This window comes from Alligator mississippiensis, chromosome 2, assembly GCF_030867095.1.
Source record: "Alligator mississippiensis isolate rAllMis1 chromosome 2, rAllMis1, whole genome shotgun sequence".
NCBI classification, from domain to species: domain Eukaryota; kingdom Metazoa; phylum Chordata; order Crocodylia; family Alligatoridae; genus Alligator; species Alligator mississippiensis.
In genome coordinates, this window is record NC_081825.1 from 182,107,941 (window position 1) to 182,251,530 (window position 143,590).

The following is a 143,590-nucleotide window of genomic DNA, read 5'->3' on the forward strand; positions in this document are numbered from 1 at the left end:
TATTCTACCCATGCAAAAGATTTAACCAAATACAAGCTGGTGTCTGCAGGGGTGCTTGTGCCATTACCATCACACACATCACCGCCCTGATGTCTGACGTGATGGAAAAGAACAGTGATCTTACAGTGTTATGTCTTGTCTACATGGATCCCATTGTCTGTGGTGAGCCGGAAGTTGCATCCTGGCTTGGAGGTGAATGCCATGAATCCTATTTGGGTCAGGATTGTGGGGCTTATTATGTCAGAAGTATATAGCTTCTCCTTACCTTAAGTGGAACATTGGGAAGAAAACTGGGTGATGAACATGAATTCAAAAGAAATTCTGAAATATGTTGTGTAGAATTAGGCTGTGATTCTGAAGAACTGCATCAGACAAAACAGGTAATAAGAACAGGGTTGCACTGACAGGCTGATCATGTGCCAGAACTTTCTGACCTACGCTGGGGCCTCTGTCCTACCTCAGCTGCCCAATATTCTTGTTATCTGCAGGGCAGGGTGAGTGGAATGGTGTACATTATTCCAGTGGCCAACGGGCAAGGAAAGAGCCTGATCTGCTAAAAAATTGTAAATGTTTGGCCGGTACAGTCTCGCTGGTGTAATCTGATAATAAATGCACCAAATCCAAAGCCAAGTGATCTCCTGACCGAGTGGAGGTGACCTTGCTCCCTCCTTTCTGTTGACACAATGCATGCTTGTGATTTTATCTGTTAGGTCTTGGACTGTGGATTCTAGGAGTGAAGAAAGAAAGACTTCATATGGTGGCCAGGGGAGAGGGGGAGTGGATAGCTCTGAGGTTCCAGAATATTTGTGTGGCAATGAGCTGAAGCCACAAACTCAAAGCCATTCAGCATGCTCTCCGCCTCAGCCTGGATGATTTCTTTCAGATAAGTCAATTTCTGAGATACAGATAGATCTGGGTATTTGACTATCTCAGGCATAGAACACCAGGAAGCACAAGGAAATCCCTAATATTAACATGTCCTTTAACTAATGAACATGCAATCATACAATCTAATAACTGTACCATATAGACTAACATACTCACTAATTGCATACATACACAATGAATTTGAATTTATAGTGTGAGAGAAGTGGATGCAACCAAGGGTTCTGACATAGTCACAGGCAGTTAAGAGGAACTGAGAGACAATTGGATTTATTCTGGATTATTTGGACCAGCTCTGTCCGTCAATGTTTTTTGCACCCTTCCCTCACAGTGGCCATCAAAAATAATCTCACATGCATGGAGTACATATGCACAAGAAATAGGATCCATCTGACCAGTTATCCAGAGAAGGAAAGGTGATTTTATAAACAGACTATAATAAAATGAAAAGCACATAATAACAACAGCCTCTCTTTAAAGCATTTCCTAGGTACTGATGGCCAGAGTTAACTGCTAACTATATTTTGGACATCAGCCTCTTCAAGATACGTATTTTCTAGAGAGAAACAGCCTTCAGGCTTAGTGGATAGTTGTTTATTTCCAATTTTTTATGATATAGCCAGTATCTGGATTTCAGGTGTCCACACATCACAAATTCTGATTCCAGCTGTGCCTTCAGTTAAAAATATTGCTAAAGAAAGGACTTTGTTTTGAGAACCAAACCCATGCTTGGGTTAGTTTTCTGTATTAGAGATAACAACAGGAAGAGAGAAGCCAATCTGTTTTGGGAGATAAGACTATGTCATGCTCACAGACATTATATCATCACACATTCCTGAACAGTTGTGTTGTAAATCCAACAATTTTCATTATTTAAAACATGAACTCTCCAAGATTAAACTTTGTTTCCCAATGTTTACTAAATACAGCAAGTGTAGAATGAGGGATGGAAATTTAAAGCAACTGCTTGTGAGTAACAAAGTCAAACCCAGGACTAGTTGGCAATAGGATTTACAGCCTCTCTTAAATTACTGGGTTAAGACTTTCCCAAATCAGTATTGCCTAACAACTGCTCCTTCTAGCTTTTGGGAAGCCTGTGTGACATGTATTAATAACCTCAGTTCCACCCCCAAAGAAGTGTCCTCCTCATGCAAAGCCCCCACAATCTGCATTTATTGACCAGCTTTGGTTATCTTAGAAGAGAGGCCAAGAACTCCATGCACCTGAAAACAAGACTCTTTTCACCTCTTCAGATAGTTCCTCTTTGTTAATATAGCAGGCATTTTTTGTAGGGGAGTTTGGAATACCCTGCATAGCCACTGCCTTTGTTGAACCTGTTCTGTAGATAAATAATTATAGAACCTCTATCCCACATAACTGGGTGCTATACTCTTCATGAGCACTACATGCACAAGGCTTTTTGTTTGTTTTCATGCTTAAGAAAGTAAGCACACAAAATGCATAAGGAAGTTTATTCCTGTGTAGAATCTGCAAATATAAAATGTGTCCAGGAGCATTTATGCTGCCCTCAATCATCAGAGCAACTAGAACCAAAGGTTAAGTAAACGGGCTATTGATATTGCAACAGAAGGGAGATTAGTGGTGTGGATGTAGCAGATCATACCTTGTATCACTGCTCAAACAAACTGGATAGGGCATTCCTTTCTTTGGGCTTCTTGAAACTGATGACAGATTCAATCCATTTACGGAAAGTATCTACAGATGTTTGCTCCCTGCAAATTTCTGTTGTACCCATCATTGCAAGCTGTTCACTGGATCAGTGGTGACACATAGGGGGTGCATGTGCACCCACTGAGAGCACCAGTACACTCCCTGACCGGCCGCACTCGCCACTTAGGTGACAGGCAGAGGGAGCAGGCAGGAGTGCCAGTGCCCACACTGCACCTGCGGTCCGGGCAATGGAGCGCTGTTGTGCTCCCAGAAGCAGCCGTGGCCAGTTCTGGAAGTGGCTGCAGCAATCAACCGTCTTGCAATCGGCTGTGGGGGACCCGCACATTCCCTCTCGTCAGTGAGATCGCCTCCCCCCAGTCGGTGGGATCAGCCAAAGGGGAACCACCCCCTCCCCGGTCGCTGATTGGTCACCGGGGGGGCAGCAGTCCGGACTAAGGCGGCAGCAGTCACCCATGCACTGCATAACAAACTACACTACCCACTGCCCTTGATGTCCAGTGTAGAATGATTTATGCTTAACCATTCCTCCTGGTAGAAGACCTGCCTTGCCACAGGATCAGTAACCAGACAAAGTACTTCCCTAGGAAGTTACACACAGTGTGGGACTGTAGGCTAGGGATAGACATTACACATACACCATCTTAAGTGATCAGAAACTGGTTTAAACCTGTAACAAAACATGTTCAGTGCACATAAACAAAGTTCAAAATGGCTGGAACTGGTTTAAGATAAACCTGGGTGAATGTAGTATCAGACTTAACTGATTTGAGTCAAACCTATTTATGCAACTTCTTCCCCAGACTCCTTCCTGGCTTAAGTTAAACCAGAGTCCCCCCAGTATCCTAGATGCTTTGCAGCCCTGCGTTGGGCTGGGCTGGGCTGTCTGCTCCAGAAAGCAGGGCTGGACCCGCCCCTCTACTCCCTAGCCAGAGCTCCAGTGGAGACTGCAGGCACAGCAGGGTCTGCCTGGCTTCCCCCTGCCACTCCACTCATCACTTACTGCTCAAGCAGGGATCACGCCTCCCATCTTCCACAGCATGGACCTTACACATGTTGTATGCTAGCTAATACTGAGAGGTGTCTGTATGCATGTGTCTCCAATGTCACTGGGACAGGACAAAGGTAGACAGGACAGTGTCAGCTTAGGGCTTTTGGAGCTAATCAACAGGTCAGCTGGTAATGTCCTTCCTTCCTTGGAAAAAGTTGTTTAAGAAGAGCTTTTACTAACTAGAGAGGCTTTTGTTTTCTTGATGGACTGCTAAACACTGTGTTAACAGCACCCTGTTGGCTCCCTCACCTGTCAGGTTTGTTACAGACCATATGAAGAAACAGGGCGAGGGAGATCTTTAGCTGGAGTACTGCATCCAGTTCTGGGCTCCACAATTCAAGAAGGATGTGAGGAATCTTGAAAGAGTCCAGAGGAGAGCCATGTGCATGATCAGAGGGCTAGAGAATAGGCCTTATGAAGAGAGGTTGTGAGCTATGGGACTCTTCAGCCTGGAGAACTGCAGGCTCAGGGGTGACTTGGTAACAGCCTATAAGTACATAAGGGGCATGCATCAGGATCTGGGGGAACGCCTGTTCACCAGAGCACCCCAAGGGATGACAAGGGTCAACTTTCACAAATTCCTGCAAGACTGTTTTGGGCTGGATATAATGAAAAACTTCTTCACTGTTCAAGCCCCCAGGACCTGGAATAGACTCCCCCCAGAGGTGGCGCAAGCACCTATTCTGGACACTTTTAAGATACATTTGGATTCTTATCTTGCTGGGATCCTTTGACCCTAGCTGACTTTCTGCCCCTTGGGCAGGGGGCTGGACCCAATGATCTTACGAGGTCCCTTTCAGCCCTAATGTCTATGAAATCTATGAGATTGAAAAGCTCAGTATCATCAACAGATGCATGCACTGCACACAAGTAGTCCTCCCTCACCCTTTCTCTGTTGCCTCAGAGTGCTAGCTGGGGGCTGGGGGCTAGCAGCACGCCCTCCCCTTGAGCAGTGAGTGGGGAAAAGCCTGGGACTGTGCAGGCAGGGTGGGGGTTACACCCCTTCCTAATCAGAAGGGAAGGCAGAGCTGCTCTAGCACCCCCTGGCTTCTAGCCTGAGCCGCTGCAGGCATGTGCCTGTATTTCCTCAGTCCAGAGGGAATATCTGTACACTTGCAAATCGGTTCAACCTAGACAGGTTAGATTAACCTGCAAAGATTGAATCAATTCGGGCTCAAGCTTTTTGAATGTCTGTCCCTAACCCAAAAGGTATCAAAACTAGATTCTGATGAAGCAGCCATATCCTCAAATTCCTAGTCCCCAGGAAGTCAGTCTAACAGCAAGCACTGTAGTGTTAATCTTAACTGAGCAGAGAGGAAGCAGTCATCCCTAAAGTAGTTCAGCCTGAGACTATAAGCCATTCTCAACAATGGTGCCATAGCACTCTGGGTCCCTTGAGATCCTTTCAAGGGTGCTGCACAACGTTAGCACTGTCAGGTGTTCAAACAAAATAAACCCAGAGATTTCAAATAGGAATTCATAGTGTTAAAAACATTCTGACCCATTGTGGTCTTTCTGTAATGAAAACTAAGAGTTGGATTTTTCTGAGGAGTGGTCTTGAGTTTAAGGAGAGATGCTCTGAGTCTAATGTAGGGTGCTCTAAGTCCAAAAAGGTTGAGAACCACTTCAGTAATCTTTTTTAACTGCAGTCGTATCTCTCATTTGAACCACAATTTGAATCAATATTTACCTAAATCCTAGGGATGATTTATATGGGAGTCTTGATTTGGCAACAACTGCCATGTTGCTCAACTGGATTCCCAAATGGCTGGTTAATACATAACAAGCCACATTTGTAAGTTCAGTGGGTTCAAATTATCATCAGAGCAGAACTGAGAATTCCATGATACCTATTCATGTCATAAGTTCATAAGTCTGTATTGAATATTTTTAAACAAGAATGGTATGCTCCCATTAACACATCTTGAGAGCAGGCAGTGGCTTTTTCTTGGAGCAATGCTAACCTGAATTTATTGCCTACCAGTTGTTTTCTAGTAGGCAATAAATGTTAATGTTAGCAACTGTGCTATTCCCCTGGCGCAAGATGCAACACAGGCGGGTTAAACTAGTACGTTACAAGCAAGAATGATATAGCATGCAACATGATTCCAGTAATGACATTTAGCCCAATCCTGGAGTTAATTAAGCAATCCCATAGTCTGTGACTTGGATGTATTCCAAAATTATTCCAGAGAGCTTTTGAAATACCACCACATGTTGACTTTACCGGTGATTTTTGACCTCAAAATAATTCCAGTTGTCCTGATGAATCTCAGAGTGCTTTACAAACTGAGGGCCCAATTCTCCATTCCATTATGCTGGTTTCTTACTATGGTAATTCTATATAAGTTATTGCAAGTCAAGTCTAAGATCTGTACAACAATGAAAAAAGCCACCTCTGCAATAAAGGGAAGAAGAAAAATGTTGCCCAGCAATACAAAAGCAAAGTGCTACTCTTCCAAGTGCTGTGAATCTAAAGAAAGAGATTTTACAAGCTACACAGGAGATGTAAAGGGGATCAGCTATCTCTGATGTCAATGAGAACTATATATTGAAATTATCAAGGAAAAAATAAAAACCTTAATCAAGGTTCCCTCCAAGGTGCACGCGTGCGTGGCCGTGCACGATTTAGAATCTTGCTGCACACTAACTTACTAATGCCACGCACCCACCTGGAGAAGAGCTGGGTGCAGAGTGCAGTGGAGGCACCAGGGCCAGCGCAGGACACTTACCAGAGGTAAGCTCAGGCAGCAGCTCCTCCCGGAAGCAAGGCGGGTGTGGGGGTGGGGCAGCGGCTGGGGCAGAGTGCCTCCTTGCCATGTGCCTCCTCACTCCCCAAGGTGAGGCAGAGGCTGGGGCTGGTGCAGGCTTCTGCAGCAGTGGCAGCTGCCCTGCCCCGAAGCTGTGCACAGTGGCTGGAGCTGGGGCCCTCCCACTGGCAAGTGTGACAGTGTATCGCACTGTCTCGGGGGGAATGGGCTGAGCTCAGCCCTACATACAGCATAGTAGCCCCTTTGGGCTCCAGGCCCCTGGCCCTGTTCCACATGTCCAGGACCCCTGGGGTCCCTGGCCCAGGCAAGGCTTGTCTCCATCCATCCCAGTTCCCTGGGGTCCCTGACCCCAGACAAGGCTGATCACCCTCCACTACAGCCCCAGGGTCCCTGACCCTTATAGGGCTTTATGCAGGGTGCCCCTCAGGCACCTGTGGTTTCCAAAGTAGCACGTGCCAAAAGGGGGAGGCGGGACCAAAGCGGCATGCTCACAGACCAAAGTGGCACTCTCACAGACCGCTACACCTTAGTGGGAACATTGACCTTAATGAATGTACAGAAGTAATAAGACCTTAGAGTTTTAGGGTCTCAACCTGGTCCACAGGAAACTTTATGTATGTCTCTCAAAAGAAAGAAAAGCAATGCCATATAGCTCTAGTGAAGGAACTCTTAGCTCTGCTGATACTCCTGAGTTTATCTTGTCTGCTCTTGAACATCTCTAGTCATTGGGTCTAATGACTTCCACCTTGGCTAGCAGTTGTCAGGGGCTAGGGACAGAAGTTACACTTGTTTAAGTGATCGAAAACTGGTTTACACCTATAACAGAACAGAAGCTCAGTATACATAAACCAGTTTAAAAAGGACTGAAATTGGTTTAAAATAAACCTGGTTGAATGTAGTATCAGATTTAACTGATTTGGGTCAAACTGGTTTATGACTCTTCTGTCCTAGGCCCCTTCCTGGTTCAAGTTAAATCACAGCATCCCAGCCTGCTTTCCAGCCCTAGGCTAGGCTGTACTGTCTGCTCCAAAGAACAGGTCTGGCCCTGCCCCTCTGCTCCCTAGCTGGAGCAGAAAGGGCTGACTAACAAAGGAGTAGAGGGTGGGGGGGAAAGCAAGCCCAGCTGGGGATGCAGTCCAGTCTGGGGGGGGGGGGGAGTCTTCCCCCCCTCCAGGCAAACCCAGCCAGGGGCCAGGGAGGGGGGTTAAACACCCCTTCCCCTGCTCAAACTTACTGCTGGCTGCAACTGTGGACTACAAATCCCACAGGCACCTGGAAGCAGGAAGAGGAAGTGATGAGCAATCCTGTAGGGTCCTGCTGTTGTAAGTCTGGTGAGCAAATCCCATAGACCTTAGAGGCAGCAGGAAGAGGAAATGAACACACAGCCAAAGAGCCATGATCTAGCACCCCACAACTTCTGGCCTGAGCTACTACAGGCATGTGGCTGCATTTCCTGAAACAAAGATAGATCTTTGGTAGGTCTTTTCACTTCTGTTTCAATTTAATATGTGCAGTTTAGACTAACCTGCTTAGACTAACCTGCAAAGACTGAATTGATTCAGCCTCAGGCTTTTTGACTGTCTGTACTTAGCGTAAAAGATCTGACTGTTAGAAATGGTTTCTGAATGTTTCATTTTAATGGGACTTATTTAGTTTCAGGCTTTTAGCAGTTATCATATGGAATGAGCAAATACATCTGGGTGACACATAATATGTCCTGAATTTTGCCTTGAATACAAGCTCTGCCTAGCCTTTACCAATGTAGTCCCATCACAGCCATAAATAGCAACATCAAGCATCAATCTCTCACACCAGCACCACTACCATCGCAAAATAGATATAGGCCACACAGTGAGTTATTGCGCTAATTATCTGTCTATAGTTTTAATAACTCAAAAGGAAATTATTTGTAACAGCTTTTTGGCTCTAGCTATAAACTCAGATGTGGTGTCAGAAAATTATACAAATGTAATTAGACAAATATAAATAGCTTCTGAGTCAGAACTATATAGCGTTTGGAATCCACGTCTAATCACACATACTAATCAGAGGAAAAAAACTGCAGCACACCTGACTAACCTGCAGCACTTGAGTTGCAAGTACCATTACAAATTAGTTATTTCAGTATGTCATCAAAATATTAACGTGAATTGTTAGGAAAATAAATTATTGCATAATGAAAAAAGCAAAAAGGAAACTGGGTTTTGGGTAGTCCAAACCCCTGGGGGTAATCTGTGGGCTACCTGAACAACTGATTTGAATGCCCATATGAGAACAAATTTTGAATCAAGTATTATAGCCATACATCTGATAAGTGCTAGAAAGAGAGAGAGAGAGAGAAAGAAATGAATGAACATGTTTATTTAACAGATGTGGCTAGCAGAAGTTGGAGAGGGATACAAGAACTTTGGGCCATTGTACCCTATTATGGTATTTACTATTTATCTAACTAAGTGCACAGAAGAATTCTACCCCTGACCCTCAGCATTTTATTTGCTTTTTAAAAAAATCCATATCTTGTTTTGCACATAGCAGGTGCATCTACACATGCACTTTACTGTGGAGGAGACTAATTAGCTCTATAGTAAAGGATCGCCATCTACATGTGCACCAGTATTAGGGCACAGTAAACTAATTAACTCCACCCTAAGATACTACTGTTAGGGACAGACAGTACTATCTTATGGTGGAGTAATTAACTGTGCATGTGTAGATGGTGACCAGGTGAGGGCCATACTCCTGGCTGCCACCTAGCCACATGCCTTCACAGGTTCTGCACCCTCATGCCCCAGCCAGCCCCTCTGTCACCTGATACCACCACCCAGAGCCCAGGGCTGACACCTCCCCCTCCCCGGGCCCTCTACCAGTGAAGACTTAGTTGGCTCCAACTCAAATTGCTGCTGTCCTGGGCACACATGAAGTTGCTGCACCTGGGAGCAGTTTATTCTGGCTCAAGTAGCCCTTGAGTCTATTGTTTCACCTTAATGTCATGTGTAGATCCACCCAGTATTTACTACCCTGGCCACTGAAAGTGCCTGAACTTGGAAAGTGGGGACACGGGAACTATTTTAAGTAATGTTTTAAGTGCTCTTGCACTGTCCAAGCAACTGCTCAGTGAATGTTATCAGTGTCTTATGTGGTATAGTTAGAGTCATGCTGTATCTGTGACAGTCCAGGAAAAATGCGAGAGGCAAGGATTTTTTGTGGGTGATATCTTTTATTGGACTACCTGACCTTGCCTTACATTATATACAGGTATATGTGCCCAGCCCAGCACAGCCCAACACAGCAGTTGCGGGGGAAGGGGAAGAGTGAGCTTCCTCCCCACATCGGGCCCAGGCCTGGGCCCATTCCTCCCCCACCTCTGGTCCCCCGTGTGAGCCCCAAGCCTACTCCTCCCATCCCTCTGCCACTGCCAGGTCAGTCCAGGCCCGCTGCTCCCCCTCTGCCCTCCTGCCGCAGTGGCCTAGCTTCTCCCCACCCTTGGGCCCAGTCCTCCCCTGCATCGGGCCCAGGCCTGCTCCTCCCTTCCCCCCACCACTGTGGCGGGGAGGGGAGGAGCGGGCCCGGACCCCAGCCAGCAGGAGGGAAGAGGGAGCATGCCTGGATGGGGGGGCCCAGGGCTCCCCCCCCCCTTCATTCTTGATGGGCAATTGGCTAGTAAATAAACAATGTTGTCCTTGCAAAATATTTATCACCATATGGTGAATTATTGTGCTAATTATCTGTCTTATCAATTTAAGCCTGCAATGAGATTTACTCACAGTTGATTTTGGTCACATTTTCATCATAAGGACAGTTATTTGTGAAATGGGTATAAATAGAGTTTTGCAGGAGATTAGATTTTACTAAGAGACTTAAAGATGCTATCAAGAATGCTAGGCAGGTAGTGAGCCAGAACAAGTGTTTACTCCAGTGATTCTCAACCAAGGTGCCATAGCACCCTTGGGTGCCTTGAGATCTTTCATAGAATCATAGAAAATTAGGGTTAGAAGGGACCTCAGGAGGTCATCTAGTCCAGCCCCCTGCTCAAGGCAGGACCATCCCCAACCATGGTTGCCACAGAGTTCCACATAATGTTAGCACTGTTAGGTGTACAAACAAGATTCAAAAGAGAAACCCAGAGACGTCAAATAGGAATCCTTAGTATTGAAAACACTCTGACCTGATTTGATCTTTTCTGAGTTCTCTGCACAAGAAGAATTGCTGTATTATTTTTCTGTACTCATAAAACATGTGAAAACTAAGAGCCAGAATTTTCCATGGGGAGTCCCAAGTCTAAAAAGGTTGAGAATTACTGGTTTCCTCCAAGTTCTTGGCTAAAAAAAAAATCCTCTTCCCCAGCTGGTGAACAGTGTGCTGGCTGTTGACTGGGCTGTTTCTTGCTGCTTCAAAGGTGGTTGCATTCCTGTGTATTTCTGGCCAAATCCTGGAGATCTTGCTCAGTCAATGGGAGTTTTGCCTGAGTATCTTTCCTTAGGTTCTACCTTTACTACTTTGCCTTCTGCTACTGACTTGTCCTGTGAGCTTAGGAAAGCCACTGAGCTTAAGACTTAAGTTTCCTGAAGCACTTACAAACTTTAACTAGTTAAAACTCACAACACACCCATAGACATATTAGTCAGGGTTCCTCAGATGAAAGGTATTAAAGAGAAGCCTGTTATTAATAAAAGATAACTATCCATCTGCCCTGCTGTTAGAATGCAGGAAGCTCTTTGGCTGTGACCCTTCCAGTGAGGTTTTCAGTAGGTAGATGACTTTTCAGTTGGACTATTGTTCAGCAGAGGACAAGGCAAGGCAGAGCTGCAAAAAAGAGGCATTTTCTTCCTCTGCCCTCTCCTTGGAAGGTGTGGGCGCGTTCTCCGTAAGGTATGTAGGAAAACGGCCACAGTCGCGTCCTGAGTGGGGCACCGGGTGGTGACACCAACCCAGACACGCTCGGGGATGCCAGGTGCGAGAGGGAGATAAACACCGGAGGCAATGAGGGGGTGAAATAAAGCTTGATGTTTACTTACACAACAGTCGAACAGTAGGTCGAAATAACTTGGTGGGTGATATGACTTGGAGAACGATACAGATAATAAACTATATACAACAGCAAGGGAATACAGATGACGGACAGGTGACGGGTGAAGACCGCAGTCTAAGTACGATACAAGTACAATGTCTGGCTAGGACAAGGTACAGGACGTTCCAGATTTGCGAGGCAGTAAGCTATGGCGCTCAGAGCAACCAGAGCAGCTTCTGCTGGTGACCTAGGGGTCTGACCAGGCCCCAAGACAGGTGATCAGTCTGTCTCGAGAGTCGGAGCCCGGGGACCCCGCACCAAGGCGTGCAGTCCCCTATATAAAATTTTTAGCCAATCAGAAACCTCCCCTGATGGTAAGTTCTGGAACACATGGACATGCTGGCCAGTCATGTCCATTAGGTGGTCTTTGGTTGGCTAGACCACAGGTGATCATGCCCTACTTAACATTGTGATCACACGCCACTTGCATGGTGGGTCAGACTGCAGACACACTCCGCCACCGCATCACCAGTTGCAGATGGTTGTGTCACTTAATCTTTTTTGGTACCATAATCTGGCGGGGGTCACTTTATCTGTTGACAGAAGGATCTTAATTTTTCACCGTAAATAGAATTACATGAGAAGTGAAGGGATCAGGCTGGAACTTACTGAACTGCAAGATCCACAAAATGGGCTAAAGCAAGCCCATTCAAGCTTTTAGCCCCGTGGACCAAATGAGTGGCATGGGGCTAGACTGTGGGCTACATCAAGTGCCACGCACCAGGATTAGTCCCCAGCTGGCCTCCACATGCCTCAAGTGCTGGGACTGGATTCTGGGGTCCAGTGCTGTCCCCTCCTGTCCCCATATGCCAGGTTTGAGCCCTGGGCCTAGCACTGCCCCCTCCCCCCTCCTCTAGCTCTGTATGTTGGGATTAGGCACCTGATTCAATGTGCAGAGCCTGCAGCTCCCCACAAGTCCAGGAATTTAGCAGCACTTCCACCACTACATTTCCAGACCAGAGGGAAGCCCTACAGTCCAGGTGACATGGTGCCAGAGGCCAGATCTGACCCATGGGCCAGGGGTTGAGCACCCCTGGTTTAAGAAACAGTGGAGGGTGAACTAGCAGGTTGGACAGCAGTTTCTTTTGGTGTACACTGAAAACTGGAGTTAGAAGTAGAAGGAAGAGAGCTAATTCCTCAAGCAACCTGACTAGGGAATGAGACAGCAGTACCACCTCCTATGCAAGTTTCATGTGGTTTCATTCTCCTTCAGGAAAATTGCTTCCAGAGAAATATACTGGCAGTGAAGTGTATGAAGTTGGAACTTAGGAACAGTTGGGCCTTTCAAAGCTGCAAAGGTTACTTGCCTCCCTCTTCCTGCCGCACATTTGCTGTGTCTTACCCTATCCCTGCCACTTAGCTTCTTCCATAAAGACAAAAATCAAATGTAAAACTGATACAAAAAGGTAAGGGAGTAGATTTATGTATATAGATGCATGGCAGCAATCCTTTCAGAGGATTGGTTACTGTAGTAACTGCTTTCCTCTTTGAGCACAGTCCGCAAGGAACCCCCCTGTGGGGAATTGGCAAGCAGTCCTTAGACTTGGAAAGGAGATTGCCTGGAGAATGTTATTTGACTAAAAAAAAATGTGTGACTGAGCTCCTGAACTCCACCAGAGAGAAATGTAGAAATCTGAGGAGGAGTCTTTGACTTCAATCCAAAAGTAAAATGCCTGTAAGAGAGCCTGAACTCCCCAGCAACATTCCTGAGGTGGGACTGAAATAAGAGCGGTGCTCAAATTTTGTCTACAGTCTTTTGTAGACCAGCTTTTTGTAGACAGGATGTCTTGTCTTCTGTGCCCCTTTCTGCATCAGTAAACTCTTAATTTATGCTCCCTAACAGTACTCCAGCAAGTCAGAAGTGTCAAATCTAATAGTTTTAACAATAAGAGAAGTTTTTTTTCCAAACCCATAGCAGATGTCAGAGCCCATATGAAACCATACGGTTTTCAGAAAGTTCCTCAGAATCAGCATGAATTCCCAGGGATAATAGAAACTGGTACACATAGATAAATGAAATCACTTCTTATTTAAGAAGGAGCTTGCCTAATCTGGCTCTAGGAAATGCTAGTCTTTTGGGATATGTGCCATCTAGGTGTTGTCTGAGCTTCTTAATTAGTCCACCTGGCACTGCTATGGGCTGGTCTAGTGTCACAGTGGGCTGGGGGTAAGTGCCATTTAAGAAGAAGGAAACCAAGCAAATAAAGAAAGAAAAACTTTGTTTAAAAGTTCTTTAGTCTGGTTCTAAAATGTTCTCTCTTGGGATCAAATCAAGTAAGAAATCTCAAATTCCCTTGAACAAAGAAAAACCTCTACTTTTTTCTTTGCTTGTAAAAAAGAGCCAAAGTTAGAGAGCCTTTATGGTGTTTATCCAACAAGAACATGCAGTTATTTTAAAAGGATCCCCTCAAGGGCCAGGCAAGTTCCTCCAACATATCTGGTTGGCCTTCCAGCAACCTAAGCTTTCTGTCTTCTTCTTCCTCCTTATTTTAATACAGTAAAAGCTGGTTTCTTTGAAGATGAATGGACTGTAATTATTTCTGGCCCCTGTCTATTAATCTTCCATACCAGAGTTCCCTCACCTGTGCTTCGAAAAGGTATCATTCTTCATCACATGGACGTTTGTGGTTTTAAGTTGGTAAAGTTATTGGTACAAGATTAGTAAAGTTATGTTGATATGTGTTGATGACAGCTACCCCAAACAATCACAGTCCCTTGTTAAAGCTGATGGATGTGCTAACTACCCTTCTTACAAGCTAAATGAAACCTGCAGTAAGTCCCCTTATGTGGGTTTGATAGCTGGAGACTGCTGTCCAAGGCACTGGGCCATCTGCTGAAGCAAGGCTAAATCATGTGGTCTGAGGGCTTTCCTTGGCACTGATTGCAAACCAGAGACAATGGGAGTGATGGGTTGCAGTCCTGAATTCCTTTGTGTGTGACAGCTAGAATAGCCTGTAGAAGGCAAGAGAAGAAGTTCTGAGCATAGCCCTCAGAAGACAGGAGACAATGCTTCCTGCAACACTAGACCATCAAGAAATATAGGCTTAGAAACTATGAGCAAGGAAGCTCTCTATTAATGCTTGTTTCTGCTGAGTTTAGAAAAATAGGACTATACAATTTTTGTAAGAAAACAGGTTGCACCAAAGAATATACCTGACTCGTACTATCAATTTCTCCTCCTAACAGAAACTCCTGAATACTGGCTCAGTGCTCAGGGCAAAAAGTTAACAATAATAACTGACACCAATGGGGCTTTGGGCTCTAGTGAACTTCTAGAGAGACAATAATCAGATGATAATTCTTAGATCTTTACAGCAATGCTCACATATACACAAACACAGATATATACACTCAGGAAAAAGTCAGTTATCCAAACACTAATTACTTGAACTGTTCAATTATCCAAATGCAAAAAGTGCCATCAACTTACATGCTGTGTGGTACAGATAAGAGCAATGGGGACTAAAAGAAGGACAACTGTTTTAACAGTCGAGGAAAAAATTAAATGCTGTACACATTTTTTTAAATTTGTTATGAGTTGTATATATTATGGATGTAAATGTTAATGTAATGTGTGTTTAATTAACCAAACAATTTGATTATAAGAACGGGTTTTGGTTCCAATTAGGTCAAATAATTCACTCTCTACTGTATATAATAACTAGAGTTTTGCTGCACTGGCCAATCATGAATGAAACACAGAACACAGTTTAAAATAACAAGGCTTCCCAAGACTTAGCTTTATTTCATTAGCACATTCATACACCACAGTATGGTACCACAGATTTTTAAGTGAGAAATTAGCAGTCCTTCTGGGATATCATAGAAAAAAATATCTTCTCAAATGCACGGTGTGTTCTTCACGCAAAATGAGAGGCTCCAGGTTTCAGACTATTTGTCACAAATTAACTGGAATAGTTGGTAGGGTTGGAAGGGACCTGAGCAGATCATCTAGTCTGACCTCCTGCCATGGCAGGAAAGAGTACTGGGGTCAAACAACCCCAGCGAGGTGTTCATCTAGCCTCCTTTTAAAGACCCCAGGGTAGGAGCCAGCACCACTTCTCTTGGAAGTCGGTTCCAGATCCTAGCCAACCTGACAGTGAAATAGCGCTTCCTGATACCTAGCCTGAATCTACCCTCTGCCAGCTTGTGACCGTTATTTCTTGTCACTCCTGGTAGTGCTTGGGGGAACGGGGATTCCCCCAGTGCCTGCTGGTCTACCCTGACTAGTTTGTAAATGGCCACTAGATCCCCCCTCAGCCTTCTCTTGTGGAGGCTGAACAGGTTCAGGTCCCTTAGCCTCTCCTTGTAGGGCCTGCTCTGCTGACCCCTGATCATGCGAGTGGCCCTCCTCTGGACCCTCTCCATGCTGTCCACATACCTCCTGAAGTGCGGCATTCAGAACTGGATGCAGTACTCCAACTGCGGCCTGACCAGTGTCGCATAGAGGGGGAGGATCACTTCCTTGGACCTGCTCAAGATGCATCTCTGGATGCATGACAAGATGCGGTTGGCCTTCCTGACCGTGTCCCCACACTGTCGGCCCATGTTCATTTTGGCATCAATAATGACTCCAAGATCCTTTTCTGCCTCTGCACTAATGAGAAGGGAGTTCCCCAGCTTGTAGGTGTGCTGCTGGTTCTTCCCCCCAGGTGCAGTACCTTGCACTTGTCAGTGTTGAAACCCATCCTGTTCTCATCTGCCCACCCCTGTAACCTGTCTAGGTCCAATTGCAGCCTATTCCTCCCTTCTAGTGTTAATGAAGCAGGAAAAGAACTGGCACAAGTGGAAATCAGAGACAGTCTTAGCCCCTGCTTATACTGTGGCAGTAGTGTGAACAGCCTTAATTGTCCGCATAAGCAGCTAGCAAAATTCACTTGGTATGGGGGAAACTCCAGATGTTGCCAGGCCTCTGGAACAATAATAAAGGCTGGAGGAAAGGGAGTCTGATCATGGCACCTTAGACTTCCTTGAGATCATATACACTAAATTAAAATCAGCCTTAAGAGTGTTCTAATTTAAACTGGAGACAGCTGAGCTGCAAAGTGGCAAGGCCCACAATGAGCTGCCTTAAGTATAGTTCAAACACAGTGTAGTATCAGGTCTGGAGTATTTTTCCACTAGAGTTCTTCTAGGATATAGAAACTATTCCCACATAATTGTCATGAAGTAGCTAGCCTAGGACAGTTCTGATGTACAACCTCCATTTATGACTGTGCAGCTCACATACCAAAATGTTTGGCCTCACTCTTGCTTTAAAAATACAATTCACCAGTAGCAACCTCCTCCTGACAGTAAGTAACATTTTTCAAAACCTGTTGTTCACTGTGTTTCCAAGGCTTTTAGCTGAAATAAAGGAAAAGTTTCAGTCTCCTCTTACCTCTACACTGTAATTTCCTCTCACTGTAAAACACACCAGTTTTAATTCATATTTAATCCAGTCAGTAAAATCTGCTTTATTTTGTATGCATTTAAAAAATGATCTTCAGTGTTTTCCCAAGGAAATTAAGTGCCTTATGATTTAAATAATTTTTATATTGTATTCTTATATTGTATTATATTCTTATGCACGCTGAATGATTTCTTCATAGCTCTGATGCAATGCAGGTCAATAACATCACAGGTTAGCTCAACTGCAATTTGCAGTTCCCTCTACTCTAGTTCTGTGTGGGATTGAAAGAGTTGGCTCCAATATTTTTTTCTTTAGAGTTTCAAAAAGCCATACCAATAAATTAAAGAGAAAAGGAAATCATTGGCTAACTTGTTATTGTTATCACACTGGAAAAAGATGAAGAAAAGAACTATGACACCTTTTGGCTGAGTCATCCATAGCACTGAATCCATGACTTGTGATTTTAAAATAATGAGTCTCCCTTTGGTTGAAGTAAATGATAACCTCCATTAGTTTGAAAGCAGCCATGTACTGGCTAACTTCTATATTTAGCTGCTATATAGGGGAAATGATCCACCTATTGTCAACATGAGTTAAGTAGGGGCAAGATAATGATGTATTTTTGATTACAGAGAACTTGAAAAGAAGCAGCAAATGAGAGGGGAGAGGAGAAGAGGGAACTGTACTGTTGGACCCCTTTTTCTTTCTTCAAGCTGTTTGCTAACTGAGCTCATTGCAAACTCAGATGTCTGTTCACCCCAGGAGAGGTGGCATCAGTTCAGTTTTTTCCTTGTGAACACTTTAGTTAGTTACTCCACTTCTTGTCTGTGTTCCAAGTCAAGTTATCCTACCATTTCTTCCTTTGTAGCCTTTAAAACAGGTTATCCAGAGGATGCAGACAGTTGTTTTCAAAGGAATAATTATTGTCTTGGTGTGTTTAACTTACTAGTTGTTATTTCAGATAGCATCTATTAAATGGACTCAGGCAGTACCATTACTGAGCCCTTATTTACTATCTACAGAATGATAACACTCTAATGCACCTTGGTCCCTGTGGATACAAAACCTGACATCTGGTACATAGCCATTTGACTACCTTTTTCCATTACTTATGAAGATGGCCGGTTGATCTTCTAATCCCATTAGTTCAGATGTCACGTTTCTGTCACTTAGCTATGACTTGCTGGGAATGCACCTGAAAAGGAAGAAGGGAGGAGAAGATAAAAACAACAGATCAGACAATTGAGAGAGAAAAAGAGGAAGGCAATAATTGGGATTCTAAACAGGTTTTTCAAATCTAATTCCTGTATTTTAAACTGCTCCAGGGATTAATTTATAATTCTGTTTTGAGATTTGGTGATGACCCTTCTTCCGATGTATCTACATGTTCCTGGGAAGGCTTAATAAAAGTAAAGCATAACATAGATGCATTTTGGGTACCAAGTAAACTGGGAAGACAAAATTGCAAGGATTAGCAATTCTGAAGAAAGTAAAAGCTTGGATGCTCTAGACAAACGACATTCACCCAATACGTAGAAAATATATACATTGCCCTGCTAGTGCATCTCAATACCAACCTTAATGAATCACACACAGGGACAAAAAACATTCTCTATAGGACCCATCTAACATCCAGTCAAAGTGACGGGATCTTTCCATTGACTTCACTGGGTGTGCTCATACTCTGAGCCCATTCAGACTTGGCCTCTCTTCTTAGATATCCACAAAAACTGCAAATACTGCCATTGCTATCTGTCAAGTGGCTACCTCCCACTCAAAACTGGACAACATACACAGACTCCTTTTATAGAGGATAGAGCAGCCTTGAGATGGTAACAATGCTGAGCTCTCCTTGATGTGAACTGGACTGGATTCTACAACTTAGAGGTGAAAGTCTCTCTGACCAGTAACCAATTCCCTGACCTATATTCATTTCCTGGGGATATTTTTATCCTAAAATAAAAGCTACCTCAAAGTCTTTTTTTTAAGGAAAAAAAATAAGAATGAGATTTCTGAAACAAAGTTTAAAAATACAATAATGTATTAGAGACGGAAAAAAAGTTAAGAAACAGACTGTCAATATGGCTTTATGTGAATTAACCAGCAGGCAGACTCTTGTGAGCTTTCACCTTTACTTCAACACGCTTTGCTGCTGCATTGATTGCACTGTATCCATTTGTCTTTCGACAGTGTGAGCTTCTCAGAAGATGGGTTGTTCTTGTTGCAGGACGTTATGAACCATTGTAAAGTGCTATAAACACCTAAAACTCAAATAATTCATAATGAAGGAATGGATGAAGGAAAGAGTGGCATGAAAAACAGGCTCTGCGTGGTGGCAAATAGGGCTGTGTGAAGCTTTGGTTCCTGATTTGAGTCGGCGGAGATTCGGTCCAATTTGGTGGCTGAATCTCTGAATCCAAATCGAATCAGAAGACCCTTTAATCTCTCCGAATCAAATCAGAACCCTCTGAATCAATTTGGAGAGATTCAGAAAGATTCAGCGATTCAGACATAGACAGTTTTAAATGTTTTTTCTACATGCCTCAAGATACCAGGGGGCTTGTGAATGCTGCAATGCTGGGGCGCGTGGAGTGTCCCACAGAAGCACGGGGGGCTCCCCAGTGCTTTCAGCAGCAGACCCAGAAGTGGATCAGAAGCACTTCTGGTCCACATCTGAGTCCACCGGGGAGCGCGCAGGGGAGCCCCCCCATTTCTCCCGGCTCGGTGACTAGTGACTCCTGGCGCGGGGTGGGGACACCCAGGGTCCTCCCGCAGCCAATCACTGAGCCGGGAGGGCATGGAGGGGCCCCCCCAGTGCGCTCCCCAGTGGACCCAGAAATGGACAGGAAGTACTTCCAGTCCACTTCCAGGTTCACCATTGAGCAAGTGGAGGGTGCCCCACCCTGTTGGGAGGCTCTATCCACCCCAGCATCGCAGCGTTCACAAGCTGCGCTGGTACCTTGAGGTATGTAGAAAAAGCTTTTAAAGCTGTGTCTGTGTCCGAATCAGCATCGAATCTTCAGATTCGGATTTGGCCAAATCAAATCAGGGACAGTGATCCGAATCAATGATTTGAATCACAGTCCCTGATTCAGGCTGAATCTGAATCCAAATCAAATAGGGCCCACTTTGCACACCCCTAGTGGCAGAGGTCCATTCTTATGGTTCTTGGTGTAGGTCTAAGATACAGGTAGCACGAAAGAAGGTTAATGTACTATGGCAGGGGTTCCCAACCTTTTTTATGCTGAGGACCGGTAAACTGCGGATCAGATGTGACTGCAGACTGGCAAGCCACAGACTGGAAGTAACTGCAGACCAACAAACCGCAGTCCGGCAGTGACCAGCAGGGCCATCCCTAGGATGGGGTAAATCGTGGTGACCACCCCAGGTCCTGTGCTTTGAGGGGGCCCCATAGAGCCAGGCAGAGTGGCTGTGGTGCTTCCACAGTGCCTCTGCCCCCCACCCCCACCGAATCCACCCTTGAATCCAGCACATCCAGATGCTCAGCACCACCCTCCCATCGCCACCAAATCCACTGCTGGCTTCCCTGCATCCAGGTGTGGGGTCCCACACAGGCTGATTTGCCCTGGGCCCCACAGCCTGATCGGGTCATGTCTGGTGACCAGCATACTGCAGTCAGGTAGTATAAAAAAGGGTCGGCTGCCGATCCTCACTATGCCTGTCACTTCCAGTCCACGGTTTGCCAGTCCAGAGTCACTTCCGGTCCGGCAACCAGCCCTCCTGCAGACGGGCAGCCAACACTTTGAGGCCCAAGGGTTGGGAACCCTTGTCCTATGGGACATTTCATAGAAATCATGTAATTAGCAGTTTTCCATGAAATAGCTGGTTCCCTGTGAAAAAGCACAGGGAACCAGCTTTGTTCAAAAAGCCGACAAAGAGCTTGCAAAAAGCTGTCTCCTAGAAGGGTGGGGTGGGGGTGGGGAACAAACAGGGGAAAAAAGTGGGAATGGGGGAAAGTTCCTGTCTTCCGGAGGGGGAGCATGGAAAAACCAGCCAAAAGTCCCCCTCTTCTGAAAGGGGGGTGGGGGTGGAGGGGCAGGATGACAGCCCGAGCTTTATTTGAGCCAGGTAGCTAGCTTTACATTTTAATTGGGTAGGGGAGCTCTTTAATTGCCACACTTAAACTGTTTGTTTACTCAATAATTATCACCCTCCCCCTTGAAGAGGGCGATAATTACTAAATTAACAAGCCAGGCAGCTCCAGCTAGGGCTTTCAAGGAGTTCCTGGGAGGGATGGGACTTGCACTACCCCTCAGCCAATCAGAGGCATGGGGGGGGGGGGGACTTTGCTCCACCTTCAAAACGGCAGCTACAACCATGAAATGGGAGGCCCCAGCTATGTTATCAGCCACTGGGGCTCGTGAATTTGGTAGGCCCCTACCTATAACAGAAAGGATTCAAAGGAAACTGATGTTCTTGCCTCATTCTAAGGTTCTTGAGCTGCTGAGGAGACTCTGCTAAAGATTTGAGGCAGATGGCTCAGGTGATTCAGATGTCAGTGAGAGTACCGGTACCGAGAGCTTGGAGTCCTGTGAAGACGTGGGACAAAGAGACAGCTTGGATAATAGAAGCCTGTCCACCAGAAAAGCAAATAATGGAAGCTAGCCAGAAAAAACAACCTGGAGGAACTAGTCTTTGTTTCCTACCATGTGATAAAACTAGGGCATTCAGGAAAGACGAGGGCAGCCATAAAGCTCACAACACCAAAATGTTCAAGAGTTTTCACTGCTGCTGTGATGGCATCTTTCCAGTTCTAGAGCTACTATTCAGAACCATAGGTGATGCGTCGGGGGGGGGGCACATGCCCCCCCTGACACTGCCGTCCCCGCTCTGTCTGCGGATGCTTGCCAGCTCTGGCCCTGCCACCAAAGCTGCCGCCAGCGTCTGCGGGAGCTCGCCAGCTCTGCCTGCACCGCCGCCAGCATCTGCCGATACTCACCAGCTCTGGCCCCACCACTTACACCACTGGTAGCATCTATGGGTGCATCTATGCATGCCCCTGAGTTGCCCATGTATCAGAGCTTTTTAACTTAGCATTAGTGGCTTTTCCGTGACTCCCGAGGGACCTTTGGAAGCAGCATTTCCATTAGGTGCGAAACAGCTGTCCTTCTCCCCTGTCACGGACCCTTCTCATCTCAACCTTCAGGCCCTGCTTCTGTTACCTGCTTCCCAACTGTCACGGAACATTTTGTTCCCAACATTCCGTTCCTGCCACACCCCGTCAACTGCCACGGAATGTTCCAGTTCTCTTGCACTCCAGAACACGGCAACATTGTCCTTCTTCTGATTGAAGGGCCATCATCTATAACATAGTTTGGGACAGAGCCTCAGCAGGTCAACTTAGTTTCCTAGGAATCAAATGGAGCTGTGCTGACTTACACCAAGAGGACTGAACCATTTGAGGGATTTCTTCTGCTCCCGTGGCTCTAGCCTCGATGAGGAAAAGCATGTTTGATAGCAGCCAGCTAAAACATCAGGCAACAGCTTCAAGTCCATTTGAAACTGCAAATTTGATTCTTATCCTGCCCTCAAATAGTACTATCCACTCCAAACAAATTGAAAAAAAATACTGCTGCAGTTCCACTACGCTTTCCCATTAAGGTCCATTGTGGCAAATTTAAGATTTCACTGAATCTGTCCCATATGATCTGTTGCAGTGATCTATGACACAGTGATCTATTATAAATTGCCTGTGATCTATTGCAGGGTCTGAGTTCCTTGAATTTTTTAATGTATGTATCCCTACTATGACCTTCTGGCAGGGAAATATTTCATATCCTTCATATGCAAACAGAAAATGAGAGCACAAAGAGACTCATCAGCTTGCCTAAGTCTGTGACAGAGCAGGGAATTAATTCACATCACCTGATATGGGGCTGGGCTATAAGAATACCTCTCCTCTTGTGCGGGACCTAATATGCCTCAGGCACGGCTTTGATATCTAGTTATGTTGTGGCTGTTTTGCCAGGACAGAGCAGCTCTAAAAACAGCCATGCCACTTCTCACAAAATCCCTGTGCTGCTGAAGGATTCACCACCACTGGAGAGCCAGGATATGAGACACAGGCAAAAAAAATCAGGGTTGCCACTGTAGTGAAATAGCTAAAAAAAGAAGAAAAAAAAAAAAGAGAGGGAGAGAAAGAGAGACGGAGCTCTTTTGCACTTCAGTGCTACCTTGAGGCCCCTGGCAGCTGTTACTATAGGCACTCCACTTGATTTGATATAGAGTGAGAGATCAGCATGATGGAGAGGTGACGCAGGATCAGGTGAGTACAAAGGTGGCTTGGAGCTTAAAGGTGGCTTATCCTTTGCTACTTATTTACGGGCAATAAACTGTTAGGAATTATTAAAGAAAAAAAAGCAGAAAATATCATTATACCGCAGTGCAAATCCACAGCACATCTACATCTTGAATACACTGTGAATTTCTGGTCCCCTTACCTCCAAAAGGATATAGTAGAACTGGAAAACGTAGAGAGGAGGCTCCCTCCAGAGGCTGTGCAATCGCCTACCCTGGAAATCTTCAAGAGGAGTCTGGATGGTCACCTCGCTGCCTGACCCCCGGTTGTCTTTCCTGCCTGGTGCAGGGGGCTGGACCTGATGATCTTCCAAGGTCCCTTCCAGCCTTACAATCTATGAATCAATTTATGTATGAACCTATCAGTTTTATGGATGACAGGACATGAAGTCTTAGGCATTTTTGATATTTCCTCTCACTCCACTGAGGGACAGGAAAGCTGCCCCTCTTGTTCAGCTGACTATGAGGTCACTATCACAACACTCTAAATAGTGCCAAGTCCTTCAGGAGAAAGAGGGAAGTGAAAATCAGCTACTTCTTCTATTTCCTGTGTATAAAAATCAAGGGGATTTGAGAAAGAAAAAAACCCTAGGAGTAGGAGGCAGTACACAGAGAAACAGTTGTTCCTTTTCAGTTTAGTTTTCAGTATAGATCTGATTTTGCCTGATCTCAACTCGTCCAGTTCATATTGCCTGGATGAATCAGATTTGGAAACCCTAATTTGTGAATGAGAGTGAATGAGACCATCACCTTCCATCTTTGTTGGGGCTAAACCTCCTCTTGCAAAGGAGATGTGTAGGGAGGGCATGGGGGGGGGGCAAGTGCCCCCCTTGAGATTGGCCACCGCCAAAGCCGCCACCAGCTTCTGCAGGCGGTTGCTGCTTGCCATCCACTCCCCCCCACCACCGACACCACTGCTGGTGTCTGCGAGCGGTCCCCACTCGCCACCCCCGCCCACCACTGACATCTGCAGGCAGTCCCTGCTTGCTGCTTGCCGACACGGATGCCAACCTCTGCAGTAAGTTGCTGCTCACCACCGCCAACACCAACACTGGCATCTGCAGGCAGTCCCTGCTTGCTTCTCGCCTCCATGGTGCACCCTCAGTCTCAGGAGGCACCAGTCATTTATATCCTCTTGATTACTGTGACCTGCTTTCGTATGGTATGGCAGCACCCTAAAACTCTCTTGGGGCATGTCAGAGGAAGTGACACCTTAAAATCTCTGCTAAGTGAACACCCCAGTTCAATAGCATCTGGCTGTGGGGGGACCCCTGCTCAGCAACTGGCTGCAGGGGAACCCCCTGCCCCAGACACCTGGGTGGCAGCCTACAGATGGTCCCTGCTGGGCCCACCCTCACCACCGATGTCAGTGCCGCTGCCACGCCTGCGGGCAGTCGTCATGCCCCCAGCCTCTGGAGGCATGTGTAGCTTATGATACCAGCTCAGTTCAACATCAGATAATGCATGATACAACATGGAGGGTTTAAATCCCCAGGGGCAAAGGCGCATAACCCACAAAAAAGAGGATCTCAACGTTGCTCCAATCCCTGCACTTCTGTGCCCCAAACATCCCCCACTGTGCTCAAAGCCCATGTCAGGTGGACACCCCCCCCCCCCCCCCCGCTCTGATCTGCCCTCTTCTGGGACTGTCCAGCTGTGCTAAGCCTCCACCCGCTCCCCTGGACAGTCTCCTTATGGAAGGGAGATGGATACTAAGCACAGGGGGAGGGGAGCTGTGGGCACGGCTGGGGCGGGTAGGGGAGCACAACTGGAGGGGCAGGCACGATGGGGGGCCGGGGGGAGCTAGGCCTCGAAGGCACGGGCTCGGCCCACAGCGCGGTGGGGAAGGGGGGGGGGGGGGCTTGACCTTCGCGGCACAGTCACCTTGCCCCCTCCCATCCCCGCCGCACCGATCACCGCGGCAACCCCAGGGCCAGCCAATCAGCGGCCTCCCTCAGCGGGGAGAGGCAGTGGAGGTCTCAGCCCCCTCCCGCTCCCTCCCCAGCCAGCCAATCAGGAGGCGCCCCGAACCCGAGGCCCGCGGGGCTGCCAGCCAATGAGGAGCGGCAGGGGGGAGGGGCCGGCGCGAGGCAAGGAGCCCGCGTGCCGGGCGGCTATAAAAGGCGGACGCGGGGGTGGGGTGGCGCAGAGAAGTTGGTGTGTGTTGTTTTTTTGCATCTCTGTTGTGCTCACGCGTCAAGGCTGCTCGAGACCCTCCCGCATCCGCGCGAGCCCCATGAAGACCAAGTTCTGTAACGGCGAGGCCGAGCCGGCCCCGCTCGGGGGAGGAGGGCTCCTGCTCGGCTGCAGTGCCGTGGGGTCGCCCACAGCCGAGGCGGGCAGGGAGCTGGCGACTGGCAGCGAGGAACCGCTGTTGCAGCAGCAGCAGCCGGACTCGCGCACGCGACGCCGCGCGTTCCTGTGGTGCAAGGAGTTCCTGCCGGGGGCCTGGCGGGGGCTGCGCGAGGACCAGCTGCACCTCGCGCCCATCAGGTTGGTGATTGGGGGCGGGGCTGCCCCACGCTCGCGCCCGGGATGTGATGGGGGTGGGGAGGATGCGCGCGTTCGCGCGGGGGGGCGGTTGAGTGGGGAGGGGGCGGTTGGGGCTCGTGAGTCACCGGTGCAGCCTCGTGCCGTGCTCTATGTGACTCAGCGGGTGGGTCCCGCCCCCTTCCTGCGTGGGGGGAGCGCGGGGAGGGGGTATATGGGGGGGGCTGCAAGGACCTTGCCTTACTGCTGTGTCCCGGCCTTAAGGATTAAGGGGGGCAGGACCTCAGCCAGACCCCAGTGTGACAACTGCATGCCCTGCAGTGATGGGTGACAACCCCTCGTGCATGCGTACACTCCACTCCCATGCACTGCCATAGCTGTGGGGTGTGCTTGTTCCATGTGCCCCAGGCATGAAGTGCGCAGGCAGGGCAGCAGTTGTTTGTGGGGATGGGGAGGGGGAGTCGTGCTGTCCACCCCTCACGAGTTGAGCCAGGCTGTGACCCAGGGCTGATATGGGTTTGAGGGTTTTGTTTTACAACCAACCCTGAGCTCAGTTGCCCCTGCTCTGCACCAAGGACCCCATGCAGTGTCTGAATGAAGGCTTGGCCACAGGGAACAGTTGCAGCTCCTGTGAATGAACTGCCCTGGTTGGGAGTGTGCCAGCCCCTGCCCTGCACCTGTTTTTGTGGGACATGAATCCCAGGCTAATCGGTCCCAGGTTAACCTGGTCCCTTGCCTTTCAGCCTGAGGTGAACAAAATCCATTCTTTAGCCTACACGTACTTGGTCACCTCAGGGGATGCTCAGTCTCTTCAGTTTGCCCTACTAATGTATGGCTAGTGAGTGTCTCTAGCCAGGTCTGGGAAGTTGCTGCTTCTCTGTTAATACACATGTGACTGTTCACAATGGCCTTGGGAAGACCCTTGCCACCCCCCCTTTCCTGCCAGTAGTCTGCTATTCTGCCTATTGTTAATAAAGTATCCTTTTGCTCTGTGTGGCCCCCTCCCATGATTATGCAGATAGTTCTTTTCATTAAATCAAACTTGGGTTGCTCTGTTTAGCTTCTGGCTATGGCACTACTACTACTGTATCCTACCACTCCCCCCCCTTTTGCCTTTGAGTTAAATGAACAAGCCATTCTGAAAAGTGCTTTCCTTCAGCCATCCCAAAGAGTGAGGTATAAAACACTTCCAGTTTCATCTTGCTGACCAGCAGTAGTCCTTTCCATGTTAAGGAGAATATTGCTTAAAATAGATTATGCTGATTCTGGATGAAAAACTGTGCACTCCAGACTCTCTCTCTCTCTCTCGGTGTTCTGTCTTTGTAGCATAACCAGTGCAGGCAGTTTGTAAATCAGAGTTCATGTTGATGGCTGTTCGTGAGGAAAATGCTACTAGTCTGTACACATCCAGATAGGGGAAGGTTCAAAACATTAACAAATGTATACCAGAGTGAAAGAGACATTGGCTAGTTGCATACCTGTCTAAGCCAGGCTGTAGAGCACAGGGTTCGTGCTTTGCTTAAGGACCTTCATGAACAGAGGCACTAGAGAGACGTTTGAGATGGCTAACCATCTTCCACCTTTGGTGTATAGACTCTCAACTGGTAGCTTTTATTTCTCTGGTTGAGTCCGGTATACAGTTAGTACCGGGCTCCCCCTCCTCTCGCCCCCACGTTCTCTGCCTGAGCCTGCTTTGCTCACTGAGGTAGTGTTGTTAAAGTAAGCAAGTCTTTGATTTAACAGTTTGAATGGTTAGGTACCATTTTTGGTAAGGTGCCTGGGGATGACTGTCAGCCTGAGTGAATCCAAGCAAGCCTTGAGTTTAATATGAATCCTCAGGATTCATACTGACACACCCCCTAATGTTATCACTTTACCTGGCTGGTGACAAAGGAGCTCCTGTTTGTACCAAACCTGCTATGCAACAAAGGCAGACTAAAGCAATATTGATGGTTCTTAACATGGTTCCTTCAGTTAGATTTCTTTTTATAGTGAATTTTGTACCTGTAAATATAGCACAAGTAAAGCCTTTTGGTCTTCTTGCTTGCATCTCTTTAAACTTGGTGCATTAAACTTCTGTTTCAATTGTGAAGCATAGTTCTGTTCAGCCTAAGCAACCTAAGTAAGAAAGTTAATATTCTGGATTGGGAGAAATAGCCTAAGGATTCTTCAACTTGGTAGCGTAGGAAGATGAGTACCAGACTTTACTTCATAAACCCCGTTATAAGGCACTTGTTTAGTACTTAGTTCCTTTAACTTTTTTTTTTTTTCTAGAATCGGTTCCAAAGTGCTAGCTGTTGTAATTTGAGTAAGCGCAAATTGTTCACGTTCCCTAGCTCAGTAGCTTTGAGAAGGGCAATAACTTCATTCCCTCATTTAAAGTGTTTTATTAAACCTGGAACTATAGTTTGCTGATGTAGCTAAGCCATCATGTTCTGCTTGTGGCACTGCGTGATCATTTTTTTTTAAATTATTATTTGTTTGATATTCCTTCCATCTGTTCTTGGCCCCTGCTCACCTGTGTGATTTTAAGTTGTCTTGTTTTTCCTCCTACACATTTCTCTGGACAGCTGCCAAAACACTTGGTCTTCTTCCCTGCTTGCATTCTTGAATATGCTGTCCAATTGCTTTGTACCTTGTTTCCTTGTATACTATTCAGCTGGTTCGTAGAGCAGCTGTCCCTTTCTTCCTATGTAACCATTAGTCTGCTGTGGAGTTGCATGGGCTGGCCACTGGTTCATAGTGGATCTTTTTTCCTCACTAGAAAAGAGTATATGGATGACTGTAAAAGTGACTGGAAACTAGGAGTTGGCACCATACAGTGAGCTGCTCTTTGCAGATTAGGTTTTTTGGAACTGCTCATCTAGACTGCTTGCTTGTTGTCTGACGCTGACTTCTAAAATTACTCAATTACTTTGCTGTTTTTAAATGACATGCTCAGGTCCTTTATGCTGAAGTATTTCTGCAGTTCCTTGAGATTTTGGATATTAGGGGGAAAATACAGTTTAAAAAAAAAATCGTTGCTTGATGCTGAGGGATATATTGATTTTGAATTTCTTGCGGTGTGGTTTTTTTTTTTTTTTTTTTTTTTAATATTACACCAGTGAAGGCCAGTTGTTGTTTTGGTTTTTTTTTTTTGGTATGCATGCCACAAGGTAAACCCTGGACCCTCCCCAAGTGTCACTCCAATCCCTTCCCCTGCTAGTTTTGCTGTTCTGCTTTCAGCTCTGCTCTTATCTGCTGCTGTGTTCCCTGCTCCCTCCCCAGTCTATGCCCCACACACAGGCTGCCCCTGCCATTTGTGACACTTATGCCTGCAGTTTTACCACCCCTGTCTTGGGGAGTAGTGCAGGTCTCTGTGGTAAGGTTCTTCACTTCGGTGGTGGGGAGGTGTCTTCCACTTTCTATGAGGGTTCTGGTGGTGAGGGATGGAAATCTGGCAAGGGGTGGTATTGTTTCAGGCTTGTGCAGCAAAGTAGCACTATTGCTAACTCTTATCATCATAGGAACATTTCTGTAAGTTATACTTGTCTGAGTTTCTTCATAATAATCTGGAACTGCTACACTGGGATATGTAGTTACAGAGGCTTGAGGGAAGACGTTCCAGTGACAAAAGCTATGCTGGTCAACCTTTTCGGCAGGTATGCCACAAGTTAAGCCCTAACCCTCTCCAACTGCCATTCTGATCCGCCGTCTCCCAGAGACATACCTAACAGGCTTTGTATCCTGGGGCATAAGAATGAAAGTGCTCTCATTTTGACTTCTGAAATTAAACTGTAAGGCTGCTGAGGTTACCTGTGGTATGTCATGGACTGGCTGGCTACCCTGAACTAGGAAAAGGAAGCTCAGTGGGGAGGTGTTCCCTAAAGTTTCTCATCCATCCAGGCCATAGGTCCATTGGGTCATGTTTGCTAATCCCTTGGTTTCTTTCACAGACAATAGCACTGTCCTGGGGTCTCTGCTTAAGTCCTCACTTCTCAAACAGCATCCCCATTCCGGTTCCTTCTTCAATCATTTGTTGTCCCCATATCCTCTTGATCCATGGTTTTGGACCCCTCCCTTGATTGAAGAGATGTACACTTTGCTGCTAAGCCCACTAACACATAAAGTATTGGGGTTTTCACTTTAAAATTCTGTAATAGTGCCCCTGCCACTTTAAGAAAAAAAATCTAAGTTCAGTGGAGTACTGGAACTTGAGTGTTAGTTGTCTTTGCACTGTGAGAATAAGGATCCTACAACTTGCAGGCAAGATGCATCAATCTCCTCTTCTTGCATGTCCTCAGCATGTTTGTCAATACTCGCTCAACTTTTCCACTATGGGAACCAGCTGTATTATGGCTTGTACCTTTTCAGTATGTAGTGTGTTAGCTCTTGCTACCCAGTATCCACCTGAGCATTATCAGTTTGTGAATGTGAAGTAGCTTCTCCTTTCTTCCTCAGTTGCTAGTATCTGGGTCCATATATCAAACCTATACTAATTGTCACCCTGCAAAACTATACTTGTTGGCTCACTTGGCATAATCTTTTGGCAGAGGATTCCCAATAATAATAAATTAAATACTATTTATTTAAATCTATTTCACTCCCTCCTACTGCTTTATTCCCAACCTAATCCTGTGGCCCTGTGCTTACTCCCTTCCCCACTTGCTACATTGCTTCCAGCTCCATCCTGCTCTGTCTCACTCCCTCCCCAGAATGCTTTTAGCCTTTTCCTCAGCCTGCTGCTCTGCTTCTCACCTGATTCCGCCACTGCTGTTCTTCTCGTTGTTCTGGGTTTTCAAATGAAAATCTTGCATATTTTTTTTTTTTTTTTTCCTTCACTGCTGCTTCTTTTGCTGTTGCTAAATTCATTCCTATCAGCAATCATCTTTGAATTCACAACCCCCTTCCCCCAGCTGGTGCTTTACTCCCAGCTGGCTTTGCCTCACCCCTCCCCCATCTGGTCTGCTTCTTACTCCTTCCCCCACTTGCTTCTCAGCCTCTCACTCTCTGATCTGCTTCTCACCCTTTCCTCAGCCTGCCACTCTTCTTTTTGCTTGAATCTGCTGCTTTGCCCCCTGATTCTGGAGCTGTTTTCCCACCCTATGCCTGATCTGTCCTGCGCCACAAAATAGCAGCTGCACATGTGCCCGGGATTGGCCACCCCTGTTACACCAACTAAAACTTAAAACTGCACTGGCATTTCATCTTAAGTAAAGTAAAATCTTTTTGTAAGATTTAACAATAAGCAGAGGTGACAGGCTAAGGTCAAGTTGCATGCTGATTGGTACTACATCTGTTTCAACTTTATCATAAAAGCAACTTTAAGAAGCAAACATCTTTCAGTAGGTTTTTGTAAATGGGATTTTCCTGCTGCCTCCCCCCTTTCTTCACAGTGAAGCAGACCAGAAATTTCAATATTTCCAATTTCAGAAGGGAAATTCCAGATAACACTGATGTGAAGGGGAATAAGAGACTTGGTACAGAAAAGCAGCATAAATAGAAGCGATGTGGGACGTGTCTAAGCTTTTACAGAGGAACAAAATGGAACTGGGAAACTTAGCTTATCTATTCTGCCTCCTACATATTTCACAACAAAGGCTAACATACTGCATCCTAACTGTCTACAGCAGACCAGAAAATGCTGCAATTATGGCCTTTTAAAATAAATAAATGTTCAAGAATAACTACAGAATTTGCTCTTGTTTTTCAAGATAATGGTACAGCCACTGAAGAATTAGAAGCAGGAATTCTTAATGTTAAAATTTCTTACCGGATCAAAGTTGCTGTTCCAACAATGACATACTTAAATGCATGAACTCTTCAATTCCGAGAATATATCGGACAGAAATCACTTCTATTTTTTTTTTTTTTTAAACCTTGTCAGTTATTGATTTGCACAGCAAAAATGCTGATATTAAGTAACCATGTTTTGTGTGCAGCTCATGAAACCCACTGGGTTCTCAAATTTAAACCTAGATTTCCACAACCTCTCTTTTTCTCCCCCCCCCCACCCTTTTTGTACTACCCAGCTAAAAGTTAGCATTTCCCTCCTGTATACTTGCATAAATTAGTTTTCATTGAGACTTTTAATGCCATTCCATCTACAAGGCTAATTATACCTGCATTGTCTTTTTGCATGCTCTAGAAGAAATAAATAACCTTCCTCTGTGGATATTTAGTTTGTAGTGTTAATGGTCAGAAGTAGCATTCAGTTTAATTAATTGTCCAGTGTGTGAAACGTACAAAGAGCAAACTTTTGGTAAATGTGCCTCCATTCTCAAGAAATGCTGCTTCTAGTCTGGGTTTAATAAGTTTTATTAAATACTGTTATGAAGACAGTACACTTCTATTTTATGTACTGGAAGCTAATGGTTGAATTGGCCTGTTTCTAATAAAATATGCAAGAATTTATTTGGACATTCTTACCGGTTCTGGCACAATGTAAATACTTGTAAGAAAGGCCACTGAAAATAGAATAGCAGCATTAGTTAGCACCCTTCTGTTAGATCGGTGTGTTTTTTTTTTCAACCTGTAGGTTGCAACCCAAAAGTGGGTCATGAGCAAATTTTTAAAATGGATTCTCTGTTTTAAAGGAGAAAAACATAGGGAAACGGTGGCTTTTTCCCTTGCAGGGTGTCAGGAGTTCTGTTATAGCTGAGATCAAGGCCCCTGCAGTGAGGGAGGGAATGGGGCAGGCACTGACCAGCCAGGGTGGGGAAGGGCATAGGATGGAGCCACAAGTGGTTTGTCGGAAGGTGGGGGAACGAACGCAGTGTGGGGGGGGGGGGCCAGATCTGTACAGTGCAGGGCAGGCTGGAGCAGCCACAGGACCCAAGTGTGGCTGCTGTGGCCCCAGCTGGGCAGCCCCAACCCCACACCTTCCCTCACTGTGGGGGTGTTGATCTGCCCCCTCCCCCTTCCCCTCTACCCATCCACCACCCCGGACTTACCATCTGCAGGAAGCACTCCATGCTTCTGGGCTCTGCTCCTCAGTGCCTATGTGCTGCACATGCATGGGCTTTTATCGGACAAATCGGGCCAATTTCCGATACAGAAAATGTTCTTTGTGTTGGTGCCAATCTGATATCGGACCAATGTATTGGTGCACCTGTATTACAAATGGGTCCTGGTACAAAAAAGATTGAGAAACACCGTGTTAGATCACCTTTAAACTTATTTGAGTGCCCTTAGATTCCATAAGTTTGGTAGTGACTAGAGGTGATTCTAGTCTGTTTATAGCTGAGATCTCTGAAAGTCTTGCAAGGCAGGGGGAATTTTGTTAGTTTCAGCTCTGCTTTAGCCTCAGACTTATGCTTGCCTTCTAAATAACTTATTGATCAGATCATTGCATCAGAATACATCGCTGTTTTGAAAGTCATGAGAGAATGATTTATGTATTAAGAATAAAGAAGGCTGGGCAGTGTAAGCTATTCTATAGTTCATTTCTAGACCCCATGATTTACTTAGTTACTCTAAACTAAAGTGTGAGAGAATATGCTTGAGCTGAATTTTAGCTATCGCTCTTTGAAATAACAGTAAGTGCCAGTTTACGGTAACAAACCCAGTCCAGGTATTGACTATTTAGGATTTCACCAAAATAATTTATTTGAAGGCTTTCAAATAATGGATTTATAAAAAGGCACTAAAAAGCAACATTAGTTCAAAGGGAACAAAATAATATAGGCATTGGCTTTAAAAGTACCATATACGTGGAGTGGAAGCTTCTCCCACATAACAAAAATGCTGTGTGCACAGCCCTGAAGTAGGGTTTTGAAATGGTGGGTAGATGGGAAGCTTCCCCCAGTGGGGCAGTTAAAGCCCCACTACTCAATTCCCTCCCTAGGACTGGGAATAGAAGAGCAGCCTCTGATCCTGACACCTTTCCAAAACCAATATCTCATCCAGGTAAGGTGGGGAGAGGGGGCATGTGCAGACACAATGTCTGTACTTTTCCCTCTCCCAGAACAATTTTGTAGCAGTGGAAATCTCTCAAATTTCCACCCCTATAAACTAACACCTGTTCAATCAAAAAAAAAACCAAACCCAAACTCTCTCCATGTCTACCCCATATCATTCTTGTTCAACAGAACTGTGGCTGTGAGCAGTATTTCTTTTCTGTTGATGCTATATTGATTAATCCTAGCATATTTCATAGGTGCCAACACAGCTAGAACCATAACTTCTTTATTTAACTCTGTGCACAGCATATAATCACTTGTGCTGCTTTAGTTTTAGTCTCGTTGTAGTCTGCAGTGACATGTCCTTGTACTAATTTGTTTTCTATGCCTAGTTAAATAGACATTTTGCCAGGCCAAACTGCCTTTTTTTTTTTTTTTATGTAAAGCCTGCCAGCCTGGGGCTGCTTTGACCCAACTCACCATGCAATGGAGAGGCTGGTTGAGGCACAAAGGCATTCTAGTGCACATGTAGACACAGGGATGTTTACTATGGAGCTAATTAGCCAAACTGCAGTAGATGTCTCGTGTAGACATGCCCAGTTGGTACTAAACTTATTTGAAGTTTTTCTTTAAAACATCTGGTAATAAATATAACTATAAAGAGGAGCAAGCATAGCATTTACAACAGACTTGTGTTGATGTCTTATGACTGACTGCACTGCTATGACCAGTGATCAAAGCTAATGTTCCATATGTTTAGTACATATGGAAAGAGCCAGAAAACTCAAAACACTGTGAAGTTGTAACTGGTAAGATTGTAAAGGATTAAACCATGTGAAAGTCCTTAAAATCTCAGTGGTGTTAAACATTACAGTTCATACATGCTAAGTCCTCTGCCATGTTATGCAATATTGAAGTTAGTTCATGCTGTGAGCAGGCTTGTGTTACAAGCTAATAATCCCTGACCTGCACAGCTCCAACTTGCCCCTAGAGCAGCGGGTGTCAACTCCAACTGACCCCACAGACTGCATGAGTGGCACAGGGCTGGTCCACAGGACCAATCAGGTCCACAGACTTGGCTGGTCCAGGGTCCCAGTCCAAGCAGGTGTGGTACCAGGGACCAGCTTATGGGGTGCTGAGCTGGATCTGGGTTGTGGGATGTATGTGACACCCCTGTGCTAGACAGTTGCGAGTGCGGGTGTTGATAGGAGCTGCCAAGGCTCTTCATGGTTGTTTGGCTCTGTCAGTCTGAGGCAACAGAGTTCAGGAGGATAGATGGCCTTCATGGGGTGGATTGGGGAAGCAGTGCATCCTGGGATGCTGGAGGACTGCATACTGCTTGTTATCGTTCATGTGGGCTGACATTACAGCATCATGAGCTGCCTAACACCAGCTAGAGATGCTTCTTACCCAAAGATGCATAACGTTGGGATGCTCTGATGGCACTTAGCTCATCTTTTCCTACCTTAATGCCTGGATGCTTCTGCCTTGAGAGCATTTTAACACACGGGAAGGGTAACATCTAATAGCACCCTTAGCATCACAAGCTAGTGGAGAAGAAATTTCCTGGAGTTTTAAGATGTTGGTCAGAAAAAGCTCAAAGCAGAGGAGTAGATAATGCAGGTCAGGGACCAAGATCTTACTCTGGTAAAACCAGGTGTTAACTTATGACTTGGGGTTTCTTTAAGTAATATTCCAGCAAACTTTTAAGAATAGCCCCTGCACCAGTTCATTGTATAAATGATAAAATTATCTTTGAAGTGTAGCAAAGGCTATTCTCAACGTTTGTTGGAATAAAGACTCCTGCTAACCCACAGTCATAAGTTAACACCTGTTTTCACCTGGGCGGGGGGAATTGAGCCTCTTCCCCTTTCAGTAAGCATTTGACAGGTAGTTCTGTGATGACTTGCCAAGCTGTATTAGACATTTTAGCATGTTGTTCCCTTGCTTTTGAGCTTCTGGTATGTGAAGAAAACTTGAATGTAGTCTGTTTAGGCTAGGTCTCCAATTTCTGATTTGACAGAACAAAGTCTTGGAACGCATAAATCTAAATTGTTACTGAGATAACTTGCATAAACTTGTCACTTCTTTTGACAGAGGTGGCCTCAGCAATGTGCTATTCCAATGTTCATTACCTGACACCATAGAGACAATTGCAGATGAGCCACGAACAGTCCTCCTTCGTCTATATGGTGCAATTCTACAGATGGTGAGTATGTTGAATGCTTTGGGAGTGGGAGGGTTTCTGTAGCTTAACCTTAGAATGTATTTGAAGAGCCCTGAATCAGTAATGCATTGTAAATGTGTTGCTTTTACTGTTTGGGAGTGTCTTGGTGGCAGGGTTGATCTTAAGGTTAATATAGTTCATATTGGTTTGTTGCTTATAAAAATGTACTTCTGTCTTCAAAAATCCTAACTGGTGTGTATCAGCTGACAGATTCACTTGATGCTGGTTCAGCCCATAACATGTGTTTTTTGGTGTTAAGTTTGGAGTATGGTATTCCAAAATAGTTATTAACCCTGCTTTCTTGTAACTTGTAGGGTTTTGCTTAACTAGCAAGATTTCAAAGGACTAAACCATCTGGAATCCTTTTAAATCTTGGCATTGTCTTTATGGACCGTTCTGAGGTTGAAGTAGAAATTTTGTTCAACATGCTGGGAATACTCTCTAGGCAATTTCTTAGAGGTCTGAATATATTGTATGTAATACTGTAAAACTTACTGATCTACAGTATTAGTCAAAACCGAGCACAAGTTCCCAATGCCCTGTAACAATTCCAAAATATTTTGCAGTTGTGCTGTTATAAATTTTTAATGCTGTTTACCTGTCAAAAGTAAGCTATAGCTTGTAAAACTAGATTTGAGAGTTAATGGCTGTTTCCAGGTGAGCAAAATAGCCTGGTTTTGGTATCCATAAATTTAGGGTACTGTCAGGTTCCCAGTCACTTGCCTTGACTAATCTACTGGAGATATTGGATCAGTTTAACTACTGAAATTCTGGTCCATGGTTTCCTTCTGAGCATTCACCCACAGTGGCATATTTCTTCCTATTTAGATGCTGTTGCTTAAGTACTTGCAATGAAGTAGGTTTGAAGTTTGACCTTTCACTAATGAAAGTTAAGACCTTTGGTAACTGCTTAACACTTGTTAGCTTGCCCTACTGTAGCTAAATATTGCTGTAATATGCAAAAGAGAGCATGCAGAAAATGGTTTGAAACAGTCCAAATGGAATATATCACTACAACAAAATACATACAGTAGAGGTAAGTTGAGAGTAGTCTTAATTTGATGAATAAGATTTCATTAAGCTAAGCTTCAAACTTTCTGGAAACAAGTTGAATCTATTATTAAAACTAAATCTAGAATCTGTTTTGGCACCTGGTTATAGAAATTGATACTATTTTTACCTAAAACTAGTTGACTTAAGCAAAACTGATTGGACTAACTTTTATTTGGTCTTAAAAGCATAGTAGTTGTAAATTTTGCAGCCATTTTCCTACTTATCTTTGTTATAGAAGAGCTATAAATTTTCCCTTTTAATAATGCTCTTAAGAAAAGTAGCCATGCATTATAAAAGTGCTCAGGGGGAAAAAAAACACAAGAATTGGTCATCTTCCTTTTTTCTTCTAGGGTTTTTCTTAACTTACCTCTTCTGTACACAGCTCACAAAAGAATCTAAAGATGTTAGTCTCTCTAAAACCTAAGGACTAATTCATCTAATTAGCTTTTAAAAGCTCAGTGTGCAACTTTCTAACCTTTCTACTCTGGGTGTTGAAGGATCTTTTGATATGTCTAACTACCTTTATTTCCATAGTGGCAGTGAAATGACTGCTCTTGTTGGTGCAGTTCACTAAGGGTTAAGTAAGCAGACTGCCCCAAGGTAAAACTTTCAGATTGCATTGAGGTTCACAGTTTCTGTCAACAAACACTTGTCTCTTCCAGTGCTACCTCTTTAAACAAATTAGAACATAAGCAAACTGATTTTACTGGGGGTATTTTGTAAGCCTCATCTAAGATTGTAGTGAACTTTCAAATGTTAAGATACTTCTGACAAGGAGGGGAATTTTTATCCAAATTTCTTGTTACTTTTAGCCGTCGGTTCACTGAAATTCTTTTCAAGTTCCCTAGATATGTTGTAAGGGACTGTGTAGGTGAGTAGTTCTTCAATTTTTGGTCTTAACCCTAAAATTGACAAGCATTCTTGAGTAAAGTTCTTGGGTCTTAATGGTCACAACTTCCAAGTCGGTTCATTTTTGTGACATGTTGCAATACTTTTAAATGCTAGTCAGTTAAAGTTCTGTTGAAACTGGTGTGCCCAAAACAAGCTATGCCAGCTTCCCTTATTTTTGTACTCTGAATTGATATCAGTCTCCAATAAACTAAAATAGATGAAGTTTAAAGAAATCAGAAGATCACACAATTTCCAAGGAATGAATGCTAGAAAAGTTACTAGTACTGAACTTTTTTTAAAATGAAGGGATAGCAGCAGCACATCTATACAAGTTAGCTTTGAAAGAACCAGTTCCTTGCAAATTTTAAAATAACCCCAGTTTGCTTATTATGAATCTTGGAAGAAACAAATGTTCGTACATAAAACTCCATTTAATATAAGCCATGCTAGTTAGCTAAAGCTGCCACCTGGGGATGGCTTTGCCTCCCTCTGTCATAGCTGATCTGTTAAGCCAAATTTCTGTGTGCATGTATGTTTGGGGGGTGGGGTGGGAGAAGTTGAGTTGGCTTGTCCATTATGACTGGTCTTGCTGGCCTGGTTGTCTAAACATCGAAGACTTCTTTTGAGTAGATCCATGAGCAGACTTTTTTTTTTAAGGGCAAATGCTTGTGAAGAGGTTATGGTACTAACAACATCTAAAATTCAAGTGTGTTTTGAGGCACAATGCAGATATGCTATCAATGCTGAAAGCTAATCGATGCATCTTTGTCATGCTTCTCATTTGAGCGGCCTCTACATTGCCCCCCACTCCAAAATTGCCATGGGAGCACTTAAGCTAAAACTTCCTCATGATAACAAAATAACTTTAATTGTTGGGTGTTGTGCTTTACAAATCACTGAAAGAGAAGCCTGTCCAACCACACCGCATGCCTTAACTTCTTAAACTTTTGTTCAGCATATGAAATTCCAACAATGTTTGAATTAATATTTCTTCATGCTAGACAGGGCAGCATTTCAACATTTGGTGCTATAAACCGAAAAGAAATTTAGTTTACCTGTCAAAATATAGTTTGGCAAGTAATTCATATGACTCCTTTTCATGTCAAAAGAACCTTGAACTCTGCTTCACTGGGTTAGTTAGCTTACAGTAGCCAAAATTTACCAAGTCTTGTGTTTCCCTCAGCAATATAGAGATTTGATGTTCCTATAGCTTCTAAACTTGCACTTGAGCAGACACTGAAACTTAATGCTAGCCATGAATCTGGCAACTTGTTTCATACCTGCCTTGCTGCCTTTTACTGTAACTAAATAAACTGCTGATTGCTGTGTAATTGTAACTGTTTTTTTGTGATTGTTGCTGTCCATACTTGTTTGTGGCATGGAATATCTACAAATCCCTGGTATTAGCAGATGGCTTTAATGAAGCCAAGCACCTATATTATGGGGGAATATTTGTGTTGGGTGGCATTAAGGGTGTTCTGGGGGGGGTAATGTACCACTCTAGTTGTATATGCATGTGTTCTCTGCTGCAGGCTTGCCCATGCGATCGTGCCTAGAGCACTCTGGTTTCCAGGTGACAGACACGATTCACGGTATAGTATGAGATATCTGAAGTTGGAGCATTCTCTACAGCTTTCATTTCTCTAGTTCTGGATTTAATTTTTTATTTATTTATTTATTTATTTTTTTAAAGAATAAGGGTTAAGTAGTACCAGCTACTATTTACTGAGTACTAAAAATTTGTACAAAATACTGCCCCTTCCTTTCCTCTGCTCCCTCATTAGAGAATAGTAGCTCTGTCCAAAGTCAAGGTAAGCAATATTTCTGTGCATGTGTAGCTTTTTTTTTTTATCCTTTGGTTGTCTTCTACCCATTTGTTGTTGGCGGGACTTATTCTAACTCCATTCCCTTCAGATCTAGCTACATCAGGGACTGAACACAAGTTAGCTGAATAAAACTTAATAGTGTTGCCAGATTGCAAGGACTATGCATCCCTTTGGGTAGTTCTCATACCAACTTTAACGATCTGTTTCTAAAGTCCAGGAAGGATTTTAGATAGACTGATACTGTACATACTATTTTCTTTTGTCAGGAATATTTCAAGATACAAAAACTGGTGTTGCATTATCACCTAGGGGCATTTTACTTTTGTCTGCAAACTGAGCTGGTCATTAAAGTTGAGTACATTTTACAAAAGTACAGATTTCAGTGCTAGAAATAAACATGGAAACAACTTGGGTCCACTTCTTAAAGAATAGCTATCTCTGCTACCATTAGTTGTGGACTTTTGATGCTGAACTTATTTCATCCAGGATTATTCTGAGTCATAAGCAAGTGAACTTTTTTCAGGTGAAATCAGTTGTCCAGCAAATTCTGCAGTGTTGGGACAAAGGTGCACAACTCCAGTTTTCCCTGGCCTACTTGATCACTGTAAACAGTCTAGTTGTGGTCATCATACTTGCAGATGGAGATACCTGTCCATTTGATATTCATAAAGAAGAAAACAGAGCATGTTTAATAGGTTGCTATAAGATCATAGTGAGAAAAAGGCTAGTTCAGTCTTGGTCATTTTAAGTTTAGAGATCACAGGTTCTTCAAGGGTGAAGATCTTATCAGAATAGTTTGTGGCTAGAAGATGTAAAGACTTGAGAAGAATTTTTGTTTGTTTGGTTTTTTTTTATTTTTTTTTTTTTATTTATTTATTTTTTTTACACCTCAGTATGGTATACCTTGTCACAGTTGCAACTACTGACCAAAATCTTGGGGGAGGGGTGTCTTCCCTTAATCTGCTTCAGAAATCCCCTCACAACACCTGGAAGTAATTAGTGACCATCTAATTTGAGCAGTTAAACTTTTTCACTTCTCTTTGAAATAAAACCAAGACTAATGCTGGCTCTACCAAGAGTAGCACTGCTAGAGCTTTTGATAATACCTTGCAAGTAATGAAAACAAGAATTGAAGCCACCTATTCATGAGCAAATAATCACCAGAAATGGATTCCGTTCATCCTCAGTCAAGTTGCCACCTACAAAAATAACATTTCAAGGAAGTAGCTTTTTTCATGCCTTACTAAACCAAATTTAAAATGGACTTCTTAGCTGCTGACAGTTGTCTCTTAATGTAACTTCCATCACACAACCTACAACAACAAAAATTGCTAGCATGCAGAGAGCTGACAATCTAAGTAGTCCTAATTCAGTATCCCCAGCTAAAAGAAATAACCATTTCTAGAATTGCTTCACTACAAGCTCCCTATTCATAGTCCATCTTCTTTCTTGTTTGGACATTTAAAGTATTCTGTGCTGAGGGAACAGAAAAGAGGAAGGGATGCTGCGGAAGGTTTTCTTAGGATCCTGCAGCATGTCCTGCATTGTCTTAATGGCACTTACTGTGTGTTCAGTGGAAGACTTCTCGGACGCTAGTCTGAAGAATGCTCTTAGAACTGGCCAGCTTTTTGATTCACTGACCTAAGTGCAGTGGAAGTGGATGCCAGATCAGGTTCTAGGGGAAAGCCATCTAATCTACTTACCTTCTTATGACCTGAACCATTCTAGGAGCATCATTAAGCAGGAAAGACTCCTGGATGGTGAGTAACCCTGAAACAAGAAAAAGCATTAAGATGCAATAGTGGTATTGATGTGAGACACTTCTCCCCATCCCTCTCCCCTATCTCTTTTGCCCTCCCCCTCCCCCCCCCCCCCCCCACCTCCCCTGGGCTCCTCTGTAAATGACTCCATTGTGTAACTTCATGTTAAGATTGGTGAATGTGTTTTGACTTAATATTTCCTTGAGATGAACAGATGCTAATGGCAGCCTTCATTTATATTGTCTGCTAGAAACTTAGAACGGGAAATACTTGCTGAAAGACTATATTGACTACATCCCTGTTGTACCTTTTGAAATACTGTAGCTTTATAGTTTGTGTAAATCATTAGCTTGTTGTGTGGTGCTTAAGACAGCTGGCGTTGCTTAATGTATTCTGTTCAGTTCACATTTCCACCTTTTGTACGGATGTGTTAGAGCTTTGAAACAGAAGGGTATGTTTTATGGTTCCATGAATCAGATGTTTCTATTCAGAAGGTGGAGAGAGGCTTCCTTTATGGCCTTCAAACCTAGTCTGGTTTGAACAGTGAGCTGTAGAATTGCAGTATTAATAGCGGCCACAAACTGCCATTAATCTGAACTCTGAGTAAATATTTGCTTACTCCTTGCCTTCAAAAGACTCCAAGGTTTTGCTCTTTCTTACATTTAAAATGTGCAACTGTGTTTAAAAGCATGTGCCATTGAGAGCTCAGCTGCTGAGGGTATGGCTTAAATGCATTGGAATTGTTTTGTGATGGCCATCGGCAAACACCGTCCAGTATAGATTGCATGGAATAAGTCAGTAGTTTACTTGAAATTGTGCAATCTTACTGAATTGTCTAAGTTTTTATATTCCATGTGTAGATAACTTTTCACAAAGTCATGATATATGCAATTGCTTGCACATGTAACAAAATACTTAGTACATATAAGCAAATGGGAATAACAAAGCAGGTACTCCTGCAAGCTTTCCACTCAAGCAGCCAATGTCACTCTAAGGCTTTATTCAGTTTCTGCTGTCTGAGATTATAAAATCTTTTGGATCTAGCTGCAGGAAAGCTGTTTTCCACAGTGACATCAAAAAACAAATACTAGAAGTGTTTTAAATTTTTAAATTTACACACTTTAAATCCAATCTTTAATGTACTGCAGCTCTTAATTGCCAATATTTAATGTGGCTTTGCCTCACTGGTACATCTTTTTGGAGTCATCTGCTGTATGCAGCAAGACAAGGGGTCAGACACTGAATACTAGTGGTATAGCTATTACTGATTAGATCAAATGCGGAGTCATAGTTAACTATAGCTGTCACTTCTACTCCCTCTGTTCTGGTGGCTGCAAGCTTATCGTGTTAGCTGTTATCTTCTCACTGTAAGTCCTTCCTTTTTCTCATTCATAGAGATCCTGTAACAAGGGAGGTTCTGGACAGGCTCAGAAGGAAAATGACTTAACAGTAAGTAATTCTTCTGGTTGTACCTCTGCAGTAAGAGTTCAGAAACCTGCCCAAGATGGGTATGATGAATGCTGCTCTTGATGTTGTGCTCCTCTAGAGAAATGGAAGAAGTTAAATCATTTGTATTGCTTTTTTTCTTTAGTGACTTCTCTTCTATTGACTCATTCAGTCATGTTGGACAAAGTCTATGTTCTTTGCATGTCAGATATTGTACTCACTTATGCTGCCTCAAATATGAACTTAACTCCTGTATAGGAGAACCTGCAGGTTGAGGAGACTAAATGGAATTTAATCTTGCTTAAAGATGCCACTTGTGCAGGGATGTAAGTCCTGAATCTTAAAACATTACTTCCTGACTGATAGAATTCTCCTGGTACTGTTGTCCATAGCTGAACAGCACTAGCTGCTTTGCATCCTCCTTGTTCATTCCCCTAGTTGCTTTCTTCTTGACCATGGTTGAAGATAACATACAGTTTGCTGTGCTGTCTGATACAAAAATACTATCTTCTTTCCTTGTATTACCTGCCTGCAAGTTGCATCATTGACAACTCTAAAATTTTTGGGCACTATTTCTTGCAGTTTGGGGGGGGGGGGGGGGGAGGGGTTGATGCATACAATGATACTTCCACGAAGATGGAGGAAGAATATGAACAAGGCTAGCCATATTTTTTTTTATTATTTTATTTTTTTTAATCTAAGGAATTCTTTCCTCCTTAATTTGATTGTTTGAAGAGATGGAGATTCTAACTGTTGGCATATGCTTGCACATTTGGTCTTCTACTTTAAAACTCACAACATTGGTTTCAGGAAAACACTTTGCCATTAGCAGATCCGGTGATTTTTTTTTTTTTTTTTTTTTTTTTTTTTAATGGGTATAATGGTAGATTTAAAGAGGCACATTTGCCAGGCTTCAGAGACAAAATACAGAGATCAAGGCATCTCCAAGGTAGGAAGATAAACTAGAATAATCTCATGCAGTCTTGAAACTATTAATTGACTGAAAGTGTACCATTTCTGCTGGAAAATAGGACAGCACAGAACAACATTCACAAACTTAAAGCCAGGAATTCCTGCTATTCAGTGCAGTAAAATTTAGAAAATAATATCTGAATGTTGTCTTTGATTCAGGATAGGTTTTCCCATTCTTACTAAAAATATTTGCATGGTTACTTGGTTAAACTTTGAATGTGAAAATGTATCATTGCTTAGACTTTTGTTTGAATTGCCAAATGAGAGGTTAACCTTTTTTTAAATAGGTCTTTAACCCTGCAGCCAGCATCAACTTCCAAGGTGAATTTCTACCTTTAAGTCTTCAAAACTTACATGAAGTTTTAGTTGTGTTTGGTTGACTCTTACAACTGTCTGAATTCTTTTTGTTTTAAACTCAGTTTTAGTTGGACTGAACTTTCAGGCTAAAAATTAACAGGTTATCTTGTATTGCTTTAAAAGTATATTCAGGACCTCCTTTTTCAAAGGCCTTTGGGTAAATAATTAACTTTTTACTTGTAATAACCTCAATTTCTGAAGGGTCAATCAGATTTGCAGTGATAAACTTATCTAGCCTTCCAGTATAGCTTAAAAGGAGATTTTACAAGGCATTGCTGTCTACATATGTGGAAATGTAGTAACATTTATTAGCGAGCCTTAACTGCCTTATAACAAGGGTAGGCAATTATTTAGGCTGTAGGGCCACTTAACGAGTTTTGGTGAGCTGTCCATGGCTGTGTAGCCCTGCTCCTTGACAGGTGCCTTGCCCCCATGATCTCCATCTTGGGACAGAAGTCCTTCCCTTTGCCCCCAGAAACACTCCTTTTGGGAAGGGAGTTTGCCACTTGGCACCTGGGGGGGAATAACAAATTGTACACTAAAAATTGAATGGGGGGGCAGGGGGGGTGTGGGATGCATGTAAGGATGGGGGAGGCTGTGGAGGGCAGGTACATATAGGGGGCTCCCCCCACAAACATGCCCCACCATTACACACAGCCTCTGTTGCCAGCAGCAGCAGGTGGAGTCCCCCAGTGGTGCCTGGTCCCAGTGTATGCCAGGAGTGTACATGGCTGGGCCACTGGCTCTGGTCTTGTGGAGCTCACTGCCAGGAGGAGCCTTGCACAATGAAGCTAGTGGTATAATTTATGGGGTTTGGCCAGTGCAGCAGGGAAAGAGGTGGAGGCAACCTGGCTGTATAGTGTGGAGCTTCTAGCCTTTCCCTCTGACATGTAGCACTGATCAGTGCCAGGCTGCTGGCTCTATCATGTGGAGCTGCTTTCCACCCCCCCAAAGGTGCATGGCTTGGGGCAGAGAACCTGGGAACTGCATGCAAGCCCTACATGATGAAGCCAGGCAAACCCTGTGCTGCTGCTGCCCAGCCTAGGCTCTGTGCTTCTGCCCCACCCTAGGTTCCAGGGTATTGGCATGGGCCTTGCACTCCCATCCAGTTGCTGCTTTGCTCCTGCTTGCCGCTGCTGCCACTCTTCCCCTGCCACTGCCAAAGGTTAGAGCAAAGCATGCGCTGCCGCCACAGGAGTGAATGGAGTTCATCCCCAAGCAAGCACAGTGGGGTAGCCTGGGGCTGGGCTGGATACAATGGATTAGTAGGCACCCGCCTGTGGGCCAGATAAAATTACCTGGCGGGCCAGATTTTGTCGCCGCTGCCTTATTTGGAGCTCTCCATTTTTAAATTTAAAAAAAAAAAAAAAAGGAAAAATGAACTAGGAAAGGACTTGAGTTGCCTCTCATTATAAATGAAAATATTTAGATGTCTGTCACTAGAGCAGCAGCATTGGTTTGCTTCATTTTAAAGTTTAGTTACTTCATGAATGTACTTAAATTTATTAACTATCTTCTTCCACTAAACCAGGCTTGCTGAGTGAGGTTTCAATTTGAATTCTCCTGTTGGGCAGCAGGCTATGTAACATTCAAGTGCCCAACAGCAAGAGCGTGTGAAACCATGGGGAGTGTTTGTTAAACACATTAATTCTGCCTCAGGAAACGAAGTGGAAAAGTTGTCCAGTGGAAATGTTACAAATATTCTGTATACATGGGTCTCCTTATCAAAATGTGTAACAAAGATAACTTTTCAGGTGGGTGCTGATGGTGGTAGTAGTTGTGTGGGATTTTTCCCTCCCTTTTTTCCTTTTTTTTACTTCTAGAGTTAATACTCATGGCTGCACCTGTCACTTTCCCTACATTGCAAGATGGATTACAAGCCTTGCAAGTAGGTTGTTTCAAACTCTCCACTAGTAGAAAATCTTTTGCCTGATATTAACACCCACAGAAAATGTCCTTCACTGTGGAATCTAACATGTATAAGTTCATCACGGGGGCACAGAAGGGAATTGGTGAGTATTTATTCACCAAGGCGCCCCTGGGGGTTACAAGAAATAATGGCCACAAGCTAGCAGAGAGCAGATTTAGATTGGACATTAGGAAGAACTTCTTCACAGTTCGAGTGGCCAGGGTCTGGAACAGGCTCCCAAGGGAGGTGGTGCTGTCCCCTACCCTGGGGGTCTTCAAGAGGAGGTTAGATGAGCATCTAGCTGGGGTCATCTAGACCCAGCACTCTTTCCTGCTTATGCAGGGGGTTGGACTCGATGATCTATTGAGGTCCCTTCCGACCCTAACATCTATGAATCTATGTAAATAAATTCTTGGGCAACAGTTAAGAGACCCTGATTATGTCTTAAGCAGCTAACTAAAAAACCCAGTGCAGGGGAAGACTATATACCCACCCCCAGGAAAAAAAGTTTCAGTAGAATGGTTTTATAACCTAGTGGTCACAGCTCCATTCAGGGATGTGGGAGATGTGGTCTCAGTACTCCTAGGCAGACTGTCACCACGGTCCATATTAGTCCTATACACCATGTCTACAATGTCACTGACGGGCAACATGATAGGTTGAGTAATGCCACTGATGTCAGGAAAGGTTAAGAATTAATATAAAAGTCTTGTCATCAACTGACTAACTTCTGCATTGATCGGAGTTGAGGCTGATGTGGTTCAGTATTGCTCCTGGGAAGTGTTGGGGGCAAGTGTATTTTGTAGGAGAGCTTAATTTTAGAACATGGTACATGTACATATAATCCACCAAATGAGAACTGATTTTGCCATACCTACTACCCTCAATTTTCTTATTTATAAAAAAAAAAAAAATGTTTTATTGAGGGGAAAAATGCCAAAATGGAAGAATTTACCAACTCAGAGTACCTCTTTAATGAGCATACTTTAGCTCTGTGTTTTCCATGTTTTTAAAGTAGAAATAAGTTAAAGTTTTAACTGCTATGCAACAAGCTGTGGTTGGCTTGCTTTAATTTGGGCAGGGTATTTGCCAGGTTACAGAGTACTTAGATACTCAATAAACACTTCCTCCACTTCATCTTCCTTTTGAATTTGAAACACTGCATTACTTTTACATTTGAATGCCCTTGTATTGAGCAATTGTAATTCTGGTAGCTTTCTTTAAAAGGGGGCTGGAGCGTTAGGGGAAGGGGTTTAAACGTATAGATTGCTTGTGGACACTACATTTAAAGTGCAGTGTGTTTTTGTTTTGTTTTGTTTTTTTTTTTTAAGTGTTCCCACACCTAGGCCAGCACATACCCAGAAAAGACAGCATGTTAATTGGATCTGACTTGTCCAATGTCTGTATAGATTGAGTGCTTTAGTGGAGTTTTTCTGGTGCTTTTAGCTAATAGCTGATTGAATTGGCTATTAGCTAAAAGTGCCAAGAAGTCCCACTGAAGTGCCTAATCTAAACACGTGCTATGGAGTTGGGTAACGTGCTAGTGCTGCTTCTGATAAAGCACGTGTCTTGTTGTGTTTCGTTTTTAATGTCTGCAGGCAGCCTATTGTGCATCTCAATTTGTAAATCCTAATCTCTTTGACAGTTTTCCTTGTAAAGACGCCTACTTTGTCCAATACTGTGTGAACATCCATTAACTTTCTTTAATTTCGTTCAGGGGGCAGAAGCCATGGTTCTGGAGAGTGTTATGTTTGCCATTCTTGCAGAGAGAGCTCTTGGCCCAAAACTGTATGGGATCTTTCCACAAGGCCGACTAGAAGAATTCATTCCAGTAAGTCCCATTCACGGTTAGTCAGCACACTGTGTAGGATGCTATAACTGATGTGTAGGGAAATCTGTGAAAGCAGGGAGGTAGCAAAAGGGGGTATTGGTAATTATCCATCACAGAGGACTTCTCAAGGACTTGCCCATCCAGTCCTGTTTTCTGTGATTTTTGGTGACTTTTATTACAGTTGGTGGAAAAGCCCACTATAATTCATAGGGAAAGGAAACTAGCAACCACCCTCAAGCTCTTGTTTGTATTGGTACCAAGAAGCTTGGTGCTGAAGGAGCCTGTCACTTTAAGTCAGAATGGGAAAGGGATCTGTGTTCCAAAAGCATAATGTAGTATCTTCTACATCTTTTTGACCAAGAATGTGAGCCTTTGCCTTGTGATCTGATACTTCCCTGGACTTACTTACCACCCAAAAGAGCAAAGGTTATAAGGCAAGCCACTAAGGGATGATCTGAAATTTAAACTTTCCCAAACATGGTAGTTCTGAAATTGTTACCACTGTGTAATGCATACTCCTGTTTCAATATTGAATTCTATTATTTACACTTTTGTTAGCTGTTTTTTTTTTTCTTCAAGTGTGCCTTGTGTTACAGAGCAGAAAGCTAGACACTGAAGAATTAAGCTTACCTGACATATCGGCTGAAATAGCTGAGAAAATGGCCAGATTTCATGGCATGAAAATGCCATTTAATAAAGAACCTAAGTGGCTTTTTGGGACAATGGAAAAGTAAGTCTTCTCATATAGCACTCTACTTGTTTGATGTAAATCATAAAACAGGGGAATTGGTACCATATTAAACTACTACTTTTTTTTTTTTTCTTTTTTTTGGTAGGTACTTGAATCAAGTGCTAAAGATAAAATTTACCAAAGAATCCCGAATTAGAAAACTGAATAAACTCCTCAGTTACAATCTGCCCCAAGAAATTAAAAGCCTGAGGTAGGATTTGACTTTTGGCACTACTTAACTTAATATTAACTTACCACTGGCATCTAACACTTGCATTTGACAATAAAGTTGTACTAATACAAATTTCACTGGTTGGGGAATTACTGTGGTTCCTCTAGCCACAATATCTACCTGTTTTGTTTTGGGGGGGGGGGGGGGGGAGGGTTGTTATGTAATACTGAATATGCAGTTTTGCTTATCTGCATTTTGAGTTGGCTGCAGTGATACCCAACTTTGCCCTGCCCTTGTCTACAGAATATTTGGAAATCTATAGATTTGACTAAAAACTTTGAAACATGGGTTTTGCAGAACATAACTTCTTGGGTCTTAGTTGAAGAAAGCTAATTGACTGACTGGAAGCTTTCTTGGTCTTTATATTGTCCTCTCCTCTTTCTAGGTCTCTGCTGGAAGCCACTTCATCACCTGTTGTATTCTGCCACAATGACTGTCAAGAAGGTAGTGCTGTTGCTTTTTTTTTTTTTTTTTAAGCTACGTTTAAAGACTGAATGTACTATGACAGGGCTGCTTTTTAGTTATTTTCTTATTCATTTTGGGTTATGTTTATTGGTGGCATAGCACAATGCAGTAAGGTAAGATTTGTATCCCTTTACAGGACAGGTAGCGAAACTAGCATTTAAAAGCCACAATTCTGAAAGATGGAGGAAGACTCATGGGGAATGGGAACTATCTAGTTCTAACTGGCTGAGTAATGGTTGGCATTCCACTTGACTTAATGTGCCGGAACATATAGGCTAGGGACAGACGGTCAAAAAGCCCTGAGCCTAAATTGATTCAATCTTTGCAGGTTAGTCTAACCTGGCTAGGTTAAATCACTTTTTGTAACTGCAGACATCCCAGACATGCAGGCACGTGCCTGCAGTGGCTCAGGTTAGAAATTGAGGGGGTGTTAGAGCAGCCTTCCCTTCCCTTGCACAAGACTTAGCTGAGGGAAGAGGTGTGGCCAGGCCCCACAGGACACTCTGGTTTAGCTCACCAGGGAATTGATAAGTGTTTATCACCCCCTAACTCAGTGTTTATCACCCCATTAAGAAAACAACAGAGGGACATTACCAGCTACCTGTTGATTTGGCAGGGACCAGAGGGGGGAATTTCTACTTAGCAGGGAGTGGTGATGGGGAGCAAATGGATCATCTTAAACAACTTTTCCAGAGAAGGACATTAAGCTACCTGTTAATTGGCTACAAAAAGCCTGTCTGCCTGTTGTCTCCCACAGCACTGACTAGCTGGCATGTTGTCTGCTAGCTAATGCTGTAGCATCTGCGTAAGGCAGAGGGGAGGTGGGAATAATCCCTGCTTAGGGGGGTGGAATCCAGGCAGACAGTGCTGTGTCTGGAAGTCTGTGCCAAGCTGCAACCAGGGAGCAGAGGGAGGGGCCATACCTGCTGTGCAGCACAGAGCCCAGTCCAGAGAGGATGCCAAAATGCTGGGGGGGGTCTCTGGTGTATTTTAAACCAGCAAGGGGTCTGGGATAGACGTTGCAAAAACTGCTTTGACCCAAGTCCATTAAGTCTGATACTGCATTTAACCAGGTTTATCTCAAACCAGTTACAGCCATTTTGAAACTAGTTTATGTGCACTGAACATCTGTTCTGTTACAAGTTTAAACCTGTTTCTCATCACTTAAACCGGTTTATGTGTAAATGTCTGTTCCTAGCCCTAGTGTAGAGACAGACTATATTGCTTTCTACAAACTTTTTTTGAACAAAATCCATCCTCTTTCAATAAACTCTTAAGGGCATCTTTACATGTGTTCTGGGGTTGGGGGGGAGGGCACTTATAGTTAGAGCAGCTCTGAGAGCTGCTAAAATTAAAGCGCTTGGCAGCATCACATGCATTCAGTGTCCCACAATTCAAAATGACAGTGGGAGCACTTCAGCACTCATTTAAAGAGTTAAAGTGCCCCTGCTGCCATTTTGAAGTGTGGGACACTGAATACACAAGACATGGTAGGTGCTAGAGTACACTAATAGAGTCAAATTCAAGTCTGCTCTGGCACACTGTAATTGCAACATGTCTGAGCAGAATCCCTGAACACCTACAGGCACACTAAAGTACTGGATTATGATGAAGGGTTGGATGAAGTAGGACAAAGAGCTTTTTACAACTAAACTATGTATTCTGATAAGGCATAGTGTATTTCTGCTTAAAGAGTTATGATCCTTCAGTCTTTCTTTCACAAAAGATTCTACTTAGAATATTTTGTCTCAACTTTTTTCCTGTCCCCAGGTAACGTTTTGCTTCTAGAAGGCAGAGAGGATTCTGAAAATCAAAAGCTGATGCTTATTGACTTTGAGTATAGCAGCTACAACTACAGGTAAACTGCTTGAAACACAAGTCTGTGACAAGGAGCACTTAGTTCCGCTGTATAACCTGCAATGAATGCAAATGCTTTGCTGGCTATTAAGACACTCTTTTCCAGTGAGTTGCTTTCCTTGCATCACATCCTGTTCTGCCACTGATATACACAGCCCTATATACTGGCAGTTTTGAGCGACCGGTTGGCAGTCTCTCAAATGCCTACATCTTTTCAGATGTCTGAAGGCAGTTTTTATTACAATTTAGTTGAAGTAGAATTTTAGCCTGTGACCATATATAGAGGAACAAGTGCATCCTCAGAAATAAGCAAGTCACATTAAAGTAATAGCTGAGTAATGTTACTTGAGATTCTGCTTGACGAGGTTTTATCTTCTGTCTGTGACTCTCTTTTTAAAGCAGTTTGGTGTCCTGCTGTCTCTAAATTATTTCTTCTTGGGAATTTACTGACTTTTTTTTTTCTTCCTTCTTAAATAAGGTTGTTGCTGCAACTTTATTTTATCAGATCAATTTGCTTCCAGTTCTCTTGAGGCAACAGAACTTTCTCTCTCTTCCCCCCCCCCAAGTATTTAAGAAAACCGAGACCTATTGACAATTCTGAATGTTACTTGGTTTGATGTGTGCTGCACACTATTCCAGTCTATATAAGCTTATTTAGTAAATTTTAGAAACAAAGGCATGATCATGGGTGTTCAGCCACATCCCTAGTGCTATAGTCCTTTTGTGACACTTTTTTTTTTTTCTTTCTTCTCCCTGTTGTCTGCAGAGTACATCAAGTACAGATGCCACAAATATCAGTTATTGCATGGCTACCAAAAATGTTACCTGGCTTCACTTTTTTTTCTGACTTTAATTTTAGCAAGATCAGTGCCATTTTTGCCCAAGTAACACATTTAGCCCATTGCATTTAAGTTTGTAGCTTCTGCTAAACTCTCAAGATCAGGATTTTTTAAATAAAACTTCAAGTGACAATAGAGTATCTTTTTCATTAAGTATAGAAGTGGATTTGTAGTTTTATGAGCAAAATGACATGGCCATTAATTCTCAGGCAAGTTGTTCACTGATATTGTACACTTAGTGTTCTGAATTACTGAGAGGTATTGCTGTTTCATATGCAATACAAGCTTCTTTCCTACATTGAATTAAAGTTGGTGGTAAATTTTAGTGCATCTCCAGCTGAGGAAGCCTTCTAACTTGCTCATGTTCCATGAAATGGGTAGGAACATCTACTGAGTTGCCAATTATATTTCTACTTGTAAAATGCACTGTTATGCCAACATACTTGGTGCCTCAGAAAATTAAAGCATTCTTTAGACTTTTTAACAGGAGTAAGCAGCATGTATGCAAATATTCAGAATATTTCTTGAAGAATTTTCCTTCTAATCTCTTAATTTTCAGAGGATTTGATATTGGAAACCACTTTTGTGAATGGATGTATGACTATACGTATGAAAAATACCCGTTCTTCAAAGCCAGTTTTCTGAAGTATCCCACCAGGAAACAACAGGTAGGTGCTTGGACATGCTGTTAGTCCACCATTGATGTCTGCTAGCTCCAGACTGGAGCTCTGCTTTTGCTTGAATCACTTTGGGTGATTACCCTATATCTTATGAACCAAAATCTCTGCCATGCTTTCAGTGGATAAGAAGACTGTCCATAACGTAGCTATATTCATCACTGACAGCATTTCCCAGTGAAATGCTTATTGTTCTCTGGTATGTATGAAGTGTCATGGTGTTACTGAGATAGCGGATTTGTTACTCTTTTCATAGACATTAGGGCTGGAAGGGACCTCGGAAGATCAAGTACAGCCCCCTGCCCAAAGGGCAGGAAGTCAGCTGGGGTCATAGGATCCCCAGCAAGATAAGCATCCAGTTTGGTTTTGAAGGTGTTCAATGTAGGCGCTTGAACCACCTCCAGTGGCAGGCTGTTCCAGACCTTGGGGGCTCAGACAGTAAAGAGAATCTTCCTTATATCCAGCCTGAAACGGTCTTGTAGTAGTTTATGACCATTCGACCTAGTTGTCATCCCTTGGGGCGCTCTGATGAACAAATGTTCCCCCAGATACTGGTGGTCACCCCTGATAAACTTATAGGTGGCCATCAGATCACCCCTGAGCCTGTGCTTTTTCAGGCTAAAGAGCCCCAGGGCTCTCAGCCTGTCATCGTAGGGTCTGCTTCCCTGACCTCTGATCATGCGCGTGGCTCTTCTCTGGACTCTCTCAAGCTTCTCCACATCCTTTTTGAATTGTGGAGCCCAAAGCTGGACACAGTACTCCAGCTGCGGCCTCACTAAGGCCGAGTACAGGGGGAGAATGACATCCAGGGATTTGCTTGAGAAGCATCTATGGATGCAAGCCAGCGTTTTGGTCGCTTTACTAGCCGCAGCATCGCACTGCAGGCTTATGTTCATCTTATGGTCAATGATGACCCCCAAGTCTCTTGCATAGTGCTAGCCAACATTAGCACTGCCGAGCCTATAAGGATGCTGCGGGTTTTTTTCCCCAAGGTGGAGAACCTTGCATTTATCAGCGTTGAACACCATCAGATTCTCGTCCGCCCACTTGCTGAGCCTGTCCAGGTCAGCCTGGATCACCCGCCTGTCTTCTGGTGTGGATGCTTTGCCCCAAAGTTTGGTGTCATCGGCGAACTTGGCCAGTCTGCTTCTGACTGCAGTGTCCACATCATTAATAATGATGTTGAACAGTATGGATCCAAGGACAGAGCCTTGGGGGACCCCACTGGTCACAGGACACCATGATGAGTGACTTCCATCAATTACTACCCTCTGGGTCCGACCCCAGAGCCAATCTTCCAGCCAGTGGATCGTGGAGGACCCAAGGTGACAATTGGCCAGTTTCTCCAAGAGATGATCATGGGACACCAGATCAAAGGCTTTTTTGAAGTCAAGATATATGACATCAATCTCTTCTCCTTTGTCCAGGTGATAGGTCACCTGGTCATAGAAGGAAATGAGATTGGTCAAGCGAGACCTACCCACAACAAACCCGTGCTGGCTATCCCTTAAGCTGTTGGCGTCAGCCAGTCCATTAAGGATGGCCTCTTTAATAAACTTTTCTAAGATCTTCCCTGGGATAGGAGTCAGGCTAATGGGCCTATAGTTAGCCAGATCCACTTTCCTCCCTTTCTTGAAGATAGGCACCACGTTGGCCTTCTTCCAGTCTTCGGGCACTACACCAGAGCACCAAGAGTTTTCAAAGATCCGCGCTAGAGGCTAGGCTATGATGCTCGCCAGCTCCTTGAGTACCCTGGGGTGAAGATTGTCAGGGCTGGCTGACTTGAAGGTAGCCAGCTTCTCAAGATGTTCCTTCACAAAGTCAGCATTAATGGAGGGCAGGGGATCACCCTCACCTGGACTTCCCTGTCCCGTAGCGGACATGGGTGTCCCATGGGGCTGATGAAAGACTGACGCAAAGTACCTATTTAATAGGTTGGCTTTTTCCTGGGCGTCAGTTGTCAGTTGCCCCATCTGGTTCAGCAGGGGTCCAACTTTGCCCCTACTTTTCCTCCGGCTCCCCACATATCTGAAAAAGGACTCTTTATTGTCCTTGATGCTCGAAGATAGTTGGAGTTCAGTTGCAGCCTTGGCTTTCCTGGTCAGCTCCCTACAGGACCGGACCAGTGCAGAATAATTCTCCTTGGAGGTGACTCCCATCCTCCATCCTTTGTAGGCCTTTCTTTTTAGCCTCAGGAGGTCTGCTAGGTCCCTGGAGAGCCAAGGGGGCTGCTGTGCCCTCTTGCTGCCTTTCCTCCGAGATGGGATAGTCTTTGCTTGCGCATCCAGGATCGCTTCCTTGAGGAGCAACCACTCTTCTTGAACTCCCCTCTCCCTGTGGTCATTGTCCCTTAGGGCCTCACTGACAAGCCTCCTGAGCTTGTCAAAGTCGGCTTTCCTGAAGTCAAGGGCTTCCGTGTTGCTGACTGACTTGCCAGCTTTTCGGCGGATGGTGAAGGTGATCAGCTCGTGGTCACTGTCACCCAGCTTCCCATCGATCACTAGGTCTCCGACTAGGTCATCCCCAGTAGCCAGTACCAGGTCAAGCAGTGCTTTGCCTCTCGTTGGCCCATAGACTTCTTGAGTCAGGTAGAGGTCATCCACGCACGAGAGGAAGCTTTGCGACCGCTCAGATTTTGCTGAGCGATCCTCCCACGAGATGTCCGGGTAATTGAAGTCACCCATGACAACCGTGGTCCTGGAGCATGCCGCCTCAGCCAATTCCTGGGCAAACTCCTGGTCAAGCTCAGGACTTTGGGTGGGAGGTCTGTAGTAGACTCCCATCATTGTGTCCCCTGTGCCGCATTCCCCACGGATTTTAACCCAGAGGGTCTCCAGTCATCCACCCTGGTTGCCAATATCGGCTTGCAGGGATGTGTAGCTTTCCTTAACACAGAGAGCTACATCCCCACCCCTCTTCTCTACACGATCCCTCCTGTACAGGGTATAGCCATCTATACCCGTGGTCCAGTCATGGGTGGAGTCCCACCAGGTCTCCGTTATCCCTATGACATCATAATTATTTGCATTGAGCAGGAGCATGAGCTCCTCCTGCTTATTCCCCAAGCTCCTGGCATTTGTGTACAGGCAGGCAAGTGTCCCCTGGGGGGCACTTCCTTGCCCACAGATTTTACCAGGGCTGGGGGAAGGGTGGGCTCCCTTAAGTGCCTTGACCTGCTGGCTTTGCAAGGATTGCTCAGCAGGCCAGCAGTGGCAGTAGTCCCCCCTGTCCCCCAGTGGGCTTAGTTTAAAGCCCGGTGGAGCAGATCAGCCAGTCTGGCTGAGAAGAGCCTCCTCCCTAGGGGAGAGAGGTGGAGGCCATCTCTTCCCAACAGCTAACTGCCTCTCACCAAAGAGCGGGCTGTGGTCATGAAAGCCAAAGCCTTCCCGACGACACCAGTGCCGCTGTCTTTGGTTGACTGGTTTGATCAAAATAGGGAAAAAGTAAATAGCAAAAGGATTAACTGTGAACCTAGAATAACCAATAGTATGATGTCTTAACATGCCAAGTCTTAGTAATCTGTTGCTGAGTAGATTTCTTAACTAAACAGACTTTGAAATAATCTCAAAATTGCTACTACACAAACTTGAGAGATTTGAACTCTTCAGCATCTTCCTAAATACTGAATGTTCTAGTGAGTTGTTGTTGTTGTGGTTTTTTTTGTTGTTTTTTGTAGACTAAGTTGTCTGAACTGTTCTCATGTACCTTCTCTTTCTAGCTTCATTTTTTCTCTAACTATCTGACTGCCTTCCAAAACGGTTTTGAAAATCTGAGCAATCAAGAAAAGTTGAAAATAGAAGAAGAAATGTTGACAGAAGTCAATAGGTATCTCCACTTTTATCTGCTTGTAGCTGTGATAATACAGCTGACATTCTGCAGTTGACTTGCATGTTTGACATTTCCATTTTGGTGCCTCTAGCAGTGGTTCTCAACTTTTTTGTACCAGGGCCCACTTGTAACCAATGAGGGCCAGTCCCAACCCAGTAGAGTTAAGCAGAAAGCAGCCCCTAGGCCCTGTCAGTGTCTACTTTGGTCTGTGGGGTATGAAGGAGCACATGCCGCCCCCCCCCCCCACGTTTGTGCTCACAGCAGGCATGGAGTTGCAACCTGGCCAGACTGACACAGGTAAGAGCTATGTCTGTGGCCCAGCAGGTGGGACCTGGTACAGGAGGGTGGAGCAGGGCATCAAGACTTGTTGCTGCTGCTGCCACTCCCACCAGAACCCCTGCACCAGCAGCAGCATGAGGAGTAATGGATGGGGAAGCAGAGGGGGAGCATTGCTTTCACCTCCTGCTGCCAGCCAGTCATGTGCTGGGCTGCAGCTTTTTAAAGGAGAAAATCCACATTTTTCCACAGCAAGTGGAAAACCCAGATCCCTGTTTATTAGTATGCACAGCATTAACATATGGTGAAGCACAAGCAGCATGTATTCATTTTAAGTGTGCAAAAAATCAATTTTTAAAATTTGTGACCCTTTCATATATTCTTGCAACCCACTTCTGGGTTGCGACATGATGCTCTGTAGAAATACCCATTTATAGTGAGTGGTTTCTAGTTAGGCTTTTGCTTCAGATGTGTATTCAAGTACTCTGAAGTCAGCTTTTAATTGAATTTTTATTCAAACATCCCAACAAAATACCTTCCTAAAGCCCATTTAAAAGATAAGCAAGTTTATAACAAAAGTAGTGTTGCTTTTCTCTCAGCTAAACTTTTTTTTTTTTTTTTTTTTTTAAGGGTATCCATTAGTGAGATGTTTCAGCTAATGTGTGTGTTATGACTTGCAGGTTTGCCCTTGCATCACACTTCTTCTGGGGCCTGTGGTCCATTATACAGGCAAAGATCTCATCCATTGAGTTTGGCTACCTGGTATGTCTGAAAATAACTTACTTTACACTCTGAGGGAGTGAAAATAGTAAACTATGGAGAATGAGCTTTGGTGTAGCGTTATTTTGTTTTGGGAAAGTATAAGCGTGCTTGCTTCCCATGTAGAAGTTCCCTCTGCCGACGACAAAATGCCAGCTGTCAAACTTGGTTTCAGTGCCTAAGCAAATGGTACCATAACAGCGTGGACAGGTGTTGATTTTCAAGTGCCTCAGCACTTAATAGTGCTAAGGAAATACAGCACTGTGAGGGTGTGTAGGCACTTGAGCCAGTAGGAAATAGGGGGCTGCTCCCTGAATTCTCCTCTCCTTCCCCCTTGGGAAGGGAGCAGATGGTTGGAGATCAGCAGGGTTGGGCAGCAGGGGCTCTCAGCTGATCTGCAGAGCTGGCTGCAGCAGTAAGAATTAATACCACTTTAAAAGCCTCAGCTCTTGTAGAGGCTTCTGAAGCAGTGGTAATAGTATCATCTAAGCAGGGCTCCCTGACTGCTCCTACCTGGGCCTGGGTGGGCTAGGCAGGAGTCATCTGCTTTTCTTCTCTCCCTTTTTCATGGAGGGAAGAAGGGCAAGCAGAGTTCTGTGGGATGCTGGGGGCCTTTAAAACGGATGTAGCACTATGTGCAACTACATGAACTGCACAGTTGCCCTACTTAAGAAGTTCTCATTTTTGAAAGGGTTAACATTTTGTAGCACTCTTTCCCTGTCTTTGTAGTGCCACAAACAGCCCTACTGGCCCTAGCCTCATTTTTAGTGCTGTAGATGTAAAACTTGTCCCTGGCTTGACAAACAGTTTTAGCCCCCAACAGTGGGCAGATTAACACAGTTTAGCTTCCACTTACTATTTGGTACACATGTACTTGAACAGTTACTGGGGAGAGGGTGAGATGAGGGTTTAAAAAAAGATGGATGTCACCAGATGAAGCAGATCAAGCTGTGGCAGGATGCATCTTGCCACAGCTGATTTGCTTTGTTTGAATCGTGCATTGCTTGTATTCCTGCATCAAGCAAAGGGCTGATGTGCAGCAACAGGCAGTGTGTACCCCTTGCCTAGGGATTCCCTGCATCCCATGTGGCCCTGTGCTTCCTTGCCAGGACCAGGTCCCACACTGACCCATGCTTCATGCAGGAGTTTAGGACAGCATGGGACCCAGGGAATTGCCGGTGTTCCATGCCTCTACACTAGACCCTCACTGACTTGTGCCTCCACATACAGTGCAAGGCAGCATATATCCCAGCAAGGAAACACTAGGAATTCCCTCAGTCCCACACTGCCCTTCTTGTCAGGGTGCATGCAAACCTTTTCCTCCATGTGAAGTGAGGAAAACTGGGCAGATGCTCCTGGGACTCAATGGTCCTGCTTGGAATTCCCAGAGTCTACTAGATTGGGCCCTTCAAGCCCTCAGGGTAGCTGGAGATGCCTGCATTCTCCTGCCACCGTGCAAATAAATGTCTGCACTATTTAAGGCTAATTGATGTGGCACAACAGAGGGGTAGTGTGTCTTATTTGCTTGCCTTTTGTGCCACCTAACTCTTGTGTTGATATCCATGTTTCTACACTGAGAAGAAAACCCTAACCCTATCTTCCTTATCTCAAGTACATTTTATGTAGAATAAAACCTTTACTCTTTTTACTGAAAAGTAAAAGTGAGATCATCACACTTCACTTCCTAATAGTGCGCTGCTGCTTGCTGTACTAACAGCATAGAATCAGTAAACCAGGGTCTTGAGAATAAGAAATGTTATCAAGAGGTTGTCTAAACATGGAGTTAGTCAGAAATAAATGCATTCCTAAATTCAAACCCCACTTTATCTGGAACCCCTATTTCAAAACCTGGAATAAGATTATATAAACTTCACTTCAGAGTATCTCTTCCCTTGCCCCAAATACTCCTAGATAAATTCTTAATTTTTCATTCATTATTATGTTTTCCTTTGTTCCTTGCAAAAATACACTCAAATTATGACAGTGGTCTTAAAATCCATTGGTTAAGTAGTTTTTGTTTTTTCTCTTCCCCCTCTTATTTAGGACTATGCACTATCAAGATTTGATGCATACTTTGACCAGAAGAAGAAGCTTAAAGTATGAATGTGAGAAGAATGGACAATCTTACTGTACAAAGAAAGCAGCTGGACAAACTTCCACTGTGCTTAGGCTACTGTATCTGTAATGAAGGTGTCTGGATTTCAAAATACTGGAATCCAGATGTTCAATACTGAAGACTGTACAAAAATAACTGACTTGTTTACAGTTCAGGAATCTTTGGAATGAGATTGGGAGGCAAAAGCATAATACAAACAGTGCAATATCCTTTTAATCTAGAAAGCATTTTTATATTATGGGAGAAGCTTACAGATACCACATGCATCAAAAGCAAGCAGTGTTACTATGGGTACTTTTTCAGGGGTTTTATTGACGTGCAGGTAAATGTTACGTGACCAGAATAGTTGTAAATGGTAATGCATTGTAGACACTACTGGTTTATTGAGAACCAATTGTGTGTATGCCGGGCAACTTAAACTGTGAAGTTGGCTGAAAGGCCTTGTTAAGAGATTCCGTTCATTGTGGCCTACGAACACTCTTGAGAGAGCTGCTGGTACATTTAAAATACCCTTTAACCATTTTGTTGTTAGACATATTAAAGCAGCCTGCTCTTTAAAGTGCTGCCTGTATAAAGATTAATGTGCTTCTCCTTGGTGTCTTTGTCAACTAAAATATGAATTAATCTTGACCTAGATACTCTGGAGAGAGTTGAATGGCTTGATCATTCCACATTCTTCACCAAGAACATGCTTTATTACCCAGGCTGGCTGTCTGATGCTTGCACAGGGAGTTTTCTGGGCCGGCAGTATTGGGACGAGTGCCTTGAATTATGCTAATTACTCTCCAAATAACTGGATTGCCATTGATGGTTCCAATTAAAGCCAGTCCTCCTTGCTGAGTGTAGCTACAACCCTGCAGTGCAAGGAGAGGGAGGAATGGGGAGGGGGTTGGAAAAAACTTTCCCTACTCGGAAGAAAGGGGACTCTCCCCCACCCACCCTAAATACGGAATTGGGTTGAGGCACTTATTTAAATGTCCAAGCTCCATCTTGTTCCAGCAGTCCAGTAAGTGGAGCATCTTGGGGGAGGGGGGAACAGTAACGTGTATAATCTGTGAAATCTACAGCATATGTGTAAATGTCACAAAGAAATCTAAAGATTTCTGGAACTCATTTTATTTTGATCATTTATTTTATTTGTATTTTCTAACATACTGTATTAAAAACAATAACTCTCAAGTTGTCTGTCTCTCCTCCTTGCATAGGAGATTGTTGCAAGTTAAAGAAATGTAGGGTGTTTATTTGCTACTCTTTTTAAAGTAGCCCAGTGTTTAAAAAGTTGTTGTCTGATTCTGGAGGGAGCTGCCTCAAATATAGATGAAATTCAGAATACCTGGGGTGGGGGTGGGAGACCACATTTCTCAAGCTCCAAAACTGGCATTGCAATCTGTGAAGCATTCATGTATCATCAGTGGAGGAAAAAAAAATCAAACCTGACACGTGGTCTTTTATTCTTCTTCTATTCCAAGTTTAAAGATCATGCTGTATTAAGTCTTCCTCTAAAAGTAGGCTGTAATAAACAGCACAATGGAGAACAGGCTCATATAGAGATGTTCCTCTTCACCAGAAGGTGAATGTGATGTTCTCAGCTCTACTACACTACAGTATACCTGTACAAGCATTAGTAGGAAAGATCTACCATTAAAGTTAGCTGGTATAACTAGCATAATGTAAACTTTTATAGCTTTTAAAGGCAGTTGCAATGCAAAGCATGAACATGAGAAAAGTGGGCTTTTTATCTTTGGAGGAGCGGGGGAGTATTTCTACCCATAGATTGCTGTATAAAGCTTAGGTACTTAAATATCCTAGATGTAGAGGGACTAGTCTTGCACTGTTTTGCTTAGCCATACTGAAGGGAGACTTGATTCAAAATGAAAAAAGTGAAGATAACTGTCACTCTAACAAAAAGGAAATGGCTTAGTTTGCAAAAGGAGGTTAAAAATCTTTGACTTGGTTATCTTAGCAAACCAAAATCTGAAAGGGGAAATGATTGTTTTATCTATAAATACTTCACAGGGGTTAAATTCCAAGCAAGAAGAAAAAGCCTAAAGAGCAATGTTTAACATAGAAACTAGCTATGATTCAAATTAGACTGGAAGCTTCTGAGCATGGTTATCACAGTTACAAGTTTGGATCAGCCCTCCAGTTGTCATGTAAGCAAAAACCCTGACTCAGATTTTGGTTGATCTGACAGGGATGTTTGCCTGCAATAGCAGAGGCCTGGACTTAATTTGGGAGGCCTTTCCAATCCTAAACTTTGTGTTTGCTGCTTAGTTACTAGGGCTCCCTGAATGCTGACCAATTGGTTCTTCATCTGTTACCTTAAGCACAGACTTTAAAACATGGTGTTACTTAGCTAAAGTCACAAACAATATGCTGCTATTAGGTGCAGCACTCCTGTGCTTCAGTTTGGGTTGGTTCTTGCATCCAGCTCATTGCCAGATGACACCTGTGAGTAGAGATGCTTCATTCCTCATAAGATAATTTTTTTTGGGGGGGGGGGGGGGGGGTCTCCCAGCATGTAGTTGTGCTCACCAAATACTTGTAAGTAAGTGACTTTGCTTACAGGAAGGGAAATTTACCCTCCTTTTGCAAGCCACTCTGTGCTTAGTGATAGGCTTCAAAGAGACTGAAACTTCTTTGCAGTGCACAATGGGGACTGAGTCTGCTCCCTCTTGAGATGGAAAAGAGTCCTTTAGCATTGAGTTTAAGGGTGAGCACTTTTGAAAAATCCTCCACTTATTGAAGTAGGCTCTCAGGACAAATTTGTAGTTAAACAGCACATCCTTCAGCAAGCTCTGCTTCACAACAGTGAGTGTGGGGCTGGAACAGTCCTTGGGCTATTAAAGTCTTTTATTAAGATGGTTTTCAGGAAACTTATCCCTGCTTCATTACCACTGGTAAAAGCTGTGCTGTAAGTCATCAATATGTAAAAACTAGCACCCATTCCACATTGCAAGCTTCTTGCTACATCTGCACCAGAATGTGCCCAAGCGGGATGTAAAATGTCTGCACAGAAGCAGCTGGAGCTGCAATCACTAGCCCTGTTCCATGATGGAAATCCATTTTAGAGCACCAGTGTTGGTTTTTCTGTCACCTGATCCCAACAAGCTTTGTGTAGGAGCTTGAGTGTTAGACAAGGTTACTGAGTGTTGTGCTTGTATTATTCCCAGCATGGTGCATTTGGGCAGCATGCCATGTTCTGTCACTGCAGCTGCTTTAACAAGAATCAGGTCCTTTTTAATGAAAAAGAACCCTTGCCCTAAGAGAAGGGAATGAAATGGCAAATTATAAAAGGAAGGAAATAACCAGTGTGTGGCCAGATGAGCAGCAAGAGCTGAATTACATAGATTCAGGCCTGGATTCTGAGCTCTAAGTCAGAGGAGGCCTAGAGCTGTTCAGGAACAAAGGCAAAACTTGTGTGGGTTTCTTACAGCTGCCCTAGTATAGCCATGGTGCAGAACGTTCCCTGCTGCTCTAATGGGTCCTAAAAGCAATTATTTAGATGGGCATTCTGCATCAACCAGGTAGAGCATATTGGTACTAGAGGGCTTTCCCTGCACCTCTGTCAGGCTGAGTCAAACAACTGGACTCTGCTGCCATTTCTACCTGTCACTCCCTACTCCTCAGCTGGGGCTGAGTCTAGCTTCCAGTTTGGGAGCTGCACTAGGGCTGAACAGCTGGAAACCAGGGGTGGTCCTGTGAGCCAAGGGTTGGACTAGACCTCCTGAGGTCCCTTCCAACCCTCATTTTCTATGATTCTAGGTTACATCTGGGAGGCAGGGGGTGGAGAAGTGGGGAGGATGAAGCAGCAGCAGTGTGGACAGTTTCCAGCTACCCCACCCTGGCACAGGTCCCTCACCCACTGTCTGTAAGCTGCACCTGTGGAGGAAAGGCCTGGGGGTAAGGAAGAGAAACAGCAGATGCAACTGGAAGCTGTTTGGCCCCAGCACAGGCTCTGGCATAAGTAAAGCCCTCAGACTCTGTGGGCCAGATCCAGGGCTCTGGTGATCAAATATAGCCCACAGGCCATGTATTGCTGACTCCTGATTTTGGTCCTCAGGTGAAGGTTCAGACACTGAAGTTCAACCACTTTAGCCTAAGTGCTTTCTACAATTTAATTAAGGACCCCACCTTGCAAGTTTAATGGGTGTACAACCTACTGCCCTGGGGTTAATGCACATAAGCAAAGGACTAAGCCTCTTTTAAAACCTCACTTGAGTGAAGCCAGCTCTATTTTGGAAGACTCTCTAGTTTCCAAATTAGACTCTAGTCTAGCTGCAGTGATTTCATTATTAAGTGAAGTCAGATTTCATAAAGCAAATTAATTCACAAGGTCATAAATAATGTCCAGATCCAAATACTGCTAAAGTGCCATCCGGGTCTTCAGCTCAAGATGAAGTGGAGAAATAATTACAAGGAGAACTCTCAGTCCTCAAGCAAATTCCCGGTAATATAATGAAGTATAGCAACTGGCTAGACAGATATTGCCAGATCTAAAACAATTACCAGGAAACATCAGCTTTCCATGGGGCTGTTCAGGGCTGTCTCTCAGTATATGCATTTAAAGGCCTCTTGAGCCTGACCTGCTTCCAGAGAGCATGTGAATACAAGAATCATCTTCCTCACATAATCCATAATTCGCATAACATGATTTCAGTTCCTCCACATAACCCCATCAATAATGAATTGATCTGGCTTCCATGAGAGAGAATAGTTCAGTGTGTTCTACCTCTGTATCTTCTCAGTACTGATGTGCATATACTAATTCCATCTGTAGGTGTGACTGTACTTTGTGTACCCACTGTGGAGACTTGGCAGTAGTCTCTGCAGGCGTAGTGCTCGTCCGCTGCCTCCTTGTCCAAAAAGGGGGTGGAACCTCCCTGCCCTTTCTCAGTCCTCCGGGTTGCATATGCTGAGAGGTGAAGTATCTCATGTTGCCTCAAGCTTTCAGTCTCTTCCGTACAAATAATTACTTGTTAACGTAAATAATTTATAGGTGTACTTCATTGGAATAAGTAGTAATTTCAGAGCATCCCAGGTAGAAAAGAAATGCTGGCTTTGGAAGCCCTGAGGTGTCCTCCTTAAAGACCGTATTACAACACAGAAGTCTCTAGCCTCCTCTTTCCTTTCTTCCTATGAGGCTGTTTCGCTCACTGGTCAAAAGCAGAAAAAATGCTTGATTTGCCTTCAAGCGAGACATCTGAAAGTCTGTCATGGATTGAACTATAAAGTCCTGGAAGAGTCATGCCTCAGAGAATGAATACCCGATGGAAACATCTGAGCACCCTGCCTCCAAACCAGGGCACCCAGGAGTTAAAAAGTAGGATTTTCCTTTGGCTCAAAGTATTCTGTCATCTCCCTCCAGTTCCCTGGAGGAGGAACAAAAATCTCACAGATTATACTCCTGGAAGTGATTTCATTCCCCTACACCCTAGCCAATAGTTTTCATCTTAGATCCTGGAGCTGAATGGCTAATCCTTCTTTGAAAACAATTATTCTCAGCAGGTTTCTGCAGTGGAAAAGACTCCTTCAGAATGATTGACCTGTTCAAATGAGAGCATTTTATAACAGAAAGTGCTCATCCATAAGTCCCTTCCACTTTCAGTGAGCTGCACAGGACATTTTACATTAGCTGTTAACTTGAACTAAAAAGTCTCTTATTTAACTCTATCAGTGTGCATTTGGTAGCTATTTAAATTATTCATTTTCCAGTTCAAAGACACCCCATTTCCTCACATCCTAGCTGTGTGATTTTTGAAAGACTCTATCAGAATTTTCTTTTTCATTGGGGATCCTTACCTTTCTCAGGATTTCTGGTACTTGTGTCATTTACGTACTATATATCTATTATGCATCAAACTTAGGTACCGCAGTGTGCTTATCTACTAAAACCTCTGCTAGGAGAGTGGGAGAACATCAAGCCCTCATGACAGAACCACCATACATTCAGTTTTTCAAGGACATGGTCTTCCTAGGTCCACCCTCCAAATTTACACGTAGGAAAGTTTGCAACTTCAAGCTCAGTAGAACAGTTTTCTTACTAACCTCCCCCCACCCCACAACCTCATAACAATAAAGGTGAGAAACTGCTTATGTTGCAGTGCCACAGGACCCTTCTTCTTTAAATTTACATCCAAAGGGCTTCAGAGCAAGCAGCTTCCTCCTAATAATGTTTGAAATTGATTATCTTTTGCATGAAAAACTGTTTTGATGTATTCAAGGAGAAGCCTCCTAACAAGCTGACGGCTCGCTCTGCCAGAGCTCAGGCACCTTTTGTTCCTTTTCTGAGAAATATTTCTACCGCAAAGTGCTTGCAAGGTGGCAGTCACATGTTTACTGAACGTCATTGCCATGATTTGAGGTAGACTTTGGACAATCCATGCTGCATTTGATCTTCAAACTCAGAGCTCTGTTGCCAACAGGAATAGTGCTTTCTAATTAACATGGGTAGAAAATGTGCATGCGCCATCCCTCAAAGAAGACATCATAGTCACTGAGCTATTCTGCAACCATGCTTTGAGAGGTGTTGTGCACATACACATTCCACGACTCCTCTCTTTTTTAGTCCAACACTAGATAGATTCCAGGGTGAAGAAACTGAGGAAAGGCTAAGTAAATCTGCCCATTCACCCCCCACCCAGAGACACAAGGACAGGCAAAGTATGTGCACTCCCACTCCCCATACTAATTACTGCCAAAAGTCTCCCACTTGTGGGCACAAGATGTATGCACACCTACAAGTAGAGTAAACGTGTGCACAAACTATCTGAAAGACAAGAAGTTACAACAGAGGTAGGTAACCATTTATTTCAATGCCTATGCAGTCCTTGCTTGTTCCACCAGGAAGAATAACCAGTGTTGACTGCGTTGGTAAGAAGGGCCAAGATCATCAGCCTATCTATCAAACAGCTGGTAACTTCTTTTAGCTAACCACTGACCTGGAACGTATTGGACTTGGTTACCTGAGGGAAATAAAAGCACCTTCATCAATGCATTCCCTCTGTCCTGGAGAGATCAACAGGTAAATTAGCATTTGGGCTGCTCCATAAAACTGCCTTTCAGAGAGATCCAGTTCCACCTTTTAGGCATCTAGATGGCCCTGAGCCCCTAACTTCAAACCTACTTCACCATCCTCGAGGCCCTGAAAAACCATTAACATATAAGGCGGGTTAATCTTTCTCCTGCTTGCTATTTATGACTTTGTCTTGAAGCTAAGATGAAAGCACGTTACAAATGCAAACATACCCATGGATTTTCAGAGGCTCGGGCAGCATGGAGTAGGATTGTACTTGAGTCCCTCAGGCCACTTAGGCACCTAATAGGTGGAGTAGGATTTGGCCCAGTGCAAAAATGGCATCTTCTTACTCCACAGATTGGCTCCCTACATGCGTCAGATCTAACCTCAGTGACAAATGTCTGTGCTCCTGTTCTCTCCTACTAGCCCAGCCAAGGCAACACAACTAAACAGGGAAGAGCTGGATTTTGTCCCTTGCTTCTGATGGATGTAATTATTTATTACATTCCAGCCAGTTACAGCTCCACAATCCCGCTTCTCCCCCCACGCGGCCCCTCAGGTATGAGGGTTTCACAGGTGTTGCCAAGGACCTAATTCGTCCTGCAGGACCTTGATTAGGGTTTCAGATGTGATGGAAACAAAGAAAAACAGCTGGATTTTGAGAGCCTGGGAAACATGGGTTGAGCTGGGAGTTAGAGAAGGTATCCTCTTACTTGTAAGTGCAGCACAATTCATCTGGAAACCACTTGAGGTAACATGCAAGGAAAAGCTATTTTTTACTGTCACTTTTCCCTGAAATAGATAGGGCCTGGATTCTTGGAGCTGTACCCACTCCAGCCAGCTGAGAACCTCGCCTATTGGGTACAGATGGGGAGGGGGAAGAAGAAATGGGAAACAAATTCCCCAAACAAAGGGAAAAAATGGGCCCTTCTTACATCCCCAAGTCTCAGGGCTGCTGCCTCTGCCTTACCTGAGACATCAGCTAATCTCTAGTAAGTCACAGCAATTTTTCAGAAATAACAAGAGCACAGACCTAGCAGCTAAACATAGCCCTATCCCTCCCTTCTCCTTCCAGGGCCTGAGATGCTTTCTCAAGCACAATTCAGCTATGACAAACCAAAGATAGAGCTGGCTCTGTTAACTGACAGTGACAGCCCGGCTGTGTATTTTTTTCTGCAGCTCAGAAGGGAAGGCAGGGGGAAGGAGGCGGCACTATTTGCTGTCTGTTCAGCAAGACAATAGGGCTTTTACGAATTCCAGCTCTCCTGCAAGATTGCTGAGGCAGCGCTGTGAGAGCTCCCTCAGCATACAGTGCGTGGGCCTGATCATCTATCATGCCACTCTGAGTCCACGTGAAGCAGCAAATGAAGCATTTCACCAGAGATGAATAAATAGCCATCATAGTTCTGGACTGAAATAAAATACAGAGATGCACTTACAGAGCCCTGGCATGGAACAGAAAGGAGCTACTGTCCTAAGCATCCAGGTCTTGAGCCAACCAGTTACTGGCTTCCCCTGATGTGAAGCTGGCTTTTTATGGCTCTGGTGGTCAGAGTACCCACAGTTCCCATTGGCACCACGTGAAGTATGATCCTATGATCATACACAAGCAGCGAAAGAACTGTTTTTTCATGTATGTGAGGCTTACCTGCCAGCTCAGGGATCAGGGAGTAATCAAAAAGCCTCAGCAACTTTCACAGGCTTGTGTGGAAAGGAGAGTCCTGAAAAATCTGATGGTCCAGAGTTAAGTCGGTTCACAACCACGAACAGCTCAGTGGTTAGTTTATAGCAGTGGTTCTCACACTTTGTAGATACAAGGAACCCTCAAAAAATGTCAGCTGTTAGCTTTCACTCCATTTTTGACTGCAGAAAAATAATAGAGCAATTTTTCCATTGCTGAGAACTCGGACTACATGCTATAAGGAGGTGCTTAGCTTTCAGGGGGCTGAAACCCCAGCTGCAGGTAGGCTGCAGTTAATACTACCTGGCTAGGAGTCTCAGAGCCAGCTGCAACTGCTGGTTAGTAAATGAGGATGGAGCCACAGAAAGGGTTAAGAGCTCCAGGAGCAGAGTGTAAAGGGACAGAAGAAAGGAGGCTCTGGTGTTGAGGGAGGAGTACAGAGCATAGGTTGCATCTCTGAAGGAAGACTGTAAGTTTTGGTTGTGTTTGTTTTTTTTTGTTGAATACTTGCTTGTTTTGTTTCCTGTGGGACTAAGACTGCCTCAAGTAAAATAAACTGGCTGGAAACACTGAACCCAGAGCTGACTGGCCTTGATAAGGAAGCTTGGTAAGTGACCATTTACATGTGTTAATGTTGCATGGCACCCTTGGAAGGATCTTATGGCAGCCCAGGGTGCCACAGCAGCCTGCTTAGAATCATAGCAAGTGAGGGTTGGAAGGGACCTCAGGAGGCCATCTACTCCAACCCCTGCTCAAAGCAGGACCATCCCCAACTAGATCATCCCAGCCAAGGCTTTGTCTAGCTGGGTCTTAAAAACCTCCATGGAGCTTCCACCACCTCTCTGGGTAACCTGTTCCCATGTTTTACTATCCTCCTAATGAGAAAGTTCTCCCTAATATCATCCCATCTGGCCCCAAGGACTGGTGTACATATCCAGCTTTTCTACATGGTCCCTAACTTGGTCTTTCACCAGTGTTGGTTGCTCACCTCCTTCTCAAATTGTGCTGCTAGGTGCAGTAATCTGGCAGCTGACCTTGCCTGTGAAGACTGCAACAAAAAAGGCATTGAGTACTTCAGCCTTTCCACCTCATCTGTCACTAGATTGCCTCCCTCATTTAGTAAGGGACCCACATTTTCCCTGACCTTCCTTTTGTTGCTAACATACTTGTAGAAACCCTTCTTATTACTCTTCACATCCCTTGCTAGCTGCACCTTCAGTTGTGCTTTGATTTCATGCCTGCATGCCTAAGCAGTACTCTTATACTCCTCCCTAATCATTTGTTCAATTTTCCACTTCTTGTAAGCTTCCTTATTGTGTTTTAGCTCACTGAAGATTGTCCTGCTAAGCCAAGCTGGGCTCCTGCCATACTTGCTAGTCTTTCTGCACATCGAGATAGTTCCTTCCTGTGCCCTCAATAAGGCTTACTTAAGGCCAGCTCTCCTGGACTCCTTTCCCCTTCAGAGTGGACTCCCAGGGGATCTTGCCCATCAGTTCCCAGAGTGAGTCAAAATCTGCTTTTCTAAAGTCCAGGGCCTGTACTCTGCTGCTCTTCTTCCTTCCTTTCATCACGATACTGAACTCGGTCATCTGGTGGTTGCTGCTGCCCAAGTTGCCATCCACTACTACAGGGGTTCTCAAACTGTGAGTCGCTTGTGACCCCCAGGGGGTTGCAACTTAAAAGGAGCCCACAAACTTCCCAGGGAGTACACGTGGTGGCGCAAGGAAGCAGCATGCAGCAGTGGCGCAGTGATGGATGCAAGCTCCCCATCCTTCCTGAACAGTTTATACCCATCCATGACAGTACTCCAGCCATGCGAGCTGTCCCACCAAGTCTTTGTTGTTCCAATCACATCATAGTTCCTTGACTGCAAGGACTTCAAATTCTTCCTGCTTGTTTCCCAGGCTTCATGCATTTGTGTACAGACACCTGAAGCAACCAGCTAATTGCCCTACTTTCTTAGGAAGAATGAGAAGGCCTTCCCTGTTTTCCCCTCCTGTTTGCTGTTCCTCCAGGTCATCACACTTTCCCCACTTACCTCAGGGCTCTGTTCTTCTAGTTTAAGGCCCTCCTCACTAGGTTGGTGAGCCTGTCTACAAAGATGCTCTTCCCTCTCCTCAAGTGAATCCCATGTCTTCTTTGCAGTCCTTCTTGGAACAACATCCCCGAGTTCAGAGAAACCAAAGCCCTGCTGGCAACTCCATTTGCGCAGTCATGATTGATCTGCAGGTTGCATCCATTCCTGCCTGGGCCCTTCCCCTTGCCCAGAAGGATTGAGGAGAATATCACCTGAGCCTCTGTCCCCATTACTCTTATACCCAGAGACCTGCAGTCACTTTTGATCTGCTTGGGGTCTCCCCTGGCAGTATCATTGGCACCCACATGTATGAGCAGCATGGGTTAGTAGTCAGAGGGCAGAATGAGTCACAGTAATCCCTCTGTGACATCTTGGACCTGGGATCCGGGCAACTAGCAGACCTCCCAAGACAACCAATGGCAGATGGATGCCTCTGTCCCCCACAGAAGAGAGTCTCCAATCACTACCACCTGCTGCTTCTTGTTGGTGGTAGTGGTCTTGATCCTTCCCACCTTGGGGATACTTGACCTGGCCTCCTCCAGCAGTGGAACATGCTCCTCCTCCTCTGTTACTAGGGCTCCATATCTATTCTCCAAGCAAAATGCTGCAGGTGTAGATGAAGACTTCTGCTTGCTGCCAGAGTTCACAAGCTTCCAGCTTCCACCTTCCTAGGATTTCATGTCTCTTTTTTTTTTTCCTTGTCTAGCACTGCCTTTGACTTCTTCAGTCTTTAGGTCTCCTTCAGCTTTGAACTGGTGAAGTCCTTACAGTAGAGGATGCTTCAGAGCCTTGCCACTTCCTCCTGTAACTCTTACCTGCTCCCTGAAGGACACCACAAGGAGGCACCGCTCACATCGCAGGCATTCCTTCACCTGGCTGTCACTGCAAGTAACCTGCAAGTCACGGTCTCCACAGTGGCAAACCAGGACCTGGGTGGAAGCCTCAACAGTGAGTGGTCCTGCCTGGATAGACACCTCACAGGTGCAAGCAAAGAACGAGCTGGCAGTGGTTCTGGCATTGCAATGTCCTCCAGCCATTTCTCTGGGTCTCAAGGTCTTCCATCTTTCTCTTCCTGTCCCTCTTCCAAGCAGACCTTCCCTAGCAATTATCCCTGTAAGCTGGCCTGATCACTGTTCCTTGGCCCCAAAAGGTCCCTGATAACCTGCTTTCTCCTACCAAACTTACAGTGAAGGAAGGTGAGAGTTACCAGGCAAGCTCCCTAGCAAACTCCCCCTCACTCCGAACTTGTTAAGTTCAAGGGCTTATGTGTTCATTTAACTCCTGAGTTTTTACTAAATATATGTAGGTTAGCTACTCTTAATCAAAAGAAAGAGCTTACCTTAAATGCTCTCCTTCAAAGATCTGCAAACTACTTCTCTGTTTGCTGCCCCAGTTCGCTCTCTCTTTGGTCACTCCTTTTTTATACCTTGCGTGAGAATTGATGAATAAAAATATCTTCCATGATACCCTATTGAGTCCCCAGCCTATTCCCTTAGAGCTGGAGGAGGTATGTTGGGCAGCCTTGACTGAAGCCGGCAGACTTGAATGCTTCAGAGTTGAGGATCCTTCTGTGAAATGGTGCACTGTTTAATATGGACACTTTTTTAGCTGGCTTATTACAGCAGCTTGTATTTCCGAGCTGAGGAGCTAAGCCAATGGTGCTCAAACTCACTGAGCTCAAGGCACCCCTCCATAACTTTTGGGAATTGGGTGGCACCCAATTTCAGAAAATAAGCAATGCAATATACAAATTACCTCTTTTTGTAGAGGGGCTGGGTAGTGGGGGTGGGAGACTGGCCAGGCAGGGACATGCCTGAACTTATGCTTATCTCCTTTGCCTTGTTTATCTGCTCACACTGCATGGCACCCCTCAAATAGGGTTCCCAACTCTGACTGAAGCTATTCCAGGAGATTTTTTTTCCAACATGACATAATGTCATGAAGTGTACTGTTCGACCTGTTCACAATATCAGTCTCCCAAATTGATCTCCCGGTGACGATTGAAAACAAACAATGCCGATTTCTGGTAGACTCCCGGCCAATCCAGGAGAGTTGGCAACCCTACCTTCAAAGGATCTGGTGGCATCCCAGAGGGCCATGGCACCCTGGTTGAAAACCACTGAGTGAAGCCATGGGGAGATGAAGTGTCTTGCCCAAGGTCACATGGGAAGTCAGAGGCAGAGTAAATAGTGGACTGCTGATCTCCATAGTATTTGAATAGTATCTTGTCAATAAAGCCACCCTTCCTGAGGAGCAGCACCTTAGCTCACCTTTTCTTTCAGAGGAGATTTCCAGAGCAGAGCCAGACTCCAAAGTACCCAAAACCTAATCTTGCATTACTCTAAACAACTTCAGCACAAAGCAGTGACCCAGGTTTGGCATGACAGGCATACAAATAGGAGGCCTGGCCTTCAAAGGAGAAAATCTCCAGATCAAGAGTTGGATTTAAGTCCCAGACGTGTAAAGTACAAAAGCACTTCCCTAATTCAAAGGTATGAGAGATCCTACTGAACAAAGGGGGGGGGAGGGGAAGAAAACAGATGTACCTGAGATCATACAACATGCCACTAGCAGACCTAGGGCAGCTCCCAGGGCTGCTGAGCTCTAGCCCCATGTCCTGTCTACTGGACCACAACCCCTCTGAGAAACAAGCAGATTTTTGTCTGATTCTAATGCTACAGGGTGGTCACTTGTACTAATGTGTTTCATTTGATGGATGATGTTTAGGATTCATTAGATATTAAGATTTATGGCTGTCCCTGGGATAAAGCTGGACTGTCATTGTAAATTAGGAGGAGGAAGACTAAAAAAACCATTTTTCCCCCCCCCCAGGATTTTGTTTCCAACTATTATCAAGATTAACTAATGATATTGATTATCTTCTGGAGTTGCATTGTTTCTTAGGTAGCAATTTTTCCTGTACAAGAAAGTGATGGAACGTTTGGGTTATTTGAGGCTGTAGAAACCCCTGAAAAGCATTTACAGAATTGACTGCTAACTCTGATCAGCCTTGGAGATGTGCCATGTGTTAGGTGCCCTTGCAGCACTTTGATCTTGGTCTGATTTATATCTACTCCTCACTGCATATTTCATCCCAAGATCTGATACCTGCAGAATTTTTGTTGTTCTTCAACAACCTTCCTACAGTTGTGACAGTAGGAGAGCCTGGGGATGAAAAAAGATTTCTGTAGCATTTTAAGATACCTGTCTGTTACCATTATTAAATCTTTATATTTTCCCAAGCAGGAAGCAACTGTGACCACCTGAGACGCAAATTACCTTGAAACAAAGCCAGAGGCAGCATCACCACAGAACCTCCCAGGTGAGAGGCTCCATACCAGCTATGAACTGACTGCCCAGAGGAGTTTTCCATCTATTGACTCCTCTGTGAAATCCTATGAAATATGAACTTTCATTTCTACCCAGGAGAACTTTTACAATCTTTTCTCCTATGCCTGAAGAAGGGTGTTTGTGTCTGAAAGCTTGCAATTAAAGAACATTTTTTTGCAAAAATCTTGTTGGTCTAATTAAAAGATACAATATCTACTAAGAGTCCTGATTGCTTTTACTAGGGGTGTGCAAAGCTTTGGTCACCAATTTGATTAGGAGAAGATTTGGCCTCATTACAAGGTTCCCTCTAAGTTGTGCGCATGCGCGGCCACGCACAATAAAAAATCTTGCCACGTGTTAACTCTTTAACACCGCACACCTACCCGGAGAGGAGCTGGGCTGCAGTTTCCTGTAAACTCTGGGCGCAGAGCATGGCAGAGGCACTGGGGCCGGTGCGGGACACCTTACCAGAGGTAAACTACTGTTCGGCTGCACGGGGGTCACTCTGCTCTGCTCCTCACTGCTTCAGCATCTCCGCGGGGGGAGAGAGCGGCACGGGGCAGGCAACGGCTCCCCCCTGAAGCAAGGCAGGGGCAGAAGCTGAGGTAGGTTCAACTTGAGGTAGGTGGAAAGTAGTTGCCTGCTTTAACATTCATCCAGAGGCAGAGTTCATTTGCAAAGGTGGGGGTGGGGAATATCTATATAGGCATAGGATCTTTGACCCCCAAGCATTCAGGAGGCTTTGGCCTGCACAACTTGGCCAAGAGCACACTCCCTCAACTTGTCTGAGCTTCCCTGATGTGGGGGAATCACGTGGAGCCACTCATGCATTTCTGACTCACGGCAAGAGTGACCTCAGCATATATATACAGCTTCTGAAGGAGCTTTCTTCCCAGCCTGGTAGGAGGGTGGGGGCCTGGCCCCTCATGGGAAACTGGTGCCTGGGGGCAGGGTGCATTCCCAGGTTGGCCCCACTAGCCTGTACACTCTCTGGAAATCCAGGTCAGGGATTTTCCTGCTGCTTGGTCTTCCTGTTTCAATCTGAGGTCCACCTTCAGAATAGTGCTGGCCCCTTGTTCAAGGCCATCTCAGAGAAAAGCTAACTTAAGCAAAGCTTATGTGGCAGGCTCCTTTTTCAGACCACGTGGGAACTTTACAACAAGCAGTGTGCTCATGGACCAAAGCAGCACACTCATAGATCACTACACATTAGAGGGAACATTGCCTGATTCGGAGGCCGAATCATTGAATCTGAATTGAATCAGGAGGGGAAAACAAAACCCTCTGAATTGATTCAGAAGGCAGTCTTTTAGGGGAACAGAAACTGAGAAGAGGGAGGGGAAACAGGGGAGGAAAGACTGACATCTCTTGCTGGCCAGTGCCTGTGATCTTTCTCTGAGTCCCTTTCCAATCACAGTGCTCTGGGGGAGGGATGTAGAAACAGCATATAAGCCTCTGTCTGCAGCCTTTCTGTACCTTTTGTGAGCTGTTTCTGGCTGAGCAACAGGGTCTGAAAGGTACGGAACTAGCCTGGCTTCCTACCTAGTCAATCTCCTGCTAGTTTCTGTTCTTGGAAAGGGTTAGATACAGCTTACTAGCTAGAATCCCTCTACTTATTCCCATCCAATCCATTTCTTTCAACTTCTTCTTCCCCCCAAAACCTCTTGTTTTTGTGTTTTTTCCCTACACTTCTCAAAAAGAAAGCTGAGTTTTCCTTGACAGTGTGATCCATCACTGTGCAGAAAAGCATATACATTTCACACACATACAACATAGAAGAAGAGATATTATTAAACACAACACAGAAGAAGTCAGACAGTCATACATCGAGAAGAAGAGATATTACAGCTGTGCACACACACAGAGAGACATTTTCCAGCACAGGAAAGATTAATATGAAGTATGCTGGAAAGGCAGGGGAGGAAGAGGGGCTAGAGGGGGTAAGGGGAGAGCTAGAGCTGCAAGTTCGCCCCCTCCCCAAACATAGACGCATCCTCTTTCCTGGCAGCCATGTCTTTTGCTGCCAGTGGGAGCAAGGAGGTGGGAGCAGTACCTGTCCCTGCACCTGCACCACCTCCCCTAACACCAGAAATAGCCATCAGTAGAATAACAGTTTCCTCCACCCCAATTTCATCTCCCAGCATGAGCTTCCCTATGCCAGAGGTGGAGCTGGATCTGGAACCAGAGTACCTGAGTGCCTTAGCTAAAGAAATTCTGGGGACTGAGGGGGAATCTGAGTTTGTGGTCCATACCCCTCAAAGTTCCCCTAGGGCCAGGTCTCCTTCTCAGGAAGGCACCTCAGAGGAGGTTGTGGGGGCAGGTGGCTCAGCTTCCCCTGTTGTTCTGCCTCCGTCTGCTGAGGAGGGGGATAAGGCAGGATCTCCACCCTCAACCCAGAAGTGGGGGGGGGGGGTAGTGTAGTGTGGGATCATTTTGAGGTGGCAGATGATCCCAAGTATGCTATCTGCCAGCACTGCCAAAGGCAGATCAGCCAGGGCAAGGAGGTGAAACACTTCACCACCACGGCGATGCTGCTTCATCTCAGGAGGCAACACCCCCTTGCCCTTGTGCCTCCTCAGCCTGGCACCAGTGGGTGTGCACCCAAAGGGAAGTCCCCCTCTTGCTCCAAAGCCCCCATCCCCATGAAGCAGAGGCAGGTCACCCTGGAGCGGTAGGAGAAAGCCACAGACAAAGGTGGACGCGTTCTGGAGGCGAGCAAGGTCACCCAGAGAATCAGGGAGATACTTGCTCTGGATGGCCAGCCTTTCTTTGTTGAGTGGCCAGGGTTCAGGTGGCTCATGGTCCTCATGGCCCCATCCTACCAAGTGCCCACACGCACCACCTTTAGCAGGACGATGGTGCCCTCCCTGTACGAGACATGCAGGTAGTACTTGAGGGAGGAGCTGCGCAAGGCAGAGCTGCAGGTGGCCTTACATGTCATCTCCAACATCTAGAGCAGCTGGGGTGAAGATCACGCCTACCTCTCCCTCACAGGGCACTGGTGCGATCAGTCAGGCAGTTGGTGGGCTCTCCTTCAAGCTGAGGTGATGGATGAGTCCCAGACGGCAAGGGAGATCATGGTGGCTCATTGGGCAGGGTGAGCTCACCCATGTGTTTATGGTCACTGACAGTGGAGCCAATATGGTCACGGCAGTCTGTGATGCCAACTTTGTTGGCATCTGCTGTGTGGCACACAAGCTGCACCTCATAGTCATGGATGCTTTGGAGGGGGACAGGGCTGCTAGTGATGGCGCCATCACTTCCACCCAGATGATTTCAAAATGCAGGAAGGTGGAGGGCTACTTCCACCACAGCATCAAGTGGGGAAAGATGCTGCAGGAGAAACAGGCAGAGCTGAACATCCCACAGCACAAAATCATGCAGGATGTGGAGACTTGGTGGAACTCCACATAGTTGATGCTCAAAAAGCTGGTGGAGCAACAGAAAGGAGTTGCTGGGGGAGATTGGGATCAGCGGCTCCCTTAACAAAGCAGAGTGGGATACCATCTCCCAGATCTTGCTGGTCCTCAAGCTGTTGCTCAAGGCCACTAAGACCCTCAGCACTGGCGATGCCCTCCTTAGCCAGGTGATCCCCATAGTGAGGGAACTTGAGAACCAAATGGAGAAGTTCCAGGGGATCAATATTCCTGGCTGGGGCAAGCCACTTTCACCAGACGTGCAGGCACTGGTGAGGTGGCTGAAAAACGGCATCAGGAAACGGCTGGATCCATCATGGTCTCGTATTGTCCACGTGCTGGTGGGCATGTGTGACCCAAGGGTGAAGGGGAACATGTGCACTGGCAGCACCAAAACCCTTGACCACAGGATGGAGGTACTAGCGAACAGAATCAGGGAGGCAGAAGGGCAGAGGTGAGGGGACATGGAAGAGGGGGATCCACTTTCCCATGCCAACACTCCCAGCACCAGTCAGTCTCCTCCACACCAGACCCTGCCAATGTGGGCCAAGGGCATGGCTTCAATGTTGGGGTCCAGATGCACCAGACTCCAGCTTCAGGCAGGTAGCGCTGAGGCTTTGGTGGCTACCTATCTCACTGAGGAATGGAGCTGCTGGACTGTGACCCCTTGACCTATTGGGCAACCCACAGCCAGATGTGCCAGGAACTGGCCACAGTTGCCCAGGAACACCTGCCCTGTCCACTGATCAATGTTCTGAGTGAGAGGGTGTTCAGCATTGCTGGGAATGTTGTGACACCCCACCACACCTCCTTGGATCCTGGTTTGGTAGAGCAGCTGGTGTTCCTCAAGTTGAACCTCCCACTGCTGGGGTTCCCCAAGTTCCACCTGCAGACGGAGTAAGTGTCACCCTCCTCACTCCATCTGCACCTATTTCTGTTGGGGGGTTTTAAACCAATTAATGCCCCACTCTCTGAACTGGAGGCGACACTCACTACATCACCAGCCAGCAGGGGAAGAACATGTCCCTGCTAAGCTCCTGTGCCAGGATGAACTTGAAGGTATGAACTGGGGCTATGGGGAAGGAGGAGGCCCCAGGTCCTGGGCATAAACACTAAACCTGCACTCTGCCAGGGTCAAGAGGCATGGTGGGACTGCCAGTGGTGCGGCAGCCCCAGGAAATGCCAGGACTGAGGATCCCTCTGGTGAAAGGTGGGTAGGAAGCGCCATAATCTCCAGCCACCACACACATACACACAGTCCTGACCGGGGGAAGTCCAGACCTGTCATGTCTTTGACAGGCCTAGGCTTGCTGGTTGCAATGGAGTTTAGAGGTTCAAGGTGAACTCAGCTTAGCTGCCTGGGATGCCAGCTTTCAGGTTGGAAAACCCTTTGTCAGGCTGAGGAAGCACCTGCAATTGGCTGTGCGCGCTGTTCCTGGATGGAAGGAATAGTAGAAAAGTCAGAGGCTGGCATGCAATACAGGCAAGAAAGCCAGTCAGTGAAAATGGAAATGGAGGTGTCAGGGGGTGAGAGAAACAGGCTGGGGTAGTAGCAGGTAAAAGCAGAGAGGTACCTGGGAAGTCAGATGTCTGGCAGGTTGTAGTATGTTATAAGTTCAATGTCTATATTGAGCCCATGAGTTTCTGTATCTAGGAGGTTGATGAAGGGAAATTCATAGGCCCATCTGGGAAAAGCGGTTTGTAAATTCCCTTTGAGGATCAGGCCTGAGAGCCTGGAGACAGAGTGTTTTTTTTCTGAGAAATGTGCCCCACACGTAGTTGGGTATTCTTGTCTTTGATAGATTCTGGTGCGCAGTTTGTGGGGGTACTGGAGATATGTTGGCAGGTTTTATGTTTTGGGCTGTAGGAAGATGGTTTCTGGTGATGAGGTTAACAAGGTTCAGTGCTTGTTTGAATTTACAAACCACTTTTCACAGCCGGGCCTACAACTTCACTTCATCAACCTCCTAGATAAAGAAAGTCATGGATTCAATATAGCCAGTGGAATTCTGACACACTACAACTTGCCGGACATCTGACTCCCCAGGTACCTCTGCACTTTTACTTGTGCTGCTACTCCCCCCAGTCTGTCCCTCACGCCCTGACACCTCCATTTCCATTTTCACTGACTGGCTTTCTTGCCTGCATTGCATGCCAGCCTCTGGCTTCTTTACTATTCCTTCCATCCAGGAAGACCACACACCAACTGCAGGTGCTTCCTCAGCCTGACAAAGGGTTATTCAACTCAAAAGCTTGCTAAGATATATTTCTGTAACTATTCAGTTGGTCTACTAAAAGATACCAGATTGACCCAAATAACCTTGTCTGCCAGTGTCATGTCCTTAGACCAACACCCCTAGCACCTGTCCTTGGTCAGCTGACTGGAAGGACGCAGAGCCCTGGGCACATCTAAGCCCCAGGGCTGGGGCTGACAGGGGAAGTTCTCTGGCAGCTGCTGGAGAAGAAGCTCCTGCAGAAGAGAAAAGAAAGGTTCTGTGACAGTTTGGCTGCCTGGGATGCTGCTAGTGCTACTGTGCTGCTTACTTACCTGTTGTTATTTAAAGTGGTGGAGAAGACCTCATTGGGGCCTACTAATGTGTCATGTAGAGGCCCCAGCGCCAGTGAGGTAGTGCCTTAACACATATACAACGTCACACGTCACGAGTTTTGCTTCTCAACAGCCTGAGGCACAGTTTCCCAGAAACCCCTGCACCTATCTCCCTGAAACGTGGCAGGCCTCATGCCCTCAGAAGGGGCTACCATCCCTGCAATTTTTATCTGAATCAGCCAGAAAATGACAAAGTTACAGGTATTTCAGTGATTCCCCGTTATAGTCTATGGCCGAATCTCTGAATCGCTCCGAATCATCTTTCTTCCCTTACAGTTTTGAATCCAGCAGATGTGCCAGTAACAGAATAACATGCCTTTCAAGACATATGGCTGGCTTTATTTTTCACACTTTGCAGCTGAAATCCTCTAGTTTGATTTTAGATTCTTGAGAAGCTATGAAAGAGATTTTAGCTCCTTTTTCAGGCTCAGTTTAGCTGCCACTTAGAGCACTTCTTTGCTGAGCCATACACAAGTATTCTTCCTCTAAAAAGACCAATAAGAGAACCTAGGACTCCAGGGAAATCTTCTCATTGCACAGAATTGAAAGAGGACACTTGAAACCTGATTCATTTGAAACAGCTGTGCTGTATAGTGGAGCTTATAATCTAGGAAAGGGAACAAATGAAGCTATCCCTGGATTTTGGAATTCAGTGCTACATGCCTGAAATACAACTGCTTCTGGGAAGGGGAGGAAGCAGTTTCTTTGCCAATAGCAACTTTGTGAAGGTACAAGAATATAAGGGGGGAGCCTAAGCCCATATGAAGAGCAATCATAGCACTGACTCCTTGCTGCTTCCCTGGAGAGATGAAATATGTCCCAGAAAATCTCCACCCTACTTTGTTTGCAGAGTGTATAAATGCCCTTTTCTGAAGCTGTAATGCATGCCAGCTTAGTGCTGGAGTTTCCCTGAGCTTCTTTTGTCTGCATGTGGGTTTTCTCCCTCCTGAACCACTTCCTTCTACTGTTTGATTCTGCCAGGAAGCCAGCAGACAGAAGAAGCTTGGTTTCTTATATTGAATTAAAGAGTGTTGAACTTCTTCACTGGAAATCAAACGTTTGCAGGCTGTATGAGTTTGCTGGGCCCTGGCTTAAACATCTGCAGTTTGCTGATTCAAGCAGACTCACGTGGATTAACAGTGGCTGTAGCTATATGATCCAATTGCAAATGTAAACAGAGATGGCGATGATAATGTGGAAGGAAGTAAACCATTGTTATAAAACAGAAACTCTGGCAATTCACAGAGATAGCAAGACTGAGGGTAGAATGATACTGTCTTCTTTGGGAAGAGATTAGAGCAGAGGCAGGCAATTATTTTGGGCGGAGAGCCGCTTACCCAGTTTTGGCAAGCTGTCGAGGCCTGGCCCTTGACAAGTGTCCCTCCCCCTGGTCACCATCTTGGGACCAATGTCCCAATGTCTTGGGACAAATGCCCCAGGGCCAGCAATGGTGGGGCCCAGAGTGGGGCTCAGGCTGGCAGGGGCCTGTGGAGCCGGGCTGGGCAGCAACAGCAGGGAGAGGGGGGAGCTGGCCCAGCTTCACAGAGCCCCTACCAGCCACGACCCTGTACCCCTGCCACCCTGCTCTGGGCCCTGCTGGCGCTGGCCCTGGGACACCGGTGCAGGCCCTGTGCTCCTGCGCCCGATCACTCCCAGTGCCCCCCCTGCCCTGCGGTACAGACAGGGGGCAGCACACAGCAGCAGGGAAGAAGCTGGTGCTGAGCGCAGGGAAAAGTGGCCCCTCCCCTGCCCCGTGGCTGGCGCTCCCTGCTGCAAGCACTCACAGCCCACGCAGGGCTGTCCTGAGCAGGAACAGGCAGTCCCACACAGTCTGTGAGCGGCTGCAGTGCGGGGCACCAGCCACGGGGCAGGTGAGGGGCCACTTTTTCCCTGCGCTCAGCACCAGCTTCTAACACGTCCCTGCTGCTAGCCTGGGCCCCACACCAGCTCCGGGCTCATCCATCAGTGCTGTGCCGTGGTGGCAGCAGCTGTGGCCCCCCCACTTGCCATGCCAGGCAGTGTTTGCTGCTGCTGCCCACCTGGAGCTCACGCACTGGGCAGCACAGAGATGGTGGTGGCAGCCTCACCACAGTGCAAGCTCTGGGTGAGCAGCAGCAGCAAACGCTTCCCAGCATGGCAAGCGGGGGGCTGCAGTTGCTGCCGCCGCAGTGCAGCCCCGATGGTTGAGCCCAGGGCTGGCGTGGGGCCCAGGCTGGCAGCGAGGGCGGGTTACAAGCTGGTGCTGAGTGTGGGGGAAAAGCAGTCCCTCACCTGCCCTGTGGCTGGCACCCTGCACTGCAGTCACTCACAGCCCGCCTGGGGCTGCCTGTGTCTGCTCAGGACAGCCCTGCATGGGCTGTGAGCAGCTGCATCAGGGAGCACCAGCCACAGGGCAGGCAAGGGGCCGCTTTCCCCTGTGCTCTGCACCAGCTCCTTCCCTGCCTCCCCCCCAACCTGAGTTTCCGGAGAGGGGCAGCCACCTGGTCCCAGGCCAGAAGTCCCTGCTGGGGTTTCCGGCTGGGGGGGTGGGTCCAGGCAGGCCTTGTTGTTGCTGGAGCTCACCAGGCTTCCCCAGGGTCCTACTGCCCCTGGTTCCTGTCATTTTGTACAGGAACCAAGGACAGATACATTTTAATTTTCAAAAAAATTTTAGGGGCCTCGCAGGCCAGATAGAATGGCCTCGTGGGCTGGATCCAGCCCATGGGCTGTATTTTGCCCACCCCTGGATTAGAGGTTTGATGTGTAAAGTCTTGTATGTTTGAAAGATTGCCCTGGTATGACTGTCCCTTTAGAACAGTAATTCTCAAACAGGGTGACATGAAATCCTTTTAAGGGTGACACAGGGTGTTGTGCAACATTAGCAGAGTTAGGTGTGCTAACACCTATATGTGATTCACAAAATAAGCCCAGAGACTTCAAATAGGAATCCATAGTGTCAAAAACATTCTGACTTGTTGTGGTCTTGCTGAGTTCTTTGCAACAGAAGAATTGCTCTAGTATTTTTCCATAGACAAAAACAAGTGAAAGTTTAGAGCTGGCATTTTATGAGGGGGTTCTCAAGTTTAAAAAGGTTGAGAACCACTGCTTTAGAAGCATGAACACTACCCTGCTTAAAAAAAAATTAAAAAGAGTTGTTCCTGAAACTCACTGGTAGAACTGTTTGGAGAAAATGCTGTCTTCTGTTTCAGGGGAAGTTTCAAACTATGTTAATTTTCTGTAGATTTGTTTTAGTTGAGAATTCAAGCTTTTGGCTTTTGAAATCCACTTTAAATAGAAGTGACATAACCTTGGTTTCCAACCTTCCCCAGCTGAAAATTTTTTTAAAAATCAAGCAAAAATGTCAATCTTCCCTAAAAGCTTATTTCTGACTTAAAAGCAACTTTTTCAGTTCTGCTAATTTGTTGCCAGTCTGCTGACTAATGGTGGGTGATGGTATTTGTTGGAGGGCTGTTTGAGTCACATGGTTCTGGCTGCTGCTTCGTTCAATCAAACTTAATTAAAAGAAACCAAAAAAGAGAAGCTTCCACATAAGCGGTAGCTCTCCTTATCACAGCTCCAAATTACTTTGCTATATTAAAAAACTAAAGCATCCCTGAAGCAGAGAGTAACTTAGATCTTGTTAAGAAATTGCCTGTTCATGTTTTTTCGCTTTGTCCAAGCAAGTCATTATGAAGATCCAAGAAGAGGAAGTCAATAAAAAACAGAGAATTAAACTAGAGCTGTTATAAAAAGAACTTGTTAATAAACCTCAGTTTCACCAGCCACCATGTCTTCTATTGAACACTTTAGAAGCTTATTCATAACTATTCTGGTTCTTAGTAGAGCAGCATCAACGTGTGTGGCACTTTGCTGGGATAAAGCACAATCCATACCCCAAGTAGTTTATAGCTGAAGTAAAGACTAGCTGTTACCCAGGCCATGTCTCTGCTTGTGTTATTGTGGAAGTCTTACACCAAAACTGATATAGCTTCATTGGCTCAAGTGATGCCAATATGCTAACTATGGAAAGACAAACCCCTTTGCGCTGATGCTTCTGGTTTGTCTGCAGTGCAGTGCAAAACCTCCCAAACTAGCTATGAATGAGCTAGCTCAGGCACCAGCAGTAGCAGTCTGACTGTGGTATTATGGAGCTCCACACAGGCTTAGAAGTGAAGTATATTAGCCCATGCTGACCTGTGTGCTACCTAGGGGTGTGCGAAGTGGGCCCTATTTGATTCAGATTTGGATTTGGCCCGAATCAGGCATGAGTGACTGGTGCCTCCTGAATCTGGGGGGGCATCTGCAGAAGCCGCCAATGGCCATGCCCTGTCAGGGGGGACACCAGCCCTGCACATAGCATCAGTGTCAGCCGTTGGGGGGGCACCGGCCCCATCGGGGGGGCACATACACCCCCTACCAGTCACCTATGGAATCAGGGACAGTGATTTGATTAATTGATTTGGATCCTTGTCCCTTATTCGATTCGGCCAACTCTGAATCTAAAGAGTCGATGCTGATTCAGAGAATCAGCGATTCAGACACAGACACAGCTTTAAATGTTTTTTCTACATACCTTGAGGTACCAGCATAGCTTGTGAATGCTGCAATGCTGGGGCACATGGAGCGTCCCACAGGAGTGCAGGGGGGCCCTCCATGTGCTTGGCAGAAAACCTGGAAGTGGATTGGAAGTACTTCTGTTCCACTTCTGGGTCTGCCAGGGAGCGCACAGGGGGCCCCCCACCACATCCCCTGGCTCAGCGATCAGCCACAGGGGGACCCTGGGTGCTCCCCCCCAGACCCAGGAAGCACCGTTTGCTGAGCTGGGGGGTAGGGCCAGCTTGCTCCCTGGTTGACCCGGAAGTGGACCGGAAGTGCTTCTGGTCCACTTCTGGGTCTGCTGCTGAGTGTGCTGGGCAGCCCCCTGCACTTCTGTGGGACACTCCATGTACCCCACCATCACAGCGTTCACAAGCCCCTGCTACCTAGAGGTATGTAGAAAAAACATTTAAAGCTGTGTCTATGTCCGAATTGCCGAATCTTTCCGAATCTCTCTGAATTGATTCGGAAGGTTCCGATTCGATTTGGAGAGATTAAAGCATCCTCTGATTCGATTTGGATTCGGAGATTCGGCCACCGAATCAGGCTGAATCTCCGCCAAATCAGGGACCAAAGCTTCGCGCAGTCCTAGTGCTATTTTGATGCTTCTGTATGGAAACTCCTTAAGCCCTTCAGGCAGTGGCGTTCATATCACTAGGCATGTGTAAGCTCACTCGCAGAGCTGGTACCTAGCTCACTAACAGTACCTGCATGGTGCATGGTGGATGCAGCATGGATGTATACTTTGCTGCTCTTCAAAACTGAGCTGCAATTGTATTTCAGGCATGTAGCACTGATTGTATGAGTCAGGTTGGCAGGATATGGAACTGCACCATTTTCCTAGGCAGAGAGGAAATACCAGGACAGATTAGATTGCTCCATTGAACATGGATTGAGCAAGGTATTTCAACACATGCTGGGACCTCTTTTTTTTCCCCTTAAGACTGATCAAATGGTTGTTGGCCTATACTTTTATTGAGACCTTTAACTCTCCTAGCCAGCCCCAGAGAGCCAGGATTGTTAGTGGAGCCTTCTTTCCAGATAACAGTGCTTCAGACTCTGGCTGGCTGCTTTGTGATTTGGAATGTGCAGCCTCTTCCCAAGAGACTAATTAGCAGTAGTGCAACTAGGGGTGGGTGAGCAGGGCACTGGAATCGCAGCCCCTGGGGAGCCCATGATACTGCTGCCTGTGCCATGGTCAAGAAGCTTGTGCCATGGCAGCAGCTATAGCAGCCCCTGGGCAAGGAGGTAAGTGCTCAGCACCTCCACACCTTCTGGGAGCCTGCCTGAGGAGCTGAGCTGTTTCTTCTCCTCGCATTCTGTGAAACCTTAGCCTTAGCTGGGTATCCCAGCACTTGCCTGGTCCAGCACAGTGTGGACAGTCAGGCAGTGCTGCTCTGGAGGTGGAAGGCAAAATGTCACTATTGCCCTCAGAAGGTAACAGTGTGAAGTTGTCATCGTGCCAGACTGGAGATGAGCTGTAAAGTTCCTTATTGGTGATGCAATCACTATGCTGTAACTGGTTAACTGGCAAAAAAACCTATGCAGAGTATCCTGTTTGGTTTGGCATTTTAAGTGGAAAACTGCAATATAGGGCCAGCAGTGAAGTGGACTAAAAATGGGCTAGTTCTGACAGTCATTTGTTTTTTATCTTCTTCTAGCTATGGTTATCGGCCAGGTGATTATTTCTGGCATCTAAAGAACAAGAAATTAAAAAGAATGTTCCAGGAAGGGTGCCAGCATGTTGAGAACAGACAGTGTACCAAGCAAAAGAGTAACCACTGTGTTGGTCAGGGTTATCTAGGAGTGGGCAGGGGTGGGCAAATCCCACTCTGCCACTATATCTCCTGCACGGAGCTCTATGCAATAATAAAGAGGTACCATTTGGACTGGACTGTAGCAACTTGGATCTTTAAGTGCACTACATTCAGTGCTGCTGCTTGCAGCCATGTGATGTATTGTGCGCTCAGGACTGCTGTGTAATATCCCAAGCGCATGTAGCTTCCTGGTCTCACTCTCCAAATCATTCCCCCAGCAGCTCCTGTTTCAGTCTGCAGGTTGTTATAATGGGCTCACTGTTCCTGTCCTAAACAGAAGGATTGTTTCCCAAAACTGGCTAGTCTTCCTTTTATTTGTTACTATCTCTCCTGTGGGTAGCAACTTTCTGGTTACTGGTACTTTGATGCCTCTCAAAAGAGACATTTCCAGGGTATCAGTATTATAGCCCCCAAGTGTTAGGAAATCATAAGGAGGCCCCCAAGAATTTATGTTTTGGGCTCAGATCATGAGATTTAAAAATAAATATTTCAGGAAGGTTATCGTTTGGGTTGAAGCTACCTAGTTTTGCCCACTTTACCATGAGGTGAGCTGTACAGAGGTAGGGTTAGGATCTGGATTTATATCTTTAGATCTGGAATTCTCCAGATGGGTACAGCAGGCTGTTGTTCTGGGCCTAAATGCTGCAGTTTCATAAAGGTGACCACTGCACAATGATGCAACCAAAGGACAGGCCTGGAAGGTTTCCAGTCTCCTTGACCAATTAAGAGTTGTCCCTGCACCCTGCCCCAGTCTGGATTTCATGATGACCAATTATTTATGGTTTCTTTAAAACTTTTTATTATTAACAGTGGTTTTGTTTTCCTAGAAAAAATACAGAAAAAAAATTAACTCTTAATGTGCTTGTCAATTTAGGGTTTTGGCATTGCCAAAGCAGTGTTAATCTAAGCTGCAAAGATCAAGCCAATAAGCAAATGAATAGACCTTCACTTCTGTTTCAAAAAATGCAGCCACATGCCTATAGTGGCTTACACCAGAAGTTGAGGGGTGCTACAGCACAGCTGTCCAGGACATGGCCGGTATGGGTTGTATGTTTGCTTCCTCTTCCTGCTGCCCTTGAGGTCTCTGGGAATTGCAGTCCAGATTCATAGCACCAGGACTCTGCAGGGTTGCTCATCGCTCCCTCTTCCTGCTTCTAGGTGTTTCTGGGATTTGTAGTCCACAGTTGCAGCTGGCACTAAGTAAGCAAGGCAGGGTAGCTCAGTACTCAGGGGAAGGGAAGTTTAATCCCCCTCCCCAGCCCCAGACCCCAACAGGGGTTTGCCTGGTGGGGTGGGGGGCAGTGAGCAGGCCAGTGAGCCAACCCGCCTGCTCCAGCTAAGGAGCCAAGAGGCAGGGCCAGCCCTGCTCTCTGGAGCATACAGCCCAGCCCAGGGCTGTAAAATACTGGGGGTCTCTGATTTAACTTGAACAAGGAAGGGGTCTGGGACAGAAGTTTCATAAATTGGTTTGACCTAAATCAGTTAAGTCTGATACTACATTCAACCAGGTTTATCTTTAACCAGTTTCAGCCATTTTAAAACTGATGTATGTGCACTGAACTTCTGCTCTGTTGCAGATTTAAACCAGTTTCTGATCATTTAAACCAGTTTGTGTCACATCTGTCCCTAGCTATTGTGGTTGTAAATTAATACATGATCTGTTCAATACTAGCTTTTTATGGAGACCACTGTGTGTTGCCTCACTATGCAGCTCCTGACAGAACAGGATGCCCTTCAACACTAAGGTCATTGTCCTTCCTGAGGCAGGATGTTTGCTTGTGTTAAGGGCAGGGAGGGTGGGATTGCAGGGATATTGGGTGGGTGATGCAGGCAGAGGTAATATGAAAGGTTCACTCCACTGAGAGGCTGAAGAATGCCCTTAGAGAGATCAGTACAATGTTTCCATCTGGATTGACACTGGGGAGAAAGACTGATCAGGAAGGTACATAGCTAGTCATGGCTTGTATAAACCAGAGTTTGACTGAAGAGGCTCAAACCATGGTATTGGTAAAAGAAGGGGATTTCAGGGTTTTCTAGCCATATCAATTCCTCCCCTTGTGTCTGTTTCTGTGGCCTTCTCCTCTTTAGTCCAGGTAAGCCATGGCTAGCCTCAACTTAATCTTTATCTCCCACAGATGTAGGTCAGAGGAATGAATATTGATCGTAGCCCTATCGATAGCTGTATTTGCATTGGGTTCATGCTCTTTGTCTCCTTAGCTTCTGGCGCTGCAACTATTCACTTTGCTTTGTTTTTTTCTTTTTTTGCTCCACTTCTAATTTTGTCCCCTGTTATTCTCCTCCTTTAACCTAAAAAGGCCTGTTAGGAATTGTAGATACCAGAGTCCTCTGCAGGTAGGGGGCATATGACCTCACACAGCCCTTTCTTGTTGCCATGACTTTAAACTAGCAAAGGATGATGTGGACAGGGAGCAGAGTGCGTGTGTGTGTGTGTGTGTTCACGACAAGGGAAAAAATTGCCTCATCTCACTATAATGATTGGTTACAGCAGTGATGTTCAACCCATTTGGCCCTGCAGGCTGGATCCAATGTGTTTTATAAGCCCGCTCTCCAAGAGCCACACAAGCTCAGCAAACAGATGGAACAGGATGAAAGGGCAGGTAGCCATTTTGACCTTGATAATCCCCTTTCAACAACTGTTTGCCTAGTGAAAATTGTTGACTCTGCTTTGGTTCAGCTTCTGCCTTTGTGTGGGGGTACCTGAAAGCCCTGAACATTTGCATTTAGTGCCATCATTTTTTTTGTATATCCTTTGCCCACTGCCCTACATTTTCCAGATTGCCTGAGCCCTGGCTATACAGTTCAGTGACTGTTTCTGGCTCCAGCCTTTGAAACTAAACTCCTCTGGTTCAACCAACCACCTGTTAGGACAGTGACTGAAGAGAGCTGGCAGGGAATGGACACAAATGCTGGGCTCAGCCCCCAGGACATTGCAATGCAAGGCAAATCTAATGCAAAATTTGAACATTGCTACTTCTTTCCTCCCCACCAAGTAAAACCAACCTGTAGCTTCTGGAGTTATGTGATTACAGGAGATCCTCATCTTTTGTTATTTTAGAAGTTTCTAGCTGTAAGAGATGCCAAGAGAACATGGTTGCTCAGAAACCAGGAGGCAAACATATTTACTTTTAGGTATCTTTTTATTAAAATCTCATGGGTTTATATGGGCCCAGCTCCTGACTTCAGACACTTGGGGCTGGTGATAGTTTAGCTGAACAAGTCTTCACGCCCCAATATCTATGAGCCTGGAGCATTGTATGCAATAAATTGGGAAAATATGCAAGTCTGAGAATGGTTCAGCAAGTCTTGAGAGCTTTACTGTAAACAATTGGGTTTTAACAGTGGTCTGGGTTCAGAGGCCTCGTTCTGTGGTGTAAAGAGGCTGAACTCTGCCCCTGCCAATTCTTCACCCAGATGGTTCAATTTCTGGTTCTGATCTCCTGCCTGATGCCAGCAGCAGCTGGGAGAGTGCACTGGGATGGTACCAGCACTGTGGGGATGTGAAGGGAGTCCTGCCCACCTGCTGTCCTGGCCATGTGTGGGAGAGGGCTAGCAAAAGAACAGCTCATGCTGCCTAGCTCAGAAAGGCATCCTACATTTTATATACTCTGAGGTTGTTTTGATGAGCCTGGCAATTTGAACAGGCTCGGATTTAATACAGGCACTTAAAGGAAGTTCTGTGGTTGTGATACATGTGCTAAACACAAGGTCCCTTTATATAAACTCAGGAAGCCTCTAATCAAGAGGCAGAAACCTGGAAATGTAGGGCCCTGGCAGGTACAAGCAGCTGTTCTGACAGCCTGAGTTCTCTCCTTCCTCCTGCAAAGGCATAACTGTGCCTTTATGCAGGGTCCCCTCCAGGTTTCATTGGTAAATCCACTGGTTTCCCAGTGCCCTTGGTTTGTCCCCCTCTGCCTTCTTTGGCGCTCTCCAGAAGTCCTTTCCTTGCTTATCAGCAGAGTTGGAACTAAGCCCAACCTTTCTAAATGGCAGAAAATTGCATATTTTACAGTTAATCATTAAGACTTTCCTGGGGGAGCCCTGGTCCTGCTTGAATGCACAAGCGTGCTCGTTAGCACATGTTGACAAACATGTGTCAAGGGCACCAGAGCTTTGCAAGGGCACCCTTTTGTACCGTGTTTGTGTTAAGCCGGGATCTACATGCTGGCCAGCAGATGCTGTCCCACCAGCACTAAGGAGAGAGATGGGGCATTTCAAGGCAATGATTATAATAAGCTTGTGGCCTGGAGCTTTGATCCTGAGCTCCCATGAACCTCTGGGTCCCTTAGGCTAAGTACAGACTGTCAAAAAGCCCGAGGCCAAATCAGTGTCAGCCATTTTGAAACTGGTTTATGTGCACTGAGCTTTGGTTCTGTTACAGGTTTAAACCAGTTTCTGATCACTTAAACTGGTTTCTGTGTAACTTCTCTCCCTAGCCATAAAGAGAAAATGGGTGTGTTTAATTTCATACCCTTGCTTTAGGAACAAACTGGTACAACGCAGTGCCCTGGAACAGGCCACTCTCAGTCAGGACTGATCCTGGGCAATCTGTATACAAATCTGTTGTCTTTTACTTCCAGAACTACAGTACTAGGCTCCTTTACTCCAGGCTGTGATGTGCTGAAATCCCGACATGGATTAGCCACTGGCAGAAGTCCTTGTATAAAAAGAGGTATTGTGGTAGGGTTGGCCATCCTCAATGTGCCAGTCCTCTTCTGATTGTCACGTGAGGGCTGAGCAGGTGTCTGAGAAGCCTTCAGTGCTCCAAGGGACAAAAAGGGCTTAGGGCATCAGGGTAAAGAAGAGTGGTTCTGCCAAACACTGGAACACAGGTACTGACAACTAGCGAGTCCGGGCACGTCTGGCCTTTTTAAAAAGTATTTTCTAGTTCCAGCCTGTAGCATTCCTGCATTCAGCAACCTGGATGCTCATGCACAAGGGAACCTAATCTTGCTAAATAAATGAAGTAAAAAGAGTTGCTCTAACCCATACCTGAAAACAAATAGCGCAAGAGACTTTTAGGCTAGGGACAGACATTCAAAAAGCCTGAGCCTGAATTGATTCAATCTTTGTAGGTTAGTCTAACCTGCAGAGATTGAACCAGTTTGCAAGCGGATAGACGTTCCTTTTTCATTCCAGAAATGCAGGCATGTGCCTGCACGGGCTCAGGCCAGAAGCCGGGGGGCACTAGAACAGCCCTCCCTTCCATGGGGAAGCTGAGCTGAGGGTGGGTGGGGGGTCATGGCCAGGCCTGGGCAGGCCTGATTAAGACTGAGAAGGGGTTTAAACCCCAACCTTGACCTGCAGGGTTCGGAGGGTGGGGGAAGAGGGAGCGTGGCCAAACCACTGTGAGAGTCGGGGACGGGAGGTAGGGGGGGAAGGAGGGGAGAGCTCTGCCCACCCCAGTGGGTCTCTGACAGCTGGGAGCAATCCTGGCAGACAGGGCTGCCTGGCCCCAGATGGGAACTCTTCCCTCTCCTCCACCACTGTGGGGCAGGGAGTGGGGCTCTGTTTGGTGCTGGGGGGGACTCTTCCCCCTCCTCCTCTTCCTCCACCCGCTGCCACTGCAGGGTAGGAAAGGGGGCTCCGTACAAGTGCTGCCCATCCCAGCCAGGGTGCAGGGAGTGGCTGTAATTCAGCCACAGCCACAGCCGCAGGGGGTGGCCTTGCCCCCACGACTCAGGCCAGCTTCACTCAGCCCAGGCCAAGGCAGCTGCACAGTGGGGCTGGGCTGGGCCACAGGGGCAGAGCCACCCTTCGCAGGTGCAGCTCAGTGATGGTGACGCTGAGCCCAGTCAGCAGCCTGGCCTGGCCCGGCACAGCACACGCAGGAGGTGGCTGGTCAGGCAGAGGGCTACCTGGGCTGGCTTGGAGGCACTGCAGGAGCTCATCGGTCTGCAGCCAGTCCCTGCGGTGGGTAGCTGCCAGTCTCTGTGCCCACCAATGCCTCCAAGCCAGCCCAGGTAGCCCACCGCCTGGCTAGCCACCGGCTGCACGCACCAGGCCAGGTCGGGCTGCTGAAAGGGCTCAGCATCCTCATCACTGAGCTGTACCTAGGGGGGTGGCCCCACCCCTCCGGCCTGGCCTGGCCCCACTATGCAGCCTTGGCCGTGGGGGTGGGGCCACCCTCGGCAGCTGCAGCTCAGTTACAGCCACTCCCCACGCCCTGGCTGGGCCCGGCCGGGCAACACCGCACAGAGCCCCCCCTCCCCACCCCATGGTGGCAAGGGCAGGAAGGGGGAGGAGTCAGAGGAGTCCCCCTCCAGTGCTGCGCACAGCCCCTGCCCTAGGGGGAGGAGGAGGAAGGGGAAGAGTCCCCCCCAGCACAGAACAGAGTCCCAGCATGGCCCCGTTAAGGTGAAGGGGCAGGGAGAAGGGTTAATTCCTCCCTCTGTCCCTTCTGCCCTGCAGGCCTGCCAGGCCCAGGAGCCATTGCTGTAGCCACCTCCCCTCTGCTCCCCAGCAAGCAGGCAGATGCAGGCTGTGGCGAGGGAGGAGGGGAAAATTAACCCCCTCCCTGCCCACTTTGCCTTAACGGGGCTATGGCAGACAGTGTCTCACCATGTCCTGTCCCTGCTTAGGCTAGAAAGCAGAGGACCAGGGCCACCTCTGCTCTGGAGCAGAGAGCACAACCCAGCTCAGAGAGCATGCTGGGATGCTGGAAGACTCTGGTTTAACTTAAACCAGGAAGGAGTCTGGGACAGACATTGCATAAACCAGTTTGAGCTCAATCAGTTAAATCTGATACTGCATTCAACCAGGTTTATCTTAAACTGGTTTTGGCCATTTTGAAACTGGTATATGTGCATTTAATGTCTGTTCTGCTACAGGTTTAAACCAGTTTCTGATCACTTAAACTGGTTTATGTGCAATGTCCGTCCCTAGCCTTAAAAGCAGAAAGCTGTTGCACAGGCAGTAAATGTCAAGTGGAATGAACTAGTAGGCATTTTAACCAGAGAAGGTTTCCAACCAAAATCTCAGATCCAATCACTGGGAGGATCTGAACCTTGCCTCTGGAGCTGGATGTTATAAATGTCTCTTCCTTTCACACAGAGCCAAAGCCAGTTCTCAGAGCTGAATCCGAGGCTGCTAAAATACCTTTATCTCTTAAGCAGGCACATTCAGTTATGCTACTGTAACTACTGTACCTACTGCCATGGTCATAGCAGATGAGGGACAGTGGTACTTAATGGAAAAGACAAGGTAGTCTAGAGCTGATAACTTTTTCATACGTGGCTAGATGATTCATAGATTGTAAGGCTGGAAGGGATCTCGGAAGATCATCAGGTCCAGCCCCCTGCACCAAGCAGGAAAGATAACTGGGGGTTAGGTGACCCCAGCAAGGTGACTGTCTAGTCTCCTTTCAAAGATTTCCAGGGTAGGTGATTGCACCACCTCTGGAGGGAGCTTATTCCACAGTCTGGACACCCTGACTGTGAAGACATTTTTCCTAATGTTGAACCTGAATCAAGCTTTCAGGAGCTTGTGTCCATTACTCCTGTTTTTCCCCTCAGGTGCCCTGGTGAACAGTTCCTCATGGAGCCCTTGATGTACTCCCCTAGTGTAGTAGTAAGCTGCTACCAGGTCCCCTCTCGGACTTCTTTTCTTCAGGCTGAAGAGTCCCACATCCCTCAGCCTTTCCTCGTACGGCTTGTCTTCTAAGACTCTGATCGTACAGGTGACTCTTCTTTGGACTCTCTCAAGCTTATCCACATCCTTGTTAAAGTGCGGTGCCCAGAACTGGACACAGTACTCTAACTGTGGTCTCACCAGTGCTGAGCAGAGCAGAAGAATCACCTCCTTGGTTTTCCTGGAGATGCATCGATTGATGTATGCCAGAGTATAATTGCCCTACTGGCTGCAGCATCACACTGCCGGCTCATATTCATACTGTGGTCTGTTATTATCCCCAGGTCCCTTTCATTCGTGATGCTAGTCAGTTTGGTGCCTCCAAGCCAGTAGGTGTGTTGGGGGTTGCTCGTCCCAAGGTACAGCACTTTACATTTCTCAATGTTGAACTTTGTCAGGTTCTGATCTGCCCAACTTGCTAGCCTGTCTAGGTCCGCCTGTATCTGTAGCCTATCTTTAAGCGTGACCATGTTCCCCCATAAGTTGGTGTTGTCCACAAACTTGGCCAGTGAGTTCTTCACACCCACATCCAAATAGTTAATAAAAATGTTGAAAAGTACTGGACCGAGCACCGACCCCTGCGGGACACCACTATACCCAGGATGACATATATCCATTCATTACAACTCTCTGGGTCCTGTTCTGCAGTCAATTTCGTACCCACTTGACTGTCTCGGAGTTAAGCCTACAATCCTCCAATTTTCTCGCAAGGAGATTGTGGGATACTAGATCAAAGACCTTTTGGAAGTCAAGGTATCATTTTGGAACCAGGAGTACTAGTTTTTTGTATGTCTTCTTGTCTCAGACCGACACGGCTACCAAGTACACCCCTGAAACATGGAAGATGCCAAATTTTAGCCAACTTAGGAATTTAAACTTCACTGCAGAACAACAAGATATTTTTTAAACCCCTGCCTGCTATCTGATACCTCCAGGGAAGGAATTCTACCTGATCAACACATCAAAGAGCTACTCAGCACAGCTCACAAAGACACTCTCCTGGACCCAGAGGGACAGCTTTCCATCTTCAGCTCCCTCTGTGCAAAAATGAAGTTTATTTCCTACCTATGAGGACTTTTTACCATCTTGTACCATCTATACTTTTTCCAGAGCCTGATGAAGGGACTTTGATCCTGAAAGCTTGCAGAAAAGGACAATTTTATTGCGATTTTCCAGTTGGTCTAATAAAAGGTATAATTTTGGAACCAAGAGTTCTAGGTTTCTGTATGTTTTTTGGAAGTCAAGGGATACAATGTCAACCTGCTCTCTCATGTCCAGGTGGCGAGAGGAGGCCTATGTCACACGATCTTGGAGGCCTAAGTCACATGACCTGGAGGCCTAAGTGACATGATCAAAAGTGACTTGGGCCATGTCTATATGGCACATATGAACTCCAGAATGTCATGCTCACACACTCTGTGCTGGTCCGAGCAGGCTGTGTCTTAAACTGAAAGCAATATAGCCACATTAGCTCGACACAGCAGATCAGTGCTCAGTGAATGTCACTTAAACCACCCACAGCAGCTACCTGCATGCAGCCACACTTCTTCTGTATCAGGAAATCTCTTTCCACGAGTTGTGCAATGTGCTTGAATAACACCACTCTGGAGGACAGTAAGTTTATCCTAGAAGCATAGAAAAGTAGGGGTGGAAGGCCCCTCACAATGGCCATTGGCAAGGACCTTAGCACAGAATCTACTGGTCCAACCCCCTGCTCAAGGCAGGCTCCTCCTTGGCTAAGCTCTCCCAACACCATGCTTAACCATCCTCATAGTGAGAAATTTGTTCTTTCTCAGAGATATCTCCTTGGAGCATGTTCTGCCACTAGATGTCCGTATGCAAGCCTGCATGAAGCCCTCCCTTTATTATTAAAAATAATTGGAGTTGTTGTAAGGGCAGATTATTTTTTCTTCTTTTCTGAGAAGTAGTAAACATTCTCATCCCTGCCTTCCCAGGCTTTGCCACTTCTGAAAATAACCGGAAAATATTCAATTCAAGGTTGCTTTCAGTTGGGGAGTCTAGCCAGGACTGGTAGCAAAGAAGGCTGCATTCTGATGGTCCTTTGGCTTATGTATATGAATTAGTATTTTCAACCCAGTTCCCAGAGGATAGTATTGAAATGGGCAATGTTGTTGGTCTCTTTGAGACTGCCAAGGACAGAATAGGGTTGGAGACCAAGGTGCCCAGATCCCATAGGAGGGTTCTCCAGATGTGTGTGATTGTCCTTTAAGCTGTCAGTCTGGCTACCAGGTACCAATGGTTTGTTCAGAAACTGAAACGAATTACTATAGCTCACAAAGATGTTCTTGCAGTAGGAAAATGACTGCAGCAGAAAGCAAACTCTCATGATATGGGCGAGGCACTCGTTTCTTCCTTCCCAAGGGCATAGGCCTGCTGCTTCTTGGTCTCTACCTGTCTCTGCTATTATCTTTGTTTTACCTGTTACAAGTAGTGGTTGGATTCTTCTCCCCACCCCCCTACCCCAAACAAGGGCGCTTGTTCTCTCCGCTGATGGTTTTATTAAAGCTAGCACCCCGTGGAACTTCTCACTGGCGACTCAGTCTCTGAACAACAGAGTTTCATTGTTCTGATTAAAGTCTCTGTCCGATATTTCACCCTCCAGTACTAGAGAGCTTCTTGTTCTAATCCACTTTGTGATAAGGCCTCATCTATGATGGGAATTTACCCCAATTCCAGCAACTGATGGCCAGCTTCTGATGTCACTGCACCACTACAAAGCCCAAGTGTTAACAGGGGAAGCTGCTCTTCCCACGAGTTGAATTCCTTTCAGGTTCCTCCTTATCTGTTTGGTTTAATGCTTGTTTAACTGCATTTTTCCTGCCATTCAATTGCAAATGTTGTTTGTTTTTAATTGGATTAATTTTTTGAGGGTTGAATACAGCTGGCTTGAAAGAAAGTATCATAAAGAACTGGTAACCCTTTCTTTTTGATGAAAACATTTTGGAACTCAAAACTTGTCAAGCAGCTCTAGAGCGCAGGAACAAAAGCAGCCTATGGGCAGCCCTGGAGCATGGCAGCCCTGTGTTCAGCCAGCTACAGCAGGCAGTGGGCAACTTTCCCTGAGCAGGCTTGCCAGCATGCCCCAAACCTGACCCAAGAGGAATGGCTGGCCCATGTAGTGAGTAGTTTGCTTGGCCTCCATGGTTCATTCAGTGCATCTCTCCCCATCTCGCTCTGTCCAAGGTGTTGCTATGGTGAGGATAGAGTTGCTATTTTTAACTCCATGTGCTGTAATTGTCTGGCTGGCAGGATGCTCTTCTCCAAGAGGTTGTCCTGATGCCTCTGTTGTGGCTTACAGATAGAAACCTGAGCGTTCCCAGAGTATCTTCCCCCTAGTATGTGGCCAAGGCAGTGCTCTTACATTGTCTTCTCACTAGCTCTACTTGCTGTGACCAGGCAGTAACTTAAAGATATGAGAAAATGGGTCTCCTAGCACCTAGGGCATCAGTGGCCATTGTCTTTCAGACAAATAATAATTAAAAGGGAAAACAGTATGCTTTGGATGCCCAACCAGCTTATCAAATATGCCTGCTTTTACCTTCCTCAGAGAGTGGGCACACTGCACCTTAGAGATAATGTGTGTCAAGTTTAACGGATCAAATTGACCACCGTAGCTGCGGCACCCAAAGCCACTCAACTGTCCTGATACACAAATCTCTCTGGTTTGAACTCCTCTGTCTCTGGGCTTTAAGCACAACTGCTTGCAGAAGACAGACGGCTGACGCTAGCTTAACCTGGGGGCAACGAAAGGGCAAACTTAGAGAGGCTCTGGGGCGTTGTGGTGGGCACTGAGTTGGCTTGTTCCTTTGCATGCGACCTGAACCATTTGGATTTGACTCTGTTCCAGAAACAAGGGCTATCTTAACAGTGCACTTTCCAGGGTTGGGGCCTTCCTGTAGAACACATGCCTACTGATCTCCAGGGATCCTGGTTTTCTCTGATTTAAAAAAAAAAATCCCCAATTTTTGGTTAAAAAAACGTAACCCCAAATCCACATTTTCCCATGATTAAAATGAAACACTATATATATGGGGAGGAAGGGGGATGTATGTGTATATATATATATATATATATATATATATATATATATGATGTTTCATTTTAATCATGGGAAAATGTGGATTTGGGATTAGTTTTATATATATATGTTACTGGTGTTTCATTTAAATCACGGAAAAATGTGGATTTGGGATTACTTTATTTTAACCAAAAATTGGGGATTTTTTTTTTAAGTCAGAAAAAACCAGGATCCGTGCTGATCTCTAATTCAAATTCTGCAGGCATGGCCTGTCCTGTTCCCATATTGTTCCTTCCCCCCACCATCACGCCCTCTGTGTCCACTGACTTGCTTTCCCGCCCTGCCTCATACGTCATCATCCTCCACATTGTGGCAGTGCTGCTTCTCTGCAGAACTGGCTCTCGGATCACATTTCATTGACGACGGGAATTCTCCCCCCTCAGCTGTAAAACACGTTGCACCTGTTATCTGAACTCCCTGCGCTTGAAGCACCCGTGGTCACTTGGGTGGCAGAGCAGAACCCTAGCAAGTGCTAATTTGTGAGCTGCTGCCAGAATAGGAACTATGTGCTTCCCCACCATCAAGCAGAGAAGGAAACTGCCCTTAGCAGATGATTTATGGGAAGATGTTCATGCCTGCTCTGTGTGAAAGTGAGGTTGAAATAGCAGAAGGCCTTGGCTGGGATGCTAATGGATGAGACATGTTTTTTATTTTTTTATTTTTTTTGGTCATTGCCTTATAGCTCTCAAAATCCAGAAGTAGAGGCTGTTCTGTCACTAGCAGCCAAGAGTTCTCTTAGCAGGAAGAATGTGGTAACAACTTTCCCCTGGTTTCCCCACAGATAGGTGGTAGAGAAAACTTGAATGGGGACTGAGGACAGAAAAAGCAGCATGGATCAGAGTAACAGCCCTCACTTTTGTTTCAAATTCAAACTGAACCTGAATACTGAAGAGATTTTTTTCCTCTCTCAAAATCAGTTAATTATCACTGTCCCTCCTCTGGTCTCCCAACCCCTTATTTTTTCACCTAGTCTCTATTCCACCTCCTTTTGGCTTAAGTCTGTAAGTATTGCAAGGCAGTATTCCTCTGTCACTTCTGATTTATCCAGAACCAGGAAAAATGGGAAAGACAGATCATAAGACTTTCCCAGCCCAGAATCCAGATTTAGAGAGCTCACATAAAGGAGGAAGGTTTTACCCCTGCAGATAAACAGCAGGATGGGGAGCTAGGCAGGATGGGTACCGTCCCATACATTTAGAGGTAGGGGTATGGTTGCTTAATTTTACAACGGATTTCCCCCGTAACCTTCAGCTGAAAACAGATGTCAGGATTTCCCCTAGGACAGAGCCTTTTATTCTGGGATCCTTCAGATGTACAAGGCCATTGTCCCATATTAAGTATCTGTGAAGTATTTGAAATGACACTTTTTCCTAGGACAAGGGAGAGGGCCTGGGGCTAATTCAAGTCACTTGCCATTTGAGCTGCACTTGGAAACAACTGTCCTGCACCTGTTTTAATGCAAATCAAAGCCCAGGACAATCAGATCTGGGAAACCCAGGTTCTGTTTTTACCTCAAGTAAATTGCTTACTCTTATGCCCTGTTGCAACAGATGGGGTCATACATTTGCTTCCTAGCTACAAACTGTTGTAAGGGCTAGTTCAATAATGATGCCACCTAGATTCTCTGAGTGCTCATAAGCAAGCACATAAGCACCGCTTACAACACCTTTTTCAGGATGAATCTGACCCTTCTGAAGCTTGCCCATCTGACTTCTTGCTGTCTCAGAAGGCAATATGGAGTTGCTTTCCCCTTGTTGGGCCGGCTGCTGTCAAGTTAATACCATAATGCAGGTATCCCTATTTGGTCTCTTTCCAACTCTCCACCGGCCCTCAGCTGCTCTAGATATGTACAGATTATAATCACAGAAGTTTATTACTTACACTTTCCACAAAAAAATAGTAGTAGGCATCGTTCTCTTGGTCAAGTAACTCATTCCATAACTACTGCATTTCTGCAAGGAATTTACAAAAAAATGTCATTCAAATATTTCTCGGTCACTTCTCCAATTTTCATGCTTTATCTTCCAGGGTTTGTTTTGGGGTTTCTTTTACAGAGCTTCCTTTCCCCTGCCCCCACCCCCCCTTTTTTTTTTCTTCCCCTCTTTGCTCTTTTGAAACTGGAGTGGAAACACAAAGCAATATCTGACCAGTGGAAACACTGGCTTTTGCACTAGGTAAGTCTTTAGATTGCCTGAGCTCTTTTTTTGTCTTCGTGTCTCAGGTCAAATCAGTTCTGAATTCTAGCAACTGAGTGCAGCTCAGTTGTTCAAGTCTGTGTGGTGCTACCACCGGCAATTAACCTACCTCCCAGGCTCTTCCTGAGCTCTGTGGCTGGGGACAGAAATTACACATAAACTGGTATAAGTGATAGTAAACCAGTTCAAATCTGCAGAGTGAGTGGAGGGCAGGGAGAGTCTCGGCATATGTAGTGAAGAAGAAGGGAGGCAACTTGTTATCATGTCATTTTCCCTATCCCTGGGCTGTTCAACAAGGGTTCTCTTCGAGGAGGGGGAAGGTTGTGACTACGGCTGTTTGCACATTTATGTAGACTTGGCTCTGTGAGTCTCTGTGTGTCTGTTTCTCCATGTGTGATCACCTCTGTCAATCCAGACACGTGCGCCTGCTCCAGCCTCCTTCCTGCCCTTGATCACGTGCTTCACAGAGGAGTCAGGAATGCAGGCTAGGAGTGGAAGCTTGCATTTACATCTGGCTTCAGTGAAAAACGGTGGGAGAAGGAGGGGGAGAAGAGGGGGGAGGCAGGTTTAGTCGCAGGCATTTCCCAGCCTGTTCTCACTCCTCACTTGTTGGCTGTCTTTCAGCCAGGAAACTCCTGGGGGAATGTTAAAGGTCAGTCTGAAGAATCTGTATATGCCAAAAGGTGCAGGCATCAGGCCAGCTTGCTCACACTCCTCCATAACATCAACTCCTCAGCCAGCTTCCAAGCCTCCCTGGAAACAGAGGAAGAACAATGGGGTCTTCCTGCCATATGCATCCTGGCCTTCCTGATAAACATGCTCAGTGCTGGGTTCATCAAGGCAGTATCCTAGTGACACTGGAGGCACCTGTACTTAATGTACCAGGGACAGACAGCCTGGGTTAGATCTCTCTTGTAGCAGTGTAACTGAGGTGGTGGCAGCAGGGGCTGGAAGCAGGGGGCATGCAAAAATAACCACTGCCACCACAGCAGCTGGTCACACCAATGCCATTGGCACCATGGCGTTCATGCTGCCCAGTGCACTGAAGTTGCCCAGTGTGCAGAGCTACCCTGCTATGCCTCTGCTCATTTGGGCCTCCATGGGACCAGGCAGGGTTCACTCTGGGAGCAGGGTGGTTCCTGAGTGTACCCCCACAGCTCCTACAAGTGTATGGAGAACCCAAAGCTAAAGCCTCCCTTCAGTGAACCCTGCAGCAGAGCGTGGAGCTACTTGAGCTAGCTTTAAATGAGAAGAGAAAGGTAAAATCACCCATGTGGCCTTGCCCTGTTTAGTACAGACTCACCCTTGGGTCTAGGCTGATGCCAGGGATTGAGCAGGCAGATGATTTCTTGTCCCAGAACACAGGGAGCATGAAACTGGTCCAAACTCCCCTCTGCCTTGCTCACCCTCCCCTCCTCCTGGCCCCAAAACGCAGAGATGGAAGAACTGGGAATCAGGCAGCAATCCCTAGCCCTCGCCTCTGAGCAGGAGACAAGGATACGTGCAGACCCTGTGGGTGCAGGGAGCTGCGGCCGCATGCACAAGCCTCCAGAGCAACTCAGCTGCCTGGCTCGGCCGTACGACAGGCGCAGCTGGCCAGCCCTGCTGCTCTGAATGCAGCCCGTTCTCCCATTTGCTGCCAAACATGAGCAGAACCACGAGCAGCAGAGAGAGCGTGGGAATGCGGGGGAGGAGGCTAAATCGTGATGCACGACACATGCTCAGGGCAGCTCCCTTTTTTGTCTTGGGCTTCCAGTTGGGGAGTCTCATCTGAGGAGCTAGACTCAGGCTGCATAGCTGATTGCCTGTGGAGGGGAGGGAGTTAGGGAGGAATGCCTCCCTTGCCCCCCTCCCTGCATTGCACAGAGCAAATGCTTCAGAGAGGCAGGTCTGGCTCTGAAGCAGTTGGCCACTCCTGGAGCAGATTTGTGCTAGGAAGATTAACAAACTGACCTGTTAAAAGTGCTAAGCCAATACATCTAGGTTAGGCTGTCTGCTGTGATTCTGCCCTGCTGGGCTGGCTCTCACTAGCTCTTGTCTGAGACTGGCTGTGATTTGGGAGGGGGGGTCAGGTTTCCTTCACCTGCATCCCCTGACATCAACACGTCATCCTTACAAGTTCTCAAACTTGAGGCCCAGATCCCCTGGGGGCAGGGGGGTTCCCCTGCTCCTCTGTGGCCCAGCAGTGCCTGCTATAGGCAGCCTCCCTCAGCACGCTCCCCACCAGCCAGGCAGCAGGACATGCCTGGAAATTGGGGCTTGCTTGGGATAGTTTGAAACAAAAATGTTCTCAGCTCTGCTGTCCTGGATTGGGCTGTCTGCCAGTTGCTGCTTTGTAACTGGAGATGGGTGAGAGCATTGGCAGTGTTGGGGAAGGCGTGAGGTGTTAAGCAGTAATGAAAGGGCCTGTGGTAGAGCCAGGTCTGGACCCAGGGGCATTTGAACGTGGTGAATTGGTTCAGGCCCATCTGGCTGGCACGATGCCAGGGCTGCGTAAGCCTTCTTAAGTGAAGAAGGCGCCACTCACCCCCTGGGTAATGAGAAAGCAGAGCACGTGATGCATTGTAGAGCAGGGACTAAAGCCGCTCCTAGTGCTGGTGAAAGCTGCACCTCTAATTCTTCTCTCTGCTGCTACAGAGCTAACATGCTGCAGATCTGTGCAGACAGCCGCATGCCTCAATAGGCACAGGCTGCCTTAGCCTCCCTCTTTGCATTGAACACAGAGACTCCCCGCACCCTGTGGTATTCTTCCGTCTCGTACAAGGTCATCTTGGCATGAGATTCTCTTGATTCAGACACTAGTTTCAAATACCATTGCTGGAAAGACTGTTGTGCTCTCTCTCTATATGTTATTTAGATCATTTATAAAGGTGCGTATCTACCCTGCCTTCTGCAACAGCCAGCCTCCCAGCCTGATCTGTGTCTGGCATGCTAAATCTCTTAAAGCAGTGGTTTTCAACCTTTTTTCATTTGTGGGCCCCTACAAAATTTGCAATGGAGGTGCAGACCCCTTTGGAAATTAACATAAGCGACAGGAGAAAATATTATTTGTGGGGGCTGAATAAAACTTAAAAGATACCTCTACTGTGCTGCTTTTCAGTGCGGGGGGCGGCGCAGGACAGGGTGTGAGAGGCAGTGCAGGGCATGCCTACTTGACCCCTGCCCCTCCTTCCCGTAGGGCCGTTACAGAGCCAGAGCACGCTGGTACTATACGTGGCAGTGGAGGAGTGTGCGGGGGGGGGGGGGTGCCACTGAAGCAGTAGAGCCGTGCGGAGCTGATCGCACATGGGGCACTGGCTTGGCTGCACGCTGAGCAGCGCCGGGCGCTGTGGGATGGCAGTGCCGAGGTGCCGCTGCTGTCACCGTCCACAACAAAATTAGTTTGGCGGGGGATAAGCCCCATTAGCCAGCCTTCCGTCGCCTATGGAAATTAAGAATGGAGGTGCACCTACTTCCTTTGAATTGTAAGTGTGGGTATTCACATACTTCTGATTGATCATAGTCATCTTTCACAGGCCCCATAGACATAGTCTGTGGACCCTCAGGGGTCCGTGGACCACTGTTTAAAAACTAGTGTCTTAAAAGTATGGTGATGCCCATACCACCTCTCCCTTTCCCAGCCAGAGCTTTTATTTATAAGACGGTTTCAAATACGTCCAGCCAGCTACTCACTAGCAATATTTGATTTATCTCTGAGGTGTCTTGCACTGTTGCTTGAACCAGCTGGTGTCCCTTGAAATATCAGTAGTACTGTTTTGCAAGAAGATGGTAAGTCCATTTATTCTGGTAGTATTATGGGACTTAGATGTCTTAAAAGCAAACCAACAGTCTGTGTGCCTTTTATTGCTTTCCCACCTAGATGGCAGAGGAGATGTTTCTCCTCAGCATATGTCGCTTTAGGGTGACAACCCATAACACCAAAAAGCAATCTCACATGATACCACGGCTGTTTGCAGTCATTGCTGTCTGTCATAAATGCACTGTGTGTCTGTTTATGAAATTCTGGCAGCTCCTGAAACCCCCAATTCTATTGGTTTTTGTTCAGCTTTTTCTATTTTCATAGTTCTGCAAATATCCAGTTCCTTTGACTGGAGCTTCTAGCCTTATAGGTTTTCAGTCCTCAGTTTTCCATTAAATAAAATGGCATCAGATAAAAACCCATGCTTCACGGGTGCTGTTCTGTACGTCAGCAATGTACATATGGATCAGAGTCGGACTCTACAGCCATTTTCAGAAGCTGCTATGGTACCTTAACATCATTTTACCAGCCTACTGGACTGAGGATAGTGGACACTACTGGTCCCATGTCTAAACCTACATGTCAGTGAAAATTGCTTAGCAGAGCTGTCCCTAGGGGTGTGTGGGCCCCAGGGGAGGGGGGTGGGGAGGAGGGTGGGGAGTGGCCGGAGTTGGCAGGGGGCTGGCGGGGTGGCAAGCAGCGCTCAGCAGCGGCAGTGCATGGCCACCATGGCGGGGCCTGAACAGCACTGTTCACGGGGTCCCCCAAAGCACGGGGCCCAAGGTGATCACCCCGATTCGCCCCCCCCAGGGATGACCCTGCTGCTTAGAGTCATGCTAACTAAACTGCTGCCCATGCACAAAAATTAGTATGTCAAGTGCACTGTGCCTAACAAGAACAGTCACATGTTCAGTGTTGGTATATTCTACTAATCTACATATCTCTATTTGCTCTTAGGAGCCAATTCTTGTGCCATCAGCATTGGCCTTCTTTCTTTCTAGTCTGTTGGCTTTTTTTTAACCTAGGCAGGGTGCCTTGACTGCTTGTTAAATGTCACTGTTCTTTTTAGGCCAACATAAAATGGCACTAATCTTCATTTAGATTTGTTAATCCCTGCCCAGGTTCTTCATACAGCCTTTTTAACATGTTGTCTCTAGCACTTGAGGAGTTTCTAACCTGGTGTGTCTAAACAATCCCATCTAGAACTAAAAGATGAGAAAATGCTATCCTGCCTACTCTGTACTAATAGCCATACTCTTTTCCTGTTGCTCTCATCTTGCTCATCCTGAGCTGCATCTGTGAACATCAGAGTCTACATATTTCTGTCTGAGACCAATGGCTTTTTGGGGGAATTAATTTGCCATGTAAAAATGTTACACTTTTGTCAAATTCTTGAGAATGTCTTGCTACCCATCTGCAGTGGGCACCTTAATCACCCAATATCTTATATTTAATCTATATTTAGAATAATAAAAGCAAGAATCTAAATTCTTATATTCAATCTATAAATCAGATAGCTGTAACTGAAAATGTACTGTCTGCGTTCTTGGGGGAAAGGTATTTGGCAGGCTTCTTTTGGCACTGGTAAGAAGTGGTTTGTCCTCAGTGTCAGCTAACTCTAACCTCCCAAAAACAAGGTCTCAAATCTTTTTACACACAGATGAAGGCCAAAACCAACTTGTCTGTTTGAGTGTAATGACAGTCAGGTTTTATTAGTGCGCAGAACGCATATGCCAGTTTTAAGCAGCAGAATTGAGGGTTTTTCAGGCTAAGGGGGTAAATGAATTCCAAAGCCAACGAATTCTGTCTGGAGCATCTCCCCATAGTGCCATTGTGATGGCCCAGACGGGGCTGCAAGGTGATGTCTCAGGCAGGACCAGAACATCTAGAACGGAGGTGGCAAACTACTCTGGGTCTAGGAGCCATTTGAGTGGCATGGGACAGGCCTACGGGCTGGATGAAAAGTGCAGAGCTGGCCCTGTAGGTGAGATCAGGCCCATGGACACCCCCCACCCCCAAAACCTGAATCCACCTCCACCCAGTCCCAGACAATGCCACAGACAGGTGCTGGCCAGAGCAGGCTCTGGATCCGGCATGCAAGGGACCCACAGACCGCCTCCCCCACCCCCCAGTATGCTGGATCTAGTACCTGCTCTGGTTGGTCTGAGACTGCTGCACATGGCACCTATTCCAGGACCCATGCTGTATATGACACCCCCCACCCCCTGACTGGCTGGTGAGGGCACTGCATACAGTGTGTGTCCTGGGAGGGCTGGAGCATGTGACATGAGCACTGGATCTGGCATGCAGGGGGGTTCCAGACTGGCTCTGCACAGGTGATGGCATGCAGTACAGGTCCCAGATCAGGCACCATATACAGTGCGTGTCCTGGGCCCCATGCACAAGGCACTCCAGTGCATGCCATGTGTGGCCTGTGGGTCAGTTGAAAGCCAGGGTTAGCACTGAGGGCTGGATGACATGGTTCCATAGGTTGGATCTAGCCCATGGGCTGTATCTTCAACACCCCTGCTCTAAAATAAGGGGCATCTCTGTTTACCCTGACCAGACCCAGAGAGAGTCAGGAGCTGTTGTGTCACAGAGCCTTCTTTTCTTCCCATGGCAACATGAGTGCTTAACTGGTCCCCTCCCTTCTAACAAACCCCTCCTCCCTCATTTGCAGGACTGTACTTCACCAACCTGCATAACTGCTCCTACCCTGCAATGACAGCAGAAGCAGGGGTGAACCTGCAATAGGGAGACAGCAGGTGCCTGGTGAAATGCTGTCTTTTAAAGAAAGCTACTTTCGCTTATTTACCCTGAAATCCCAGTTTGGTTTAGCAAAGCAGACTCCGAAGCCCATGTAGTCCCATCCCAAGCTGTTTGTCATACATGTTAGTAAATCTCTTCAGCAGCCCTGGCTGAGGGGGCGCTGGGTTTCTGGTTCAGTTCAGAATGGGACATGCAGTTGCACCATTCACAAGCTCTCTGTGCCTATCAGCCCAGGCAGCACATGCCACGTGTGCCCACAACATTAATGCCTGCCTTGGGGCTTCAGTGTTACAAGGAACTGGGAAAACTGCAGGTCAGTCTGATTTTACCAGGTGTCATACAGATCAGCTCCAGCTTTTCAGCACCAGCCAAAGAGCACCATGCCACGCTGACTCAATAAACCAGGGCCCCACTGGATTGTGCAATGCTTTCAAACAACATTCCTGCCCCTTTTTGTTCACCTCTATGGCCAGGTGCAGAGCTGCCCAGCTGTGACACTGAGAAGCAAAGAGGCATCACAGTAGCACAAGGGTATGTTTTAAAGTTTATCCAAATTCTTCAGTGCAAGGAAAAGATGAAAAGTGCCTTGAAATCAGCCCCGAAAGAGAAGGAGGGAGACTTGGCAGCTGTGCATTGTTACGTCAGTGTCACAAAGAGAACACGTTGCTTCTGCATGTACTTCTCCAGGATGCTGGCACATGCTTCCTATAAAACACTTCACACAGTGTTCTGGCCTCAGTCCTTGACCTCCAGCAGGGCACAATCTCTTCAGCTTTTTTTTTTTTTTAGTGGTGGGCATGCATCACTTTCCCAGACTGGCTCTTGTGCCATTTTTAGGATTATTATATAGCACAGTCCTTAAGCAAAAATCAGTGCTGTTAACCCACTACCAGGAAAGAGAAAAGCATGAGTCCCAGAACAACAAGATGCAGAAGTTTTTTTTTCTTTCATGTTGTGTCTCAGGCCAAATCAGTTTCAAATTCTATTGACTGAGCAGAGCTCAATCGTTCAAGTCTGTGTGGCGCTACCCCCAACAAATATTCTACCTCCCAGACTCTTTGGCCTGGGGCTTCAAATCCTCCCAAATCCATGGCAGGCATCCTACATACAAGCCCCAAGCCTGGAGGCCTAGGAGTTCATATGTCCCAAGTCTTGCTTGCCCCAGCCAAAAGGCCAAGCAGCAAGCTACAGGGAAAGCCTGAAAGCAATCCCCCACCACCATAAATTGTGTAGCCAAGATCCTTGCATTTGGAGGCACTTGTAGATTCTTGTAGGGGTCAGCCTGCCTGCAGTACAAGGGACAGGCCTTTACCCTCTAACTACACCAAGTCATTCAAAGCAAGAAGAAGGGAACCCCCCCTTCCAGGTAAGTAAAACCACGTGAGCCAAAAGCCACCTCATGGTATCCCCCCCTGAAACCCACTGACAAAATTGTGCTTAAAAGCTTGCCTAAGAAAAGCCTACCTTTGTTGTACTGCATTTTTGCTCTACTCTTCCATTTATGATGCCCCCGCTAGGGCCAATTGTTGTGGCTAAAATGTTCAGGGGCTGCAGGAAATCATGAAATCCTTTTCCTCTTAAAATCAGCAGGGAATTTTCTTCAAAATCAAGAGCACAAAATACTCTGTAATGGTGATAGGATAAATACAGAGGCTGCAGGATTCAAGCATGCAGTTTATTCTTCAAGAGTCACTTTACCAAGAGCGTAAGGACAGTGCACTCAAGCACTGCCAAAAACTAAATGTACCCAGAAAAGTCTCCAATCCATTTTAATAGCACCAAAACTGCCAGAAGATACTATGGAAGCTTCACGATGCTTTAGGGTAGAGCTATCTTAGTAGCTTAACTGTATAACAACCCTAATTAACTACACTGGCAAAAGACATAACTATGTGCTAAGCACTAAAATACTTTCTAAACAGCATTGTCAGCAATGTAATTCAGAGTCTGTATTTCACAGATTTCATAAACATTTGGGCTGGAAGGGACCCGGGAGGATCATCGAGTCCAGCCCCCTGCCCCAGAGGCAGGAAGTCAGAAGGGATCATAGGATCCCAGCAAGATAAGTATCCAAATGTGTCTTGAAGGCATTCAAAGTGGGTGCTTGAACAGTTTTCGGTGGCAGTCTATTCCAAACCTTGGGGGCTCAGACAGTAAAGAAGTTCTTTCTTATGTCCAGCCTGAATCGGTCGCGGTGGAGTTTGTGACCGTTCGATCTTGTCATCCCTTGGGGCGCTCTGGTGATTGTAGTATTTTACAGTCACCAATCACTCTTGTATTCATTACCTTGGATTTACTGGGAGACAAAAGGAACATTTTTATGAGGGGGAACTGAAGAATTTGGTAGAGGTGCACTGATATATTGATCCAATATCGGATTGGCACCGATATGAAGAAAATTGACTATATCGGAAATCAGCTTTTTTTGCCTGATGTGGCCAATAATTTGGCCAATAAATGCCCCATGCATGCGCAGCTGCAGCACAGCACATAGACAGTGAGGAGTACAGGGTGGCAGCTTGGAGAGCTGTGTCCAGCTGGTAAGTGTTGTGGTGGAAGGGGAAGAGGGAGGGAAGAGGCGTGAGGGGGCAGATTGAGGCCCCTGCAGTGAGGGAGGGAGAGAGGCTGGGGTAGATGCTGCCCAGCCATGGCTCATCCAGGGGTGTGGGGGGGGGGGCAGCCTCGCCACTGCACGCACCCCAGTAGGGCATGGCAGGTGTGTGCCCCCCAGATCTGCGTGCGGGGCGAGGCTGGGCTGCTGCTGCAGGCTGGGGCTGGAGCTGTGCTGGGCTCTTCCTGGTTGGGGCTGGGCTAGGCTGCACTCAGGGTAGGCAGCAGTGGCACTGGGAGGAGAGGTTGGGGGGGGGCTATGGTGAGTTTTGGGGTGGCTGCAGCTCCCCCATAGCTTCCATCCCAGCACCGCCACCACCCTGAGTGCCCTAAGCGCAGCCTGGCCCAGCCCCTATTTGGGAAGAGCCCAGCGCAGCCCTGACCCCAGGCCACAGTGGCAGCCCAGCCTCGCCCCACGTAGATCCAGGGGGCACACCCCCACCATGCCCTCCTGGGGTGCACGCAGCAGTGGGAGCCACCCCTCCCCTTCCTGCACTCCTCAAACAAGCTGCAGCTCTGTTTCATTGTTTCATAGTTTCATAGTAGCTAGGGTCTGGAGAGACCTGAACAGATCATCTAGCCTGACCCCCTGCCACAGGCAGGAATGAATGCTGGGTTCACAAGACCCCAGACAGGTGATCATCCAACCTCCTCTTGAATTTGCCCAAGGTAGGGGTGAGGACCACTTCCCTGGGAAGTTGGTTCCAGATTTTGGCCACCCTAACTGTAAAATATTGCCTTCTGATCTCTAACCTAAACCTATTCTCCATCAGCTTATTACCATTGTTCCTTGTCACCCCAGGTGGTGCTGGGGAGAAAAGGGCTCTGCCTATTTGCTGTTGATCTCCCCTGATGAGCTTGTAGGCAGCCACCAAGTCCCCCTTCAGCCTCCTCTTGCTGAGGCTGAACAGGTTCAGGTCCCTCAGTCTCTTGTCGTAGGGCCTGTCCTGCTGCCCTCTCACCAAGCAGGTGGCCCTCCTCTGAACCCTCTCCAGGCTGGCCACATCCCTTTTGAAGTGCGGCGCTGAGTACTGGACGCAGTACTCCAACTGCGGTCTGACCAAAGTCACATAGAGGGGGAGTATCACCTCTCTGGACTGGCTTGAGATGCACTTTTGGATGCATGACAAGGTATGGCTGGCCTTGCCGGCTGCGGTTTGGCATTGGTGGCTCATGTTCATCTTGGAGTCAATAATGACTCCAAGATCCCTTTCTGCCTCTGTGCTTTCAAGAAGGGAACCCCCAGCCTGTATGTATGCTGTGGATTCCTTCTCCCAAGGTGCAGCACCCTGCATTTGTCTACATTGAACCCCATCCTATTCTTGTCTGCCCACTTTTGTAGTCTGTCTAAATCTATTTGCAGCCTCTCTCTCCCTTCAATTGTGTCCACCTCACCCCACATCTTAGTGTCATCAGCAAACCTGGACAGCGTGCTTTCCACCCCCTTGTCCAAGTCACTGATGAAGATGTTAAACAGTGTGGGCCCGAGGACTGAGCCCTGGGGGACCCAATGCTCACACGTTGCCAGGTTGAGTACAACCTGTCAACCACTACTCTCTGGTTGCGCCTTATCAGCCAATTTTTTACCCATCCAACTGTGTAGGCATCAATGCCACAGTCGCCTAATTTACTGATGAGGATGGGGTGAGAGACAGTGTCAAAAGCCTTAAAGTCTAGAAAGACTATGTCCACAGCGACACCATCATCTAAGGATTTAATTACTTGGTCATAAAAGGCAATCAGGTTGGTCAGGCAGGACCTGCCTTTGATGAACCCATGCTGATTGCCCCTGAGCATGATCTCTCCTGCAGACCCCCCACAGATGTGCTCCTTGATGATTCTCTCCACTGCCTAGTGCTCTGCTCCATACTGGCTGGTCAGTGCCTGCCCCAACTCTACTCCCTCCCTCACCACAGGAGCCTCAATCTGTCCCCTCCACCACAAACTCCTCCCCCCACAACAGACTTACCGGCTGGACATTGCTCTTCAAGCTGCCGGGCTGCATATCAGAAATTTAATTGGTATCGGCTGATATGCCTCCTTAAAAATCAGCTATTGGTATCAGCCCCCAAAATCTCTATCAGTGCACCCCTATAATTTGGTTCCTCTTTGGATAATTCTATAGTATCTTTCTACAGTGGCCCTTGAAGTTAGTGTGCTGTAGAATGTACTCATATAAAAATGGCATCTGATTCTCATCAGATCAGTTTTCTGTGCATGTTTGACGTTAGATCCATTTGTTTTAGTCACTTAGGTTTCCTTAGCATTTGAGACCTGTAGAAGCAGGAGTAAAAACTGTAGGGTTTGGGGAGTGGGGGTTGTTTGTTTGTTTTTTTGTCTTTAACATTTGGCCCCTTTCCTCCATAGACCCTGGAGCACTTTACAAATTGAATGAGCATCATTATCCCTGTGCTGACACAAGGGATGGTGGTAGGTGGGGAGGTCTCCCAATGGTTCAAAGGAAGGACCAGAAATAGACCTAGTTCTTGTGTCCTGACCTAATGCCCAGTGTCTCCCAGCTGCTGCATCACAAACAGAATTGCTCTACTAAATCCTAAATGGTTTCACCCACAGAAGAAATGAGCACAGCTGTGAACAGTGAATAAGAGCTTATTTTTAGGCAACAAAAATGTTAGGGAGGGGGTCATTTGTGGTAGTTGTTGTTAGAGACAGGGGTTTGTGAGCTGGCCCTGGTTTGATCCATGGGAGCAGTTTCGTTGTTTGTAGGCAGCTGCTCCTACCTGAACTTAATGAGGTTGCACCAGATTCAGAGCCTGGGGAAATCTGTCCCTTGTAAAAGAGGTGCTTCAGATCCAGAGGAGGCTTAAATGCAATGGAACTGCACTCTTCAGAGAGACTTTTCATAAATATTTTAATAGCATCATGTGGGTTTCAGAGCTTTGGGGTATTTCCTTTGACTCAGATTCTTCCTTCCAGTCTACATAACTCAGTAACACAACCTTTTCAAAGTCTAGGTCTTAGCTTGTTGGAGAGCATGACCACAGCCTCCTATGAGCCAAACCATTCTTTCATTCCTTGCACTCAGGACCTATCAAGAGTGCTCCCTGCTGCAAGTGCTCTCCCTACAAACATTTTGCTCCTTTTCACTCAAAGCTGGGAAAACTCCTGTGCTGGCTGCCTTGAGTCCCAGCTTTAGGCAAGATGGTCAAGTACCAGCCAAGAGTACTGCTACTTGAGCTCTCACTCCATGCAGCTGTGTGAGACTAAAAACAGACATCAGGTTTATCCCAGGCCTGGATTTGACTCCCATAACAGGCCCAGGACAGTTTACACATGCCTCTTGAATGGCAATTAACTGGAATTAGCCCTATTGTCCAGGGGGAGAAAGTGTTATCACAGTATTTCAAAGGTACTTCACCAGTACTTAAAGTGGGACAATGGGCTTGTATTAAATGTTTTGTCCTGGGAGAAATCCAATCTCTGTTTCTAGCCTCATGATTTGCAGATCCCAGGGCTCTTGTATGCACAAATGTACTAGCTTCTTTCTCTAATGCCTCCTGACTGAAGCATCCCCCAGAGTTAGAGCTGCTGAGTGCTAATAATTGCAACCTTTTACCCACTTTCTTTTTCCCCCTCCCACACCAGCCCCTGCACTGTCATTTGAAAAAGAGACTGAAACTTCCTTTTCACTCATTGACTCACATAGCTCTTACCCCAGTGCATGAACGGCACGTGCCCCCGATGGCTGGGGGGGGGCACACCTGCGCCAGTGGCGGTGGGAGCCCAGCAGCGGAGAGTGGGGAACTCCCGCAGACACCACTGGCACTGTTGGCAGTGAGGGAGGGGGTGGCGAGTGCCAGCCACAAGTCAGCAACCAGCTGCAGGTGCCACCAACAGCATCAGCAATGGCTGGGAGCGATCAGGGACAGATCAGGGTGGTGTGCGGCAACTGCCCCTAGGTGCTGCCAACAGTATCAGCGGTGCCCTTTTGCAGGGGGTGCACCACTACACCCAGGGAGTGCATGTGCACTGGCGTGCACTCCCTATGCGTTGCCCCTGCCCCAGTGATCACTTGCATTATCCAGTACACTATTAAAGTAGCAAAGGCTGCACTGACATTCTTGGTGCTGGAGATAACCAAGCTAGGACTTCCTTAGGGCAGTGGTGGGGAGGAGAGCATATGTTCTTCTACACTGTGGATATATAGATTGCTAGGTACTGTAGTATGTTTCTCTGTGCTCATTCACATCTTCCTGAAGCTCAAATCATTCTGTTCAACACACATTCTGGTGTCCATAGACAAGCCTGATTACAATGGGACTTCAAACATTTTGTTGGCAGGGCTTGTGGGGCACTGACATGGGCCTGAAATAGCTTGCAGCTGACATCCCACCCTGCCATCCTGGTGAGGGTCTTGGAGCTCATTACATCCCCTTTGCATTCCTCTCTGTTCGCTCTTCCTTTGCCTATGGGAGGGAGGCCCTGGTAGGTCAGTGTCCACATCACTCAGGCTGACAGTGGTGTCTCTAGTGGGTTATGGAATAGAGAAAATCCCACACAATTTACTGATTCGTTTTGATGCACTGGCTGGGGGAGTAGTTAGCTAATTGCACAATTTCACAATGATTACACACTTAATTCATACAACACAATTTTATTTTAAAACTCTTTGCTACGCATATAACACTGCTTAGCTTTAAGAAACACCACAAACATTAAGAACACAATAATTACATATATCAGAAACAATGCTCCGAATGCACTTCCTTCCCAAACAATGCTATAAGAATTAGTATTACAAAAACAACTACAATTACAACTAAAAGTTCAATTTGAATCAATACTATTATTTTTCATAATATACTTACAATCCTAGAATTCTGAGAAGCCAAATACCAAAATATGGTTTCATTCCTCAGTAGTACAGTTTAATGGGTTGGCCTCAGTAGTACGGTTCAATGGGCTCGCCTCAGCAATACAATTCAATAGGCTGGCCTCAGCAATACGATTCAATGAGCTGGGCTCAGCAGTGATAGGACTAAGTCCCCTTCCTTCAGTCCCTTTCGGGCGCTCTGCAGCTTCAGCGTGAACTAAGAAATTCGTGTTCACGGAGAGGTTGGTTCGGGTGATCAGTCCGATCCAGCCTACACTTGCGATTCTTCCTTCATTGTTCTGCAAGTGAAGTCACCTCCAAGTTGGGACAGTAAGTTACAGTTTTTATTGAGCGAGCTGCTGTCAATGGGCTCCTCCTACTCAAGCTTGTCATTACTCCCAAATTTGGGCTCTGATCTTACTTGACAGATTCTTTTGCCTTTGTTGAGCATTTTAAATTACCTTGGGAAACTTCCATATCACTGCAAATGCCCTTTTCTTACCACTCTGGTCAAAAGGCCTTAGGGTTTGATCTCTCAGAACTCAGGATATTTGCTCTGTTTGTAAAAGACTTCTAAAGATAAAATTTAAATTAAGACTTTAAACAAAGTCAGGACCTTTTGCACGTAGTCCCAAAACAATGACTTAGATAAGGAGATAAATCTTATCTTCTTCCTGAAACTGGCTAATGGGCAACCTTTACAAACATTCAAACTATTTCATTCAATATGACAAGTGGCAGCTCAACCAAGTAGTAGACTGGGTGCTGGTGGCTCACGGGCTAAATGGTAGCAGCAAAGGGATATAGCTAGTATGCTGGCTGTGATCCCCCAGGGAAGTGCAGGAGGTGCTGATTTAAACCTTCCAGAAGGTGAATGTCCCAGTCTCACACAAGAGGCAACTAAAGTTAAGTAGCAATGTGGTAAGAAGCAAAGCACTGACAGGGATCAAAAGCCAGCTCAGAGACAGAAAGCATGGAGCAGAACTTAGAGTGGTCCATTTTCATCATGACAATGTTAATTGTGTGGACCTCAGGGTTGTACTATTTCCTAGGGCATTTGCTTAGTATGATCTAATCATCTGAAAGCAGGAGCAACATTTGCAGATGCCAAGAAGCCATTTAGGAACAGGAAGGAGTGTGAGGAACTTGAGAGACCTCAGGAAGTCAGTCAATGGGCAATATGATAACAAATGAAAGGCAAAAGCCCTAGATGCAAAGTCAAGAGGGAATACTTTATTTTGAACCTTACAGGAATCTAAATTGACTACATCAGCCCAAAGGGATTTGCATGTTGTTGCACAGAGCTCATTGAAAGCCTCTGCTCAGTTGTGACAGTAGTAAAAAAAAAAAAAAAAAGTAAGGGGTGGCGAATGACATGACAGTATCATAAAGCAGCAGGGTGGACTGTCCCGGAATACCATGATGAGGATTGATCACCCCGTCTTAAAAATGGTGGTTCAGAATTAGAAGGGGTTTTGCAAAGGCCTCTTCTTTGACGAAAAATGAAAAGACTGGGCTTGTTCTGGAAAAGAGGAATGGACATGATAAAATTCTAATATTATATGTCTGTCCGTCTGTCCGTAACACTTTATTTGCATACTGATTGGCAGAAGGCAGCCTGCCGCCATGACGATGGGGGTACAGGGGATAGAGCGGGGGGCGGTGGAGCAGGGAGCTGCTCCCTGGAGGCGGTGGCAACAGAGCAGATGGAAGGGGGGAGGCCAGCAGGTCCTTTCTGCAGGTAACATGGCGGGGAAGGAAGGGGAGTGGGCCTGGGCTCAACGCAGGGGGAGGGGAGCGGGTCCGGGCCCAGTGCGGGGTGGGGAGGAGTGAGCCAGAGCGGGGGACAAGCTGGCCTGCTGTAGTGGGGGTGGGGGCAACAGCAGGTCTGGCCCGACGCAGCCACAGCAGCGGCTGAGGGAGGGAAGGAGCGAGCCTCCTCCCCTCTCGGGCCTGGGCCCACTCCTCCCCCACTCCCACCCCCCTCCTCTGCGTCAGCCTTGAGCCCACTCCTCTCGTCCCCCCACGGCTGCTGGGTCGGTCTGGGCCTGCTGCCACAGCCTGGCTGTTCCCCACCCTCGGGCCCAGTTCTCCCCTGCATTGGGCCCAGACCCGCTCCTCCTTTCCCCCCACCACTGCCAGACCCCAAGCAGCTGGAGCGAAGGGGGAGCAGGCCTGGACAGGGGGGCCTGGGGCTCCGTCCATGCCCGTTCCCTCCCTGCCCCCCTGCCATTCTTGACAAGCAATTGGCTAGTCCTACATTAATAATTAATAGTTTTGAGATGGTAAACCAGGAACTTCTCTTCTCCGTTTTTTGTCCTGTTAGAGTAAGAAGACAGTCAATGAAATTTGAATGTGGGAATCTAAAAAGTAATTGAAACATTAAACTCTGGAATTCACTGCCACAGGAAGTCACTAAGGCCAAGAACATACCACGTTTCAGAAAGAGGTAAGGCACTGAACAGTAGAGATGTCCGGAGTTGTTAGAATTAGTCACATGGCAATTTTCAAAGGGATATTAAACTTCCTGCTTCAGGGCATGAGTCAGTGTAGCTATTAGAGAGCAGGGCAAGCCTCAATGGGGAAAGGGTCAGCTTATCTCATAGCTCCACGAGAACAAAAACCCTGCCATGGCGCTGGCTTCTGCCCAAGACAAATCACAGGCTGACATGGATCCAGCCTGGCAGTACCTATGCCCCCATGTCCACACCTTGTGAGGTGATTTTGCTGTGTCTTGTCCAAAGCCATGCTATCTCCTGAGAGACTAAGACAACAAAAGTGCCTGAAGCCCCAGACCCGGTGGCTACTTTCTTCACTACCATATTTAGTGCTCATATCAGGAGTGAAACCGATACTTACCAGCATTAATTAGCTTTAGATGACATTTAGTAGCTGATTACCAGGTCAAAGGAACCCTGGACACTTGTTAATTTACTAAAGATGAACAACAAGAAGTCACCCAAATTTAGCAGCAGCAGCAGGGTCTTCAGTAAAACAGCAAAAAAAGGCAAATTCATACTTCACTTATACTTCATCAGGCTCCAGTTTCATTGTGAAGATCTGTGCCACTTTGTTTATCTACAGTGGGGGAGAATGGGCTACATTTAAACAGAGCACATTTATTTTTAACATGATTGTGCTGCTGATGGAAAGTTCCTGGTCAACAGCCTTGGATGTAGAGTTCTTGCCTTGAGTCACAACATACCCGCAGGTGGCAGCCTGTGCAAGTGAAGGGGGAGGCATTGGTGGCCAGGGTACTTTCAGTCAAGTGTGCCCAGGAACATGTACTCTTGCTTCTTGTATTAGAGATACTGAAGGTATGAACGTGCCACATCTATGACCCTGGTAGGCAAATAAAAGTGAGAGAGAAAAAGATTGTTGAGGCTTGGGGGTGTGCCTCAGGTAATCTAGATACAGACCCTAGAAAACTCTATGCCATTCTATTTGTGTGAGCCTGGACAAGTTACTTAGGCACTGAGCCTCAGTTTTCCCTCTGTAAAATGGGAATAATCATTCTCCTTTCTTCCTACTTGTTGTTTCTTCATGAATATGTAGATTTCAAGTTTTCCAGGGTAGGGACTATCTCTCTGAAAGAGTGCATACAGCACTGGCACAGTGGGGCCTGATCTGTTAAGGGCTCTGCGCGCTGCTGTAATACTACAGCATTCTCAGTAAGGATGGAAAGTCACATGCCCTTCCAACAACAGGTGTATGGTGGGGGGAGATGTCAGTGGATCAGAATACAGTATTTTGTTACTATGAGCAAAGATATTTCAGTTGCCATGCCAGCAACAAAGAATGTCAGTCACAGAATCACAGAGAAGTAGGGCTGGAAGGGACTTCCATAGGTCACCTAGTCCAGCCCCCTGCCTGAAGCAGGATCAACCATATCCAAAACATCCTACGTAAATCTAGTGTCCAACCTCTTAGCAAAACTACGCAGCCTAGTACCCATCTTTGGAATGTGCCCATTTTAAGAGCTGTTGGTTTTGATGGTCGAGGAAGAAAAGCCAGGTCAGCTCCACATGCTAGAAGTGTCCTTCCTCTAAATTAACAGAAGATGCCATTTAGCCACAGGCTGCTGGATGGACTGAAGCATGAGAGCCCAGTGTTCATTTGTTTCACTGGGCCTGCTCTTCCCCAAGGAGGCCTGCCCGACAAGCTGCCTGCTAGCAGGGGAGTCCATTGCATAAATGGAGATGAGGACTGTGCAGTCCCCAGTAATTGGCTCAGGAAGGTGGAACAGGAAGGTCTCATTGAAGACGATAATCGGAGCTTGAGCTTGTGGCCTGGATTTCTGATGCTTCTGTTTGTGGCGATTGCAGAAGACGTCTATTTGTGCATACACATCTGGAGCAGGGAGACAGCAAAAGGAGAAATGAGAAGAGACACTGCACCAGGCATCCTTCAGACTGCTCTGTGTATTTGATCCTATGCCCATTAAAATCAGCATCACAGCTCCCATGGGCTCCAGTGGCACACAAGGAGGGCTTAGGCTTTAGCCATAGGTTGGATTCAGGTCATGTGATCCAGCATATAGTGATGGTAAAAGAAGATGGTTTAATAAGGAGTGTACACTGAAGGATGGATTTTCTCCCACACCACACGCCTAACCCGAGTTACCATTGAAATCAATGAGATTCATGCACTGGAATCAAGGGAAAATTTTAACGTTTATTGGTTGTGGGGTGCCTACATGAAATCCAGTTCTGCCTGGACTAAAACCTGGCTGGAAACAAGGAAATGAATCCCTGATAATTACTTTGCCCAAGTGTAAACAATGACGCAAGAGGCAAAGCACTGAAGATTAATTTCCTTGAAGACAGCAAGTCTGAATCTGTGGGAAGAACCTGGCTGACCTTGAGTGATTTAGAATAAGAATTACGGTAGTGAAGGGAAGAGATCTCAAAAGCATCTGCCTTCGTTGTCCTTGCTCTGCACTGGAAAGGGAGACACTAGACACAAGAGAAACCAGAGAACATGCTGGCACTACTGCCAAGGGTTTGCCAAATTAATGCACAATGAAGCCAAAAGCTCCATACTGTCAGCTTATGGTTATAATGTGCAGTATCAGGGGAAAACAGATCCACCTTTACTTTCCTCCCTCCCTTCCTCCAACTCATTGCTGTGGGCAAAGAAGGAGCCCACTGAAAACAATGGGGCTAGATCTGAGGTCTGATTGGATAGTGCTTGATGAAGAAGGCCAGGTATCGGGAGAAGGAAAGAAAAGGTGGCACTACCTCACCTTCATGTTTCCCTGATTCCGCAGGGGTCATTTCAGCCTTTTTGCTACCTAGAGTAGTCCCAAGGCTGCCCTGAATGTTCCCATATCCCAGTAGCTAAGACTGCAAGAGTACAGCAGAAGCCTAGCCACATCTGCCATGTCACTGGTTATGCCTTCTGGGGATTCCTGCTACACAAGGAGGCCCTGTGAGCTGGCTTTCTGGTGGGTAGAAAGGGGGCTGTAATGGACCAAAATACCTGGCCTCTGTGTCTCTGCACTGTCAGGGAAATGGGACTAAAATAACGGGTAGGGGAGAGGGGAATATGCACTGTGCTTAGGGTTGCCAACCCTCCAGGATTGCCCTGGAGTCTCCAGGAATTAAATATAAATCTCCAGGAGACTGCTGAGAGTCACCCTGGAGATAAATGATAGGGCATTCATTAAAATAAATATTAAATGTTGAATCTGATTTTATACAGTAGTCTAGTGGGTTTTTTAAATGTAATAGTAATGTGCATTTTCCTTCCTGATGTCAAGTCTACGCACTGTAATCCGTAACTGATATATGCAACCACATGGGCACGTTCCCATTGTTGCGGGCACACTGGCGTTCTGGAAACCTCCCAGAATAAATTCAAACCAAGTTGGCAACCCTAACTGTGCTGCATCTGTGTATTTGCTTCTTTAATTAAAATGTTTCCGTTCTTAACTTTCAATGACTTTCTCACCTATCTGGGTTTAGGACTACCACAGGGCTCTGAGCCAGCGAAGCAGTATTCGGTAGGGCTATGGCAAATGTACCCACCTTGCACTGGACTGGCAAGGGCCCATGGAAAAATCTCTTAAGCCTTCTTTTCCCCTCACACATCTTATCCCTTCTCCTAGGGCAAAAGAAAGGCTGCAGGCAGTGTAGCAAGCTGGAGAGGTACAGGATCTCAAGCAAGCAGACAGTCAGGAAAATGAATACCTTTACTTTTATCTGGACAGCTGCACAAGGAGGCAGTTCTGGCTTTAAGCAACCCGACCTCTATCCTCTGGGAGATGGGGAGACACTTCAGTGACACCAGGACTTCTCCAACAATATTCTGTAAAAGGACACAAGGGTCATGCTGTGAATAGCCATCCCTCTCCACCGTTTCCTACACACCCACTCGCATCCTCTCTAATAGACCCTATTAAAAGCAGTGTTTTAGCTCCTCTCCCCCATGTCAGTAATCGGAGGGAGGAAAGGCAATGCTTCCAGGGGCGTGTAGTGGCTGTGAATAGTGAGAGTGGCTGGGCTGTGATTGCAGTTAACCCCACCACAGATCTGGAGCGACTTCTTTATTGAAGGAATCACTCTGTGTAACGGAGCCTGGAATCTGGTCTGCAGGGGTGACTGCATTAATGCCAAGTACAGCATGGGTGATGGGGTACTTAATCTGTCCTTCTTCCCTTCCCTACCTGACTGTTGTTGCAGTCCTCAAGGTCAGAGGTTTCCAGTCCGCTCCCCACCTCCCCAGGCCTGGATGAAGTTCAGAGGGAAGGATCCAAAGGAGATGGATGGCTTCCCCTCTCCCCTTACACCCACACAGCCAGAGCAGGGGAGCTGAGTAAGAGGGCCTGCCACATGGCAGCAAAGAGCAGTTATGTGGATGTAACTCGTCATCTTGATGGGCCATGTTTCACAGTCACCTCACACTGGCACAAGGGATCATGCTACAAACTGCCCCTGCAGCACTCAGTACTTGCAGCAGGGGAAAAGCTATATCAAGCGGGAGGTTTGCTTGGAGATTCCTTTCAAGAAGCCCTAGGGAAGGGCTAGAAGGACAAATGTTGTTAGGCAGTTGGCTTCTGGGCTCCTCTCTGCAGGATCATAACCATAGGGGTCAGGCCCTTCTGTTCCCTCTTTTGCCAGCCAGGCCCCAATCTGCCAACCCTCGTCTCTTCGTGGACAGAGATTTTTAAAGGTACCACAAATGATAGCCACTCATTTTTCCTATCGCCTGTATTTGAGTTGGACCTATGCTTTGAAATTCTGCAGATGTGGAGCTGTAAGGCCATTTTGATTCCACTTGTCTGAACTCCTGCATTGCACAGACTAAAGAACCTTGCCCGGGAACTTGCATCACGCATGCAATGTATGATCGAGCACCACTCTGATGACAACCTCGTGTCTGGAGTTAAGAACTGCAATTGCTGGAGAATTTATAATGTAGCACGATAAGAGTAATTGCCCTCACGGTTAAAATTCTGTGCCTTATAAAAAATGTAGGGTTAGAAGGGACCCCCAGATGTTATCTAATCTAGTCTACCTCACTCATCCCTAACAAGAGTTTGTCTAATCTGTCCTTAAAAGCCTCCAGCAGTGGGGATCCCATGATCCACCTATGTAGCCTGCTCCAGTGCTTAATTCTCCCCAAGGTCTTTCCTTCTGTCCAACATGTTTTCCGTGCATCAAATTAAGTCTTTTTGCCTTGTCCTGTTCCCAGTGAACGTGGAGAAGGAAAGCTCACTGTCCTCTTAATGACAGCCTTTTAAGTATATGTGAAGAAAGCTGATGTAGCCCTTTCCTCTCCAGTTTTGTTTTTTTTTTAATCTAAAAAACCCCAATTCTTTCAGCATGTCCTCATAGTATTTTCTAAAACCCTTATTATCCTTATTATTCTTTTCTGGATTTTCTTCAGTGTTCCAGCTGAGGCCTCACCAGAGCTGAATAAAACAGAGTCATTACCTCCTCCCATGTCCTACCCATGACACTCCTGTTAAAACTTCCCAAATGAGGTTTGCCTCTTAGTTTGCTTCAAAGAATCACAATCATAGAAAATCCGGGTCGGAAGGGACCTCAGGACATCATCTGGTCCAACTTCCTGCTCAAAGCAGGACCATCTAGATCATCCTAGCTAAGGCTTTGTCTAGCCACGTCTTAAAAACCTCCAAGGAATGTCATGAGGGACTGTCAAAAGCCTTACTAAAATCAAGATACAGCAAATCTATTTCTTCCCCTGCATCCACAAGGCCAGATACTGTGTCAGAAAAATAAATTAGGTTGGTTTGACACAATGTGTCTTGACAAATCTATGTTGTCTATTTCTTATCATCTTGTTATCCACTAGGTCAGTGGTTCTCAACCTTTTAAAAATCAAAGCACCCCTCAGCAAATGCCAGCACATAGTTTTCTCAGTTTTTTTATTACAGAAAAATAATAGAGCAATTTTTCTTTTACAAAGAATTCAGAAAGACCACAGCAGGTCAGAATGTTTTTAACACTATGGACTCCTAGTTGCAGATTCTGAGTTTATCTTGTGAATCAAATTTGTACACCTAACAGTGCTAACTTTGTGTGCCACCCGGCATCAAATGGCATCAAATACTGCAGTCATTTCTGCGTCATCCATAATTTGCTCTCTTTCCCCATAAAGCAACAGACCTATTTTGCCTTCATCTTTATCTCTTTATTTCCTTCATCTTTCTAAGGTATTTTTAGAGTTTTAATACCTTTTCTTTTTGGCTTTTATAATCCACGTTAATTGTAACTAATTTTCATCTTTGTCCCTCCATATTTGAGCTATTCTTTTATATTTCTTCCTACTTATGTCCTTGTTTCTCCTTTCTATGTAATCCTCTTTTGATTTTTCATGGCATTAAAAAATTACTGTTGCAGCCCTAATTATCTCTTACTAGAATTACTCTGGCATTTAAGTAGCTTGCTACTGTGCCTTTAATATCGTCTCCTTTAGAAACCATCACTGTGATTTCATCAAAGAATGGAAAAAAGTCAGTATTTCTGTGTTGTTCAACTCCAGTTGCTAGTAATGGACAGAATGGTTCATTCTGTAGACCTGCAGCACCCTCTGCTGGGTGCAGGGATTTCTTTTCTTTCATAGATTCATAGATGTAGGGTCAGAAGGGACCTTGTACATCTTCTAGTCCGACCCCCTGCCCTGGGCAGGAGAGAAAACCAAGCTCAAATGGCCCCAGCCAGGTAAACGTTGAGCCTTCTCTTAAAGACCCCCAGGGTAGGAGCCATCACCACTTCCCTTGGAATTTGGTTCCAGATCCTAGCCGCCCTGTCTAGTCTACACCTACTCTCTAGCAATTTATGGCCATTATTCCTTGTTACTCCGGGAGGTGCTCGGGGCAACAAGGTCTCTCCCAAACCCTGCTGGTCCCCCCTAGTAAGATTATAGATGGCCACCAGGTCCCCCCTCAGCCTTCTCTTGCGAAGGCTGAACAGGTTAAGGTCCCGTAGCCTCTCCTCATAGGGTCTGCCCTGCTGTCTCTGGATCATGTGAGTGGCCATCCTCTGGACCCTCTCAATGCTATTCACAACCCTCCTGAAGTGCGGCGCTCAGAACTGGACACAGTACTCCAGCTGCGGTCTGACCAGTGTCACATAGAGGGGGAGGATCACTTCCTTGGTCCTGCTTGTGATGCATCTGTGGATGCACAACAAGGTACCGTTAGCCCTACTGACCGTGTTCTCGCATTGTCGGCCCATGTTCATCTTGGAGTCAATAATGACTCCAAGATCTCTTTCTTATAATAGTTGAGTTGGCGTTGTTTATCATAAGAGGGCAGGATGTATCTTCTATGACTATTTCCTCTCTCCTAAGCCAAGAATATTTACTATGAATTTTATCTGAATATGAAAATGTCCATTTATTGGTAACGTCCTCCCAAAATACTTTTAGAAGGTTGAACATTTACACAATTGCTGCCAAAATGGCAATTGTTCAGGCAACAGCACTTCCGTGTGCAAAATAGGTTATCTCAGGAGAATTATTTTGGTCTCTGTTTCCTAACAACTTGAGCAACCACTTATTCCAGTGCAAAGCCAGGGAGAATGCACCCAGTAGGCACAGGTTGAACTACAGTACTTTGCCTTGCACCTCATGGGGGTGAGTAGGGGTGTGCATTCGCAGCAGCACAAGTAGTAGCGGCACACATTTGTGCCACTACTTTGTGCTGCAGTGTACACCCCTGCTTGTGTGTTTGCAGTGGCACACATTGTCTTGCTGCTCCATGTACTGCAGGGGGGGCTGGGCTGGGGCACAGGGTGCCTCAGCATAGGGCTATTCAGTAGGCAGCCCCTACGTTCAGGCACCCTGTGCCACTGCCAGCCAAGGCATGGCATGTGGAGATGGGACCAGGCAGCCCTAGGCTGCCTGCCCTCTTGTCTCTGCATTGGTCCTGGCACATAGCACTTCGGTGTGCTTTGTGCCACCTTTTTTCCAGGGTTTTTTTTCGCTACCAGGAAAACCAGCTTAGTAGTGCAGTGCACAGTTTAACATGCAACACGTGTGGCTTGTAGCACTGCAAAGAGGCTTTTGGTGCCACAGACCACATGTGCCTGCACATCTGAATCCGGTCTATGAGGGCATTGCAAATTCTGTCCAAAGAGCAAAAGTTTCCTGTTGATTACAGTAATGTAATCCCACTGGCATTAAGGGGTTGAATGGAGGAGAGCTCTGCCCAGCAATTTAGACATAGGGATTTCTGCAAAGCGCTGGAGTGTTTTAGGGTTATAAACCCCAGTGATAACCAGCAAGATTTATGTGCCTTTGGGTGCCCTGCAGTGGTGCTGTCAAACAGATTGCACTAGTGGGGGCAAGCAGCCTCTTACATCAGAAGCGGTGTAATCGTCTCTGTGCAGCACAGCAGGTGGCTAATTACCACTGCTGAGTGACAGGGTCAATTAGTCCTCCCCTGAGCTAATTAGCCCACCCTCAGCGGTGTGCAGATGCAGCTACACTGTTTCAGGGATCATGAGAAGCCTGTCTGGAGTAGCACTGAGTACTTGAGGACATTCTTGAAGGGCACAGTAAGTTTACCACATGAACATAGCTTAAGGCACATGTGAGTCTCCAACTCCAGAGTCCTCTCTCCATGTGTATATTTGCTCTTCTGTCCCAAGACCTGAGCTACACTGAAGTTTCTGAGGTCTCCCATCAGTGCCTAGAGATGGGGTGTAGCTAGACTGAGCCAGGAAGGCCCATCTTACTAGTTTTGGGCCCTACCACTGTCATCTAACCCTGCGCAGAGCAGATCCAGACTCCAGTGTTTAGGCTATGCTCGTGCTCTCACTGTTTTGCCTACTGTCGAGGATACTGCAACTGTAGGAGACCTCTGCAAATAGCTCAGCATAGAAAAGGCCATTGTCTTCTTTGAAAATCAATGCAGAAAGCAATGGAGGGGCATGTCGCTGCCAAGATTCAGTGGTGAAAAGGGCATCATTCCCCTTGGGGAATTCTCCAGCTCTCTACAGAGGTTTAACCTTACAGATGAATTCTTGCCGGCATGTCCTGCAGAGGTTAGCCCTTCACATATGCCAGAGGAAAGGATCAGCAGCCTTCACATGACCTTTATGCACCTGTCATCAGCTTTCTTTTCTATGCTGCAGCATAAACTCTTTCTCTTTTTACCTGTTAGATATAATGGTTTCCCTCTCTTATAGTTAAGGAGATGGCAAGTTCTCACAACCCCTCTTCTCCTAAGCAGCTCCACTTTGGGTTACTTCAAGGGAGGCTCTCTGATGGATTTGACCCTTCCTACTCACATTGTTCTGACCACAATGTAACTGTACCAAATCTTTACTCAGTAGGGTTAAATGAGCAGTATATGTTAACTGGAGGGTTAAATGAGCACAAGGCTCTGTAAGAAAGGAGCCTTTCTCCCAGTCCCTGTTTTTTGGGAGTTGTCTGAGGCAATACTGCATGGTTCTGAGTGCATCAAAAGGGCTCTGTACTTGTGTCTGGGGAAGCACTGGCCCTGTCTTTTAACCCTGTCATGCTACATGAAACCATAGCATTTTGTAAGCTTTATCCACCAGAACAGAGTATGTGAAAACTAGGGTAGCAGTGTCAAAGACCTGACTTGCACAGCTGTTTCATCCAGCCCACAAATCTCCTGGAGGGGCTGGGAATTCAAGGCTGGGGCCCACCACCAGAATCCAGAGTACAAAGCCCCTCTGGGGATCGTTTCAGCAGCAGGAGAGGTGAGAAATGGCTGCAGTAATTCCTACACTGCTGCTGCTTGCTCCAGTAATGGAGGTAGGTCAGGATCCAGCCCAGGGGGTGGGCAAGTTTGGCACAGTTGATCTAGGGCTGGGGTGGGCAAAATGGCAGACCCAGCTGGTGGCCAAACTCCATTTCTCAACAGCTGCTGCCCATGTTGCTGCAGGCAGTTTCTATACACACCCCAGCAGCAGTGGTGCTATGACAGTGGGGGGCCAAGGTTTCCATGGAGACTGGCCCAGCAGCGATGCAGGAAGGGGCTGCTGGGAAATGAAGTCCGCCACAAGCCTAATCCAGCCCATGGGCTAGACTTTGCCCACCCCTGATCTAGGGCATGACTTAGCACTAGGAAGCATGAGTTTTGAACTAATTTCATTTTGTTCCCACTCCCTACTTATGCCCATTTTTATAATTAATTTATAAAAAATCAATAGATGTTTTAATAATCAGTTAATTGTATGACTCCATAATAGGCTGCTTATAACTAACTGAAATACCTTCTCCTGATAGTGTTATAGTGCTTTACAACACACTCTTCCTGGCTATAACAGTTTATGACTTGTTCACTAACTTCTTTATTAATTATTAACCCTTTATAAATGGAACCAAGAATGTACAGTGTGACCTCATTTTGTCCCATCAGTCCCTTTACCATAACAAAAAGCCCAAGGCAGAATCGATTCAATCTAGGCATCTTCCTCTAAACTGCGTAGATTGAACCGATAACCACCTGAACTGATGTTCAGTTTTCAATTGGGAAAGGCAGGGGGAGGCCTGCGCTGATCCAGGCCAGTAGGTGGGGGGCACTAGGGCATGTCCCCCAGCCTGCAGGCTATTGCCAGCCCAGCCAAGTGGTGCTGTCCCCAACTGGCTTCCCAGCACGTGCCCCCAATCCCCTGTTGTCCCCCCACAGGGGGTTGAGGAGCCCCCTGTCCAGGTGCTGGCCCACCTTAGGGGATCTTTCTCTTGGGGGGGGGGTTGTTCCCCAGCCTGGGTTCCCCAGCCCAGGCAGCCCTGGGGAGCTGAGGGGACTCCCTCCCTCTTCCCCTTCCCAGCCGCTGATCGCTTCAGCTGCTGCCACAGAAGGGAGGCTGAGTGTCTGCCCATGCAGTCCAGTGTGGGGGCACCAGGGAGCCCCCACCTTAGGGGGCTTCCTCCTACCCCAGCCCAGGGTCTTCCAGCCCAAGGCAGTCACAGGGAGCTGATGGGTATTCTCCTGCTCCCCCACAGCTGGTTTTGCCTTGGCTGCTGTGAGTCTAAGACAAGCAGCTGCGGAGGAGCAGAAGAATTTCCTTTGGCTTCCTGAGGCTGTCCCGGGCTACCCCTGAGACTCCCAGCAGCTAAGGCAAGCAGGTGTGGGGTTTGGGAGGAGAAGAACTCCCCTCAACTCCCTGGGGCTGCCCCAGGCTGGGGAACCCTGGGCTAGGGTGGGAGGGATGTTGTAAAGCATCCTGGGATGCTGGGGGGGACTGTAAGTTAAAACTTGAACCAGGGACAGAAGTTCCAGAAACTGGTTTGATCTAAATCAGTTCAGTCTGATACTATATCCATCCAGGTTTATCTTAAAGCAGTTTTGGCCATTTTGAAAGCGGTTTATGTGTACCAAACTTCTGTTACAGGGTTAAACTGGTTTCCAATCACTTAAACTGCTTTGTGTGTAAGTTCTGTCCCTGTGAGGTTCTCCACCTGTAGACTTCAACCCTACCTTAAAGGGCTCACCTTTGGGAGGAGAAGTCAGCCTCTGGGCCTGAAAAAGTCTCTGCCGAGCCCACTTGAAAAGTACACTGGATGCAGAGTGGGTCTGTGATGTTACTAATTTAGTCCAATTTCTGAGGAGGAGTCCACCAGCTCATCTCATATAGCTTGTTCCCTTTGATGTGTGGCAGGGACTTTCAGTTACTGCCCAGTTTAAGGATAAGACTCTTTTCATCTTCCCTTATGCCACCCCCTTTCCCCAGTTATCATGCAGTCAGCCATTACCTTTGTAGTCTTCTGTAGCTCCTCACAGAACTCCATGCTCCAACAGGACTTTAGTTGGCTCAGCGTGACCCTGACTTCCCCCAGCACAGTGTGTCGGGAATACTTGTTGAAATGTTTAACCTGCAGGACAGAGAATCAGCATTCCCCACAAAGACACAGGAGTAGGGCCGAGTGAGGGCACCAGTGTCAGCATCACATGCACCTGTTTAGGGTCAGCTGGAATAGTGGCCCTTGTGCTTCCCTCAGGAGACCAAAGGGCCAGGTCCACATATCAGAGAATCATAGAAAGTGAGGGTTGGAAGGGGCCTCAGGAGGCCATCTAGTCCAACCCCCCGCTCAAAGCAGGACCGTCCCCAACTAGATCATCCCAGCCAAAGTTTTGTCTAGATGGGTTTTGAAAACCTCCAAGGACAGAGCTTCCATCACCTCTCTGGGTAACCTGTTCCAGTGTTTAACTAACCTCCTAGTAAGAAAATTCCTCATCATATCTAACCTAAACCTCCCTTGCTGCAACTTGAGACCATTGGTCCTTGTTCTGTCATCTGCCACCACTGAGAACAGTTCAACTCCATCCTCTTTTGACCCCCACTTCAGGTAGTTGAAGGCTGCTATTAAATCTCTCCTCTCCCTTTTCTAGACCAGTGGTTCCCAAACTCTGACAGATTGTGCACCACCAATTTAAAATGATTCAACCTTAAATACCCCCAGCAAATTTTTCAGTTCAACCTTAAGTACCACCAGCAAAGTTTTGTCATATAAAGTAATTTAAAAAAATCTGTTAAGTCGTACTACTGACAAGTTGTCTACGTACCAGTGGTGGTACCTGTACCACAGATTGGGACCCGCTGGTCTAGACCAAATAAGCCCAGTTCTCTCATTCTTTCCTCAGAAGTCATGTGCCCAGCCCCCTCACCATTGTTGTTGCCCTCCACTGGACTCTCTCCAGTTTGTCTACATCCTTTTAGTGGGGGCCCCAAAACTGAACACAGTACTCCAGATATGGCCTCACCAGTGCTGAATAGAGGGGGATAATCACTTCCCTTGACCTACTGCCAACACACGTACCAGTGCAGCCCAGTATGCCATTAGCCATCTTGGCAACAAAGGTACACTAACATCCTCAATCCTACCTGTCATCAGGACCTAAAGACCTAGTTTGGGGCTACAGTGAGAGAGAGAACAAAAGAAGCCCAAGTCCAGAAAATACATACTAGGTCCTTTCCCTGTCACCTGAATTGGTTTCTCTAAGCACTCCTCATGCCTAAGCCTCTCCATCCTGTCCAGACCTTTCTGTGCAATTTATCCAGTTGTGCTTTAAATAGCCTCACTCCCAAAATGCGCTCAACCCAGTCCGAGACTGCACAGGCCCAGGTGGCTTTATGCCACCCACTTACTTCCTCCATCCTGGAGGCACTCTGTGCCAACCTAACCTCCCCCTTCCCAGTGACATTTGGAACAGCTTACAGGCTCTACAGCTCCACCAGCCAAGAACAAGTCTCTGGGGGCTGTTTACTGGGGAATCCAGGTAGCTTTGCACTCACATATCATTAGCTGAAAAAAGAAACCTTTCAGGCTGCTTCCTGCTGGGGGACAGGGACAGTGGCAGTTTGTTTTCCCTTTTGGAAAGCACTCAGACTGTACATCTCAATGGTCAGGAACATAAGCAAAGGGAAAGAAGCAGCACAAAGCTGTCCTCACAAAACAGACACAATTAAATGCTCACTTGTGTTTCCCTCTGCCTCCCATTCCATCTTTCACTCTCTTTCTGCACAGCCTTTTCCTCTCCCCTTCTTACCTCACTCTCGCCCTTGACCTGGGGCAGTTAGTAGCTGGCTCTGGCCTTCTGCTGGTCAAAGTCACTTGCTTAGTTGCTGCATTCCCTTTGATATGTCTGCCAAATGCTTTGTCATTAAAGATGCAGTATAGAAGCGGATAAGGGGTAAACACAATTGGATAGGCAAAGTCATTCTAGAGGCTTTGAAGTGCTGCCCCCTGCAACATTGCCAAGAGTCAGGTGCTGTGTCGCAATACATGTGAATTGCCATATTGGATCAGACTAGCAGTTCATATAATCAAGGACCTACATTTTCCAGTTTCAAGTCTTGGCAAAAGGATGGAAAATCTCCTGTGTTCTGCAGAGTTTCATCTGCTTCTAAGAGAACCATTTTTTTCTTAACCCTGATAAGTTTGAGGTTGACATATGCCCAGAAGCATGAAGGTTTGTATCATTTCTGTAATTCCTGGTGGTTGCTGCTGTTTCTAATGTTCATAGATTTCATAGATTTCATAGACATTAGGGCTGGAAGGGACCTCAGAAGATCATCGAGTCCAGCCCCCCGCCCAAAGGGCAGGACGTCAGCTGGGGTCATAGGATCCCAGCAAGATAAGCATCCAGTTTCATCTTGAAGGTGTTCAATGAAGGCGCTTGAACAACCTCCGGCGGCAGGCTGTTCCAGACCTTGGGGGCTCGGACAGTAAAGAAATTCTTCCTTATGTCCAGCCTAAAACGATCTTGTAGTAGTTTGTGACCATTCGTCCTCGTCATCCCTTGGGGCGCTCTGGTGAACAAAAATGTATTCTACTGCAAGTCTGGCTTTTCTGGTTATTCACATAATCCCTTGAAGCCTGCTAAATTCTTGAGCCCAGTGATGCTGTAGCGGAGTTTCACGGGCTATTTAGTATTATGGGGTGATAGGGAGAAATAGCAGTACATTGATCTAATGACTTAGCACCAGCAAGAGAATGCAAACCAAAAAATGGGCTTAAATTCCAAAAGAAAGAAAGTAGGATTAAGGCATAAACATATGAAGTACTAATAAAAGTTGTGAGGAGCTTGCCAGCTGAGCCCAGTTAGAAAATGCCATTGACATAGCTGTTTATATTTATATCAGTGGGACTTCATGAAACTCCTTCCCTCGAAGCTGAACTGTTTGAACTGACAGTACTCTTGTTTAAATCCTTCACATACAATATTGTCCCTGAGTTCTTGTAGCAAATTAATAAAACAAATGAGGAAAAAATATCCCAATTAATACAATTTTAAAAAGCCTTCAGTCTGGAGTCCCTTCTCTCTGATGTGTCAGATTACTGGGAAGGATAGCTGTGCCCAGCAGTAGTAGTGAATAATTTCTTTAATTGGAAATGGTCTCTGTATCTATCACTATTCTCATCAATAAATTATTTAGTCCCATTCACACAGTATCTGTTTCTATACTGAGACATTCCAGTCTCTACAGCAAGGAGTTATGCAGTTGAATGCCTATAGGTAAGTCTGCATCACACAATGTAGTCCTATACAGAAATGCTAGAGCTAGTTTTAGAGTAGCAAACCCAGGTGACCTGAAGCAGTGAAACCACAGTAACACAGAGCTAGAGAAAGAAGGGCAAATCAGCCTCTGTGCAGCAGTAGTTAGACTTCTGGCTACCAATTAGTTTGATTAGAACTGAGGTATTTCTGCAGTGGTCTGCAGACAGACCTGCTCCAAGTCACACTGTTGTTTTCACAGATTGACTAGCTGATGGTAGCTTTTGCTTGTGTGGTGAAAGCCTTAGATATCTTATTTCCCTTAGTGAGAGAGGCTGGGAGACTAGCATGTTTTAATGCTTTTTTTTTGCCCAACAGCAATTGATTCTGCCTATCTATGTAGACTACAGTGCAATTTGTGGCCTTGACAGATAATGCCTGTCCAAAAAGTCAGTCATTTCTTCTTTCCCTACTCCACTCAGCCAGTCCTGTCTGTTGTCCAGTCTGATTTTTTACTCCAGAGGGGATCCCTGCTTTTGCTTATTTCTGTGTCTGGTAGATGGCTTTCATACCATGCCCCAGAACCCTTGTATGAGCTACCACGGCGTTTGCAAGGAGGGGCAGCAACTGGAACAAAGAGCACCAACTGAAATGCACCCATGGCTGCCCATGACCCTGAAGGAACGGAGAGGGTCACTTTTTTAGAGTGCTGCCTGGATCAGCAAAAATGCTGCAGCAGCAGTAGGAGAAAAATTGTGAAGGACTAGCCTGCTGGTGGAAGACCAGCAGTTCCAGAATCACATTGCTCAGCAGGCCCCTTGCCCTTGCCCTGAAGTTTGAGACTGCCCTGGGAGATGATAAACCACTTCTGTCTCCTCCCAAGGAAGTGTAGTATATTCATGACACCCTCCCCCTCACTGACTTTGCTCTCCAGTTCCTCTCAGCTACTATTACCCAGTGCCACCCAGGAAGGTAGCTGATTGATTGCAGGATCACATACATAGCCTTATAATCCACAGAGGGGAGCCATTTCTTCATGTGAAGATGCTCAAAACTAAGCAAGAGAAGGGATTCCCACAGAGAGTTACCAAATATCCCAGTTCAGCTAGCACAACCCTGGATTTATAAAACGCTGTCCTGGCAAACCTAAGCAGTGTAAAGTATTGTGCTTTTGACCTGGTCTAAAATTTTTGTCTCAAAAAAGCATACAAACTTTACCACTGAGGCCCCTGGCAGATGTTCATTTAATCATGTAACGGTACCTGGGGAATTTTATATTGGATCCCAAAAATTGTTCATCTTGCTAGACGTTAAAGATAGGTGGGATTTGGGATAAAATTCCTCATATCCCATTGCTTGTCTGTTGGGGCATTCAACTGGCTGCACATGCATAGGGGGGGTGCAGGGAGCTGGGGACCAAGGAGCTCCCTAATCCCCAGCTGGCCATGCCACAGACTTCTAAAAGTGCATGTAGCTGGGGATCGGGGAGCTCCTCAATCTCCAGTTGCCAGCAGCACAGACCACTAAACCACACACCTGCAGCTGGCTGCACAAACATGTTGAGGAGCTAGGGATTGGAGACCTGCATGCCACACATTCAAGTTAAAACACAATGCAAACAGGCCACAACGATTTTCCACATTTAATTTTTGTGGTCGGTTTGCCATTTTTATTGCACAATAAATTTGTTGAATGTGTGGCATGTTATCATTTAACACATTAATCATGCAATAACTGTAATGTCTGCCACTGGCCTAAGTAACCTGTGCTGAGACACCAAGTAGCATATAGCCCCTTTACATGGTGCTGCCTCTCAGAGAAACTTATTGCCACTTGCTCAGCACTGTGCTAAGGCAACTATAGTACTTTTGGTTTTGGGGGACAGTGTGGGTGCTGCATACCATACAATAGTATGGCACTGCCGGATACCATGCCAGAGCAGGAGAACGGTCCTGTTGGGGGGTCTTGTTAGTCTCTGAGAGACCCTGGAGTGAATGGCACTAAAATACGAATCCCCTCCTAGCCCCATGGAGGTGAGGAGGGAACATCCCTAGAGGACCTTTCCTGTGAAGCACTTTTTCTCAGGGCAAAGTGATGGTCTTAGTCTCCAGAGTCATTAATTTAGCCTGCTTCACTGGCATCTCACAAAGGTCACACACCCAAATGAGCCAACCCTGCCCCACCTCCAACTTCACAGTGCTCTTCTCTAACTCAGCCTCTGGCAGAGAGCAGACAAAGTGGTCCCCAAAGACAGGTGTCCTGCTGTTCTTCACCACCTGGGTTTGCCACTCATGGACCACACGCTGGAGCTCAGTGATGGAGGATGGAACCTGCTTCAACAGCCGTACCCACACAGCGTAGTCAGTGCTCCTTTGGCTGGGCAGGCCTGTTGCCTCGATGACCATCAAGAACAGCTCAAGTCGCTCCCTATGGTAGAGGATAGAGAACCTCAGCCTGGCCCGGGAGTTATCTGGGACCTCTACGTTACTGCCCATATTGTCCAGGTTCTCACTGCTGGTGGAGGAGGGAGAGAGGCAGGTACCCAGTTTGTCCAGCTCCTCCTTCAGCTTCTGGATCTAGAGGGAACAAGGGAAAGAGACTGCTCTTTAAAAGGCAAAGAGGCTGCCTGCCTCTCTGTTTCAGCCACAGCAGATGAGTGTGTCTGAGGAATCTGCACCTATTGGTAGATACTGGTCCTCCTATCAAACAGAGATTTGTGATTGGGAGAGCCTCAGCTCTCGTGAGCATGAGTAAATGAGAGTAAGCAATAAGGATATGAGGAAAGCAGTTATCCCTGCCAGGGTCAGACCCTTATCTAATTTAATTCAGAGTGATTCCACTAATTTCAGAAGTTTTTTGTCTCCTCTGTCAGTACAGAGGACATGCAAGGGAACTGAGTGAAAACAGATTAGAGTGTGACTGCTGTGATACAATAACTCTAAAGCAACTCCTTTCTTCATCCTTCCTTACTCGTACTGACCTCTTAGAGGATTTCCTTCCCAGCATACCTTTCTTTTTAGTGTTATCCCTTTAAATTGGTAAGGAAACTACGGCCCTAAAATACCCATTTTACAATGGGCAGCCGCTGTTAGTATCTGGCTGACTTCTGGCTAATAGACTCTGTAGCTGTTCTGGTTTCAATGTCCTATTGCTGGGCATATTTTCATGCTGATGTCGGTGGGGCTATACTAGCTGAGGAGCTTGTCTGTTTGATTAAAGTTCTTTGCTGTTATCCAGTTTTCTCCTCTCCTCATAGTTTGATAGTTTCATAGTTGGTAGGGTTAGAAGGGACCTGAGCAGATCATCAAGTCCAACCCCCTACTATGGCAGGAAAGAGTACTGGGGTCAAACGACCCCAGCAAGGTGTTCATCCAGCCTTCTCTTAAAGACCCCCAGGGTAGGAGCCAGCACCACTTTACTTGGAAGTTGGTTCCAGATCCTAGCTGCCCTGACTGTGAAGTAGCGCCTCCTGATGTCTAGTCTAAATCTACCCTCTGCCAGCTTGTGACCGTTATTTCTTGTCACTCCTGGGAGTGCTCAGGGGAACAGGGACTCCCCCAATGCCTGCTGGTCCCCTCTGACTAGTTTGTAAACAGGCACTAGATCCCCCCTCAGCCTTCTCTTGTGAAGGCTGCGTAGCCTCTCCTCATAGGGTCTGCCCTGCTGACCCCTGATCATGCGAGTGGCCCTCCTCTGGACCCTCTCCGTGTTGTCCACATCCCTCCTAAAGTGCGGCGTCCAGAACTGGATGCAGTACTCCAACCGTGGCCTGACCAGTGTCGCATAGAGGGGGTGAATCACCTCCTTGGAACTGCTTGAGATGCATCTGTGGATGCATGACAAGGTGTGGTTGGCCTTCCTAACCGCGTCCCCACACTGTCAGCCCATGTTCATTTTGGCATCAGTAATGACTCCAAGATCCTTTTCTGCCTCTGCACTGATGAGAAGGGAGTTCCCCAGCCTGTAGGTATGCTGTGGTTCTTCATCCCCAGGTGCAGCACCTTGCACTTGTCAGTGTTGAAACCCATCCTGTTCTCATCCACCCACCCCTGTAACCTGTCTAGGTCTGATTGCAGCCTATTCCTCCCTTCTAGCACACCCACTTCCCCCCACATTTTAGTGTCGTCTGTGAATTTGAATAGAGTGCTTTTTACCCCTCATCCAAGTCACTGATAAAGATGTTGAACAGTGCAGGCCCGAGGACCGAGCCCTGGGGGACCCCACTGCCCACATCCCTCCAGGTCGAATAAGACCCGTCCACCACCACTCTCTGGGTGCGGCCCTCCAGCCAGTTAGTGACCCATCTCACCGTGTAGGTGTCAATGCCACAGTCCCCTAGTTTTTTAATGAGAATGGGGTAAGAGACAGTGTCGAAGGCCTTCCTAAAGCCCAGAAAGACTATATCCACTGCTACCCCTGCGTCTAAGGATTTTGTGACCTGGCCGTAGAAGGCCACCAGGTTGGTCTGACAGGACCTGCCTCTAATGAACCCGTGTTGGTTGCCCCTAAGCATAACCTCCCCTGCGGTCCCTTGTGGACATGTGCCAGGATAATTCTCTCAAAAAGCATACTCAGGATCGAGGTAAGACTAACTGGCCTATAGTTTCCTGGGTCCTTCTTCCTCCCTTTTTTGAAAATGGGAACCACATTGGCCCTTTTCCACTCCTCCGGCACCTCACCAGAGCACCACGAGTGCTCATAGAGCCATGCCAGAGGTCCCGCAATGACCTCTGCTAATTCCCTCAGCACTCTGGGGTGGGTCGTCAGGACCTTCTGATTTAAATACATCCAGTCCCTCCAGAAGTTCCCTGACTAGATCCTCACTGACCCTAGGCCTGGGTGCCGCCTCCCTTGGGGCCTATGGGGGTCCTGGTTGGGGGGGTGATCCAGTCCCTGCTCAGGAAAATGGAGGCAAAGAAATTGTTAAATAGGTTAGCTTTGTTGTCTGGTGTGACGACCAGATTTCCTAGCATGTCTTGCAGAGGCCCCACGTTACCCGGTACCTTCTTTTTACCCCCTATGTGTTTAAAAAAGGACTTCTTGTTGTCCTTGATCCGGGTAGCTAATCCTAGTTCCATCTCTACCTTGGCCTTCCTGACCGCCCCCCTGCAGCCCCCCAGACCACCCTCCTCATCCTTCACAAAGAGACCTAGTTGTCTGGTAGTCTTCAGAAATTCACTAGGAACTAAAGGAATTCAAATTTACTTTGCTACATTGTGGAAACCTGCTCTGGTAAGCAAAGAGAGAAGAACCACAGACACAGGGAGTAAATTTGGGGAAGAATGGGTGGTGGGAAAGGGGAAAAGTTAGAGTGACCAAGTGGTGACAACTGCCTCCCTTCATGGGGTTAGAAGAGAAGGGTTGAGGATAGGAGGTGGAGAGAAGAACAGGAGACAACTTGAGATCCTAATAAACAGGAAGATATTTTTTAGCACAATCCTCAGCACTGGCTCCTCCTGTGCCTTCTGCAGCAGCCCTTCAATGCCTGTTTGTAGTGTTTGAAGCACTCTACAAAACTGTGGGCAGGATTCTGCGCCAGTGCTCATTGCCACGTGTCAAATTGTGTGTAGCTGGATCTGCAGAAACACTCAGAAGCAGCATCATGAGGTCTAATCTGAAGTTGCTTCCCAGAAGTATGCAAACTGCTTCTCAGGCTAGGAGGATTGATTGCTCTCTGAGGGAGACTGAGGCATGTTGCTGAGTGATTACCTAAGCATGCTATTATTATGATATTATCATATGGGTTGCAATATGCATGAAAAATAATATGATCGGATGGGACTAGTGAAGGCTTACTGATTCAGTACTTTGCTGCCTAGGCATCTTACTGATTAAAAACCTGGTTCAAATCTGGATTAGATCATAATGACTTTCTTGGCTTCAGTCTACTTCCTAAATGGAGCTTGTCCACTTCATCAAAGGAATGACAGAGTTGAAATATATATACTTGAGGAAAACCCTGGCCTGAATGAGCAGGGTATGCTGGAGGTCAGGAAAATGAAGTCACAATGGAAGTTAGTGAGGAAACTTTCCATAGCACTTGCCCATATCAGACCCAGCTTTAACTTTGGCCAGGCACCTCCTATTATTGTGTCCTAGCCAAGCTTATAATTGTGCCTTTGACTAACCAAGGTTGGGAAGATGAGGTTTCCTGAAGCATGCTGATCATGAAAAAGAAGGGAACTTGTTTCAGGATGGGAGGAACATTGTCTTCCTTCCCACCCCTTTTAACAGAAGAGACTCTCCCTTAACCTGTAGTTGTCTTGCCCCAAGGAATTTCTTTTCTTCTTTGACCCCTGGAAATCAGCCAGCCAGTTCTCCGTTCTGAATGTAGTTAACCCTTGAGCTGTGCAAAGAAGCAGAATTACCTTGACACAAGAGTAGCTCTTTTGAGCAATGTCAAGGAGAGATGGTTGTATATTTTTCCTCAGGATGCCATCTTCTGTTTTTATCCCATTCCAGGCTTCACTGAGGCATTTCCTCTCTGTGGGAACAAGGATTGCAAAATGAGTGCACCAGCCTGGAGATGGTATCTCCAAATATAAAGCCATGGGTCCAAGTTTTCTAAAGTGATTTTGATTGCCCAGTATGGGACATCTTTATGGAACCTCATCTCAGAAAGTGCCGAGGCCCAACTCTCTGAAAATCAGGACCTTTCTATTGGGATCCCAGAAATCAAGTCACCCCCAAATCACTAATCTCTGTACAATCCTGGTCATAAGATTTTTTTGAGCCACTGCAAGGACATGGCAGAAGTTCACTGTCATCTCCTATTCCCTCAGGTAACAGCACTGCAATTTAGTAAAACACATTTTTGATATCATCTCCTTTCTCTGGAGGATCCTATACAAACTAGTGCCATAGTCCTTATACTGAAATACAAGGGCCTGGAGCTCACCTGGTGTGGGCTGTTCTGTGGCATGACTGGTAACATGTGTAGGACAAAAATAACCAAATAATTCAAGGAAGGTACATTCAAATGATGCTTAAGATCTAATAAACCCATACAAGGAGACAGGGGTTCTGCCAGACTCGAAATTATTTTAACATTGGTATCTGAATTTGTAGGGCTAGAGATGGGAGGGAGAAGAAAGGGCATATAAGAGGGAAAAAATATTATGTCTTTACTTGAATAGCAGTAACCCAACCATACAGGGATTGATGGAACTAAAGTGAGCTGGAGGCCAGATGAGAGTTGGAGCTTGACAATGAGGAAGTGTCCCTGAGCCTTGCATCTCCCTAGAGTTATATGACAGATAAACTGGATAAGCTGTGACTGATGGGAAGAGGGTGGAAGTCATGTTGGAGTTTCTGGGGTGCTGAAACCTAACCCTTTGATGTAGTTTCTGGCTGGACTCTTGCCCAAACTCAAGTCAGCCTGGAGTGGTCACACGTGCAGCTTGTGCTGAAGTATCTCAGTGCAGTAGACTACTGTGAAGTGAGAGATACAGGTACAGCAAAGAGAAGCTGCTTTCCACTGTGATCTCTTCTTGCACAGAGAGGTTGTTTTAGTTTAACAGGAGGAACCTGGTTCCCGTGCCCATCTCAGAGGGGAAGCAGGCCTCTTAAACACACAGCTCTGCTGCTGTGAGAGCATAATTACACTAGTTTAGAAGCAACAGACTTGGGAGCACAGAGGGACCTATGCTTCAGCAACATATAGGACACCCAGGTCTAGTGTACAACCTACCTCCATGGCTAAAGGGTTGAAAAAAAGAAGGGGAGCACCCCCTGATCCAGCCATGGGGAATGGGGAAGGGGGAGCTGAGGGGCAGTGATGCTTACTTGAGGTAAGGAGGGGACAGGGAGTTCTCTCTCTGCTTGTGGCACAGAGTGGGGACTGGAGGTACAGGGTCCTTTGCTCCCTCTAAACCCTGCCTTGGCTCCCAAGGCGGACTTTTTCCAAGGCAGGAGCTTGTTCAGATCACCCCAGTAAATATGCTAAGGGGCATTTCTGTTCCACTCACCACCTTCTAAATGGAAAATATGTCTAGCTCAGGTAGAGCAATACCCTGGTCAGCGGCACTGATTATATTTTAAAGACATGCATTTCATCTCCAAAGAGTTCTGCTGGGCTCATGGATTTGATTAGCTTTGTACCCATGTTTATGACTTTCCATCATTAAAGGAAGGAGTTGTCCACACCTTGTGCTGACTTACAGCCTGTAGCCAAGGTAGGGTATAGCAGTGACCTGATTCTTTGTTGCACCATGTAGTCACTGCATACCCCTGCAACTCTATTCCGTCTTCTTCATTGGCTGCTGAGATGACATTTTGGGACTTAGTGAGTACATGATGGTTGACAGACCCTTTTTAAACACCTTCCTTTAGACTCTCTGTGCCTTGACATAAAGATCTCCCAGTAAGATAGGCGAAGATATAACCCTGCTCATTACTTTGCATTGGAAACTATTGTATGTTCACAAAGTGGCACTAGAGCTTTACTGCAAAATCAGTATGAAGCAATAGGCTAGGATCTAAGAGGCCCCGAGGACATGTATGTTGGCTATTTGTAGCTCCATGGTCACTTCACAGTGTTAGGCACTGGATGGATAGATACCTCGAGATAGACCCTGTGCTGAAGGGCTTACACTCTGGAGGACAAAGGTCAAGAACATTATATTTGCAGTTATACTCAGTCCTCGAGTTTGCTCCAATGTGGAAACAAGTCCCTTGTTAAGACCAATGTATGAGGAATACAGGCTCTTCTGTTGCCTGGTACTTACTTTTTCCAAGTCTGCTGGGTTTCCACAATTGACACATTTGGCAAGTTAAAATGATCACAGCAACCAGAAACAGTAGGATAGCTAATGCCAAGATCCCATACTTCCAGGTGTTGGAAAAGGGCAGCTGTAAACTGTGCAGAGAAAGGATGATGGAGTTCCCTTGCATCATATCTTCTTCCTATTAGAGAGGGGATGAAGGAATCAGTTCTGCCATTGGAGCTGACCAGATGCTTTCCACATTATATAGCACCACCAGTGCACTAGGCACACTGTAGCCAAGTAGGGAGAGGTCCTTTGTTACAGGAATTTACAGCATAAGGCTTAGATCCTGAAAACAGACAATGGCTAGCCAGACAGAAGAATGTTAAAAAATTATTTGTGTCACTGTACCTGCCTAGAAGCAAAAATAGCTTCTCATTGACCACAACCTTATTCTCCTTCTCATTTTTTTAAGTCAAGTAACATTAAACACTTGTTATGAAGAGAAGAAATGAGTCCTGCAACCAACATCCTTTTGCTCTCTGTGTACATTAGAGACTCAGAGGGGACATTACTCAAATGCCCTGGCCAGAGGTTCTTTATGCAACATAGAATCATAGAAAATAAGGGTTGAAAGGGACCTCATGAGGTCATTTAGTCCAACCCCTGCTCAAAGCAGGACCATCCCCAACTAGATCATTATAGCCAGGGCGTTGTCAAGCCAAGCCATAAAAGCCTTCAAGGATGGAGTTTCCAGCACCTTTCTAAGTAACGTGTTCCAGTGCTTCACCACCCTCCTAGTGACAGTTTTTCATAATATCCAACCTAAACCTCCCTTGCTGCAACTTGAGACCATTGCTCCTTGTTCTGTCTTCTGTCATCAGTATGCTGTAGTCTTATTTCTTATGGGCAACTTCCCTTCTACATGAATTTCTGTAGACAAACAGTGGCTGTCCTGGCTAAGAGAATTATGTAGCTTCATTCTTGTTGGAAAGTAGTGGAATATGATGGCAATTTTGAATGATAGGGTACAAATTCATCAGAAAGCTCCAAAGATTCAGAGACACTCAAAGCCCCTGCTAAGTATCAGGAGACTAGTGATAAGATGTCTCTGTGACATCACTCACCCATCATTCCTGACTGTCACGGAGGGGTCCTTCAAGGAGGGCCGTCATCTCCTCGAGGTCCCTCGCTCCATGTCAAGGCCGGCCCAAGGCACCCTCTTATTCTCGCCCGCCACGTCTTGCTGGTAAATATAAGGTTGGGAGGCTGCCTATGACTCCCTGGGCACGGCTACTCGAGACCTCTGTCTCCGTGTGTTCCTGGACCCCTGGAGGTCTCCCAATACGGTGGGTGTTCCCCGGACACCCTAGCCTTATGGGCTATGCGTGGCTCCTACCACCCCTAATACCACGCCCCAAGCCTCACTGATGTGAAAGACGTTGTTGTGTGTGCACGCCCGCTTCCCGGGCCCTTCTTCTATAACCTAGCCCACTCTTGGGCCTGTCTATACTAGGCTAGTCCCCTCTGGGACGTCCTCTCTGGCCACCGGTCTTCTGGGTCCGCCGCACTACCACCCTTTCTGATGCGGGCTCACTGCGCTGCTACTCTCCGTCCTCTCGGGGCAACCGCAGCACCTTGCCCTCCTCTGGGTTTTCCGCAGTGCTAGCCTGCTACCAGGCTCCTCAATATCGCCCCACTCTAGGGCTCCTCAGTATGGCCCCTCCCGGGCTCCTCAGTAATCACCCCTCCCTGGGGCTGGGGTTTATGCACCCCGCAAGTAATGCCCTTGCTGGCGTCTGCTGTGCCCGTCCTGGGCTTCCTAATATGGCGCTCCCCCTCTTCGGGGCTCGCCGTGCCCACACTGGGCTTCCCAATAGTTCAGTATGGCGCTCCCCCTCTTTGGGGCTCGCCATGCCCACCTTGGGCTCCCTGATAGAATCGCCCCTCTCTCTGGGGCGGGGGTCTACATACCCCACACACAACCCAGGGGCTGTGTCCCCTGTCCGCAACCCACTGGTTGCACCCGCAACCCACTGGTTGCGCTCCTCACCGCCAGTTGTGTTCCTCACCGCCAGTTGCTCCTGCACTGGCACGTAAGCCGTGCCTTCACTGGCGCTGTAAGAATGATGTGCCCTCCTGGCGCTAGACCGCGCCCTCACTGGTGCTGGGGCACCCCACACTCTCTGGGGTCCCTATGAGGATACTGCACCCTCCTCGGGCGCTGGGGCCCCCACACTCCCGTGGGGCCCTTTATGAGGCCTCCTCCAACCCCTACAGCCTCACCCAAACCTCCGGTGTAATACCAACACTAACTAAACAAAACACAAGCCTCCTGGCTGTAACTTAACTTAAGGCTGCCTGGCTGCAATAACATAGCTCCTGCGCCACAGAGCCACCATCCTTCAGCCTGCTCGAGCATTACTCATATCTTAGCCCCATGAGCTCCTGCCTCTTTGCTGCTGGCAGGGAACTGCCAGCCTGGCCTCAGCCCTGGGCTTTATAAGGGCCCGGCCCTGCCTCCTACAGGCAGCTGGCTCCCCTTAGTTGCTCCGGCAACCCGCAGCTGCGCTCGCTACCCGGGCAACCCTCAGCTGGGCTCGTTATGTCAGGCCAGGGCTTGCTCACTCGCTCCCTGGCAGTTTCTCCTCTCTAGGAGCAGGGGCACCGGGGTGCCCTGCGACACTGACAAACTGGAAGTGCCAGGAAGGGACAGCTTTTATGAAGTCACTGTGTATATGAGGCCTTGCTCTCTCTACACATGCTCTGCCTTTACACTTAGTCATTTGCTCTTCTTGAGGCTAAGAGTGTGACTGAAAATTTCTCAATAATTTCCTTCCTAAACTAATGGAACATGGAGGACCTATTCATGACTGGCTAACTGATTGAATTAGCTATGAACCTGCTACAGGAAACCCAGGATGGACTTAAGCTCAGGTCTGAGAAGGGCATCACGACCAGTGGTCACCAACCAGTGGATCTCAATCCACTGGTAGGTCTTGGAACCTCTTGTGGTAGATCTTGGAGCCTCTTGGAGTTGATCTGAGGGGTGGGGGGCTGAGTGCCCGCATGCATGCACGTGCGCACCCCAACCCAGAAGGTCAGTCCATGGGGGAGGGAAGGGGCAGGGACTAGATCGAGGCCCCTGCGGTGAGGGACAGTGCCACAGAGGCAGGAGCAGGGGTATGTTGAGTGGGGCCCTGGCTGGGTGGGACTTACCTGCTGGGGAAGCCAGCCCTCAAATAATTTTTTCTGTCTGCCTTGATCTGCCCCCCACTTCCCTTCCCACAGACTTACCTGCTGGGCTGGGGGGAGGGGGGGAGGGGAAGTGTGGTGTTGGTGCATGGTACATCTTGGATTGCTTTTAAATGCCAAAGGTGATCTCCTACTTAAAAAGGTTGGAGACCACTGACCTAGAGACTTTGCTAAGTA

The 143,590-nt window shown here is 46.4% G+C and overlaps 1 protein-coding gene and 2 long non-coding RNA genes across 5 annotated transcripts; 2 read left to right on the forward strand and 1 right to left on the reverse strand.

Moving 5' to 3' along the window:
- Positions 1 to 15,173: 15,173 nt before the first annotated feature.
- On the reverse strand, positions 15,174 to 23,664 carry LOC132248673 (uncharacterized). The gene is made up of 2 exons (XR_009459992.1): positions 23,318 to 23,664; positions 15,174 to 18,051 (listed from the first exon to the last, which is right to left on the reverse strand). It is a non-coding gene; the product is annotated as an uncharacterized LOC132248673 (long non-coding RNA).
- Positions 23,665 to 25,308: 1,644 nt separating this feature from the next.
- CHKA (choline kinase alpha) lies at positions 25,309 to 60,774 on the forward strand. Of its 2 annotated transcripts, XM_059722529.1 has the most exons (14): positions 25,309 to 25,667; positions 35,642 to 35,753; positions 42,697 to 42,750; positions 44,007 to 44,040; positions 45,900 to 45,964; positions 47,703 to 47,816; positions 48,413 to 48,546; positions 48,653 to 48,757; positions 49,164 to 49,222; positions 51,014 to 51,101; positions 52,499 to 52,607; positions 56,335 to 56,441; positions 57,401 to 57,482; positions 59,523 to 60,774. In XM_059722529.1, the coding sequence occupies exons 1-14, from the start codon at positions 25,411 to 25,413 to the stop codon at positions 59,580 to 59,582; spliced, it is 1,380 nt and encodes a 459-aa protein (XP_059578512.1). In that variant the 5' UTR covers positions 25,309 to 25,410; the 3' UTR covers positions 59,583 to 60,774. The 2 variants fall into 2 exon arrangements, with proteins under 2 accessions (XP_059578512.1, XP_006261297.2); XM_006261235.4 differs by lacking the exons at positions 44,007 to 44,040; positions 45,900 to 45,964 and having other exon boundaries at positions 25,311 to 25,667.
- Positions 60,775 to 68,461: 7,687 nt separating this feature from the next.
- Positions 68,462 to 73,917, forward strand: LOC132248674 (uncharacterized). Of its 2 annotated transcripts, XR_009459994.1 has the most exons (3): positions 68,465 to 68,901; positions 72,654 to 72,863; positions 73,618 to 73,917. It is a non-coding gene; the product is annotated as an uncharacterized LOC132248674 (long non-coding RNA). The 2 variants fall into 2 exon arrangements; XR_009459993.1 differs by lacking the exon at positions 72,654 to 72,863 and having other exon boundaries at positions 68,462 to 68,901.
- Positions 73,918 to 143,590: the final 69,673 nt, after the last annotated feature.

Bases quoted from the DNA above. Each gene is read 5' to 3' on its own strand.
- CHKA (XM_059722529.1), top strand. From the start codon at position 25,411: ATGAAGACCAAGTTCTGTAACGGCGAGGCCGAGCCGGCCCCGCTCGGG. The intron at 48,758-49,163 runs GTAGGATTTGAC...TCCTCTTTCTAG, and splicing joins CAAGAAATTAAAAGCCTGAG to GTCTCTGCTGGAAGCCACTT. The intron at 56,442-57,400 runs GTATCTCCACTT...TATGACTTGCAG, and splicing joins ATGTTGACAGAAGTCAATAG to GTTTGCCCTTGCATCACACT.